Here is a 144,179-nt window from a genome sequence, read left to right as displayed (position 1 = left end):
AGCTTTATGGAAATCTGTGCCATAACCTTAGTCTCAGCAATTTATTTGATTCTAGTGGTGAGGAAGATAATGAAAAAATGTAAGGTTTACCAAAACAAATGATGACGATGATGATGATATTCGTCTTAGAAAACATTGCCTATTGGTTTTAGTGTTATGGAATTCGAGTTCTTATGCATTTAAATAGGAAAATTGTCACCGAAGCACCTGCAGTAGCCTTCGACAATAAGAGGCACACAGGCTTCGCTTGTCTACATGTTGACTTGGCGTCCCCTGCTCTACCTGCCGAATGCAGATTAGATAGTTTTAAAGTAGGTAAAAATAAATAAACTCTCCTAATCCTTATCTCTAGTCTATGCCAACGCCACCATATGTTCCTCCCAAGAGATACAGGTGAGATTGTAGCACGTTGATTAAACTGTAGTTGACCGCCCTCATAAATAATGGGGGCTGCGTTCTGATGCAGTCTTTGGTTTTGTACAGAACTGCCCACACTCCTATAACACATTCATGTAACACATTCACGGGATGCGCAATGCTGTGGCTCATCTTAAGAGTAGGAGGCATATGCCTAAAGATTTATCCTTTTTAAGCCCTTCTCGCTTCGCCTTTCATGTTGCTTTCTTTCATTTAAGCCCGAAAAAGATTTGGCGCCTTTCTTTGTGATCTTTGAGATATTAATTTTGTTTAATTCCACAAGGATCACGTCGGGTTGACAATGAGGATGACTAAATGTCAGCTGAGTTCCTTTCAGTCGCTCGTCCCCGTTCATCCAGTAGTCATGACTGATTTGCTGAAAAGCAGGTATGTTAATAATCTTGATTACGACTCGTGATCCGCAAATGTGCTCGCTCTTTCACACCTGCTTTGGCTCAAGAGCTGTTTGACTCAAAGGGTCGCGATAAAACATAATTAGAATGATGTTATGTTGACATCCTAACATTGTAGTGATATATAAGAAGTTCAAAACTAGTTTTTTTGTGCGTATAAACTAGCAAAACGGATAATAACTAACCTTAGACAGATGATAGATAGATGTTAATTAATAGGAGTGCTTTAGATGTTAAGAAGTTAATTCTATCATCGGCTTTCATGCAGAGTCAACTTAGTAAGTCTTTAATATTAAATGTTACGTGAGAATGTGTTCTTTTTGTATCATCTCGTTATATTTTGGTTAGGTTTTCAAAAAAAAATAGTTTTCAAGTTAAAGCTGATCTTGGCTTCTGCTAAGTGCATCAGACGGTTGATGGAGCTTAGATCTTAACGTCTCTGGTTCAGTGACACATTCAAGTTAAACACATGGAGCTTTCTCTGGAGCTATTGAATTAATCACCACATTTAAATGAGGTGCCAACACATGAATCCTGTTGTGTGGGGAAAGATCGAGGAGGGCACTTAAGGTGAAGAAGAAGACAACAGTGAGATGATGAAAGGAACCAGCAGCAAGATGAATGAGAGGGAATGATGAATGGAAGTATAGATTTTTGAAAAGCTTTGCTGTATGGTGTGAAATAATATATGAAATATCTCTTTTAACCACCAAGAAGACCCAGAAATGCAAGATTATTAGAATGGCACACTACGTATGCACGTTATATATGAACAAAGAAGAAAGCGAGTTTATTTCTGCATCTTTTTGATCTGTCATAAAAATAAAAAAACCCCACACAGAAATGTAACCTTTCATTGAAGTAAAACAATAGAAAACAAAAATAGAAATACCCCCCTAGACATTCAATGGCTTTATGAACTAATATAACTCTTCTTAATAACCATCACAATGATGTCACGGCTATAGAAACCATAAATATTACACATAAATGTATTGCAATGCTGTTAATAAAGCTAGAAACCCAGTTAATACAGTTCAACAAATTGCTGCAGAATCACACAAATAGAGTCTGAAAGATAGACGATTATTAATTCAAACGTATTTATACCTATCCGAAAAACACACTGTACACAGCATATACAGTATACAGCATATACAGAGAATCTATAATAATACTGTCAAAACAAATATGATTTACAGTGACACTGTTTGCTAGCTTTGACTAGTGAGCTCTCTGATCATCCAATCAAAGGACGAGAAAATGCTGACTTTATCGTAGGACTGCTAGATGGCTCTGGGGCTGCCAACTCCAAATCTGATTGGTTAATCCAATGTTTTCACTGCCATTGATTTTAAGATACAAATGCCTGCACTGTTAATTCTGAAGGTTTAGGCAGATTTTATTACACTGGCAACACGATTGCTGAAATACGATTGGATAAAATCTCTAATATAATCATACACCACTGGAAGTAGTGCTACCAAGAGAAAGGAGGGGGCAAGCAATCTCATTATGAAATAAATGTTTTTCTCAATAATTAATTATATTATATAGTTCTGATGCACAGCAAACGGTTGTTGAGCTTCAAAAATAGAAAGTGGCTGTAAGACAATATCTAAAGCGTTGCAAATTCTCATTTCCACCATCAGGGTAATAATTAAGTATTTCCAATCAACAGAAAATGTTACAAATCTGCCTGAAAGAGGATGAGTGTCTGTATTCTCTGGAAAATGAGGAGGATGGTTTGAGGGGCCAAAGGTTCTCCAAGCATCACAACTGCACAAATGCAAAAAATGGATTGTCAGGGTCAAAAATCCTCAAGAAAAAATGTTGTTTGGGAGGGTTTCAATAAAAAAAAAAAATGCTTTCATCAAAAAAACAGGACTGGGATCTGGGAATGTTCAGATTAAATAAAAACACTTAAGATGGTTTTGGTGCACACAGTGATTAAAATGTGTAAAATGAAATCTAACTGCTGTATCTTTGATATTGTGGGCCTATTCTTCTACCAGAGGTAGACGTATCAAACATCAAATAGGGACATTTAAAAAAAAAAAAATCTAAACCTGACTGTCCCTGCAAAAAACCTTATGAGGTGCAGTGGTTGGATCTTCTTATCAGGACAAAAATCCAAACCCCAAAATGGGTCACTGAGCACAAAATTAAGCTTCTGTCATGGCCATCCCGGTGCTCGGATCTGAACCGTATATAGAAAATTTGTAGGGTGAACTTAAGATGAGCGTACATGAACGTGGACGTCGAATTTGAAAGATCTGGGGAGATTATGTAAAGTAAAATGCAAATAGTCTTTGATCTCTCGTCAGGTGTTCTCCAACCTCACCAGGCATTATAAGAAGCTGGAAACCCATGTTATTCTTGAGTACCTATAGAGTAGTATTGCATCCTGAGAACAGTCAAGCTCCTGGAGGCACGTCGTAGACGGTGCTAAAGGGTCACGAGTACGCAAAGAATTTTTGCTTAGTTAATGTCTGCAAGCTGGGACATCAATATAAATAATTTCCATAATGCTGGGTTTTTTGGAAAGCTAAAAAGGATGTTACCTCACAACCAAAACACACTACTTTGGTCTCATAGTTGATTTTTATTTGTATTCGAAACAAAATGTAAAATCCTTCTCGAGCAAGTCCTGATCCAAGCTGACGATGACTTCAAGTTCTGTTACCCAAATGAAACGCGTACAAGGAATATGAAGTCATACAGGACCACATTCTTAAGAAAAAAACTGTCGAACTATGCTGTTGTCACCTTTAACTGTTACCGTGTAAAATTAATCTTTTAATAACATGAAATAATGTTTAAACAAACAAAAGCTAAATACCGATGCCAGTTATATTGAATGTACTTACAGCGCAGTTGTTGCCAATAATTTCAGATTTAGTTATCGAGTATCCAAAAGCCAGTTAAATACCAAATAAACATCTTGTTCATGCATGCTTTCTTTCTTTCTTGTTTGGAAAAGAAAGATCTGTGTAGGAATCGGCCATGAAAAATCATGCACAGCGCTAGCGAATATGTTCGTTAAAACCGAGCTCACTGCGATTAACTCCATAACAGAGATGTTATCATTCACTCGGTATGTACGTTTAATGATGTTAAAAAGCTTTATATCCATGAATTAGATTAGAAACGCATCCATTTAATTGGGAGTGCCGAGCTCTTCTAGGGAGTGCCCACCCACGCACTCTTCTGATTGGCTGTCATGTTTGATTCATTCTGTCGGGTCGAGTCTAGTGTGGACACCCCAATTGCTTGTTGCTGAAACACGTAGTTACGACTCCGGTGTTACAGAAGCGAACGTACAACACCAAATTATATCTTTTGACTGCAAAACAGGAGCAAAAGTTGTCTGCTTTCTTCAAAAGAACAATTTGCACTGCTGACAAGAGCCACAACAGCAGGAGGTAGACTGTGAAGCTGCTCATTGTCATTAAATTTGTTTACTGTATTTTTACCTGAGGTGAACCATGTTCTTATTTTATTCATTTAGAGAAAGAACAGTATTTTTAGTGTATCCTGTTTGACTGCCTTATTACGTTTATAAAGCCGTGGTTTTTCTGTAGGAGGTGTAGGTGTAGCGCCACACCGACATTGTTCATAAATACAGCATTCTGTAAAAAATGTATTCAAATTTACCACAGTGCTCCAAAGCGTCTGCTATGCCAATCGTTTCTACCGTAGGAGCAGAAATTAGTCTGCACCATTTATTTTAGCATGACCTTGTCTGGACCAATCAATACACCAAAACAATATATTCTGCAGTAGTTCAGCAAGTCAAATTGTGAACATAACAGGACATTCATACTGTAAATTCTTTTTTTTTGGACTTTGTTAGACGGTCAGACTTTCTGTTGGGTCGTTGTTTTTTTTTGGTTTGCTTTAAGAATCGTTATCACACTTTCTTCTGTCAGATTCTTCCATAGCTCGCATGGATTAAAGTTCTTCATCGCTGCGGCGGATTTTCGTTAATTACAGAGTCTGTGACAGATTTCCATCCGATGGAAAAATGAGGGGAAACTTCATGGCTGCAACTTCTTATTGACAACACAGTGATTTACAGTCCTGTTTAGCAGAGAGCGGCAGAACTTGAATTTCGGAGCGGGATTGTGGATATTAATAATAATTGTACTCATTTCCGCAGGTTCTTACGTAATGCATCACATTTGCACTTGCTTTTAAGTCTACGGAACTCATTTTCTGTGCGTCCACAGATCGCTATAAGGAGAATGACGGCTTTTACTAATTGTTAAGGGAGTTTGCAAATGTGATATTGATTTAATACCATGATTTTGCTCTATATCGTCAACAAAAATAGTTCCAAATAAAGTAACAGCTCAGCTGTGGCTCTAAATGCAAACACGGCAGTGTTTTATTTATCAATGAAAGTGCGTTTTGAACGAAGCTAGTGAGTCAGTGATTCATGATTACCCATTCATAAAGACACTTGCTTCATTCTTGCTGTTCGAACAAATCAATCGATTAATTTGCCACCACCCACTGATTCAGTTACATTTTTAGTGTATAATTTCAGTTATTTAAAGCTTTTTAATATTTCTGCATACAGAATTGTATATTTAAAACATTAATCTCCAATTAATTAATTTATGTATTTTCATTGCACTCATGCCACATCTGAGCCTTATTAAACATCTGAAAACCTCTGTAGTACAAATTATTTTTTTATAAACACTATTGGCAACATATTTGTCTTACTCTACTTCTTATATTGTTGTAGATATAAATTTTGTAATGTTTAAAAAAAAAAAAAAAAAAAAATTGAATTTGAATTTGAATTTCACTTACTTGAAAATTATGCTATTGCATGCTCATGTAAGTCACTTTAAGGAGTCAAATATCACCTTATATAAGGATGGCAATTTTTTTATCAGAATTTTTGATTATTGATCAGAAGGTGCTTTGAATTTTTTTTTTAATTATGAGAAGAAGCACACCTAAAAAGAAAAGCATTGCAAAAAGCCATGTGTAGGAGTATATTAGATCTGTGCATGAGGTCTTAAAGAGACAGCAGCCTAATTAATCCTGCTGCTGTCTTTCATTATACAGCGGAAGAATATCTAGTATTATTTTACAGCTAAATAGATTATAGTTAGACCTACATGTGAAAAAAATGAAATGATTTAAAATGTTTTTGTTTTTTACAATTTACTTTTTTAGTCGAAATAAATAAAATTCACGTGATTCTTGTCACCAACTGGAAAAAAAATCCTAGCGGAAAAACTGCATTTAATAAAGTTAGAAAAATGCATTTACAAAGGTAAAAAGACAATGTAACTGTAAATCACTTTGTCAAATGTTAACCTCATATTAAGAAAAAATTTTTTTTAATTTTTGTTCAGATTTTTTTTGATTACATGGTGCTCCTCAGTTTTTTAAATGAAGAGGACAAGCTAAAGAATATGCACGGTGTGCGAGGGCATTACATTTCTTTAAAAAGTGAGGCTGCGTATAATCATTACTGATTGTATAAAATACAGTCCATTTCCTTTTTTTAGCAAAGGAAAACCAGTATCCCCTTATCTTTTATCAAATTTCTCTGACATTTTTCTTTTGATTTGTGCATGACTGCCATTTTGTTTTAGTTTTCTCTAGAAATACAATCAAAGGCTGCACCATTCTGTGGCTTTCTTGGGAAAAAAAGTAGGCCTAATTAGTTAGTGTTAGTGATGAACATTGCCCTGTTGACCCTTCCAAGATGGCTGTCACATTGTATAAAATATATAATATGATTTACATTTGTCACACGACCTCACTATGCATGTTTAATTCAATTGTTTTTCACTTGTGTGAAATGTTTCAGGTTATGCCAGTAAAATGTTAAAATCCATAGTTGATGTGGTCTTTGTGTACACATAAATGGAAAGGTAACATCGGGTATACTTTGGGACACTTAATACATCGCAGTGGATTTATTTGTGTTCTTCGCATTTTAGCAACTATGGTTGTTTTTCTGGGAATTCTGTGCTGAAATTGCAAATTCCTGTCTGGAACGTTCCGTCGTTTTGGAGTACCTTCTTTTTCCCTGATGTTTCTAATGCTATGGAAAAGCTTCATTTTCCTAAGGGAGGAAGGGGCAGTCATCCTGCTCGGCTTTAAGCAGTGAAAAACAGGGACTGTAGGAAAAGAGGCGGCAGATGGGTAGAGGCCTAAGCAGCCTCAAGCCCAGATCACCAACAGCACCTGCTTTCATTTGCTCCCATTATGTCTGCAATGCTCAACAGCAGCACAATGGAGCAGGAGCGAGTCAGCAGCACTCAAACTAGAAATAAGGTCAATTCTGTCTCTCTGTAAAACTCCCTCAAAGAGATTGACTTTTGATGGGATTACCAAAAAACATAAATACGGCTGATTTGAAATTTTCAATGTTAATAGTAATAGCAGAGCAGAGGTGCCAGTGGCTAATATAATACCAATTATTGAGATTTATTTGTTTGTTTGTTACCAAAAAATGTAAAGTAATAAATGCGCATAGTTTACAGTATGTATTAAGCCAGGGATGCCAAATCCTGTTCTCTGGAATCAGCTCCAAACCTGATCAAACACAAGTAAAACAACTAATGGTAGGAGCACTTGATGATTACAGTGTGTTTGATCAGGGTTGAAACTTAACTCTGCAGGTAGATAGATCACCGGTCCAGTATTGGGTACTGTATTAACTCTTTCCCCACCAAAACAATTTTTTGCTATACATTTGTGGTGTATGGAGTGTAGATCAATGTGAAAAAAATGCATTTTTAACATGGGTTTAACATAAGGCAGCAACATAAGACGACAAAAAATAAAATAAAAATGGGTATGAATACTTTTACAAGGCACTGTACATACATTCTCATATCGCCAGGTTATTATAGAGATCCCGTTTAGATTTAAAATGGTCAAAACATGATCTACATGCATGATCTACATATATGATCAATTTTATTTCTGAACCTACTGCTTATGACGTCCGCATTTGTTTCGAGCCTAGTGGTCCTGGGAAGTCCCATAACTCATTCAGTACATGGGCTAGGGCCTCCCCTACCATAATACACCCAGAACAGGGAAAACGTGTCTTTGGCACGGAAGCGTTGTAACCTAATTGACAAGATGTCTCACCGATGGTGGGGAAAGAGTTAAGCTGTATTAAAAGTTTAAGGGCCTCTCATTTACGATGTGGAAAACACATATGGAAGTGTGGAGTCCAGTCATTAAAAAAAATGCTGTATTGCATTGAATTTGGAGATTATACATTTTATATTATCATGATACGGGCTGTGTTTGAATATTAAACCTCAAAAAAGGCTGAAAGAAATTAGCTTGTTCCATGTGTCTGTGTGAATGAGTAGTGCTGTTTTGTCTATTCCTAGTAGACATGATTTAGCATGTGTGATGCTCGTTGTGTTTTTAGCATCTGCCATCGCATTATGAACTTTAGATGATATTCAGAGCTGCTCTGAGAGTTTAATTTCATTTCATTTATTAAAGTTAGGTTCTCATATACACCGAAACGTCTGAAAAAACTAAAGTTTTGTTTAACTTGAAGAAATTGTGACAAAAATATTTTAAGTAATGGAATGTACTTTTCAAATGAGTAATTATAATAATAATCTACTTTATTAAAACATTATAAGCAATATTCTTCCACGGAAGCTGTTGTTTGTTTTAATTAAATGAAATAAATAAAGTTGTATGCATTCAGTTGATCAGCACCATTTTTGAAAATAAATACAATTTTAAATAAGTATACATTTTCGGTGGGCAGAAAGCAGTTATTTAATTGCACCGTGACAGGGCTCTTTGAATTTTTCAAAAACTTGCAGACTCAACTCTACACTTAGCAACTGACCTTCACTTCCAGTTCCCTTGTGAGTCAGTCAGTGCCGCATTTCAGTGTAGACAGTGATGGAGTGGCTCTTGTTTGGCCCTGGATTCAACAGTACCATAAAGAGCAGCGTAAGCCTGGCGGAAAAAAAAAAAAAAAAAAAAAAAACTTGGAGTGATTCATTGCTTTTACAGTCCCATAAACTCTTGCTTCATCTGTCAGAGAGTGACAAGGCTGCCACCGCAAGTTCACTAGCCATTTTTTGCTGATGCTGCCATGTATTTGGACCCCACGCTGAGTCACGCCAGCTTGAAAGGTGATGGCTAAATGCCTGATAGTCTGATACATCAGCATTTGTTCGGCTATTCACAGGACCGTTGCCTGCCAGCCGGAGTTCAGTGGTTCAGATTTGTTGTTCTCCTCAGGGGCTTGTGCAGTTACTGAACATTTAGTGGACGCTTTTATCCAGTGCCACTTATAGTACACTTATTACAGGAGCAAGTCCTTCTAGAGAAACATGAAAGTGAGTGCCCTACTCAAAGGGACAATGGCGATAATTCATGATTTGCTTTTCGTGATCAAAGCAGCTTTTATTCTTACTGTTAGCAGAAGGCCAGCGTCCATATGTTAGGCGATTGTCGTGATCAAAAATAGCATAAACGATTACAAATAATCATTACTTTGTTTGAAATAGAAATTCTAGGTCAACATAAAACAGCATTGTTTTGTAATGGGATGTGTTTCTGTATTAAACTAGGTATTTGACGAAGAAAATGGCAGGCTGGAACTTGATATTATGCATTTAGGGTTGATAATATCATGAAAAGTGATCACTGCATGAGATTGATAAAGGAAAGAGGTTGAAGTTACTTTGTGCAAAGGCATAGCATTATTAAAAACGTTTTGAATAGTTGTAGATTTTTGCAGAAATTGAAAAATCAAATGTAAACCTAAAAAGCTGCATAGTCTTCACTGTATGAATTAAATATAAATGCAGCATTATTAAAGGTACATTAGTTAATTTGTCAAGAGCACAAACTTTTTTTTAAGCTGCTGTCACTTTAAGAACCCTACTTGTATTAAATAAGAAACTTTTTTTTCTACTCATTTAGATGCTGTCTGTAGAATTTGATATATTCAATTGATTTGACAAAAATGGTCCAAATTATGAATCTGTTTACAGAACGAATGCATAATAGCGATGTATGCTGAATATTGTAAAGGGATAATTCTTTATAATAAGAAAATAGATGTGTAATATGTCCGTGTCTGTGTGTTCACAGTTTCTGTGGGGACTGTCTACAGCCGTGTCTGCAGGTGACATCGCCTCTCTGTCCACTCTGCCGCATGCCTTTCGATCCAAAGAAAGTGGACAAATCCTCCAGCGTGGAGAAGCAGCTTTCTTCGTATAAGGCACCGTGCAGAGGGTGCAGCAAAAAGGTTAGTCCTTGTGCTTGCACTAACAAATATGAAAAACCGGGTATAGTACCACAAGGCATGTTCCTCTGAACAGTGCAGCTGTCATTATGTAAGGCATTTACACTAAAACTTGCTTCAGGGACACTATAGCCAACATCCCGTTCTCTCCCGCTGGAGCCTTTCAAAACTGCAGTGACAGTTTAATGGTAAATAAAAGTTGAAGCAAAACAAGCAGAGCCCAGCAACTGCAATCTGACACACTGAGATGCCCTGATTTCCATTGCGAGCTTAGAAAGACCACTGATCCCTTTTATTGTGTTTGTGCTCACTGTTTTGTGATGACACAGCATTTTTTTTTTTTTTTTTTTTTTTGAGATATTTTAGTTTTATCAGGTCAGCAAAACACGACTGCTGGATTTGAAAACATAACCAGCAAAGGTCACATTTACACCGTTTACAGTACAGTACATGATTCCTTCAAATAATTCATTTTTAAAATAGGTTTACATGCATCCAAGTGAAATAAAAAAAGAATCTAATATACGCTGAAGCATCACCTCCAATAACGACTGCTGCAATAAAGTAAAATCTTACCCGAACAATAATGGCGCATGCAATAGCCAAGCACTATGTCGTGAATTTATGATTTTGTAAACCAAAACTCTTTCTCAAGATAGTAAGAGTGGCAGACAGTCTGCGTTAATTAATATAAGTAATAATGAGAAGAATAGCACTGTGTTAACACTGTATATAACACAAAACTGCATATTTTGGACACACAGTGTGTATATGTTATTAACCATACATACAGGTTGTGATCCAGAGGGAACGAGCGTCTAAATATTGTCATTAAATGGTGAAAATACTGTAAAAATGTAGAGTTGTACTTCTGTGATGTCTGTGTTAAAATGAATTTCAACCACTGTCTCTTTATATCCTCATCCTTTGGGAAAACTTGGTTTTACTTTAACTCAGTGTAACAGCACACACTGAACTATTCTAGGCCTTCGCTACAACCACAGGAGGTCTTCAATTGCTTTTGACTAATTTAACATTAATACGATTTTTTGAGAAATAATAACACCATTTGTCACGCACTTTGATCTTTGCAGTCCTTTTGCATTCACAAAAGGTTATTTCACTTACTACCTGAAAGGTAATATCCAAAAAAGCATAATTGGGACACTTTAATCAGAGCACGAGTTACTCACTTTGCTTTATTGTGTCCCTTTGAATACCCCAGGTCACCCTGGTCAAAATGCGATCGCATATTTCCTCTTGCACAAAGGTTCAGGAACAGATGGCCAATTGCCCAAAGTTCATGCCTGTGGTCCCCACCTCACAACCCATTCCCAGGTAAGCATCGCTCCAGGGATCACATAAGGTCAGGTTCACATAATCATGTAATCATGTTTTTTTGGTGAACACTTCATGCTAGTGTGACTACTCGGGTGTTTGTCTGTAAATCAATCAAGTATACATCTGAAAAAGCTGTGATGCAGCTGTATTCTTCAAAAACAAGATCATGAGAGTAAAGTTATAGCTATATGATATTGCAGTTGTTATATTTTGAGGGTTAGAGAAGAATAGCAATATGAGATTATTATTTTGACTATATTAGTGGTATTGTCAACTAAATTGGCCATGGCAACTACTTTGGTCTCATTTGAATTCATTTCTGTATCTACCTGTGATATTTATTATTACTTGAAATCATTGCCTGCACGGTTCACCCAAGGTTTTTCTAAATTCAGAATCAATAGTGAAAACAAAAGTAACGAATGATGAATCTGCTTAATCTTCTGTGAACAGTTTCTATAAAACATTTAATCATTTAAAGTAGAAACACACACAAAATAAACGGTGCCATCCCTTTACCAACATTTCCCGTATCGTTCTTCTAAATGAATCCGTTAATAGAGTAGGTGCCTGCTTTAACTATTAGAACATTTCTTATTATAGCTTTTATGTGAAACACTTGTGATGAATGGAAGGTTTCTGAGGAATTTTCACACCGTCTCTTATGTGAGAATGGCATTTAAGAGGCGTGCCAGTGTTAACTTTGTAAGACTGTCGCTTCCAGACGATCCAGGAAGTCGAATATCCAGCCAAACTAAGTTTACTGCACAGATATAACTTTTATTCTTTCATGTTTCTGTTCATTGGGGTAATCGCACCGTATCCTGCTGACAATAAGTAACATTGCACTCTCATTAGAGTATTCGTAGACTGTCTGCTTAATATCTGCTAGCTCTTTATAGTGATGGTCTCCTAACAGAAATTCTACTGACTGTGAGTAACTTTTCAGGTACATGTCAATTTCATCTAACCCTAGCCCTACTGGTCAACAAGCACTTTACTAACGAGTCTTAGTAGATATGTAGGTGCAACGTTGCTTATAGTTAAAGGTGAAGTAGGTAAGAGTTACAGCTAGTGGTTGAAATGGGTACTGCAAAAACACTGAACGCACATTTCAGAGTAGAATGACTGTCTATAGCCTTATTTTTCAGCTATGTAAACATAACATGATTCCTTGATAGCAATATGCTGTGTTTTCCAACAACAGGATCATACAGATTAAAGGTGTAGTATGAAGTATGCCAGCTAGTGGTTGAAATCTTTACGATACGCACAGAGTAGAATTACGAGCTATACTGTAGCATTATTTGTCAGAGAAACAGCCATGTAAACATAAAACATGTCCTAAATATATGTTATGTAATTATTTGGCTTTAGACGAGTCAAACACGTACACACACCACAGACAAATAACTCGAAAACCAAAAATCCTGCTCTATCCCGCTGTATATGTAACATCAAATATGAAAATACTGCATGACGTAATCACGGCAGATTAGGGCAGTTTCGGTCAGGACAAGCAATAGAATTGCGTCAATCGAATCTTGTCGCATTGTGTCTTTGTTGGACACAGCGTTTTAGAATATTTCCTCTTTCTCCCTACATTAAAGAGCAACCGATCTCGCAAGTCTCTCTTAGGCAAATGCTGCCTTATGACTCACGCTTCTCTGAAGCACTCAATGCTCTTTGGGACAACAGTTAAAATGCAGCGAAGAGCTTTAAAATATGGATCCAGGACGCGTTTCATTCTTTACAGATACTCTTTAGACCCACACGCTAACAGTGTAGGTATACTTAGATCTAGAGATGTCAAACTGATGTCTGACAGTTAAAGACAGACAGAAAGTTTTGCAGACAGGAATCCGATAAAAGTCCAATCGGATGACTCCAGGTTGAGTTATGTGTGTGCGTTTCTCTGTCGCGCTTCACTCTTCCTTTGAAGCGCAGGAAGAGCGAGAGGAGGATAAGAATTAATTAGCTCTTCAAAGCAGAGCATGTTGATGTATTCCCACCGTGTCTCTGTCTGCAAAAGTCTTGCATCACGGCTGTTTATCGTGCTCTTTGTGCTAGCATCATACAAATATCGTAGATGTTACAAATGCAGACCTTCGTGCCACCCTACAAACATTACTTTAGTAAACACTGAGTCCTTGTTCAATAACGTGTCCGTGACATTATGACACATTCCTGTCTCTGTGCCCAGTGAGTCAGTGGTTTAACAGACAGCAGTTTTGTATGGAGGTGAGGAAACCACTTCTTTCCAAGACACCATAACGTCACATCTGAGGACCTAGAACAAACTCAAGTGAGCTTTAGCGAGGGCTTCAGAGCTAAGAGAATATTTAAATCCAGTCTTAAACAATGCTCATAACCTATTTTGCTTCCACAATCCGATAAATTATAGGTAAGGACTAAGGTAGTGTGATATGTACTATTTATGATACATTAAATAAATCCAAATGTCACTTCGGTGCTATTTTTTCAGTTTTGTAGATACTGGTAACAGCCTGTAGTTTCTTATTATTCTAATTAATTTTACTGCTTAAATGTAAGACTGTAAAAGATGCTTAAGGTAAAAATCCGCTGGAAATCTATTTAATGAGGCAAAAATATTGATGTGCTGTTGTTGTTTTGTCATTAACGCACACCTCTAGTCAGGAGTATATTTTGGAAATTAATTAGATTTTTAGAAAAGTGTGTTGGCTTGATTGGTTGGTTATTACAGTTTGATCACATTTTATGTGTAAGTAAATAGCCGTTTTGATTTCATGTTGACTGAAAACATCTTTATTTATTTGGTCCTAAGTTGAAGTAGTGACACCATTATATTTTGTCTTATCTCAGGGACTAAGACACCATTTTTATTTACTTGACCAGTAGGGTTGTGGGATTTTATACACTTCTTTTATGCACTTGGTGCCATGGTGAAACGGAACAGTTCTGGTCATGAAGACGATGATGGAGACCTTAAGATCCTCTATGCCTGTCTGGCCAAGCTTCCTCTAATAATCCAGTTATGTCTCCGTCTGTTGAAGTCTTTTCCGTGCTGTTTGCTGATAGGGCTTTGCAAGTCAAATATGAAAAGTCTCCTACTGAGCAAGTCAGCATCTTCGCCAGACCATCAGGGTATTCAAGCTGCATGGCAGAATAATAAAAAAAAATGCTTAAAAATCTGACTGAAATAAATTCTCTGGTTGACACTTTGAGGCCATTATTTATTTATGTGTTTTATAATATTATGCTTATAATATTATGTTTTATTTATTGTGTTTTCCATGTGATTTATGTAATTTTAACGTAGTTGGTCTAATTCTTATTTGAAATCTTTAATCTTAAAAATTAACCTATTTACCAATAAGTCTGAATTACAGTGAAATGTCAACACTTTGGAAATTACAACTTGATTTTGTTTGGCTGTGTCTTCTGCCAAATATTTTTTTGTTGAAATTTCACCATTTTACTATATTATCTATATGATTTGAATGGTCTTATAACTTGCTGAAAAAACATGGGTTGCATTCGTGTTCTGGATAATTGAACAGATTTAACCTCAAATGCAAGTTATTCAGTAATAATAATCAATTGACGTATTGATGTTTAATGGTTTTAAACAAGATGACCAAAGTTTTTCAAATCCCCGTTGAGAAAAGAAAGGTGTTTCTGAAACTGGGAGGTCAGGAATGTCTCAAATGGCTAATGTGAACAGAAGGTTCTTGGCTCACTTCTTATAGACGTGAAAGTTATACAACCTCTGGCTGAACATATGCATTATTCATGTGAACACTGATAATCAGTTTGTTACACAACTCTGTTCATTTGCCTATTTACTCTTTTGCTCCCGGGCTACTACTTATGTAATAGTGTAGATCTGATACTGGTTTATAAGACCGCATGGTTAAGACGTAGCAATATTCTCCTTATTTTGACAGCAATATTCCAAACCGTTCCACTTTTGTGTGCCCGTACTGTGGCGCTCGCAACTTGGACCAGCAGGAACTAGTGAAGCACTGCATGGAGAACCATCGCAATGACCCCAACAAAGTGGTGAGTGTCAGTTACCTTACAGTTTCAGGGATACCAGCTTGCCAAGTTTTATTTAATTAGAACAATAAACCAAAATGAAAATTGTAGCATTTACTCACCCTAATGTACACTGAAACCCATATATTTGTTGTTCTGTAGAACATGAAAGGAGCAAAATGTCCACCCTGCTCTGATGTGTTTTGGGGTTTTTGTTGTAGGTATGTCCAGTATGTTCAGCTATGCCTTGGGGTGACCCCAGCTATAAGAGCTCCAACTTCCTGCAGCATCTTCTCCACCGGCACAAATTCTCCTATGACACATTTGTGGTAAGGAGGAAAAAAGCTTATATTTTAGAATGATTATTTCTCTATTTTGTATTCTAAAGCTCTGTTCCTGATTCCATGTGGAAAAAAAACCATCCCGTGTTACGGGATTAAGAATCTCTTGGACTCCAAAACCCTGTAACGGTTCTAAACTTCATTTGTTTCTTTATGCAGTAGATAACCCTGTATCAACATAAAGTATGCCATTTTGTTTGCTACTAGTGTCACCTGGTGGAATTACAAAAATAGAGCATATTTTCAATTCATCTTTGCACTTTACACTCATCAAGCCCTTTAGCACATCACAATATCTATAGCTTCATAGTCAGGAACTAGCATATATGGCAAACATTTGAAGGGATAGTTTACCCAGAAATAAAAATCGCTCACCTTCGTGTCGCTCCAAGACCTTCGTTCATCCTCAGAACACAAATGAAGATATTTTTTGATGAGTTCTGAGAGCCAGAATCAGTAGAATAGTTTACGTTATTTGTGGTGCTCTCCAAAATGGCTCCAGGGTGATGCGGAGGAGAGGAATTGTTGAATAAAGTCATTATTTTTGTTTTCTTTGTGTGCAAAAAGTATTCTCGTAGCTCATATTACAGTTGAACCACTTGTATTGTTTTAACCGTCTCCTTTCTGAGCTTTGATTGTGTTAGGATGTTGCTATTTTATGGCAAGGTCAGAGAGCTCTCGGAATTCATCATTTAGTAGTAGTTAATGTCCCTTTATGTGGAGAAGAAGCTCCAGCAAATTCTGAAAAGCACCATCACTGTTTGACCTTGTTTGGAATTTTGTCTCACACATCTGTAACCAAACTTAAATTTGAACCTGTTTTTCTAACGAGACATATCAGCCATCTTCCCACACCAGCTAAACACCCTTTAGCTCAGCCTGTTAGCCATGTCCCAAACTCTCACTATAAGTTGAGCTATAGTGGACCGCTCTAATTGTTTTGACGGGAAGCTCAATATTTAGACTTTTGTGGGAGATAACCCCATGAATGTCATACTTAAAGTATTCAATAAACTGGGTTAAGAAAATGTATTTTGACGTTTAAACAATCTTAACTAAGATTCACCCAAGAAGAGCACTTACTAAAAAGCCAAAGAAAATGTAAGATACTTTGCATAAAGAGTGGCATTATCGTTATGACAGTTAAGCTTATTTTCCCTCCATGTACTTCATTTTCTTGGAATTTGGGGTGTAGTCTGACCTGGCTGTGTTCTTTTTCTGTCTTTTGCAGGACTACAGTATTGATGAGGAGGCAGCACTGCAGGCAGCACTGACCCTCTCACTGTCTGAGAACTGAGAGTCCGACATTTATATCCTGTTCCACAAACACAGCCATGTGAAGGGTCTTCTCACTTGTCTTGTTTTAGGCTGAATATTTTCATTGCTCCTCTGTTTTCCTCTCACTCTACCTCTCTTCTGGTCTGTATTTCCTGAGCTGTACTCCAGCTAGATGCTGAAGTAGCTCTTTAGCTTGTTTGCCAGTTGCATAAGGTTGCGAGGTTGCCAGCTCCTGAATTTTAAGGGGAGGAGCTTCTGGTTTGCTTATCGTAATCATCAGCATTATCGTGAGCATCAAAACATCGGCCAACAAAACACTGATGTATGCAAAAAGTCAGACAAAGGAATAGATAAATATCACCACGCTTGTTCTTGTTGTTCTTCCTATTGTTTTCCTATCAACTGTGACAGACCCCGGCAATGATATAAAAACGAGAACATGGATCAGCGTTCAAAACAGTGTGTCATGTAAAAGCGAAGCTGAAAAGTGAACTGTGTTGGGGTTGGCTGTCCTCGTGATGAACTCTCATCTTTAGGCAATACCAATAGAGAACAGAGAGAATAATAGATTGATCTCTTTAGCGTCCTCATTTTTACTCATTTCATCATTTATGGAATGCGGAATATCATCTGGCCTTTTTTTTTAATCAAGAGTTGATGTGAACACTTGCACTCGTCACGGTTTTCTACATGTCTGAATTCTAGTATTGTTGTTCTTTTATAGTTCGATAACAGAATATTGACCGACAGGACTGCATACTCTGCTCTTAACTTGCTACAGTAATATTTTCTAAGAAGCGTCAGATAAGATTAAAATTTATATTTTTGGAAAAAAGTTTCAGTTTTAAACGGTGCACTAACAATAAGACGGCAAGCTTCTAGAGGTGTGCTCAAACGTTTTATCTTTTAACGTATCCGTTGGTATTGTTCATCCGTATCAGCCGCTAGTTCCGACTTCAAGTAGTTTGGGAGATTTTTATTTAAGAGTTCCGTAATCTTAATTATAATGTGACGTGACTTCAAGCTATTCGATCGGAATAAGGTGGATTCATTGGGAAATTGTCTAGCTCTCTCGATTATCTCCAGATAAAGCATCGGAAGCTTTTTAGCATTAATTTTATTATTATTTTGCTGCCGCAAAAAAGAATTAAGGAAATATTTGCACACTTATTGATCGGCAGGTGCCCAAAGATTGATTTATTTGCTTAACCTAGTTAACCCACTGGTTGAATTTACACCCTCTGCTTTTTTAAAACGCCCTTTTGCTTTCAAAAGTACGATGTGAATTAGTTTTCACAGTTCACATTGCATTATGATCAGTACCAGCTTCCTCAACGTTTCTTGTCGACTAAATACAACTATTCCAGCGTGACTTGAAAGCATCATCAATATGGAGAAACTTGGGGACATCCTGAAAGGAATTGGAAGAGTGTGTAGTTGTACACTTTGGCCACAAAGACATTCAAAGCGCAGGCTTGATATTTTAATTTATTTTACTACTGCTGTTAGGGGATTTTTATGTTTTGTAAGTGTTAAATCCAAGCCTATGTACAGTGTTAAGAAGCACTGATGTTTAGAGGAGCACTGGTGGGATAGAGTTAGGCGTTAGGGTTATAATATCCCTACTTTGCAGACATACCTAATCATGTCCATAAAATACACCGTGAAGTGACCGTTAAAAGAGAAACTTACTCTACACAGGTACACAAATGTGAATGCCAAATCACAGCACAATGTCAACGTTGTTTGTTTTCCTTTATCTAAACGTATTTCAGACCAAACAAAGTATTAAAATATGTAAAACCAAACATGTTTCCTAGGAAGTATTCGATGTTGGTGTTATTACAGTGTAATAAATGTGGCGTTAACAAACCGCAGTACTCAGAATGCGTCACCTTCAAATGCATCACTGTGCTACTGAACTAGATGTGTTTTAAGTAGTTAGCTATAAACATGTTGGCTATCGAACGAGATTCTCGTCAAACTGTTGTTTCTCCATGACTTAACGTAAAAGAAAACTGCTTTCGGAATACAGCTGTGTAAAATATATGCTAATGTATGCTATGTTGCCATTGCGGTAATGGTGTGAATAGATACTTATATTATGAATTGTGCACATTTTGGAATAGAACTATAGCGCGAATCATTTGCATTTATGTACCTGCATAGAGTTTGTTACAGGTCTACAATGACGTGCTCCAAGCTTCAATTTTCTGTGGCGTGTTTATTTTGGCAGATTCGTTTGATGCCGGTGCATCGTTAATCGTTTGATATAGATTTGATAACTCTGCCAGATGTAGTGATTTCGATAGCCAATCTTGGCAAAATAGCGGAAGACCATTAGAGCTGGTTGGAAACATTTGTTTTTAAAGTTACCAAGTTTTTTTTTTTTTTTTTTTTAGAATAAGATGATGTTTCAACTCGTGATTCATTTCTATGTTGATAAGAGTGTTTGTTCAATCTGTCGCAATAGAGCTATTGTGTTCATCTCCATTTTGTGGATTACTGTTATTTTAGCAAGGTTTAAGCGTGTCACAATCATCGTCTGATCCGAAACTCAGCGGCCAGGAATGAAATCGGTTAGATTTCCGTAAAGATCTGCAGCATGAGAGCGACTCTTCGTGACTTGGGGAGAAAGGAACATTTATGAACGTGTGTGTGTGTGTGTGTGTGTGATGTGAACAGTCATTTGCTTCCATAAATATCTTGCTGTCGGTTTCTAATCATTTAGAAAGTTTAACGTGTAATCACTTAGAGTGATCTTTCCCGTATGGTTTTCTTAAAAGCCATAGTAGAGTTCGTATCGATTTCTTTAGGAGTAACACCGTGTCCTAATGAAATGACAAAATCTTCTGTGCAAGTCAGTTTTTGGCCTTGCAGCTTGGATTCATTTGAGCATTGCCGCTCTCGAAGATGATTACAGTAATTCTGTTAAAGGGTGAATAATCGTCGAGTTTTTGTCTTTCAGTATTTACAGACAAATTACAGTACATCTCAGGAAGTTTGTCACATCTCATTGGGACACAGTGTTGGGTGTCTTTTGTCTTTTGATGTACATTTGTACCGAATAAAGGGCCGTTTATAATTGTGTAAGGCCTTCTGGGTAATGTTGGAATGTCCTCGTTGGTATTTATTAAGAGGCCTGTAAAGAGGCTTATACATTCATAGTATAAGTGTTCACTTTTTTCTTGTTTTCTTTCTTTTTATTTTGTTAGATTGTACATAAAATGGCAAGACCGCCGCTTTTCGCGGCTCATGTTGAAATTCGGATTAAGGTGCTATCACCTTTTCTGCGAAGAAGCATGTTAAGAACATTGCACTTTAATTAACTCAAATGTCTTTTGATGATTGAGTAGGAATTTTGTTCCAGTTATTTAACTGCCAAATGTATTTTACAAGAGGCAGATAATTCGTCATGTCATTGTTACGTGAAAAGGTAGGTCAGGTGTAAAAAAACAAAAAAAACAAAAACAAAAAAAACCCATCAAACATTTTCAGAAATGCTGTCACTTTTCGGAAATGGGTAATGTTGTATTGTTGTTTGCAAAAAAGCGTGATGGATTAAAACTAAGCAGAAAGAAGTGTTGTTCAGTAGTTTCCAAACAAGAATGGCCTACTGAAAATGTGTTCCTTGTAATTGATGACGATGTGTTTTTCATTGGCTTCTTTTGAGATTTTACATGGTGTCGGTATTGTTTTGAAAGATTAAAATGAAACTGAAGAGTAGAAAGTAGAAAAAGACAACCGAGTTTCCCAGTATCCCAATGTTTTTACTCAATAATGATGTTGGTTTTTTTTTTTAAGTGTCTAAATATAGTGCTCAAACAATATTCATGTGCACAGCTGTAGCATAGTATGTATTTTTTTTTTTTTTTTAAGTGAAACTTTTGATATTGTACAACACAGCTCTCCAGTTCTGATACCTTTGAGAATGACCTTAAAATGTATATTTTTCACTCTTTTTGTATCGTAACATCAATGCATACCGTCACAGATAAACATAGAGGACTTCTGCATTTCTTGTGTTGGTTGACGCTGTCCGCCAGAACAACATAAACAAACTGGGGATGGCTCGCTGTCTGTCTGTATATGAAACCTTAATGAATGGCCAAGGACTCGATGAGGAGAACGGTGGCTCAGAACTTTAGCAACATCTTTTTATCACTGGAACATTAAACGCTGGATGCTTGAGGATGAAACGCGACGAACCCGTGGACGCGCGATGGAGTCGGTACTCGAGGAGGATGTCGATGAGTGATGCTCGGCGGCATCGGTCCAGGAAACTTTACTGTTTTGTGCTGCCGCAGGAAGAGGGCGCCACATCCTCTCAGGTGCCTCCAGACAGAGATCCGGCGTTTGTGTGTTTGCTCGGTGTGATTATGCATTCACGACTATGAATAATAATGAGATAACAGTAATAACATTGCCGATGTTCATGATGGTGTGCATTTTTGAAGCTGTAATACTGACTGAGGTTTAATAAGATACTTACACAGTGTATTTGTAGCAGTTTTCCCCTTAATAAAAACACAGATGCACCCACCTTTAATCGTTTCTTTTATCACGTGACGCTTTTTCCGCAAGCAGCTTGGAGGAATGAAAGAGATCCTTGGGTTTATGTACATTTTCCGAGCTTGTATTATGGAATTATGTATAAATTACCCAATGTTCTTAAACCAAAAGTTACACCCCCTGCAGAACAAGATGCTGCCGTTAATACAGCCTTGCAAAATGCTAATCATTTTTTAAATATTTATTAAAGTCTAAACAAGCAAATACAATATTAAAGGCAATTATTATAATGTTTATTAATATTTATTAAAGTCTAAACCAGCAAATACAATATTAAAGTAAATATTCAAATGTTTTTTTTGTTTTTTTTTTGGAAAACTGTTGTATTTAATACATTTGTTTAATTTAATAGGTAAAACTATGCAATTATGTTTGATTTCCATTATGTGTTATATGTACCAGGGTTATTAAAAAGTGATAAAAAATGTACATTTTATTTTAGATTTTCCAAGGGAACATTTTATGTAGTTTAATTTAATGTACTAAAATAAATGTAAAAAAATAAATAAAGGTATTTAATAATAGAATCTCAATGATACGAAAATACATGGACGAATCAATTTTTGTGTTAACCAGCAAAGTAAATTCTAGCTTCTGGTAAATTTTTGTCACTATAAGAACAAATGTGACTCTTATAATAGTAACATAAAGGAGTAACTCATTTCTTAGGAGAAAGCGCTTAATGTTCATCACCAGCATAAGAGAACCTCGGAGGTTAAAGGGCACAGAGTGAAACGAAAATACATCTGAGTAGCAACAAAAAAAATCCAGATGGCTAAACCTGTTATGGAAGCAGACGTGGAAGAAGCAGAGTTAGAAGCAGGAAGTATTTATTTAAAACAAGCGGGAAGAGGCACAAAACAGGAATACGGGATCGCTGGAGAAACAGGCGCGCAGGAGACGAGGAAGCGCGTGCTACGCCGAGCACACTAACAGGGATGGAAAACAGGAGTCGCTCCAAAAGTCAGCAAAGTTCAAGCTGTGGCGTGCTCGAAATAAATACTCCGGTGAGAGTGATCGCTGCCGATTCGTGACAAAACCACAGGAACAGGCCTCTAAACGTTACTGCGCTGCACCTGTTTTGGAGAAATAATTTTCCGCAGCAAATGGACAAGTGTGAGCAACTCTTGGCCCCTCCTTGCCCGAGCAGAAGAGCACAGTGCTGGGGTAACAAGTGCAACACATTACTGTCGTTGGTTTGTAGGAGCTCGATATTTATATGCTCCCAGCACTCAGTGTGGAAAATATTCTGTAAATCTCAGCGGCTGTAAGGCTTCTCCAAGATCCCCCCGTATAAAAATCTCCCTGAAATTTGTATGATTGTTTGATAGTGATATTGGATGGCTTTTACAAAATAAATAAGAGCATTGCTCTTCTGTTGACCAGGAACATGTCACTGAAGCTTGGGCATGTGTGAGATTTATGGCCTAGCTGAAGTGTCAAGAGAAAGTGTTTGAAGCGTAGCAACACAATAAAGATGCAGTGGAAGATTTGAAGTGGTGTCAGAACTTGACCTCAGAGGTTAAAGGGCACAGTGCGAAACGCAAATCCAGTGATCAACCTGTGTGCGGAAAACAAGCCTAGATTGAGGGTGGAAAATAGGGTGGGGTTGCTGGCTGACAGGAACAGGCCTCTAAATGTTACCGTGCTGCACCTGTTCTGGGGAACTTATTTTCCACAACAAGTGGACAGATATAACCAACTCTTGGCCCCTCCTTGCCCGAGCAGAAGAGCACAGTGCTGGGGTAACAAGTGCAACACATTACTGTCAATGGGTTGTAGGAGCTCAATATTTATATACTCCCAGCACTCAGTGTGGAAAATATTCTGTAAATCTCAGCGGCTGTAAGGCTGCTCCGAGATCCCCCCGTATTAAAAATCTCCCTGGAATTTGTTCAATAGGCTAAATATAGGTGAGCCTTGCCTTAACCGTGGGTAAAATTAGCTACTAGAAATGTAATCGTGTGCCGCTATGCAGTTTAGTTGTTGTGAGCTTATTATAGAAAAAGATTTCCTCATGTTTATGCCAGAAGATAAACTAAAACGTAAAGATCACAGTAATGTATGTGACCCAGAAGGACCACAAAAAGCAATCACAAGGGTTTTTTTCAAAACTGAGATTTATAAAGGATCTTAAAGCTATATAAATAGGTTTAGATTGATGTATGGTTTGTTAGGACATAGTATGAGATACAACTATTTGAAAATCTGAAAGTACAGAATATCTAAATATTGAGAAAATCGCCTTTTAAGTTGTCCAGAAGTCCTTAGCAACATACATTACTGGTCAAAAATTATGTTTTGATCTAATTAGAGTAGAAAATGTACTAAATATCTTCATGGAACATACTTAATATTCTAAATAAGGCCTGTAATAAAATCTATCATTTGAATACAATATGTGGTTTTGAGGTCCAGGGTCATATGTGTAAATTTGTATTTACACTTCACTTTTACTTGATTTAAATTACTCTCAACAAATCTAAAGGTTTTTGTTGTTGTTGTTTTTTACCTTAACTGTACCTGAAGATAGTTTCAACAGTGCAAAAGCCTGTAAGTGTGTCAGATTTTTTTTTTTTTCTGGCTACTATGTATAGGTTTCTATGTACTTACATTCAAATTGAGGCTGGGATTTAGTGCATTTGAACAATGTGTGGAGAGCATTCACACAGTATCCTTATCTCATTTTTGACCAAGATTTTTGGTTCGTAAAGACTGCTTTCTAAGAATTGCGTACTTCCCTCCTACTGTATACAGTAATGAAAAAAGATCTTTGTATATACTAGAAAACAGTATATTGTACCTGTATGACCTATTATTTCCCACAGGATTCTGAAGTGCACATAATTTATTATTCCATGAGGACATGAGAAAGCATTTGTGGATGGCAGTGAAGATTGTATTACTGTATCACAATCTTCAAAAATAGTCCTACAAGATTTATTTTTGATGCCTCCCTTACCCTGATTTGACACTTTTGTGGAGCAAAAGTGGTTTTTCCAGAGTGCTTTCCAACTCTGTTTTACTAATGGCGCTACTAAAAAAGCTTACATTGGAAAAGTGTTTTTATGTTCAGCAGTTTGTTGACATATGGAGTACGTTTACGTAATTTTGTATTTCTATTATGGTAATCCAAAAGTATATTGTCTGAACACTGAGGTTGCATTGTCTCTAAATAGATCAAATAGATTTCCTTTATGTCAGATGTCCATTTACAGTTAAACCCTTTATGCTAGTAACTCAATTTTTATGGAATCAAACTGCAGAAATCAAAACGCTGACACCAAGAATATAACTGTAATGTTTTAAAACTCTAAAAATATATGTTATATATAACTTACAGCAAAACATCATTAAAATAAACAGAACGCAAACACACTTATCCATGATCCCAGATTTGAAAGTATTCTATAGTATTTTTATAGTGTCAATAAAAACTTCATCATGAATGAGCGTTCAAAATTGCTGGCTGCTAATCATTAATTGTCAATACAGTATAGAAGTTATGCAAATACTTCAGGTTTATGGTACGTTGTTAAAAAAAAGTCAAGTAGTTTGTTAATTTTTATTAAACTGATAGTAACAAAGTAGAAAAAACAAATGCTTAGCTCTATGAGGTGCAGTTCATACATTTGAGGTATTTCATACCTTGATACCTTGAAGTCATTTTATTTTGTATTAGCACACACACGTTATAGGCTGACATGTAACATTGTAACCTTAACATCTATGTCTTCGACAGTGAAAACGTATGAGCATGCAACATCAGCAGAAGCAGTGTTAAATACCATGCAAATGCACTGGGCCCTGCAGGCCTGCTTGCCACAAAGCAATAACTCATTTTGAATGTCTGAATAAAGTACAAAGAAATAACCACAGAGAGCACATATCCAAGTGTCACTCAGAAAAGGAAGAAAACATAAGAGAAAAATGCAATACTAAAAGTTTTCCAAAGCTTACTTTTTTTTAAGCGGTAGTGCGTTCTACTTTATTACAAGTTACAGCATGAAATAAATGTGAATCAGATGGTATTCTGGAAGATACAGTACAAATTATTGAAAAGTATAATAGGACTGGACAATTGAAAATAAATCTATAAATTGAACTGCACATATTAAACACATTTACTTAAAGAAGGTAAATACGGTTAAGGTATGTGGGGCCTCAGGTCTTGACTTTGCTTAGAGTCCACACAATGGTAAGCCCAACCTTTAATAACAGATCTCAAATAGCTAGACCTTCACTAAACCGATTTGAAATACTTTATGATAGAATAAACTAAATTCACAGTCTATTTACTGCCATCATCCTCCTGACATATACTGCCTTTGGTCGTGGATTCGCGATCTTGAAAAACAAGCACTTCAACATAAATAGGGGGCAGACAGTCTTGTTAATTGCCTTGTGATAATGTTGTAGCCAAGGTAAAAAAAAAATTCATGAACCTAAAAATAGCCCTAAAAAGCGCACAAAAAAAGCTCCCTTTACAATTGCTAAAAAGCTTTTTGAGTTAATTCCAATCTGAAAAGGTCTTACAAAGCCCTACACTTCACACAAAAAAGGTCATTTACAAATACCCAATTGACCTTTTGCCATTTTTTTTTAATTTGTGTACTTGATTTTTTTTAGAATGTTTTAGCATCCATGTAGAACCTGGCCTAGAGGGAACTGGTATTGATTACATGCCCTATAGTAAATGCATGCTGGAGTATTTGATAGCTTCCAGCAGTGCTGACTAATGGATGAACTAGCCGACTATTCTATGCAAGCCCTAGGCTGACAGATGTTAGCAGAAGCACAAAGACCATGAATTACATAATGAATCTTTGAAGTCAGGCATGAGCAAAGAGTGCTGAGAACAATTGTCCTATATTTTGCAATTTTATACTTCCAATATGCCTTTAACACTGGGGGAAATACTGTACGGAGACAGATTCTGCTTTTAAAGCTCCAGCACAATCTCCGACACTCTACAATTTAAAATAACGTACATTGCCAATGCATTAAGTAACTTTTAAACCTCTCCTCCTCCAAACATGTCCGCCAGCTTCTTAAAGCGTGGGCCCCACTCATTGAGGAAGTCATAGTCTTGGTCGTGTCCTGAGCTGGAAGAGTTGAGGGAGCTGAGTGAACCCGCATCTGAACCTGCTCCTTCATAGTCAAACACCAACAGGGAGTCATAGGGAGGTGCAGTGGGGTCGTTATCCGCAGCCTTTAGATTCTGGTGCATAGAATTGTGTTACTACCGTGCATAGAATCCATGATTGTCATTATTTTTATTTACTTATTTGTGACCCTGGACCACAAAACCAGTCATAAGTGTACATTTTCCAGAGTTGAGATTTATGCGTCATCTGAAAACTGAATAAATAAGCTTTCTGGTTTGAACTGGCTCTGAACATCTTACCACATTAGAAAGAACTAATGTTTATTGTAAAGCACATATATGACTTACATAACCAATGAATGTCCCAATCTCCTCAGGGTTGGCAGGTCGTGGTCTATACTCAGGTGCAGGCAAGAAAATAGGAGCCACATCGTTTCTTAACACTTCCGGTCTGTTGTCAAGGCCTCTATGCAACACACTCAGATCAAAGTTCTGTGTATAAAGTGAGTATTATATGCAACAGAATCAACCACGAGAAGTACACACTACACTATAGTATTTGTTGATATGCACTTGAGGAATTGAATGCATTCTAAAACGGTAACACAAAATCATTTCAGTAATTTGCCATATCGCAAATACTAATAAATCCAGACCTTAAAATTTTAAAATGAATACTAAGCCTAACCTGATCATCTTCTCCACCGCCTTCCACATCATAACAGTAGATATTGTCTCTTGTGTCATCATCTTCAAGCAGGAGTGGCTTTTTACTACTTGGTTTCTTCCTTATGAGCAGCAGAAGTAGAAGAAGTAGTACTGTGGTAAAAAGAGCGTCAATTAATTTGCTGACAAAAATGACACAAAATTATAGGGTTAAAGAAATTATGCAAACATTATTATAGTTAATGAATACAGTGAAAGTGTTAAAAGGGGTCATATCAAGGTTAAAAAAATTGTGGATGCTACCTGACATCATTGCTTATGTAGACAAAAAGTGCATCTATTTCTGTTTTACTGTATTACTGTTCGGCTTGATAGTGGAAAAGCGGCTTCGGATGCGCGTGGCCCTCAGTTGAGACTGCATCGCTCATTGGCATAATTCTGTCATTGACATTACTAAATGGGCCCAGAAATCCCTGTCGGTAAACACAGTCCATCAAGCCATCTGCAGATGCCAACTAAAGCTCTAGCAGCCAAAAAAAGAGGCCATATGTGAACATGGTCCAGAAGCGCCGTTGTGTCCTGTAGGACAAGGCTTATTTGAAATGGAGTGCTTAAAAGTGGAAAAACAGTCCACTTGGCTGTAATGTCATTCCCAGCTCAGACATCCAACTTCTGTGGTAAATCGTACACAGCATAAAAAGCATGTTCTGATCAATTTAAAGCAGGAATTCCATGTCAGAATTCTTGTTTTATTGTTAGGTAGTGATAAAAGCTAGTTACTGTAAAACAAGTTACAAGGTCATGGGCCAAGTCGCACCTTTGTTTCAAAGAAACCTTAAATAGTTTTAATATTACAACTGTGTAGAATATGGCCCCTTTATTCACTTTAAGTGCGTGAATGAAATAATTGAATTACATACACAGCAGAGCCAAGATGGCTGCCACGATTCCAATGGATATTGAAAGTGGGGTGCCGGCTATCTTTTTTTGGCATTTCAATTCATCTCCTTTGCAGTCACACACAGTTGCTTGAATATGGTTGTCTTTGTACATCTTACTGTTATCATTAACCCTTAGGACAAGATTGTAATCACCCTCCTCCAACACAGAAGTAAGCGTTAACAGAATCCCAGTTTCTGTAGTGGGCAATTAAATAGATCAGTGTAAACACCCAGACTTGAATTTGATCGTGTATAGTTAATACTTTTCCAATATACGTTATGCTTACTTGTTTCATTCATCCTTGCAGTCCAGTTTTTCTCTGTGTCTCCTTGGGGCTCAACGCTGAAGGGAGCAGCATATTGACTATCTTTGTCAGTTACAGAGAGAAGCGCTATGGCCTCACGATTGCAAATCTTTATACTGCCTTCATTAATGACTGGAACGTTGTCATTTACATCCTCCAATTCAATTACCAAAGTTCCTGTACCCGTTTCTGGATTTGTACCTGTATTTAAGCACAAACTTAATGAAAAATGATTAATTGACTCTTAATGAAATTCTCTTTTCAAAAAGAACCACAAATTACCATCATCGTCCAGGGCCAAAATGGTAGCTCTGTATTTGCCATCATTGACTTGGGCAGATTCCCTATCCATAATTCTCTTGACCTTAATCATCCCAGTGTCTTGATTTACATTTAGCCATTCAGCAGGATCTTTGTCAATTTTATACCTTGAAAAAACCAAAATGTGTAATATCAGAATGTGTAACTAGTAATAGATAGATGTAACTTTCAGTCTTACTGATACCAAACTACAAGTAACTTTGTAACCTAACTTTGTAACTACACGTCAGCCAATTCTCATTCATTTGCAACTACATCTAGACTGATGGGTAGGTTGAGGGTTAGTCTGATAAGTTGGCATATACTTGCAAAGTTTCTGATAGTCAGTATGTTGTGGACCCTTAAAAATGAAGTGTCAGTTCTTACGTTATCTTCTGTGATTTTCCAGTGTCTGGATCAGTGGCAGTATAAGCAATCAAATTGCTACCAACTGGTAAATTTTCTTCTCTGTATATAACCATCTCCTTTGGATTAAACTCGGGAGGCTCATTTACATCTTGTACATTGATTGTGACCGTGGCAGTGGAGGTGGGCAAAGAACCGACAAATGGTTCATCATTTTCAACAATGACAAATAGAACGTACTTCTTGGTCCTCTCAAAGTCCAGGGGCTACATATAAAAGAAAATGTCATTTACTAAGTAATGTCATCACAACCATTTGCCTAGGCAAAAATTTGAGCAAGTCACAGTACCTTTACAGTGGTGATGATGCCCTCTTGGAAGTCGTCCGTGTTGGGTCCAGTACTGACAGTGAAAAACCCACCCTTGTCGCCATTAATAATACGATACTTGGTTGTCCAGGCTGGTGAACCAACTTCATCTTCATCAGTAACCGTTAGTCTGGCCACTTCATGCCCTACTTTATTCTCTGGGACAGATACGTTGTGCTAAAACATAAAATGTACTATTTTATGCTGTACTGAAATGCATAATGTATAAAATATATATAAATTAATATGTGTTACAAAACCAGTGTTTGTACCGAAGTTTGCTCAAACTGAGGTGGGTTATCATTGCTGTCAGTAATAGTGATAACAGCCGTGCCAGTGGTCGACAAACCGTTTCCTTCCATGTCAGCAGCCTCAATTAATAAAGTATATTTAGGCCATACCTGAAAGAGAAGATGTTTTCAGGTGATATTGTTAACTGTGATATCCATGCATTCAATTTCTCACCTCTTTGTCCAAGCCTGTAGAATTCACATAAATTGTTCCACTAACAGTGTTGACTTCAAACATGTTTGGGTTTGGTGATGTAGGATGTAGACTGACAATTCTGTATCTGATTATAGAATTGTCAGTTTCTGGCTGATCTGCATCAGTGGCTGTGACTGTCATGAACTCATAACCTTCAGTAATAGAAGAATAAAGACTGATTAGGTGCTATTGATGACATCTAAAAAGAAATGTTAAGAGAATGATTAAAATAATTTTTTTTCTAAAGGCTGACTGGTCATTTTGCGCACCTTTTGACTCAGCTTCAGAAACTTGTCCATTAAAAGGATTTTCAGTAAACACAGGCTTGTTATCATTCTGGTCAGTTACAAGGATAGTAAGGTTTGTGGGTGATGCAGATTTTTTCCCATTTTCTGAAATGGCACGAGCGTTGAGCTGTAGAGATGGGGATGCAACATAAATGTTAAATTTAAAATTCTAGTAATTTCCCAAGTTAAATAGTTTTAGTAATAAATAAAGTTTCACATATTAAAAAAACAAAATGTTAAATGAAAAAAAATTGACTTGGAATTTGCTGTTTAATTTATTAGCAGTGACCCAAAAAGTACATTTTCATTATTTCTGCATAAATTAAATTGTTCAAAATTGAGTCACTGATGTATTGAGGAAAATATTTCCGGACTAAATTTCTTTGTTAGATATGGTACGTGAACCTTTTTGTTTACACTTTTATTTCTTTTAGCAGGTTGCTGATAAACCGCTTGTAAACTGTAAATTTCACATAAAAATTTCATTGAAACTGCAAAAACACTACGTCTAAAAAACATCTTATGCTTCCACTTACCTCGTATATGCCCTTTGTTTCTCTATCCAGTGGCTGAGTCACATAAAGATACCCAGACATTTTGTCGACAGTAAAAATATCCACAGGTGGCTTATCTGCACCTTCACCTGTGATACTATAACGTATCTCTGTATCAGCTACACCTTCTATTTTTGCCTTTAACTAAACACAAAAAGAAAATACATATAAACCTGCATTGATCATATAAACTTTCATATATTGACGATGTAACTGTCATTTTATTATTCATACACACCTGGAACATTCTTCTGGGGAATTTACCTCTCTCATTCTCAGTTATGCTATAAGGAGGAATGACCCACTCTCTCTTTTTCCTCCTTTGACCAGATGAAGAACTTGGAAACTCCACAACCAGAAGACCAGATGGTATTTGCACCTTCAAAAATGAAATGTTCCCAAAAGACACATTGTATTCATAACGTAGGTTTAAAAAAAAAAAAATCTCTGTAAAAGGCCCAGCAGAGGTCAGGCTTGTACTGTATTAGACAGCAAGGGGTTGCACGTACCTGTAAAGCTGCATTCACTGAAGTATCCCTGTTACTGTCTTCATGACTGTAGACATGCTCAGCTTTTGTGCTTTTATTATATGCACTGAACAATACTGTCAGATGTCATAAGAAAATAGGATAAGAAGCAGATATTTATCCTTATGTCTTTGTTCAAAAACAAAATGCTTGGTGAAGTTGTCGATATAACAGTGCACTGATGTAAACTACGGAAAAAGTTACTGTATTAAAATGCAGAAGGCTGCACTTCTTCTGTACGCCATATATGCATTACAAAAGTACAAATTTAAATATTACTGTTTGTGCAATATTGTTTGAAAGAGACTGGATTTACAGTCACAAAACACAGGTGATAAAACAGACACACACACAATACAATGTCATTAAGATATAGAAAAGAATAAAATACGGGCACAAAGGCAAAAATACAAGTTTAGAAAGGCAACCAGGAAAGACGCCTCAGGCAAAACTTTGCTTTTGCATGCAGCACTGTATTGAGAAATTTTAGAGAACTGGTTTATCATCGGTTGATCTACATTCTCTTCACTATAGTAAAAGTCAAGATTCACTTCCACAATTCATGGCAAATTTACAAAAAGACTAACAGAAATGTGCAGAAATTTAGCTTGACGATTTATGACAAATAGATCCTCCATGAATAGATGTTTTGAGGGGTAAGACTATACCGCGGATAACAATAAAACACATGTTCAGTAACATGATATTAGCAACTGATAATGTAGGAAACCGGAGACAAATATATACAATCGGCATGAATGTACCAAAACAATCACGAATAAGAAACTGCCATTATGATGCGCATCATTTATTTTGAATGAGTAGTTTTGAGTATTTCATTTCTAAAAAACTATATGACCGGACCTTTGGCTATTGTAAAGCAATCATTGATTGATGTTAAGTATTACGTAGTTAATGTTTGCACATGTGAAGAGATTGTGTGAGGCACTGTGAGGTTGTGTTTGAAAAAGGAAATCAAGATACTCAAGATTTTTGTGTGTTACAAAGTAATATAATTGTGTACTGTGTTGTGAAAAAAGTGTTTTATGAAATCGAAAACTGAGTCAAAGACAGAGACTTTCAAAAATGCAAAAATTGTGTGACGTACTTTCAGTCTCCCTTTGATTATGTTCATTTGTCCCGTGTGTACTGCCCTATGTTCTCTGTCGTATCTTCTTATTATGTGAAGAAGTCTGAATAAACGTTCCTTGGTTTTGTATTCCTCGTCTCCTCGTGCTTGCCAGAGATACACTGTGACAGAAGACACGACCAACAAAAAGACCAGGCGATGACCGAGGACAGGCTGTGGCGACTGCGGCAGAGTGGTCAGACATTGGTATTATATGTGGAGGAGTTTCTAGAACTCCAAGGTAGAGCTCTATGAAGGAGGCTGGGCAATGAGCAGAGCTAAACTGGCAAAGTCAGAATCCAAAATGGGCCAAGTCGGACTCAAGTCGAGTTCGAGACAACAAAACTCTTTAGTGGGTATCTTGGTGAATGTGACCTAGTCTGTACAATGGCACACATAAACGCCTTACATATATTTAACACAAATATACTCACACCTGTTTTGTTTTTAAAAGCATTTATAGTTAGGGAACTCAGCATTCACACGTTGACTGAGAGGGGCGTTATTTTGTGAGCGTGCTTTCCTGCTTTCTGAACAAGACTTACATAAGAACAATACATGCAAAAGTCCGAAAGGCTCGAGTCTACGCAGTTTTATTTGGATAAGTCAGAGTCTTTAAAAAAAAACTGTACTCGAGACCTGACCCAGAGTACCCCAACTGTACTTCATGGCTGCCGCGATAATGCTGATGATACAATGGCAACTTTATGAGCAATTTTGCTAGCCAACTTTTTTTAACAATGATGCTTGGGCGCTTCTCAATTGAGAATGGTTGAGAAATGGATAATTTGGATACAGATATGGATAATTTAGTCTTGGGCCCTGTGTCTCACCTGGTTGACCGTTTACAGCAACGTTTTGCTAAAGTTGCCCGGCAACATTGCTCTAAAAGTTTCCCAGTGTGTCATCAGCTCTAAGAAACCTACAGGGCAGACAGCAGGGAGGTGTGCTTCATTTTGCTCTCTTCTGCAACTTTTGAGTGCTGTACTCTGTGCTCTTACAACACATACATGCACAGTAGCTATTACAATATGCTACTGTAACAAAGAAATGCATAAAATTGTATTACATACAGTTTCTGTGTGCTTCAATTTTGTTAAAAAAGATTTTGCAATTACAGTAATTACAATCCCAGACCAAAGATAGGATGCTGGAGCAGAATTTGATGTTGTTGTTGTTGTTTGGTGTATTGTACTATTACAGCACACTCAAGTTTTTCTCAATTGCTAAAACACTATAAGCAGAAATTTTAAATCCATAATGCTTTTTTCATACATATATAAGAGCACACCCATTTCCCTAAACTGTAAACACTATTTCCATGCTTTTAAACGTGTCAGATTTGGTTACTGCAAAACTCTACACGCAAATCCCTACATTTCTCAGTGCTTACACCATTTGTTCATTTAGAAAGCACTAGCATTCAATATTGTTCAATCAAGTCTGCAAAGTTTGAGTTCAATTAGCATACAATTACCCAAATGCAAAATGAATCACACACCAAAAAGAACCCCATATGGATAGAAAAAGAGTGCCAAAGTCAGCTTACAGTTTATCTCAGTGACTTTGGTTCATTTCTTGGATTAGAAATGTCATTGTGAATAAAGTTTCTCAATTTATGAACTATCTGATATATTCTGACTCGTGTGTATGAGCCTTGTTTTTAAAATCATGCCTAAGCAATTGTAAAAGCTATAAGTGTTTAAAAAGTACACTGCAGATGAGGAGCTTATCTCTCAGCATTAGAAAGTCTGTTTTCCATCTTTTAGTTTTAAAAAAGACTGATTCGTGGCATAGCTTGAGAAAGACGAGCACACGCATCAACATATCTCAGCATGAGAAGCATAATTGGACAGGGGACGTGGTCTCAATTATACTATATTTGCTACATTATTCTAATGTAGCAAATGTAGCCTGTTCATTGATGATGTTAATTTATTAACTAAGGTTAACTAATGATATCTTACTGTAAAGCGATACCCACTGGCAGTGTTGGGCAGTAGCTGTTTTCTGAATCAAACATCATCTCAGCAGCGAAGCTCTATATTTTATGGTCAAGAAGAAACAAGAGCCCAAAACAGCAAATGAAGACCACTGTCAAAGAAACCTGGGCTTCCATACCACCTCAGGTGTGCCACAAACTGATCACATCCATGCCAAGCCGAAATGAGGCAGTAATTAAAGGAAAAGGAGACCCTACCAAGTATTCAGTACAGGTACAGTAAATGAACATTATTCATGGCTTTGTGTCATCATGCACTGATTACTGTAATTCTGTATATATAGCTGTTTCACAGGGTCATTTATCCCGTCTTCAGTAAGTACAAAAAACTGCTGCCAGACTTTTGGCACAAAGAAAAGAGAGAGAATTACTCCAGTTTTGGTTTCTTTATATTGGTTGCCTGTAGAATTTAGAATATGATTTAAGGTTTTGCTAATGGTTTTTAAGGCACTGCATGGCATTGCCCCCGAAATATATTGCTGACAAGACACTTTATCAATAAAATAGTTTTGTGAAAGCTGCACATAAAGTATAAGCTAAGTATTAGATGAGAAGCTCATCTGATATTTTGTGTTATATTCTACTAATAAATGTCTTTATATTGCTGTAAAACTCGAAATTGTAAAATGAGATTTATATATATGTTTAACTGATGGCTCTTATCCATCACTGTGTGTTGTACAAGATGTGGTGCATCATTTCCCGCATACGCATCTATAAAACGGTATTGTGAAATGAGCTGATGCACAAAATGTTTTCACATTTTGCAATAGTGCATTTTATCAGTGTGGTGTTTTAATAAAACAAATAAGGTTCAGTAGTGTATATTGTCATTGTTTCTCATATGAATGTAATGTAATGTACAATATAATTATGTTACTAATTCTAACTTTTGTCATGTAATTTGGAATCAGTAATGAGCTACAATTTGTAAGCAATCTACCCAGGACTGCTAACAGGGAGTCAGTTAATAGTAAACGGTGTTCCCTAATTTAAAGTGGGTAACGCTTTATTTTGATGATCCCATATGAACATGTCAACTAACTTTCATTAGAGTATAAGTAGACTGTCTGATTATTATCTGCTAACTCTCAAATATAAAACAGAAAGAAAAAAGCAAAGAATAAGGACGAGAATGGAAAGGCAATGGGAAAAATTTTCTTAGCTCTGACTCTGCCGGTTCCTGTCAGTTCCTCAACTCACCTTCAGTCCTCTTGCCTTGATTCTATGCTCTCTCATCTCCACCACGACCTATCTACCCCGCTTTGTCTCGTTCAGCTGCTGACCTACCTTCACCACAGGATTCCCAATGAAAGGCTATCTGACAGCAAATGCAGGAAGTTTGCTTCCTTCTTTTCTGAGAAAATCAGTAAAATTCGAATGGCAATTAGCACGTCCTCAAGTTATGCAGAGGTAAGACAATTCGCCCTCAACCTTAAAAAAAGACAACTGATAGCAACATTTTGGAAGAAGTAGTACAGCATCTTAAATCGTCAACCTGTGACCCACATCTTTTTAAAAAGTATTCTAAACTGTATAGAAGCAAACCTCTTAGAGGTGGTGAATGCTTCGCTTCATTCTTGGACTTTTCCAAACTCCCTGAAAACTGCAGCTTTTAAGCCCCTTCTGAGCTTGATAGCACCATACTAAGTAGCTACAAACCGATATCAAATCTTCCTTCCATAGGCAATATTATTGAAAATCCCATCAGCTAAATGACCAATTAAACTCAAATGGATAACTGGACAACCTACTATCTGGTTTCTGACCCCAACACAGCACAAAGACAGCACTCATAAAAAGATAATAAATGATATTCCCTTGAATTCTGATTCTGGCAAAATATCAGTGCTGGTACTACTAAATCTTAGTGCTGCATTTGACACTGTCGATCATTACATACTACTAGAGAGACTGGAAAACTGGGTTCGGGATTTCAGGGATGGTACTCAAATGGTTCAGGTCATACTTAGAAGCAAGAGGTTATTATGTGAGAATGGGGAGCATAAGTCTAAGTGGGTATCAATGACATAAGGAGTCCCACAAGGCTCAATTCTTGCCCCACTCGCTTAGCCTGTATATGTATATGCATATGCTGATGATACTCAGATGTACCTAGCCTTATCTTCAACGGCTATAGTCTCATTGACTCCCTCCCTCCACCAGATAAAAATCAAGTCGAGAATCTTGGTGTGATTATGGAGTTAGACCTCAGTTTCAGTAATCCTGTCAAAGCAGTAACTTTATCAGCATACCATCACATTCAGAATTTAGATTAGATTTTAGATTTTAGTTATGTTTTCAATCAAGACTTGGAGAAACTTGTCCATGCCTTTATCACCAGTGTGGGTGGATTACTGCAATGATCTCCTCACCAGAATTCTCAAGAAAGCTATTAGAAAAGCTGCAGCTCATCCAGAACGCTGCTGCCAGGATTCTGACTAGAACCAGGAAAATACAAAGGGTTCACACAAAAACAAGGGACGCTTTTAGCTATGTCACTCACAGTTGGAACAGCTTCCAGAAGAGATCAGATGTGCTAAACATTAACCAAATTTCGATTTAAAACTGTTTAGCTGTGCATTTATTGAATGAGCACAATGCTACATCCGAACTGATTGCACTGTATTATGTATAATCATTTTCTATTTTAACTGTTTTAAATTCATTTTAAATCAGTTTTTAAATCATTTAAAAAGTTTTTTTTGGAAATCCCTTGGATTATTGATGTGATTATCATATTTCCTTTTATGTATATAACTTTAAAATTACCATTGTGTATGAAATGTATATATATATATATATATATATATATATATATATATATATAAAGCTCTCAAACAATTCATTAAACAATTACATTTTCAAATCATTCGAGAAAAAAATGCTGCCTATTCCTTCCTAGTCCTATAGCAAAGAAGTGTAGAGGCACATCTATCTCCAGCCAAAGTTGCAGAGAAAAAAAAAGGTAAATAACATTCAAAATGCACTAAAACTACCAAAACATCTTATGCACGTTGGATATAATTTCTACCAACACTATCAACTGGTGTCACCCAACAAATACTCTATTTGCCACTCATCAAACAATGACCCAAAATTCACTAACAAAAGACAGCCGTCTGCTTTTGGTAAATATACGTTTACATTACAGTACAAAATGCCTGTAGAACATTTCAAAGAATATAAATGACAATTTTAGTTACGAAACAACGTTTTTAATTACTGAATAATCACATTATTTTTCAGGGTATATTTTAAGCGCCGTTTTGCACAACTTTTTCAAATGTCCACGTATTTGATCTATTACTTCACCGCTAATTAGACCTATAGTGTATACCTGGGGATATTAAAAATATCGTAATGCATTCTCCGGTGTTCCCTATTTTAAATCAAATGAATTGCGATTTTTGAAACGACCTACCTGCTCTTGTGTCCGCTGTAGAGGTGAGCTCCGCTGCAAACGCGCACGAAAACACCTGCGTCAAAAACGTCCCACTTTATATAATTGCTGCACATTTACGACATGTTATGTTTTTATTATTATTAAATAAAAATATGATTAACAACAGAAAAAAAAAATACTTTGTAAGAAACCTGAGCTGGCGTGAGCTGTGGAGATCAATTCTTACCTGATAAAGGAAAGTAATAAGGCAGCACGACACAACCCATACAGCCTCCATTACGCGGGTAAAATGTCTGGGGGGAAAAAAATAACTTTTATTCCACCGTCTCTAGGCTATCGTTCTAAACTAAATGCACCTGTTCTTACAATTGGTGAACAGATATAGTCTGTTCTCGTGCCACCAGGTCACCGAACTGTATTTTACAGCTTTACTTCCTCAAAACAAGGTGAGGTTCAATGCAAATATTTCCTAAGGCTGGCTGTTGTTCGTGTTGGTGCCTGTTCAACTGTCGATTTCTCATGGTGATGGAAGAGGGGAAAAAAAAACTAAATTCACTAGAAAACGTTAACATGTCTGCACTTGAGAAAGTTAAACTTCTTTTGTTATATACAACTGGCCTAGTTAATACGCACTATAACGGTTTGCAAGAACTGATCTTGTAGCAATAAAGCAAATGCGATTTTTTTTTTTTGCAACTTGCCTTGAGGCGGGTGCATTAGGCTTGAAATGATAAAAAAACACATCTCTGTTATACCCTGCTCTCTTACACGGTCAGTTCCAGGGTGTTATTCTTGTCAGCCCGTCTCTGTGGATTATCTGGCTACACACATTATTTATCTACAAGAAAGAAACCAGTCTTTCCAGCTATGTTATACATGCTAGAGGGCATTCTGGAGTTGCTGCTGCTGTTTTAGTGCCGACTTATGCATATAGATCCTATAATATGATTAAGCAGGCTGTACTTTTGGTTAGATATGAGATAGTTAGCATGCAGTTGCCTTTTAATCAACAGAATGACTGAAGGGGACTATGAAGTGTTACCTACATGTGTTGTCTGTTGTTTGTGTACAATTAGATAGTGACAAGGTAATGCACTCATTTGCTGTACTGAACAAATTACTTGCTCTCTTGGCCAGCATATCTACTGATTTTCTCTAGCTGCTCAAATTATATATATTATATAGGGATATTTTTATTCAGTAAGTGACCTCAAGGTGTCACACCATCACTTCCGCTTCCACCAAACTCACCACCAGGACACATCTCAATCACCTGCAACCACTCCTCTGCCACCCTTTATAATCCACGCTCACCACTTCTTCTGCGGCTGTTCTCAAGGTTATCAACCCGGAACTCTGTCTGCCAGGAGTAGCTGGTCCCGCGATCACGATCCTGAGAAAGGAAAGAACTATTAGTTACCTGATTGAATTCGAATTTGAGTTTTATCCTATGTTTGAATTTGAGGCTTAACGTCGATGTTTACTTCGATTTATTAAACAACTTTATTTGGATCTTACTCTGTGTTTTCTTCCTTGGCCAGAGCGTGACAGAAGAACAGCCCACTTAAAGGAAAAGGGAGGTGAAAGATGGAACCCCAAGAGGGCTCAGCTCTTGAATCCCTCCACGCACTAATTCAAGTTTTACATGATACTCTTGCCGCTTCGACCAAACCTGCTAGCCCGATAGCTTCTTACTACAATGCTCGCTGTATCTTGAGATGCACCCGCACCTCTTCCCAACAGAAAGTGGCAAAATTGCCTTTGTTATTTCTCTCCTAACTGGAAGAGCATTGCAGTGGATGGAAGCACTCTGGACGGCTAACAGTCCTCGGGTGAGCTTCCTATAGAATTTTTTGGAACACTTTAAGACCTCCTTTGGTCATTTGGCCAACCCTTAACCAGCATCACCTTCCATGCTGAGCTACTTCAACTCCGGCAGGCAGACCAACCCGTCCATGAATATGTCCTGCGTTTTTATACACTAGCCATCCAGCGGGTGGAACGACACTGCTCTCCTCTCTGTATTTCGCAAAGGGCTCAACCCTTCTATTCGCCAACAAATTGCGATTTACGATGATAATGTTGGATTAGAGGTATTTCTTCCCAAAGCGACCAGTCTGGCTCAACATCTCACTGCCTCTCTCCCCACTCCAGAATCACCGACCACCTCTACCTCGCTACCCGCACCTGAACCTATGATCATGAACACCTATCACCTCACCAGTCGAATTAGGGAGAGGCTATGTTTATACTGCAACGCTGCGACTAATTCCCTCCGCACCTGTCCCATTCGTCCACCATTACCAGCGGTGAGTGCTACCTCCCTTTTACCTTCTGTTTCTCAAATACCCCACATTTGTGCTAACCTACAATACGAGAACCAACTCTTCCCAGTAAAGGTCCTGGTGGATTCTGGAGCTGCGGGATATTTCATCTCCTCCCGCACTCTGGCCATCCTCTGCATCCCTTGTCATCGGAACCACACTGTCTATAAAATCACTACCATACAGGGTAAACCACTAGCCAATGGAATGGTTTGCCACAGAACGCCGCCACTATCCCTCTCCATCACTTTCCAGGTCTTGGAAGAGGTGACGGTAGATATGGTACTGGGTTGACCCTGGCTTGAATTACATCATCTCATTATCCACTGGAGAACTGGTGAGATACTGAAATGGAGGAAAGTGTGTAACCGGAAATGTTTATCTTCTGTTGTCAAGGTTCAATCCCAACATCTGCCTTGCCAGTCCACCACCGTCAAAAGCCCTGAGAATCACCCCGTCACTCTCATTCCCGCCGAATATCACTCCTACGCAGATGTGTTCAGCAAGACAGCCGCCACTGACCTTCCTCCTCACCGTCCCTGGGATTGTGCCATTGACCTGCTACCTGGAGCAAAACTGCCCAAGGGTAGAGTCTATCCCCTTTCAGTCCAGGAGAGAGAGGCCATGGAGGAGTACATTAAGGAGGCCCTTCACCAAGAGTTTATTTGTCCCTCCAAATCACCTGCCGCGTCCAGTTTTTTTTTCGTAGCAAAGAAGGACGAATCAATCAATCAATCATTTTTATTTATATAGCGCTTTTAACAACACAGGTTGCATCAAAGCACTGTACAGTATAATGACAGGGATGTATAATGACGAAAGTGACCAATTTATTATTAAATGCAGAGACGGTCTCTGTAGTCAATTCAACGATAGTCACTAGAAGTTAAGTGTCCCCAACCAAGCAAGCCAGAGGCGACAGCGGCAAGGAAACAAAACCCCATGCATACAGAATGGAGAAAAAAAAACCTTGGGAGAAACCAGACTCAGTTGGGGTCAGTTCTCCTCTGACCGGACGCCCAGCACTTAACTTCCAGTTCAATTTTAAACGCAGCTGTGTCAGGTAGTGTAAATGACTTAGTGTGTCATTTGCGTGTGTGTGTGTGCATCAGGATCTGGTGATCTGGCGCATCTAGGTGTTCTGGTTTCTGATGAACATAATCTCTGGGTGCTGATCCACCATCTAGTCTGGATACAAACTGTGAAAACAGATTGAGAAAGAGACAGGACTAATATTAGCGTAGATGCCATTCTTTTTACGATGTCACAAGTACATCGTATTGTAGGAACAACCACCCAATAGTGTTCCCGGTTCTAGCAAATCTAAGTAATGCAGCCTAAAAATCCTTTTTCAACGGATTTGAATAATAAAAAGCGTGTTGGTGTGTTATGTGTAGGCTAAGTTAAAAAGATGTGTCTTTAATCTAGATTTAAACTGGCAGAGTGTGTCTGCTTCCCGAACAGAGTTAGGGAGATTGTTCCAGAGTTTAGGTGCTAGAAGATATGATACCTGCTCATTTAATGCCACAAACTGATAGCGGTCAGATAGATATGATTTAAACCATGCTAAGGTTCTTCCTCTAATGCCAACATAGTTTTCTAGTCTATCCAGGAGAATGTTGTGATGGATTCTATCGAATGCTGCGCTAAGATCTAATAGCACTAATAACGAGATAAAACCACGATCAGATGATAGAAGCAGGTCATTAGTAACTCTAATGAGAGCAGTCTCAGTACTATGGTACGGTCTAAAACCTGATTGGAAATCCTCACAGACACCATTTTTTTCTAAAAAGGAATACAGTTGTGAGGATACTACCTTTTCTAGTATCTTTGACAGAAAAGGGAGATTAGAGATTGGTCTGTAATTTACTAAGTCTTTGGGATCAAGATGTGGTTTCTTAATGAGAGGTTTAACAACAGCCAGTTTGAAGGTTTTGGGAACATATCCTAATGACAATGATGAATTAATAATGTTCAAAATAGGATCTATGACTTCTGGAAGCAGATCTTTTAATAGTTTAGATGGAACAGGGTCTAACATACATGTTGCTGGTTTAGATGATTAGACGAAGGGCTGAGGACCTGCATCGATTACCGCAGACTCAACGAACAGACTGTTAAAATTGCATACCCGTTACCCCTAGTGCTAGCTGCTTTACAGGAGCTGTGCGAAGCCCAGATATTCACCAAATTAGATCTAAGGAGCGCTTATAATCTCATTCGAATTCTGAAAGGAGACGAATGGAAAACAGCCTTTATCACACCAGCCGGCCACTATGAATACCAGGTAATGCTGTATGGGCTCTCCAACTCACCTTCCATATTCCAAAATTTCATGAACGAAATCTTCCACGACAAGCTCAACCAGTTCGTCCTCATACATATAGATGATATTCTGATTTGCTCACCCAACCTCTCAGTACATGACATCATGTCAAACAGGTCCTTCAACAGCTTCGCCATCACCACCTTTACTTAAAAGCAGAGAAGTGTGAGTTCCATAAAATCACCATTCATTTTCTAGGATACATCATCACACGCCGGAGTTCGCATGGACCCCGATAAGGTTAGCTCAGTACTGGCCGACACCAAACCTTTGTAAAACAACTGCAGAAATTCCTAGGATTTGCCAACTCCTACCGTCGCTTTATTGCCAAATACAGTCAGATCACCGCACCATTCACTTTTCTTTCCATTGTCACCATCCCAAGACCCTCCAGTGGAATTCTAAGGTCGAAGCTGCCTTCACTTATTATTATTTCAAGTCCACCTTCTGCTCGGCCCCAGCTCTAACTCATCTGCACCCTAACCAGCTGTTTGTGGTGGAAGTGGACGCAGGAACCCTAGGAGTCAGTGCTGTCCTGTCCTGTGGAGGGAGCTAAACACCCTTTCTTAGTCATAACTGATCATAAAAATCTGCAATATCTGAAGGAAGCCAAACGTCTCAATACCTGACAAGCAAGATGGTCCTTATTTTACACAAGATTTGATTTCATACATCAACCAGATCCCACTTCTGAAAATCCCGAACCCATCTTACCAGCTTCAGCCTTCTTACAGTGGTCCCTAGATGATCTAATACCGGAGGTCTCTGTCACTGAACCTGCTCCACCGGGAGGTCCAGAAGGTAAACTTTACGTTCCATCTGTGCTACGCTTGAACCTTCCGAACTCAGTGCACACCTTTCCGGGATCAGGGCATCCAGGTAGCTACTGAACCCTCTCGCTCCTCCGAAATCGCTACTGGTGGCCCAACATGGCCCAGGATGTCGGCCGATACATCATAGGTTGTGCGGTTTGCGCCATCTCCTCCACTCCTCCATGCTTACCTGAAGAGAATCTGGTACCGTCGACCATAGTCCCATATCGGCATAGATTTTGCCACCGATCTACCACCATCTAATGGATATACCACCATCCTGGTGGTAGTGGACAGTTTCTCGAAATCCTGTAAATTGATTCCTCTACGTGGTCTGTGCACTCTGCCTGCCTGCCAGGAGTAGCTAGTCCCGCGATCACGATCCTGAGAAAGGATAGAACTACTTACCTGATTGATTTCTGATTTGAGTTTTCTACTGTGTTCGAATTTGAGGCTCAACACAGATGTTTACTTCGTTTCATTAAACAACTTTATTTGGATCTTACTCTGTGTTTGCTTCCTTGGCCAGAGCGTGACACAAGGAAATGCTCCTTCTCAGACTGGATAAGAGTACTTCTGATTTGAGCTAGTAGTCAGCTTTTTGCAAGTAAGAAAAACTTTGGGCACCGGCATCTGTCCCTGACAACTGTTGAAAAATTATACTTAATGTGTGTTAATAAAATATTAAAATAGTGATACTTTGCATTGTACTGATTTAATGTAAAAATAATGATTTAATTGAAAAAATAATACAATTAAGTACAATAACAAAATCATTTAGAGTATGCTTGTATTATATCATGACTATAAAACAGTCTGCTGAAAATATATTTAAAAATATATTTAAATTAATTCTGATCACCACCTCATTGTGAAAATAGCAGCACAATATAAAAACAGCTTTATTGGATTTTACATTAATGCCAACCAGGACAGAAAGAAACATAACTGTTTAAATACTGAGTTTTAATACCCACATGATTCATTTGTTACAATATCAGGACGTTTAGACATTCCTTCTAAAGCCAACAAGCATCTGCACTGATTGCCAAAGATTGCCAAACACATCTCAGGAAACCAGTTCGACTTCTTCAGAATACTAGAAAATTAAAGATAGATGAGTTTTATCAAGACTGAGCAATAATGCTGAAAAAAGTGGCCCTTGATGGCCAGAGCTGAGATCTTCTTCTGTAAAGTCATTATATATATTTAGTATGTTATATATAGTATGTGCTAGGGTGTTTTAGGTTTTCCTAATTAACTAAACTTTTACAGTTTAATTAAGCCATACATTTCATATATATATATATATATATATATATATATATATATATATATATATATATATATATATATATATATATCAATGTCTTAAATAACGAACTTTAACATATGGGCTGGTCCCTTTAGTTCAGCTGATGATGCTTTGAGTGGTCAAGAATATTCGAATATTCGATTCCTTCGTCCTCAGTTCTTTTTCTTGCATCCTTCCCTCGTATCCTAAGGGGGTGGAGCTAAGACACAAGGAAAGGAAACGAGGATGCACAAATAAGAACTGAGAAGCACCCAGTGACTGCAAGTGATCCTTCAGATCCTAATTAGTTGGTTCAGGTGTGTTTGATCAGGATCGCAGACATATAAGTGCATTACCGCCACCTACCTCTCAAATGGACCCTTTGACCAGGATCAGAGTTGGGCACCAACTGTTGTAGATTAATAATGGGCCAAGTGAGGACTACCCATGCAGGGACCGCACTAAGGGGGCAACATTTTACTAATGAGCAAAATCTTAGAGGCCCTGTGCGTTTTATGGCGCTTGACTGCACCTTCCTGGGGGAAAGCTATTTGGCTTAGTTTTCCTGTCTGTTTAATTGCTTATTCATAGCACCCAGTATTGTTTATACTCTTTGTTTTCTTTAATAAACCTCTCTTCATCTTATTTGGACATTATATACATATATCTCTCATATATCTTCTCTATAGCCTGGAGAACTCCTAAGAACTACTTTATGCAGTTTAATAATTAATGTGAATTATGCATATTAAAAAACATTACAAAATTAAGAAATATTAAATATTAGACTCCATTTGATGTTCAATGGAAAAAAAGATGTGTAATTAAATTGATTTTACAATTTTAGTAAACTAAATCTTAAAAGCACATTTTTAAAAACTACTTGCAGATAATATAAATTAAATAAAATGCAAAGAAGCATTTCATTACAAACTGCTTCAGGCAGAGGGCGTCATGGCTGTCTGAATAAGGTGTGGAGTTTTAAAGTTAAGTAAACAAGCAAAAGTGTGGTCCTTCTCTAGACTTACTGACACAATTTTTTTAATTTTTGCAAAGCTTTAATGTGTGCACATGAATCAGTTCAGTATTTTGCCACTTTTTGATTAATATTTAAACATTTTCACAGTGATTGGCACAAACACATTGTCCCATCACCAGTCAAGTCAACATGGGATCAAACATTAAAACTAATTTCATTCAGCTAAGCCCTTACTAACAACATTGTGTGTTAGATTTTCTCAGGGACATAAATAAATAAAACAATACAAACCCACTCTTAATAACATAACCCCAAAAGGGTCTAATTGTGCACACATATGTTGACATTTTAAACTTGCATGAGGATATTTTAAAAGTGAATTATGTCTATATAAAAATAATATTTTCGCAAATGCACTCACATTTACAGCTGGGCTGTCTTAGTGAAAAAGAAGGATTTTACCCTGCGAGTAGATTCAAACTGGATTGTCAGGTCACTGTCAATGACACTATCTTCTCTGACTCATTTGACTGAACATGTGGAGGCAGGGGACAAATGAGAAACACACGGCTAGGAGTTCATTCACAAGAGAGTGGCTTAATTACCAGATCTGAATAGATATCCTCTCATAGGGGGGGCTTCTTTTTCTTGGAGAATGGGGGAACCCCAGCCCACTGTAGAACCAAGAATCCCTTATTCAATTGCCGGTTGCCAGGGCAATGCTTGGCTTTAGAGGTGCTAGAGTTTGGAAGGCAGCAGGACCGTCTGCAACAAAACTGAGAATCCAGGGTGATGGTAGGCCCTTAGGAAGCATGCTGGCTCACTCAACCTGCCTGCAGTTAAGATCAGCACCTGCCGAAAGCTTGCCAGACCTCAGCAGACTAACTGCATGTGGAAGGCGGTTCTACATTATTATAAATCATTGCCTTTGACATCTTTAGTAGCATTCTTGCTAGAAGAGTCATTTGCACCTATGACTTTGCGTATCTGCACACTGTTTATAGAGCAGATTTTTATTGCTTTGCTTGAGCTGTTGTTGAAACAGTTTTCAGAATTTGTGTATGGCTGTAGGGTTTAGGAGCAGGTGTTTTAATGTTCGGTAGCTCATTAACTATACAGATCTTCTGGCTTCCTTGTGAGCCCCAACCCTTAAGTGTCTCTATTACCATCTTGTTATAAAGTGTGAGAGTGACCTGCTTTGACCCTCCGTGCCCCAACCAGAGCAGGTCATGTCGGCACAATATGGTTGTTTTTAAGAGTTTTCTACTCAAACCGCATTTGAGTCTTTTTGCCCAAACACCTCTTTCATGTCCACGACGACCTATTCAGACCTATTGAGGTTTAAAAATATCAAATGCTATGTTAGAAACAGCAATCGTACATTATTCATTTGTTCATCATTTTATTTAACATTGTAAAAAAGCAAATACTTTTTTAGCATATTTCTAACAAAATAATATTTAAAACAAAATATTTTTAAAATATACTTTAAAACAAATTTTTATTGTGACATTATGTGTATTTTCTATTGAAGGCTATTGAAAGTCTTCTTGAAACAAAATTGTTATTTTTCATTTGATTTTCATGTTTTTTTAAATACAACATAAATGTTAAGGTACAAAAGTAAAATATTTGTACCTTATCTACCTCTAAACAGTACATATTAGTAGTCCTTTACACAATCTGACATAGCTGTGTTTAAAATTGAACTGGAAATTAAGTGCTGGTCGTCCCGTCAGAGGACAACTGATATTTATACCTTTTCACTTTTGTACCTTACAGTACCACCGCATTGATAGTAATGTTCCTTTTTCCTGAGAGTGTAATAGACTTAGATAATCCATAGTTTTAAACATCCAAGTGAAACTGGTTGGCTTATACAAAATAAGTAAGAGCAATGCTGTTCTGTTGACCAGGAACATGTCACTGAAGCTTGGGCATGTGTGAGATTTATGGCCTAGCTGAAGTGTCAAGAGAAAGTGTTTGAAGCGTAGCAACACAATAAAGATGCAGTGGAAGATTTGAAGTGGTGTCAGAACTTGACCTCAGAGGTTAAAGGGCACAGTGCGAAACGCAAATCCAGTGATCAACCTGTGTGCGGAAAACAAGCCTAGATTGAGGGTGGAAAATAGGGTGGGGTTGCTGGCTGACAGGAACAGGCCTCTAAATGTTACCGTGCTGCACCTGTTCTGGGGAACTTATTTTCCACAACAAGTGGACAGATATAACCAACTCTTGGCCCCTCCTTGCCCGAGCAGAAGAGCACAGTGCTGGGGTAACAAGTGCAACACATTACTGTCAATGGGTTGTAGGAGCTCGATATTTATATACTCCCAGCACTCAGTGTGGAAAATATTCTGTAAATCTCAGCAGCTGTAAGGCTGCTCCGAGAACCCCTGTAAAAATATCTTCATCAAGCTGGATAGCATCCGCTTAATAGGCTAAATATAGGTCAACTTTGTCTTAAAGGTGGCTAAAAGTAGAAGCTGGAATTGTAGGAGTGTGCCACTATGTAATGCAGTTCCATGTTTACTTTATAAACAGAATCCCCTATTTTTACACCACAGAAGTGGCCGTTGATATTTCAGAAACGTTATAATTTGCAGCCTAAGCTCATATAATCACGCTTAACAAATGCCTCACTGCCACAGATTCATTTTGGGAGATTTGGCTTGCATGGAAAACAACCAAACTTATCTACAAGATGGAAACAGACATCATATATATATATATATGGTGCCAAGTCATTGAATGAAGTCATAATTTTTGCTTTCTTTCTGTGTGAAAAGTATTCTTGTAGCTTCATAACGTAATGGATGAAGGTTGAACCACTGATTGGAGATGGAGTATTCAAATGGTGTTTTTCATACTTTTCTAGAGCTTGACAGTGCCAATTTTTTGCCAGGGTTTGGAACATGTAAAAGGGGACAGTTCACCCAAAAATTTAAATTCTGTCATTAATCGCTCACCCAATCAATTTGTTCATCTTCAGTACACAAAAATAGAGATATTTTTGATGAAATCTGAGCGCTTTCTGACTCTGCACAGACAACTACAGAACTATCATGTTCAAGGCCCAGAAAGGTAGTAAGGAAATTAATAAAATAATTCATCCTTTTTTTTGTGCAAAGAAAACAGCTTTATTCAGCAATTTCTTTTCTTCTGCGTCAGTCATGACACACACGAGGCTCCATTTCTCTGTCAGAACACCAGCTTGCCACATGCATGTCTTGCGCTACTCTCATGAAAAACATCTTAATCTGTTTTTCAAAGATGAATGAAGGTCTTACACGTTTGAAATATTATAAGAGTGAGCAGTTTTTTTTCCTGTTTCCTCATGGCATTGTTAAAGTAAACTTTCCACCCCTAGGTCTCCAACTTAGTCCAAATTCTCTGAATGGCAGAACAAGGAGTGTGGAAGATATGGACTGTGGGCTTACATTGGCTGCTAGAGTTTGGAGACACAGGTGCTCTCTGTAATGGAGAGAGCTGACTCATTAGAGCAATTGGAAACTCTCTGAATTCCACTCCTTGCCAGAGGCAAGTGGGAATGGAAGCCCTCTTGCTCGGGCTATTCTTCACTTGGTCGGAAATAGTCCCTCAAGATCTATTTTTGACCCGTCCGAAGCAGCAAGGGGGTGGGCCAATGCCTGCCTCACCATGGCTACAACATATTTTTAGAGTTGGACACCTCTTTTGTGGAGTCACAGTGGTTATAGTTAGGACCATCGGCGTCAGCTGACGAAAACGTCATGGAGCATAGTGACAGGGGGTCAAGATCACATCTGCCATTCAGGCCTTTAGTTTATCCAGCTCTTTCTCAGTCAGCAGCTACAATAGATTTAGTCGACAGCTACAACCAGACGGGAACACCTGCATGGTTAACATGAAGAAGACTTGCTTTAGCAGACAGTAGGATTGGTGGACTGTGGCTATGGAATGACATCAATGTAAATTTAGTGTTGGAGGTGAAGGTTTGGTCATGCCGGCTCCAGTCAGGATAAACGAACAAATTCCAGTCTGTGTCTGCTGTGTCATGACTATGGTAAAATACCACAGAGACTTGCAGACGGAGCCAAACCTCTGTCCTCTAGAGCTTAATATGGGACGAGAACCTGTTGGTGCTGAATTATTAGAGGCCTTGACATGTGTAGTCATTTGTGGTCTATGGCAGTCCCAGGACTATATGAAGAAAAAAAACTGGGCATAGACTGAAAGGTCCTAGGAACATATTATCAGGCTGCCTTGTTAAGAACCACTGGCTCAAATGAAAGGTTATTTTGTACTTAGAACATTTTTTTCCCTAAAAGGTCCTCAAAGTAGTTCTGTAAAAAAATAAGTGATGGTAACACATTTGTTCTGTAATGTGATGTATTTTATAGCGAAACAATATTCAACCAGGTAAAAATGTGAAAGCAGGAGTTCCTTTTCCACTGTTCTGTGTGAGTAAATGTTGACTTTAGTTTTTAGGATGGCACAATAAAATGAGAACTACTGATACAATTAAACCAAAATTACATTGTCACTTCATAAAAAACAAACTAACATCAAAGAAAATGGTAACCTTAGAAAAACCCAGCATAAAATCATGCATTTGCTTCACTGTAAAATTACTGCGCTCCATTTTTAAGGTCGTCCGTACTTCCTTCCAATTTTAACTATATTGTGAATCTTCTCTTAACGTGCAGCAGGATCAGTACCTTGGAAATGAGAACGTTGCATAATGTGAGATGACTGCAGATACTAAACAGGAAGTGAGGCTGTATTTAACGCTCTATGTGCAGTTGCACACTCGTCCCTGCTATCCTGCGATTCTTTGCTTGTTGCTGGGGTGTTCGGCATTCATTGTTCCTTGCAGCTATATTTGATCTGTAAATACGACCCCTTATTAACAAAATGTATGGTTTGTGAACATGTTTGTGTGTGATGTTCATATATGTTGAGCAACCATAATTCATCATGTTTCTTGTAATAACTAGCAATTGAATTTTGAATATATTCTGCCGTCTATAAGGTGCAGACTCACAGCCCCATTGTCCCTTAGTGATTAGACAAATGCAGCCTTTACCTTTTATCAAAAAAACTAAAGAAACAAAAAAAGAGACTAAGACCCTTACTGATGGAGTTTTGGCATGGCACCATTATGGTACGCAGCTGGCCTCCATCCACCTGCCAATGAACACATGCATATACAAAGAGTTTTTTCCACGCACAATCACAAATGTAGGTTTTATTTAGCCTTAAAGAATTTTCTTCTCCATGGCTGCCCTGAATATAGACATTAATTAATACTTTGTCAGAAATCTGACTCATAAAGAGCATGCATGGAAACACACAACAGTTATTTCAAAGCTGTTTCACCTGTTGATATTATACTGCACAGGACACGTTATTAGAAAAATATTATTTTATTGTTTGATTTGAAATGTCTTTATTACAAAACCATAACGTGAAAAACCAATCACAGCTACCATCGTAACAACTTTCTAAGGTCACACACATTGTACAGCATATTGTGATTACAGTTTGTTCATTTATTTCAAAGAGCATACAGTATCAGTATACCAGACTCTTGAGTTTGTGAGGCACTTTGATTTGACAAACTTTGGCACTATAACTTACCCCGACAACCCACGACCTACATATTAGGACATGGGGCAGCACCCGGCCTCTTCATGCTTTGTCAGGAGTGATATTCTGGAGAAGGTTTTAAAGCAGCTTCTGCACTGGTATTTCTTGATCTCGGAGTGGGTTTGCAAATGAGCCCGAAGGTTTGAGCGGTCAGCGAATGCACGACTGCAGTGGGGGCAGGAGAATGGCTTTTCACCTAAAATGATTCAATGATTTGAGTTAGGTCTTATTATAATTTTACATCCAATGACATTTTACTGTCATTTTGTCAGCTGTACTTCACCCAAAACTAAAAATTTACACTGTTTACAACTCAAAAAAAAGTATTGCTTGCCATTTCTTAAAAATCTATTTTCATTTCAAATTGCTAATTAACAAATAATTTAAGCAAAACCTATATCCACTTTTGTTGCCAGCCCTATATTATGTTCTTGCTTACAGGAAACACAAAATCCCTTAGACAGAATATCCTTGCCATACAAGGAATGTGGATGCTGATTCAAACTACTTTAAGCTCCAAAAAAGTAAAGCAAGCAATATAAAAGTTTCATAAAATGGTCCATGCAACTTGTGCATTATATTCTAAAGCCATTCAATAGTTCCGTGTGAGGAAGAGACTATGCTTTAGAACATCTACCTAAACTGTTAATATCATTTATAGACAGATATTTAGAATTTGCCATGACATTATGTGAGAAATCAATGGCAGTTTTAATGTCAGTTTTATATACATATATAAATACAACACAACATGGTTAAAAGCATGTTTTATAATTCAACAGAAGGGGAGAAGAGATGAGTCTGCAGAAGGAAAAATTGTTAGTGAAAAATGACAAAGACAAAACAAAAAACATTCATTCACCCTCAGTCCATTCCAAACTTTGAACCTTTCTTATGCCGAATACAAAATGAGATATTTTAAAGAAAGTAGGTAACCAAACATTTTCGGATTCCAAATAATTGTTTTATTGTATTGAGACAAAAAAAGAAAGAAAGAAAGTTAATGGGAACCAAAACTGTTTTGTTATCAGCACGATTAAAAACACCTCAATTTGTATTCAGCAGAAGAAAGACATGCATAAATATTCAGGCGAGTAAATAATATAGAGTGAGTAAAGTTTTTTTGGGTGGGCTATCTTAGGTTTAGGACTACTTTAGGCTTTGGTCTATTAATTTGCATAAAATTATTCTTATTTATACATTTTATACATCTCCTTTTTGCTATATGTATCATCTAACATGAACAAACGATACATTAAATGACTGTATTTATGAATAAACACTGTATTGTTAGCTCATGTTAGCTAATGTTAACATGATTTGTGATTTTAAAAATGCTCAATAAATGCTGTAGACATATTTTTCATTCTACGTTCATGTTAACTAACGAACCTCATAAAAAGTAGCAGTTTGTCCAGTTTCACGAATGTACAAAATATGATTAATGGCATGAGGGCATTAAAAAAACATGTACATGAACTGTGAACATACCTGTATGTGTGCGAATGTGTCCCTGAAGTAGCCAAGGCCTGGAAAAGGCCTTTCCACACAGTTTACACACGCACGGCAGCGTGTGTGTCCGAATGTGCATTTTCAGCGCCCCCAGACTCACATACTCCTTGTCGCAATACTTGCAGCTAAAGTACTTTTGGCATTGCCACTGACAGTGAATTTGCCTCTGGTTGGCCAGACTAGATAAGGTCAAGAAAGCTTTCTGGCAGTCAAAGCATTCATCGCTGCGCTCCCGACTGTCGCCAGTGGTGCTCAGTCCTAAAGGCGACGCGGGGACACTGTCCTGCGGTTCTCTGTGGGACAGCTGAAACGGCCGTGGTTTCGCACACTCCAGCATTGGGAGCGCAGGCGGCATGTCTCGAAGGGGACCGGGCGTTACAGGTAAGGGATAAGCGATACCCAGAAATGTGGCGTCCATGGGCGGTCTCGGGTGGGCCGGCTTGGGTGGAGGCACACAGATCCCTGAATTGATCGGGTTCATCCGCGGAGCAGGGCTCAATGCCGAGCTCCCGAGAAACGGCGCAGGAAACAGAGTCTCATGGGGATGAAGTATTTTCAATTTGGAGCTTGACGACTCGATGTGAATCACCTCTGTGGAGATACGAGATCGCACATGATAAGGCAAAACGGCGTGACGCTCTTACGCAGTCAATTCATGGAAGTTTCAATAAATAGCTGAATATATTATTAATAATAATTCCCGAAGATTAGCGAATGCTTAGTGCTTAGTGGATAACCCCGTATTTAATTAAATCTAAATAATATAACAAAATAAATTTGTGTTTGAGACGAAAACGTAATTATATTGTGTATACTGTCGGGGTTTGTCGGGCGAATCAAATGAACAGAACCATGTTCTCATTGCTTTTCAGGCCAAATCATACCATAAATGGATTACTACATATAAAAGGAGAAAAAGTTTACAAATTGCTCACCTTTTATTGACCATTAAGCATTAGCAACGAGTAAAAGATTTCTTTGTTTTATCGATTATTATTTTCCAAGATATAGCCTGCTTTTGGCAGAGTGGAAAACAAAAACATCGATTTTAAGGCACTGCAGGGTAAAAGCACCCTTAAGGGACACCATATCCCTCTTGAGCTTTTCTAATGGGACTCTTCAAACCCCAAAGTGAGGGCTAACACAAAAGAGTCTCTCTTTTGTGAGAGATTGTGCACCTGCTAAAATCTAGGCGCGTTTAAGATAGCCCTATCCAGTCTTCATACGTTTCTCATTATCTGCTCATCATGACTGTATAGAACATCTGTGGCTAATCATTCAGGAATTATGAAAGAGTTAAAAGATTTCAAGCAGTGATGGGCTATTTTTTATTTCTATATAATGATCATGAAAACCTCAGATAGCCTGCTAGCCTGCTACATTTGTACTTTTTTTTAAAAAGTCTTTTAAAGATTAAAAAAATCAACCAAATATTATAAAAATACAATATACCTTATGGTTTCTTCACCATTTGAAAGCAATACTACTAATTAAACTAATTACTAACTAAAGTCAGAACGTTATTAATTGATGTTTTTATATGAGTTTATATTAAAACTAATAATAAAATAGTCGAAATAGGAGCTTGATATTCGTACGATGCCGATATCGAAACAAATATGATAATAACATATAAAAATAATTAGAAATCTGATGCATGTAGTTGTTAGGTTACGGAACAAACAGAGTCGAGGTCTGAAAAGAACTTACCGTGTGTTTTTGAATCCAACACACCATAGTCAGGCTTCTTGTTAGTGAGGTGTTTCTTCACCAAGAAAGACCTTGGCATCGTATCTTGGGTCTTTTAAAGGAAATGACTGCTATCCGTCCAGCGTTAGGTCCGCACGAGCACAGAGTCTTAAGCGGGAGACGGTGCTTTGAATAAATAGCTGATGCTTGGAGGTTGTCTTTGCGCCACATTCTCGAGCAGAGAAGAGAGAGTCAGGTGCAGGCTAGACGGAAATTACCATAGACGCCCTGCTCAGCCAATCAGAGATCACGAACAAGTGTAAGAGGGCGGAAACGCGTTTGTGCCAACATACCGCGGCAAACAGGTGCGTACGTGCGATTAAAGCAGCTCAAATCAGTTTTGACGAGCACGCGCCGCTTCTTTCCACTGCCTTTTTTCGCGCGCTTTCTACTAGACGACTTATTCATCAAACGTCAAACTTATTTAGACATTCAAGCTGCGCGTAGGATTGAAAATATTTTGGGTTCGGCGCTTAAAATGTGGCCAATCGTTGACTAGCGTACTTGAATGAATAATTCGCCTAAATTGAAATTTTTTTTTGTAATAGTTTATATTAATATATAATAATTAAATCATAATGCGTAGGCGACGTTATTTTTCTCAGGATAATTTAAATAAGTTGATGGCTGCTATATTACATTTTTGTCACTTTTGTAATTTCACTTCATTGTATTGTAATATCTGTCCAAACAACAAAAATGCCCCTCACTGAAATGTCTTATTTTAAATGTAAAGAAAGTGATTAAAATTAAGGTAGTTCGAAATATGTTCAATTTGGACTTCATTAATATTATTTTCAAATAGACAAGACAAGATAGTTTTATAATACGTTTATTTTAACAACGATAATTGTACTTTTCTGTGTCTCAAGCGTTAAGGACCTTCCGATATTTGTTACAAATGAACATCTCTGAACCTTTTAATTAATGTCAAGCGCAAAGTACTGTACAAGCTACTTATGTAAGGCTTTTAAAAGTAGGTGCATGATTTATGTGTTATATCCAAACAATTACTCTGTTTTTCGCTGTTGAACAGTTGAATTCAGTTCATCATTCCGAATAAAACTGAAAACAAATATACATTTGTGTGTGCGTTATCTGTCTGTCAACCCATTCGTTTTTTCATTCGTGTCGTCTGATTTAAACAGACACAACTTCAGGAGGATGGTGCTCGTATGATTTGTAATTGGTGAATTACTTGCAACTTTGTGTTTCTCAGTTTCTTAGTCAGTGCTGACATTTTTCTCTTTCAAAATTCTCAATTCGACAGAAATGCAAGATAGGACTTATTGTAATATGTATGTAATAACGGCCAGTGATATTTGTGTATATATATATATATATATATATATATATATATATATATATATATATATATATATATATAGCTAATGCTTGTAAAAATGAATGCTCTGAAGAGATTCTATAAATTGGATTAAAAGACGTCGCCATCTAGTGTGTGGTTAGCGTTATTACATCTGCATAAAGCGTGATAGGCGTTCTTTTTAATGTTTCTGTTTAGTTTTTATGTTGATACATGTTTCTGGTTTTTTTGGTTTTTATGTTACAATGCTTTTAAAAGCGTGTTATTTTATTTGATTTCACAAACACTCCTTAATAAATACAAGCTTGTTGGAGTTTTACAACAATATACATTTCAGTTGTTTTACTTCATATGTAGTATTTAATTCACTTCCATACCAGTCAATTATTTGTCAAATTTACTATGAATTTCTATTCATAACTATTAAATAAAACTAGTTTCAAAGGAACCTTTTTGTGTGTGTGTACACTAAACCATATCCACGATACATAATATACATAATTGTTCATATGACTGCAGAGACTGGTACTTTTAGTGTGGATATGCTGGGGTTTCTTTGTGGATTAAAGCAGATGATTATTGTTGTTCAGTTCTCCAGCTGTAAGCTTTGGAGAGTCTTCGGCCGCTCAATTCTCCTTGCCTTGCTTTAAGACAGTAGACATTTTTCTTCCAGGCAGTTTAATAACATCGCTAATTAACTGGGAAGTTTCTTTGGGTATAGCTTTAGCTATTTTCTTAAAGCCACTTTCAATTTTGTGAAGCTCAACAATATTTTGCTGCACATTAGGGCCCTTGTTTGGGATATTAGACTCCACCGAATGGGTAACATTTGCTTGACACTTGATTTTTTTTTTACTTTTTGTTCGACACTATATCTAACAACACACATATTTCACTTTCCAGAATGTACATTGGTCAATCTCAGGCACCTTTTTTTATTTTTTTCAAAATAGGTGAAGGATGCCTTTTTCTCAGTCCTGTTACTCAAAAATAAGTGTTTTTTAAAAGTCAGCCAATTCTTTTGTCTTCCACTCACAAAAGTGTTTATTCTAAAGAAACGGTTGGTTTCACTAAAATGTTTTAAAATAATATTTTCTCCAAAAATGCAAAGCAGTTTTTCATTTTACAGGAGACGCAAAATACAAGGTTATAATTTTTTATAATTCATATAAGTCATATAATTAATCAAACTATTGGATGAAGATGAATATGACACAGATGTAAAAAAAAAAAAAAAAAACAGCTGTTTAATCATTTTTTAGAACAAAATTATTTAATAACAGGAATGAAAAGTGCGTAACAGGAATGAACGCCTAATAACAGGAATGAATACACCAGGGATGCCCAACCCTGCTCCTGGCGATCGACTGTCCTGCAAAGCTTAGCTCCAACTCTAATCAAATCTAATCAAAAGCAATCCTAAAGACCTGAATTAATCGCTTCCGGTGTGTTTGATTAGAGCTGTAGCTAAACTTTGCACAAATGCCAACATGTGTGTGTGTGTGTGTGTGTGTGTGCATGACTTCTGAAGGAATTTGTGATGTCCATGTAGTTCATCACAATCAAGATGGAAAGAGAGGGAGAAACAGAGAGAACAGAGATTGAGAATGTGGTGGAACTACGTCCTTTCCATGGTGGGTGCTTCTGGCCCCTGAGGTCAAACTAAAAATGTTCAGTTGAAAAAGTACATCTAACGGTGTACTGGAAACATACCGACCCTTTCTAATAAGACTTCTGCAAGTATGGTAAATACAAATGTCATATAAGTACATATGATACATTTACAATGTAAGTAACTATGGTAACTGTAAAACATAAAAAGATCAAATAAATCATATTCCTTAAACTAACATTCACACTTAAATCACTCACTCCTGTTACTATTACTCAGTCCTGTTATGGCATATAAGTAACAGTTTTCAATGTAGAAATAGCAAATGCATGCTAAATAATCACATGGCACACGTGCTAATAGCATGAGAATAATTTTATAACATCCCGTATTTTATCATAGAATGAACACGCAAACAGAAAACACCAACCATAATCATTTAGAACAGCGAGCTGCAAGAATAGCTTACATTTTCAAAAACCTTCAACACTCCAACAATTGCATATGTCTGCTCGGACCCTGACGTCACGTGACGTCATTGTTTTAATAAATACAAGCGCTGGCATGGATTTAAACGTACACACTCTCTTATCTCAATTCCTCAGCACATCCAATACGACGCAAAAACTTGATGATATAACAGAAACTATGCACTCTCTTTTTTCTAGCACTTTAGATACAGTTGCTCCTTTGCACTTAAGAAAGATGAAAGAAAACAATTTGACTCCATGGTATAATGACAACACACGCACCCTAAAGAGAGCAACCCGGAAAATGGAGCGCAGGTGGAGAAAAACTAACTTAGAAGTATTTCGTATTGCCTGGCGGGAGAGTATCCTGTCATACAGAAAAGCATTAAAAATTGCAAGATATGATTATTTTTCATCTCTTTTAGAAGGAAACAAACACAACCCCTGGTATTTATTCAATACAGTGACTAAATTAACGAAAAATAAAACGTCAACAGGTAGCAGTAATGACTTCATGAATTTCTTTACTTCTAAGATTGATACCATCAGAGATAAAATTGTGTCGTCAGCTACAGTTTCACATCAGATAGTGAGCTTCAGATCCCCTGAGGAAAAATTACACTCTTTCTCTACTATAGGAGAAGACTTGTACAAACTTGTTAAATCATCTAAACCAGCAACATGTATGTTAGACCCTATTCCATCTAAACTATTAAAAGATTTGCTTCAAGAAGTCATAGATCCTATTTTGAACATTATTAATTCATCATTGTCATTAGGTTATGTTCCCAAAACCTTCAAACTGGCTGTAGTTAAGCCTCTTATTAAGAAACCACATCTTGATCCCAAAGACTTAGTAAATCACAGACCAATCTCTAATCTCCCTTTTCTGTCAAAGATACTAGAAAAGGTAGTATCCTCCCATCTGTATTCCTTTTTAGAAAAAAATGGTGTCTGTGAGGATTTCCAATCAGGTTTTAGACCGTACCATAGTACTGAGACTGCTCTCATTAGAGTTACTAATGACCTGCTTCTATCATCTGATCGTGGTTTTATTTCGTTATTAGTGCTATTAGATCTTAGCGCAGCATTCGATACTATCGATCACAACATTCTCTTGGATAGACTAGAAAACTATGTTGGCATTAGAGGAAGCGCCTTAGCATGGCTTACATCATATCTATCTGACCGCTATCAGTTTGTGGCATTAAATGAGGAGGTATCATATCGCTCAAAAGTGAAATATGGAGTTCCTCAAGGCTCAGTGCTAGGACCGTTACTTTTCAACCTGTACATGTTACCTCTGGGAGATATTATCAGGAGTCATGGTGTTAGCTTTCACTGCTATGCTGATGATACTCAGCTCTATATTTCAGCGCAGCCTGGTGATACACACCAAACTGAGAATCATACAGAATGCATAGTCGATATAAAAACTGGATGATGAGTAACTTCTTAATGCTAAATTCTGAAAAAACAGAGGTGCTAATAATTGGACCTAAAAACCCCACATATAATAATCTAGAACACAGTCTAACACTTGATGGCTGCTCTGTTAATTCTTCATCATTAGTTAGGAACCTAGGTGTGCTGTTTGACAGCAATCTTTCCTTCGAAAATCATGTTTCTAGCATCTGTAAAACTGTGTTTTTCCATCTTAAAAATATATCTAAATTATGACCTATGCTTTCAATTCATGTGTTTATGACCTCAAGGTTAGATTATTGTAATGCTTTATTGGGTGGTTGTTCTGCACGCTTGATAAACAAACTTCAGCTAATCCAAAACGCAGCATCGTCCTTACTAGAACTAGGAAGTATGATCATATTAGCCCGGTTCTGTCAACACTGCAATCAAACATCTGATAGATTTTAAAATCTTATTAATTACATATAAAGCCCTGAATGGTTTAGCTCCTAAATACTTGAGGGAGCTCTTATCACATTATAGTCCTGCACGTCCGCTGCGTTCTCAAAACTCTGGCCATTTGATAATACCTAGAATATCAAAATCAACTGCGGGCGGCAGATCCTTTTCCTATCTAGCACCTAAACTCTGGAACAATCTCCCTAACTCTGTTCGGGAAGCAGACACACTCTGCCAGTTTAAATCTAGATTAAATACACATCTTTTTAACCTAGCCTACACATAACACACTTTTACTATTCAAATCCGTTAAAGGATTTTTAGGCTGCATTAATTAGATGGGCAGAGATGCGCTCTGTGGACCGATCACCAGATCCTGATGCACACACACACACACACACTGAGTCATTTACACTATCTGACACAGCTATGTTTAAAATTTAAGTGCTGGGCGTCCGGTCAGAGGAGAACTGGCCCCAACGGAGTCTGGTTTTTCTTCTCCATTCTGTATGGATGGGGTTTTGGTTCCTCTGGCTTGCTTTGTTGGGGACACTTAACTTCTAGTGATTATTGTCGAATTGATTACAGAGACCATCTCTGCATTTAATAAGAAATTGTTCAATCTTGTCATTATACATCCCTATCATTGTTCTTCTACTTTATACTGTTCAGTGCTTTGATGCAACCTGTGTTGTTAAAAGCGCTATATACTGTAAATAAAAATGATTAAGACCAAATCTGTACGTACAGATGCTTTATAAACGAGGCCTCTGAAGCTTGTTTTGATAATTTAATGGATTTTACGGAAATGTGGCCTTTTAACACCTCATCTGTGCACCTGTAAAAATGGAAAGCATGGTTGGACAATTTAATGTTCATAATGACTGGTGTGCTAAATGTATTTTACAATTTCTCCAGTGTGTTCTTACATAGAAATTTAATTTGAGATTGCATTTACAGAAGTTTGACACCTGCATACAGGCATAAATGTTACTGAAATGAAGTCACACTAGCTAGTAATCTTTGAAAATAATGCTATAAAATGACCTAAACTCTTCATGGCAAAAAATAAAAACCATCTCAAATTCTTGTGCCTCAATTCCAGCATACAAAACATGACAAAAAGGAGAATGACGACAAATACATTTGGTCGAAAAAGATTATCCCATGTTTAAACAGTGTGAGGTGGGCTGTAGACTGAACACTGAAACAGAGTAAAAGTAATTTGTTTAATAAAATATGCAGTTTAAAACAATGCTTCAATCATAACTATATAAAAGAATTTGACAACATCCTTGCAGCTGACAGAAAAGTGGATAGAAATAAGACACCTGCACATCATACAAAGTTTTTGAAAAATCAGTGCTTTTTCAAAAATGGTACATTTACAGTGTAAATCATGCTTTAAATCAATCTTTAATGCCAAGTTAACAAAAGGTAACAAAAAGCATTACATAAAACACACAGTTAAACAGCTTTGGACAAAAATCTTAAGCCATATCATAGCTTTTTACACACTGAGCAACCAGAGCAAATATCAAAACTTTTCGATTAGGAGCTCCATTTATAAAGGGGTCAAGTCAAGGACGAAAAAAAAAAAAAAAAAAATTGCAGATGGCTGCTCTATAACAAGAAAAACAAAAAAACAAAACAAAAACACTTCAAGTCAAAGAATCTGTTTATGCTGATGCACGAACAGTGCCATTAATCCAGTTCCAACTTTAAACAGTATGTGAATCACCAGACTGAAGTGTAATATAAAATTCTCATTTCTGTACTTAGCAACCATCAATGTGCCTCTCCGTGTGCTTAATCCTCTCCTCCTCCAAACATGTCCGCCAGCTTCTTAAAGCGTGGGCCCCACTCATTGAGGAAGTCATAGTCTTGGTCGTGTCCTGAGCTGGAAGAGTTGAGGGAGCTGAGTGAACCTGCATCTGAGCCTCCTCCTTCATAGTCAAACACCAACAGGGAGTCATAGGGAGGTGCAGTGGGGTCGTTATCCGCAGCCTTCAGATTCTGTGGTGCAAAGAGTTGCATTATTGCCATTCTTTTACTTTGTTACACAAAGCACAGCAAACTAAAATTACTTACGTCATCAATGAATGTCCCAATCTCCTCAGGGTTGGCAGGTCGTGGTCTATACTGAGGTGCTGGCAGAAAAGTAGGTGCCACATCCTCTATTCTGAACACTTCCGGTCTGTTGTCAAGGCCTCGATGCAACACACTCAGATCATAATCCTGTGTAGAAATGGTGATTGATGTGAAAGAACTGCAAAGACGAACCCAACTACTACAAAGCATGCAAAAAGTTAAAATCTCAAACCACAAATTCTTCAAATGAATACCAACCTGATCATCTTCTCCACCGCCTTCCTCATCATAATAGTAGATGTTATCTCTAATATCATCTTCAGCGAGGAGGGGTTCTTTTTTGGTGCTGCCTCTTCTCCTCATGAATAAAAGCAGAAGAAGAACAAGCACTGCGGTGCAAGAAAAAAAAAAAAAAAAAAAAAAAAGCAACTTACAATAGCAATCTTCAAAAATTCTGCAGTAATAAAAAGGTATTAACAGACTGAAGTTTCTCAAAGAGAACTACATACACAACAGAGCCAAGATTCCTCCCAGGATCCCAAGCACTCCAGACAGTCCCATCCCTGCTAACTGTTTGTCAGTACAATGAAACTCTTCTCTGGCACAGTCACACACCGTTGCTCGAATGGTGCTGTCCTTAAACAGCTTGTATCTATCAAACACTCTCAGGACAACATTGTAGTCTCCCTGCTCCAATGTAGAGTCGAGTTTCAGAAAAACTCCAGTTACTAAAATGGGCACATAGTAATAGTTAGACCTGTGTAGCCACTACCAACCAGACAGCCATTTCAATGTGAAAGAATAAGTTGAATTTCTCTAAATATTAGTAATTGCTCACATGTGGCGTTCATTATGGTTGACCAGTTTTTACTCGTTTCTCCTTGGGGCTCAACATTAAAGGGTTGAGCAAATAAAGGTCCATCGTGGTCTACTATAGAGAGAAGAACTGGGGGCGCCTCACGATTGCACATTTGTATATTCCTTTCAACAATAAAGGGAGCGTTGTCATTTACATCCTCCAAATCAATTACCAGGGTTCCTGTGCCAGTCGCTTGATTTTGTTTTACTGCACACAAGCACAAACACATTAGAAAAAGGGCCATGCTGCAAGTATTCTTTCCTAGAAACACAAATTACCTTCATTATCTGTGGCCAAAATGATAGCGGTGTATTTTCCATCTTTAACATGAATAGATTCTCTATCCATCTCTTTTGCGACTTTAATCGATCCGGTGTCTGCAGATATACTTAGCCAGTTATCGGGATCACTGCCCATGGAATACCTGAAGGAACAAAAACGTACAGGTTAAAAACCTGTAATAAGAACAATTCAAGGGCATAGTTCACCCAGTCTGATGCAGAAGAAAAAAAAAAAAATTGTTTATGCACAAAAATAGCCTCAAAATTATGGTTGAACCATAATTTTCTTTTTGTGGAAGACACCCAAATCTCTCCTGTGCAAACATCTGCATTTTTTTTTTTATATTTGGTTAGTTTAACAAGAATTAAATGAAGGTTATGACAGTAGTTCGAAGCTTCTAAAGTAAATCTTTTAAAGCTGGAGCTTATGATGTCTTTGATAGTATTTTTTTCTTCATTTTATTATTTTTATTTATTTTTAAAAATGTAAGCTAGTTTTTGAACTTGAAAAAAACGTGATTAACTGTTGAGAGAAATGGCAAAAAGACTACAACTCTGAAATCAGAGCACAGTCAAATCAATCCGTTTCAAAGAAAAGACCGTATAAACAGTTCAGATTGGTATGCTGGACTTAGTTTTGACTGTGCAAAGTTATATAATGTATTATGTTAAACTTCCAAAAAGACTTCCTAGTTCTGTGTGAAATTATAGAGCAAGAGGCAAGTGTATTTTTGTCAAATTATCATCAAATTATCATGCCGTATGCTTCAATTAATGAGTTTTAACTCATGGCGTATGCTTTATTGGGCACTTGCATGTAAATTCTGATTGTTGACATGAAAGTGATGTTGATTTGACTAGTCTAAGAGAGGTTTAAAACTGACATTTAGATTATATGCTGTGGTTTGATGGCTAGGTAGAATATTGGTAGTGCCTCCCAGCAGTTATACAAGTAAACTTTGTCAGTTTCCCATGCATTCACAACTAAACTGCTAACTGTATTATTTCTTCACTATAATGAACATCCTTTAAAAACCTTTAGAAAAAGCAGCCAGGAAAAGAATTAAAAACATATTGCATAGCTTACGTTATCTTTTGTGCTCTTGCAGTGTCTGGATCAATGGCTGTATAGACAACCAATTCCGTACCAACTGGTGTATCTTCACGTTTGGTAATAAGCTTCTCCTTTGGATTAAACTCAGGAGGTTCATTTACATCTTCTACATTCACTGTGACCGTGGCAGTCGAGGTGGGAAAAGAGCCGACAAATGGAACCTCATTCTCAACAATCACTAACAGAATGTACTGCTTGGTCTTCTCAAAGTCCAGGGGCTAAATGGAGAAGAAAGGTGTCTTTTACTGAGGTATGAGATCACAACCAAATTCTCTGGGCAAACAAGCAACACACAGTACCTTTACAGTGGTGATGATGCCCTCTTGGAAGTCGTCCGTGTTGGGTCCAGTACTGACAGTGAAAAACCCACCCTTGTCGCCATTAATAATACGATACTTGGTTGTCCAGGCTGGTGAACCAACGTCATCTTCATCAGTAACCTTTAGTCTGGCCACTTCATGCCCTACTTTATTCTCTGGGACAGATACGTTGTACTAAAACAAAGATATGCATGTTGTGTGTATAAGTAATGAGTTCAAACTACAAGTGGTATTATTAAACAATTGTAAAAAATGTATATTACCGTAGCTGGATCAAACTTAGGTGGGTTATCATTGCTGTCAGTAATAGTAATAACAGCTGTACCAGTGGTTGCCATACCTTTTCCTTCCATGTCAGCAACCACAATTATTAAAGTATATGTGGGCCATTGCTGAAAAGGAAGATAACCGATGAGTTTGTTTACATGACGTAATTATATCACCATGAAGTAATTTTTATCAAGTAATGTAACTTCTCACCTCTCTGTCCAGGCCTGTCTGTAGCACACGAATGGTTCCAGTTGAAGAGTTGATGTCAAACATGTTTGGTTTTGGAAGTTCCGGCTTTTGGCTGACAATTGAATATCTGATTATACCATTATCTGTGTCTGGGTCATCTTTATCAGTGGCTGTGACTGTCATGAACTCAAAATCTTTGGGGGAGAGAATAACGACAGGTTAGGTGGTGATCTCATCATAAGTGCTGTAAAGACATTTAAAAGATGGCTGAAAACTTTTTTACCAAGCAAATGCAAACATCCACTTACCTTTTGTAGCAGCTTCATGAACTTGTCCGTTGAAAGGATTTTGAGTAAACTCAGGCCTATTATCATTTTGGTCGATCACTTTGACATTAATTGGCATTGGTTTTTCTTCTATTTTATCCACATCACGTGCTTTAGCATGTGCTACAAGCTTTAAAAAAAAAAAAATAATAAATTTATATGGTTAAATACTGAATACGCTTCTTTAAAAAAAAAAAAAGTCTCTTAATTCATGTCCATTAGATTTGAGTTAGACACCTATAGGGTCACGGCTCGATACGAATTTGGTACAACAGGAGAAAAGAAAGAAAGAAAGAAAGAAAGAACAACTATGAAATCTTTTCGAACCATGTCGCCCGACACAAAATGACTACCCAAGTCCAGTGCTAAAATGCACTAAGAGCCAATAATTGATTTTAAAAAGATACTTACTTTGTATTCAGCTTTTTTTTCTCTGTCGAGTGGCTGAGTTACAAAGACATTCCCTGATAATCTCTCAACAGTGAAAATCCTCTTCGGCTCCAGATCTGCCCCTTCGCCCGTGATGCTGTATATCATTTGAGTTTCCATAGCATAGTCTGACTTCATCTAAATATGGAAAGCAATAAGAGAAAGTCAGTAACAGACAAACCTTGCTCTCATCCATCTCTTCATGACTTTCACTCACCTGGACCAGGAACATTGGGAAAGGACCTTTGCTGTTCTCAGGTACACTGATTGGAGGAATAACCCAACCTCTCTTTACTCTCTTTACACACGAAGGCTTCGGAAATGTCAGAACCTGATGAGAGGGCAATTCCATCTTATAAAAAAAAAAAAAAAAAAAAAAAAAAATTGTTGAATGTTAGCAAAAGACATGGAACAATCTTTGCTTACAATTCAAGACAGCTCACATTTAGTAGTACTCGAATTACAACATTTGCTGATATCCTTGCATAATCAAGTAAACTTGAAACTTTTAAACATCAAAATGTTTACTACAGCTAAAGATTGACTACTTAATTTGTTCTGTTAAAAACTGTATAAATATGGCGATTAACATTTTTGGACAGCCATTAACCAATTTAGGAAAATTTGAGAAGGCTTCGATTCCTAGCAGGATGTACATTATCCCACAATGTATAATAAAAGAGCAGAAAACAGGAAGTTATTAAAGGTTAGGAAATCTTAGGTATGACGTTTTAGCAATAAAACATTTAGCATATGAAACATCTGCAGACTTATGTTTAAAACCAATGGGAAGCAGCAAATCACATTTATAACTACGGATTGAAAATTCAATGAATTAACACGTGTTCAATAGTGGCGAACATTTACAGAAGTGAACAACTAAATTCATCCTTTGAAAGCGTCACAGTAAAGTTTCATACATAAAACTGAAGTGTCCAGTAGAGGTCAGGCTTGCATAGGTCATATACTGCATGAAATGCGTTTGTACCTCTGGAGAGAAGCTGCTCATGTCTGTATCTGTGTGATTATGACGGTGGACACGCTCCACTTTGACAGAAGCTGTGTGCTTCTGGCCACTGGAGTCCCATGCGTGTACAGAAAACAGCTTGCGGCCTTCGTGAAGAGTCACGTGTCGCTTCAGCGTTACCATCCCATCAGTGTTCACATCAAACCGCTTGTCAACGGAATGAAAGCGTGCGCTTGTTCTTCCATCGAAGTTAATGAAAATGACTGAAAAGTTAAAAAAAGTCCATTTATGATACAGTGGTACAGCTTTACTTCTTTCCGACACTTTCAAATCCAATCACACAGTTTGAATGTGTTTGAAACTAATAAGCCAACACATGCTAAGGTGAAACTACTTGCCAAATTTGTTTTCACCCACAATAACAATCGTTTAAGTGACTATCATCATAAATAGCCTATTATTACAAAGTTACCGCCCTGTATTTGTTTGAAGGAAATCTCAGATTTAATGAAAAGTCTCAATAGCTACGTTTTCATCCATTCTGATGTTTGTCAATGCAATCATGAGAGACAGTTATGGGAGGTTATCAATTTGATTGACTTGGCTGAGGCATACCAAACATATTAAAATATACATTTCAGAATGCAGACAATGAGACTGGTTAGCCAAGTACATCATTCACTGTTGGTTAGTTTGTTGCACATCAAGAAATGCATTTCCAACTTTGTTTATTAGCACGGTATTGGTAAAAAAACTAAGAATTTCCAATAAGTTTAGACAATATTCCAAAACTTGCAACGGTACCGAAGCACTGCATCCTATCATAAAGAACTTCATTTCTTACAGGCGTGCTTTACGTCCATTTCTCAGCTTCAGAATAATGCAGTCCTTTTACCAAAACTAGACAGCATAATTCATTTAAACAAACACTATCCCGCAACACAAGAGATTTTGCAATGGTAGTGCTGCCACCCATTAGTGGTCTGAAAGGAAGTGGTGAAACCAATCAGCTCTTAAATATAAGCCACCATTAGTGGGACACTGAAAGGATGCTCCCTCCAAGATGTACAGAGATAAACTACAGATCAAATTGCAATAAGAAATAAAGTATTGTTTTTTTTTTTAAAGAAAGTTTAATCAGTTTTTATTGTTAGTAGGATAAATCGGGATATGGCAACATGAAGCTAATCCATACAAAAAAAGTTATAGTTTTACAGAGTGTTTGAGGAAGAAAATGTTTGAAAAGTCTTAAAAATGTAGACATGTCATGAGATGAGGGGATAAATCAAAAGTAAAACCGCATACAGTCTTTAAGCGGCATCACTTTTTATGGAAAGTACCTGACGGAGGAGGGTGCATGGTGTCAGACAGACATGACAACACATGCATTAATTCAGGCTAAATTATGTGCATTAAAAACAAAAACTACTAGGATAAGAAGAAAGTGAAAATGCTTAAATGTTAAATGTTGACCCTAATCTCCTGGTCCCACACCCACAGAAACTCACTGGCTGAGATCACCACATTTCACAACACCTGCAAAGTCGGAATTCTCATGCTTCAGTAGGCACTTAAACATAATATTTCAGAGACTTTGACTCAACTCACGAGCTCACAACGCTTACCTTAGAGATCTAAAATGCGGTCTGATTCAAAATTGACCAGTTAACAAAACGCACAACTATTTACCTCGATCACTGCTGTGCTTTTCAAGACGAAACTCAACTTACCAGGAAATAACTTCAGCAATATACTACACCAACTTCAGTTGAAGAACACGTAGCGTCACCCATCAAAAAGGTTAGGTACAGAGAGTTTTTTTTTTAATTAAGAGAGCCATTAATAACTAACTTACATTCGCCTTATAACGAAAAACTTATAACGACAAAAAAAATCTCAAGGTGAGATCAGATTTAAAGCAAAAGTTAGCAGACATAACCTGTACTGTTTTTTGAAAATGAGTCGGTGTAATTTGCTTTGTTTAAAAATATCTAATTTTTCAAACCAAGTTCGGTTGCATTAGCATTTCAATGAGATTTGTGAAAACAGCCTACCTCTTCCTAGTTTTTTCCCCCTGTGGAGGTGATCTCTGTGCACTTTAAAAACGAACAGCTCCGACTCAAATCCAGGTTTACATGTCGACTCCTCGGCGTACACACACAATACCTGACAATAAATAAATAAAACATAAGAAAAAGTATAACAAACCGAAGACTTCATTGTCCGAAGCTACGCTCGTCAATTTTCGGCAGGCGTATCACTCGACGGCCAAAGAAAAACCTCACCTGACAAAGAAAAACGATAACTCCGAATCGCACGATCCCCACGCACGCCATTCGACACGCTAAAAGCCTCGTAAAATCCTTCAGCGTCTTAATCCTTCGAAGCCTTTAAAGTATAACACAGCTCTCTCTCCCTCCCAGCGTCTCCACAGCCAGCAAATTGAGGAAATGGTCTTCAGGTAGCTTTCGGATCTGACGCAGCCAGGTGACCTCGCCCATCCGGTAATTGCGCGTCCAAATATGGGTATGTGTGTGACTTTTAAACACTCCTATAACACAGGTAAAAAAAAATCTTCGTAAATACCCGGATTGGTAAACTACATGCGAAATGTTTCCGAGATCAGTCGCTTCTCAAAAATCCTAGATAACATCTCACTCAGTTTTTTTGACAGACTGTTGTGTGTTCGCTCAAGTTTCTGAAGTGAAAAACTCCATTCATGGATTTAGCGCGGAAAAATCCCCATGACACTGGCTGTTTTGATGCTGAAATAGATTGAGAGTTATTAATCTACTGGTGGATTTAAAGAAACAAATAAATCAATACGTGCTGTTCCTTTTAATATCAAACTGCATGCTTGCTGAGCGATTTTTGACTCCGAGTGAAAACTGCACACATAAGATGTTAATGTGTTGTAAATAAATAGCCTACCTTGTGTGCTTTGTCTCGGCGTAGTCTGCTCATATATAACTGGCTCTACAAAATAGTGCTTGTTTCCAATGGATCCCATTCACATACAGTCATGTGATCTCATGTCAGAACAATTTTATCTTAGCTTCCAGTAAATCATATTGCATATTTTCCATAGCATTTTACTCATTTGATCTGTATTTCTTTTGACCCTGATGATTTACTTCAAGGTTGATGCAATGATTAGGACATTCACAGAGTCATCAGCCTCCCCCGACAATGTCACATTCACAGTATCCTCTCTAAACGGGCCTATAATGCTTGCTTTGTATCGTATTATTGACCTTAATATATGAATTAATTTAACAGATTACTCAGATATCCATAACTAATTGCCAGTAAGAGAACAGAAAACAGCATCTCTGCCAGTGCCCCTTGCTTACTTCCTGTTAATCTTGCAATGCCTCAGGCCCCCAGAATAGCCTGGGTTTCATCATGAGTTTCCAATGTGATCACAATACCATTAATATAAGCATTTTTGTTTACAACAGACATTGGTAAAAACTAGTCTAGCGTCAGGAGACCGTTTCTTAACCCGCTCCGTATTTTCTTAGTGCTTTATTTATATTTATAAGATCTAATGGCTCCTCCATTATCATTATAATTATCCGTTAGGAGAGAATAGACCTCGGTTTCTGTTGTTTTTGTCAGGGTAAGGTCATTAGATAAACATCCTCCTTATTTTTCATTTTAGAAATTAAGTTTTGCAGGGTTAATTAATGTTCCTGGCCTTGTTTCTTTCGACATGGTCGCTAAACCGTAGCGTAACTTTGAGAGTTTGGTTCTTCTCACAAACTCAAAAATATGAGTGTTGTTCAGCTGACCTTAAAAAAAAACCCTTACAAAGGAATACATTGTATTCTTCATCCTTGAAGTAACTGAGAGCTATTTTGCTAATTGCTCTGAGTCCTTGCCGGCATTAAAGTTGGCTTTAATACGTTTCTGTAATATCTGTCTTTGTGGTATGTTTTAGTAGAGACCCACTGTAGCATGACGACAACTCTAGACCAATAGAAAATATAGTAGTGGGGATTTTAGATTGGTATACACATGCGTATATATGAAAAAAACGATTGTAGTTTGGTAGCAAGTCTGTTAAAACAGAAAATATAAATTTTCTGTGTGTTTCCACCATATGCGAATTTGGATAAAGGCTTGAAATTTATCTGAGCACCTAGGAAAGAAGACAATGAATATTTTGTTAATCATTTGTTTGGAGTCCGCTTATCTCTGGTTGTAGATAAGCCCAGAGGACAAATATTGCAGGAGAAAACATTATATGCTCTGAGCAGAATGTGACCAATGCCTGCATACCATTCCCAGACTAAGTCAAAGGCTGTTCTGAGATCTTTTAGAAAGAGGGACAACCTTTCGGCGTGAGAACTTTTTTTTGGGGAGTTGAAAATACATCTCTGCCTTCACAGTTTTTAACTGGATTTGAGTTTGGTTAATATATCATGAGTGCCGCTGCAAGAGTAGCCTTGGATTTGAACGTGTGCCTCGTTTCCAACTTGATTTCAGTTTTTAGGCCGTGACATTGGGTCTAAATACTTGTAGTTATTTTGACTGTGTTCTGAAATATTGTACTAACAAAAATGTTTGCGGTTAGTAATAATCAGAGCACTTGCACAAAGTCCTAAACACCTATTTAAACCTAAAAAAAATATTTATAAAAATACAAATGACATCAGATTACATACATCACAAGTGTAGACTTTGTAATTCTTTGAAAAAAAGTCAGATTTACTTGTGCACTCGTGAGTGCAAGATGAAGTTAAAAAAAAAGTCAATTCTATTTCAGTAGTTTAAATGTCCGCATAATATAATTTTAATAAAAAGTGTATCAAATCATAGCAGTGCACTCCCAATTGCAGTCCATATTATTTTAGCTGAATTATTGCAGTTGAAGAAGAGTTGTTTTGAGGACCTGCGCCACTAGTACATCCATACATAGCATTAAGTGTGAAATCATTTACACAGGTTACAAGGTCAGCAGTGGAGGTCTAAGTTAATGATTACGCAGTACAGATTTTTTTCAAAAAGACACTGTACTCTGTCTGCCAGCCAGTGGAAATGCTCTTTGCTTTCATATCATTTTTCCGCTGTGCTGTTAGGAATAAAAACGGCCTTTTGGCGCATAGAGAATTCATATTTCACACACTTCAAAAGTGGCTTTTGCAAGTGCAATCACGTTAACTGCTCTCAGCTTTGTTTTATAGGATTTTCCGGAAAAACTGTCTGAGCAACCTTTGAGTGTCCTCTGAGCTGTGTTTTGCACATTTAACAAACAAGTTTGGATATGTTTGGTGAGTTTTTTTTAAAAAAGCTGGGCGAGGCGCTGTAAAAAAAAAAAAAAAAAAAAAAAACGTGGGGGATGGTAGCTTATCTCGCATTGGAGAATCCAGTTCCGCATACACCATCAAAGCCACTCATCCACTTCAAAGTGCTCTGCTTCGATACTATGACTCTTCCCCTCGAATCAATATTTCCTGTACGAATAATTACGAATGCAATTGCGCTGCTATTATGAGAGCTTTTAACCAGCGCAATGCTCAATATGTTGCTTATTTGTTAATGGTTATGAACTCTAATAAACTTTGTCAACATGTACTCCACCACCAATGCTCTCTTCGCCCCTTCGCAATGATTGACCTCTCGTGTCCATCAGCTTTAAAAGCCCATCATTATCTAACAAGGGCTTTTAGGCTCCATGAAATGTTTATGCTTGTACAACTTTCGGTATCATGTTTGCTCGCGGTGTCGTGTTCATAGCGCATCATGACTTGTCTTCCCAGATTTGGAAGAGAAACAGCTGCAATGCCAAACCAGTCTGATAGCGCCTTGGTTTCACAGCCATAGGACAAGACTGGTCTTGTGTTGCGCTGGGCCTTTTGTTACTTTGTTACTTAGTAATGCATAAGAGGACCTCCCATCTCCTACGGTGCCTTATAGCTAGAGGCACGTAGTTGTCTTGTGACTTAATGCCTCTGCAGATTAAACACCCTCCCCCTGAGTCAATACTAGGAGCGGAACAACCGTAGACGGTCTGACAGTGCTATTAACAAATAAGCAAGTGTAGCTGACATGCAGCTTTAAGTTCGGGTAGTTTCAATCAAATCTTACTGGAAATCGGTGTGACGTCACAAGGCAGAAACTGAAGATAGAGGGCTGGCTATCGGTTCTCAGGGAGGGATTTTATGACATCAAGAAGTCATTCGTTTCTGTTTCGAGATCACAGCAGACACTTTTGTTTTTACAATATCCTTGCGGTATGGAGTTTTACGGTCCATGTTTGTCACATACAGATCGGTAGAAATCTAATAAAATGATCTAGACTGCCAAACAACCATACCAAACCTCTAATATGCTCACCAAAGCTACATATCTTTGATTAGTTAAAAAAACGCAATATTGTAAAATATTATTACCATTTAAAACCAGTATTTTTGTTCGGATGCACTTTAAAAGTTACTTATTCCTACGATGGCAATTTTCAAGAGCCATTACTCAAGACATCATTTATGCTTATCTGGTGTTCGACGCACATTGTTATAAATTTTAAAAATACTTTGCAGCTTCATATTTTAGTTTTTATCAAGAACGCCGACAACAGACATAGGAAAACAGTGGCCCTAATCACACACGTGAAAATAAAAAACTAAACAGATTAAAAACGATGTAGGCCAACGTAGTTACTTATACTGTGTCACAGCATATTCATCCACAGCATGTGTTGATAGTAAACAGACCATCTTGACGATCTCTTTGTCCGCGGGATATGAAATAGGTGACAAATTACTGCTCAGACAGGCAGCAGTCGTTAGGGTGGGAGGACCTGCTCCTCAAAGGCAGAGCCTGAGGTTTATCTGAGCAATCCCACCACACCCCAAATCTCTCCATTTGCTACACAACAGCGTGGGTTTGCTGTGTCAACTCAAGTTAATGGACTGGTCAACATGAGCAATGCAAATGAATGATCTATCAGGGTCATTCCTGTTCTGCACAGCAAATTCAACTTTTTAGTGTAAAAATAAGCTCTAAGTGAGTGAACATACTTAAAAGTTCATTTTCGTCAAGACTGGTAAATTGTATTTTAACGCTATAAGGCTCGCTACAAGCCACTTTACGTAATGCACATTTCATATTTGAAATAAATGACGGATGCACGTTTCTTACATCAGAAATAATATGAAAGATGCTTGTCGGATGGTCTGTAATGTACACGTGTATTACATTAATGTAAGTACTGTGTCACTATTGTGTCACTAAATGTCAAAAGCAACACCTACGACTTTTTGCAACATAGCATAGCATAGCTTTGCTTGAGTCAACAGCTTTCAGCAGACGAAAAGTGTGATGAGCCACAAAGAAAGCATGCGGATCAGTCGTGTTAAAAGTTCAGCGTGCAGTTGCTTCACAGAGCAGGAAAGGCTGCGCGGATTCAACTTCCTGTAAAAATCCTGGAATGCCGGTTTCTACCTAGACAACACAAAACCAAACCAATTAAAGCGAATGTTATTTTTGTTCAATAAACACAGCAAGTTTATGATGGAAAAGGTTCAATCGATGCAGGGCTTTTGTGACTCAAACAAGAAACTGTTTTGGTTAGACGCAGACTTTTGAATTGATTGATTTTGAAATGGATCAAAGTTAATGGGACTCCAGTGGTTACAGCTCAATTCATTTGCGCAAAAAACTATTTATGACTATTTATATCTGCAAAATTCTAATTTTCAATGCATGTTCGCATAACATCATCTGCTCTCACATCAACGCAACATGCACGCACTGTGATGTTCTCTGATGTTGGACATGGCTAACTTTCTTTAGGAAAGGTAGTTAAGTAGACTGTCAGTGAAGGGACAGGAAGCTCTCAAATTTTATTAACAATATCTCGTGTTCTGAAGTAAAACCTGTCAATAAGTGCTTTGAAATTGTATGCTCAAGCTGTGGTTTTATAAAGTGAAAAACTGAAGTGGAATCATATGAATTATTTAACATTGTTGAAATGACCTTAGCAAAAATTCGCTTCACTTCACCAGCAACTTACTTTCTTCCAGTTTGAGTCTCCAAAAAGCTATAACTACCAATTAAGCATAAAAAAGAAATGCACGAACATCATATATGGGGGTTTTTGCACTTATAAATGTGTATAATAAAAACACAACTCACATCGCTTCTGTGCTGAAATTGTGGCGGACAAAATGGCGGTCTTCCAGACAAATAAACTTGAGAAAAAGGGCATGGCAGCATAAAGTGTTAATTAAAAGTTCTTGGTTTTATGGCGGGTGGCACCAACATTAAGGTGCCTTATTAACACCTACTTTGTTGAGGTGTGGACCAGCATTTACCAATGATTGCACCCAGAAGAAAGAAAGAAAATAAAAACGATTTAAATCTAAATGAAGTGAATCAGCTCTGTTTTCCTAAAAAACTGAATAAACATTCTAATCCATATGTAATCGAACTCTTAAGATGCCATTTTTTCTGAGATTCCTCTTAAATACTTCCTGTTTCTAAGAATGCCTTTGTCAGAAACACATTACATGCTCTACTGACTCTATTCCCCATTGCTCATGTTACCACAATTAGAAGTTCATTCGTTTCACTGTTGTGTTAAGCTTTCTATGACTAACCCTCTTTGCTATCCTACATCTTGCTGATGCCATGTGTGATGTGAAACGTTTTTGTGAAAGCCTTGCTAACCCACACACCACTTCGTTGCCCTTCATCACGACCTGGAATTCACATAAATATTATCACAATGCCTCTGTACAAATTTTCATACAGTGGTAGCCAAAATGATTAGCAATGTCTAGTATTGTCACCATGACTGGTTTTCAGTCAGTTATTTTTTTGCTCTCTTTTGCCAGTATCAGTGGGAAATATCAGTTTGCAAACATCGATTAATTGTAATGATGTTATGAAATGTACGCTGATATTTCCTACTGACGCGCTACAGTAACTGACTTAAAACCATTTTTACCTGCTGAATTTGAACTAGTGGTTAGTTAAAGCCGAAAACAACACTGTTGCCAAAAACAACACCAACGTTTTCATGCCATTTCATGCTCCAGCGGCGTTATATGTTTTGTACGAAGGAGTGTTGCGATACTGAATCTCAACACTCGCATCGGCAGTAAATAAACAGTAGCTTTTACTGTACTTATGAACTTTAATTGAACATGAATATGCTTGTGTGAAATGTTGTCATCAAATCTATTGCTGGCCAAACAACTTCCCCGTGAAAAGTTATGTTACTTCCTAGAGGATGATATTATTATGAAACCGGCCTTTATTAATTAAATTGAATATATTTCAGAAGACTAACAAGGGTGGAAAATTATATTGGAGACATAGGAAGAATGCTAAATTGATAGTATGTGTGTATAATATATGTATATATAGGGAAATATTCATGAATAAATATTGTTTGGTAGTAAAAATGAAAACGAATGACTTCCCTCTAAGAATAAAAAAAAAAGATAGAAAGAAAACTTACTTTTGTTTGAGTTTTACTATTAAGTGGTACACTGCATAGGAGCTGACTTCTATTATGAAATGACATATTTTTATTCTTTATAAAAGTACTGTTTGTACAGCCAGTAGAAAAGCTTGTTGTAAAAACAAGTCCGCTTTTGTAAGCCCTCACAGTAGAGACTGCGCGCATGAGGTATCTGAGCACTTTTGAACTGGGCAGAAACATGTGGCATGAGGGAAGTGTATTCATTCTTCATCTATAAACAGGTTTTTCAAGCTCAGGCAGGTTGACAGAAACAATGGAGCCTCATTGTGTAGGAAAGGCTCAAAACCTGCTGAAGAGGTGATTCAGGATCTCAGCACTGACACATCGCTGATAAGCCTTAGCTGGAACATAATTTATAGTACTTTATTTGACACACTCTCAATATATATATATATATATATATATATATATATATACAAAAGTATATAGTATGAGAAGAATTCAGTTTAAAAGTTACGTTTTTGTGTCATTTAAGGCCTGCTTCAGTATATTAGGATATATAGGTTAGCAAATATATATATATATATATATATATATATATATATATATATATATATATATATATATATATATATATAGTCATTTACTGTTACATTTATCACGTTACACACAACAGAGTAGAAGAGGAGGGATATATGTAAGCTGGGTCAGACCAAAGATACAATTTACAAATTTTACATTTATTGGAACGCAAATGGATCTTCTATGATTCTTTCTTCTGATTGAAAATGTAAAATAATAATAATAATAAAAAAATCTGTTATGTTCACTACACTATGTATCACTTCACTTATGTTTACTGTAACTTTAATTATATGCATTTTCCACCACAAGCATTATAAAACAGGCTCTTCATTACTAAGAGAGCTAGAGCAATGCTGACATCTAGTGCACAAATTATATGCAAGAAGATCAAATAAGGATTGCTCAAACCTTTTCACATTGCAAAACAATTCATTTTTGGTGAAAATTGTGCATTACATTGCGGCAGCGGTGGAAAATGTTATAGGTGGGGCAGAAAACATTCTAGTATAACAAAACTAAAAATATTCATATTTGAAACACGTTTTGGAGGCTTGAAACATTAAATAAATACAATTTTAAATAAAACAAGTTGTTTTAAAACAAAACCCTGTTTTTTTCAGGGTACTTTTAAGATGAGTTTTCATTATACACGCAAATTTAAAGTACAAAAACAAAATAAGTAAAATGTTATATTTTTGTTATATCATTTAATGTATTTTATCTTAATTTTTATTATTTGTTTTATTACAATAATTACACATTGTTAATTAGATAATTAGATCGAAATGGTTAAGGGAAAAAATTACCTTAATATTCTAAAAGTTATGGGATATTTAATAGCTTCTTACTGTTTTCTGCTCGGTTCACAATATCACTCATGTTCTCCGTAACTCGAAATGTTACTTTGAATATTGAATTATTATTACATTTTGCATTTAAACGATAACATTCAAAACCGCTTCATGAGGAAACGGAAGTGCCTAAAGCCACGCCCTTATTTAGCATAATTTAAAAGTCCTACATGTCCTCTTTTAGAGAACGAAAATGACTGAAATAACAAAGTTAATTCGGTAGTATGCAGGTTTAAAATGGTCTCTAGAGAAAACAAACTGCGGGCATTAAAATTCAAATTTTATTAAAATCATAAAAATCTGTAGCATTTTTGCTGTGCATGCAATACCAATTTCTACCAGCAGAGGACACAGGTATACCAGCGATCTCCAAACAACAAAGCCTATACTTCCTTCTTTACGATTTATTTATGTATGTTTTGTAAGTCTGCTTAGAGAGGGACCGTTCATTAGTATGCTATTTATTCATGATAAACCCGTGTTCAAGTGTTTGGCATTAAACTGAGCTAGATTTACAACACTGTAAAATATAAACGTCTGCTTTACACCAAAATCAAGACCACGTAAAATAACGCTACAGGTCATTATCAAATATTTAGCTTTGATAAGGGTTTGTGTAAAGGTCTTTTATGAAAATGCAGTCAATTAAGACGTAAAAAGACTGGCCTAGTTCATTCAATAAATATGGTGCAGGAGTAAACTGTTTAAATATTTATTAACAGCAGCAGGAAATACTGTAATGCTGAGCAGAAAAATTAAACTAAACATTTTAATTGTTTGGAATTTTAGAAAACACAAGATTCTTTGTTTGCTGCTTAAAAATATTGGTGGGTCTATGCACATTATATATATATATATATATATATATATATATATATATATATATATATATATATATATATATATATATATTAACAGTAAATATATTGTTACTTTCATATATTAGGGTCATGCTCACAGATGAATACAACTGAAACAACAGTAAGTTAAAATATATATGTTATATATTTCATATATTTTTGTATAGTTAAATACATGGCAATGTCAATGGCCACTTACTCTCCATGCAGCTTTATTTTCTCAAAGTTAACTCTCGATATGAAGCCTTTCAACTTTCAATGTTATAGTCACTACAGTGCAGTTATTGAAGAGATATGGTGTAAGAGAGAGTGGGTAAATGTGAATTAGGGCTATCAACAAAGATTTTGTTCACGGACACCAAAATTAATTTGCAAAACTCAGTTAACAATTCTCAAAATTTTTTATTGCAATTAATCTCAATCATTTAATCTCAACAAACTGCAGTTGGGTTATTTTGCCTACAAAAATAACAAAAACAGCTAACTGGAATGCAAAGAAACTCTTCATATTATTTTTTAAATAAAAAGCAGTATTCCTTTTTTTTGCTGTGAGCAGTCATTTACATTTAAAAGAGTTGTAAAAGTATATAAATATAAACACGTTATAGTCAGCTTTATTCACGTAGAACGTTTCTCAACAACAAAATTGTGGCCAGAGTGACTGGTGAGCAAAAAAAGTCAAGCCCTGGAAACAAGAACCGATTTGTTTGACTAGGTTGCAGAGTCAGAATCACCCAGAACTGGTAAAAAAAAAAAAAAAAACCCTGAAGAGACATTGAAAGGAATAATTCACCCAAAAATGAAAATTCTGTCATTATTTACTCACCCTTGAGTTGTCCCAAAAAGCAATTCTTCTTAAAGAATGACCGTACTTGTCTTTATACTGCTGTTAATTAAAAACAGCAAATTGAGATATGAATCATAAAATACTCATGTTTTAACTGACGACTCTTTAGTGTTGGAGCCATACAGGATGTGGTGCATCAGGTGGTTTTAGAAGTGTTCAAATGTTTGTTATAATCTTTAAAACTGTCTTTCTGTATACTTGTATAGTATCTGTATAGTGGCCTAAGGCCCCTAACACACAGAATGTATTTTTGCAGTGAGAGCTGACTTTTTAAAATGTTTTCGGTTGGTAGTGAGCTTTCAGTGCACCGTTTATGCGCTCTGTGTATGTATTTCATGGCTATCATGCACCACAGACATAGGCTACAAAGCTGCGCAGAGCGAGACGAAATGAAGCTAGAGGGAGTGGTAGCTAGCATCGTCGACATTACTGAGAATTTAGTGACAGTCTCAGGGCCGTACTAATGTAGCAAGTGCTACGAAAAATTCGCCACAGTAGCATGTATGTGGTACAGTTTTGCAATGTGTGTGAGGCTGATTATCGGAATATAAAGCCTTCAGCATGAAGTGTGTTGTCAGGTTTTATATGCGTGTTACCATATGCAATTTCTTTTAATGCCGGAATTGCTTTCTCACTTTGTGTGGAGTCTGGCACTCGGTGACATGTCAAGTACCACAACACTCATCCAGGGGACTGTCCTCAGGCAGGGCCTCACTTGAGTGTATTGGGTAACTGAGGAGCTGTTCATATCTACCATAGGTGGAAAACACAAGAGGATGAAAGAGAACAATAGGTTACTGTTTGAGGGGAGAGATCCACCGAGTTTGTCCTCCTTACTGCAGGAGAAGCAAATATGATCACATAATGAATGGTGGCGAGGGGAGGTCAATTACCTGTCATTTGTTATGCGCTCTTGGTACATGTTGGTACATGTCGAAAAACTGTAAGTAACTTAAAGGTCAAATCTATAATGCAGCAGGATATATCCCGTGCAGACTGTAGTGCAGGCTTTTTTTACTTTCTGTTTAAAACGTTTAGATTTTTAGGTATTGGATATACTGCAAGCTGAACCCTCTGGGGTCAAAGACTTCACTGGTATGGTTTGCCACGTTTTTTCTTGATGGCTTGACGCTTATAGGATAACAACACGGATCATAATTCCCTTCATAAGGTGTCTTTAGTCATTATTAAGCAGCTATCGTTTTCTAACTAATCAGATGGTGAATTCCATCTCCAGCTCGTTCAGTCTGGATTTTGACAGGATTACCACATATTTTGCATGTTGTTTGTCAAGCCGACAGTCTGAAAGTGATATGAGCGAGCACAGCTTCTTGCAATTGACATAGACACTCTGCTCGCTATTAATTGTAGAAGTTAAGCGCAAAATGTAACTATTTAAGTTAAAAAGCTCAATTTAAAGTGCTAAAATTAAGTGCTAATACGACTGCACCAACAACTTTACACGAGATCTGCTTCCCCTCTGGAAGACGCAAAATATTCAAGAGCATTGGTCTCAAACTCAGTTCCTGGAGGGCCACAGCTCTGCACAGTTTTGCTCTAACCCTAATCAAACACACCTGATCCAGCTAATCAAGGTCTTTGAGATCACTACAAGCTTCCAAGCAGGTGTGATTTGGAACTGGTGTGCTGAGCTATGGCCCTCCAGGAATTGAGTTTGAGACCAATGTTCAAGAGGTTTAAGACATCCACGTAACAACTGGCCTTTCATCCATTATACATCTCTGAATGTCTTCACAGAGCTAAGCAAAGTTTCATCTTATCGCCTAATTCTATGTGGATGAACATGCTTAAAATACTGCTTATTGTTTAAGGTTAGATATTCAGCTATGTTTGCTAGGCATGCTACTGTATTGTCACACTGGTAACATCACCAGATCCTTGTTTTAATCTGATGTCAAGGCTTGCTGCTTCAGTCTCACATCTATTAAGGATGCTTTCATTAAATTTATCTGACTATTCCCCGTGTTTAGTTTTTTGTCAGATTTGAATGATCCTGCCATCCTCTTTTTCCTGTTGGAGCAGGAAGCCGCTCTCCCGAGGACCACACTGAAGGCTTTGTGTTTCTGGCCATAAAGCAATTTATTCATCCTGCCTGTTGAAATACTCCAATAATGCAGCTGGCACATCACTTCGTTCAGGTTGCCCATATTCAGATTATGTTTTGGATACTCTTCCGTCTATGGCACCAACACATTTTGGTACTTTCCATCAATGAAAAACATTTTTTACAACATAAATATGTGAGCATGTTGCTTAAGACCCCCCTTCTCTAGGGCCCCTCCAACACCAGTGGGTTAAGCAAAGTGCAGGCTCTCACTCAGAGAAGGCTTGAATTAAATTGGCCGGTTCTGACCACAGTTGTATCTGTTCCGTGTCTAATTTCCCTTTCTCAACCATCTGGTTGACGACATCCATTCCATGTTCTATTTTGATAAAGTCCTTCTTTGCAAAAAAAAAATAAATAAATAAAGAATGTTGAAAACAGAAGTAAGCTACTTAAATTTTCTGGGTATACTACTAGTATTATATGTTTAATATTATTTTCTATACATTATATATATAATTTATTTTTTATTTTTTTAGTGTGTCTTTCAGCTGATCCCTCAGACATGTTAACTTCCTCTTTCACTTCCTTTTGGCTGTGGTTTCAGAGCACTCAGAGAACACATAACTGAATATAATATCAAAAGTTCTCCAATAACAGCTGTATCTGTACAATATCCTGTTTGAACTGGATCAGATTTCATCAGAGTCGTCCTAAATCCTAAAACCAATATGCGTTCTTCTCTTAGGACAACTTTGATTGGCTTTTCTGATCCGCTTCAAATTTTGACTACTGCATATCAGTATACAGTAGTACGGTATACAACAGAAATAGTTAAAATATAGAAAGCATGACATAAATACATATTGGCAATATAAGTAACCGAATCCATCTCATTATGTTTTTCAGCTTCTTTCTAAGCTCTGTCAAAAACAGGTTAATTTTGGCCTGTCTAATTACTGTTCATGGGCCTCTCTTCTGATTGGCCTGATTTACACACGAGCAGGCCAATCAAATGTAAGGATGTCACAATTATGTCACTAGCTGTATGCAAAACAAAGGGAAGACTGAAGCGGCTCATTCTAAACAACTCAGATTCGGCTACACAATCAAAATAAAACCATGACTAAATGTCACGGGTGATGAGTCTTAAAAGTTAACACATATAAGTATCTGTGCAATGGATCAGTGGTCTCCCAGGGATACCGTGACACACATACTAGATCATAATACAGAGCTAGCTATTTAAGCATGTGCAATTGTGATATATTGAATATTGAATACTAGTTAAATATTTACGTGGTTTGTTTTCTTTGAATCCTTCCTACACTTTTTATTTTGCTAAAAAAGCTTAAAAGATGTTATTTGCATTTATTAAATGAATTATTTTTTGCTGGGCAATACCTGCGTCATGACGTTCATTTTTCATTCATCTCTTCACCACCCACATAGCACTCATCACTTACGTAAGGAAAATTTATGAAAATTTAACAATAGGGCAATATTTAACTGTCAGATTTAGTATTTTTGTTATTTTTTAACTTAATATTTATTATTGAACATACACTCATTTTAATATGTTTTAACACAACCCAGCACTGGGTTGTTATTTAACTAGTTATTTAACTTTCATATATGGCTTGCTTCAAATGAATCCAAAATAGATTATGGTGGCAATACAAAATCTACTAAAAAACTTGTTTTGGCTCTTTTGACATATATTTTTTTTGGTCGCAGTTAACATTATTTAAGACTTTTAAATTATTTAAGACTTTTTATTATTTAAGATAATAAAATACCTTGCTAAAATATATGTAGTGTTCCTCAACATTCATTTCACCAGGTGCCTGGCTGAATATTGTGCCCAGACACTGATCTTGAGGTTTTTTGAAAAAATTAAACAAATTGCTAACAGATGGTGCTTTCTTCTGAAATCTCTTTGATTCTAATCAAGTTATAAATACTGTACTGCATTGTAAAATACTGATAAATATGAATATATATACTGTACTGTATATATCAATAATAAATATGTATTTGAAAGACCCTATAGCACTAGTACATAAATGTTACATTGTATGCATGTAAATTAGTAAAATGATGTCCGTTATGTGAAGCAGTGTATTTTCACTTACGGCCTCGTTGCAACGCACTTTCTTTGGTGACGTGTAGCCTACCTGTCCGATTTCATTATAAACAATGAAAAACTAACTTAGTTTTCACGATTTCCCCCCCGAACACCTTTACTACCCCTGCAGCACGACATTCCCATCAATCAGACGGCCAAATATTTAGGAATCAAGATAATAAAAGATGCTAAACTAAGAAGCCAGGGAAAACCAATTACAGAGAAAACAAAAAAGAAATGTAATATTTGGTTATTGAGAGATCTGCTTACTAAAGCAGAGGGTATTTCTAGATGCTCTTATGCTGCTCATTCCTTGTTTGTAGATAAACCAACTTGCAAGTTGATTGATGTAATGTTATTTAAAATTCTTTTGCAAAATAAAAATCATTATATTAGAAAAAAACTTTTGTAGAAACCTCCTGATATTTATTGGAAAGTTTTATGTCCATAAATGTAAATATACTAATTGTAAACCCCACTTTAACATCTTCAAACAAGAACTGCAACTGTATTTAAATACAATTTCTACATCTGTCATCAAGAAAGCTATAAAAAAAACATCTAGAAGTTGTGCTATATTTAGGATTTCTTTTTAATCACATGCCCCTTTTTTATTTTTTTTATGTGATATATTATATTTTTATTTTTATATTTATTCCATTATAATTGTTCTGATTTGTTTACCTGTTTTCTAATTTTTTTGTTTATTATTGCAATATAAAAAAACCTGCAGGACGATTTGAGCCTTGGACACTTTAGTAATACATTTTTTCTGTTTTTCTCTAAGGCCACACCCACTGTGTCTGTCATTTGCTCCTCCCATCACACACACTATATATATATATATATATATATATATATATATATAGAAAGAGATGAAGGCATTTTTGCACAGTGCATTCAATTTAAGTGTACAGCCCTAACCTAACCAATAAGGAAGTACTACCTTTTGCAATATTTTGGTTTGAATCAAGAAAATGAAGACAGTGGGATTGGGAGTATTTTTAATTTTTTTTCTCCTTTGTAAGGTAGGAGTTTTTTTTTTTTTTTTCTTCTGGAGCTGAATACAAGACATTTCAAAAACTTTGGACGTTCAAGTTTATTTTAAATCTGTAAAAAGTTTTTTTTTTATGTGAAGTGTAATTTTTGAATAGACAGATTTACGCAGTGAAACGGAAGTCTGTGGACAAAATTAAATCATTTTTGTTGCTTTACACAAAATGCATTTAGTGATATGTTTCTAAATGCAACTCTTTTGTCATTCATTCATAGAATGATGGCAAATGTTTTCACATTCCTATATATAACACAACACAGACACATATAGCACCATAACAGACTGTTCAGTTCCATTACAAAGATAAATCAAATGTCTAAAGTTCTGATTAATTTTTGTTACATGCATATGCTTAAATAATGTTTCAAAATGTGAAAAGGTGTTATTCATATAAAAACGTATTCAAACTTTAAATATAATAGCATCTCAATAAATTAGAATGTCATGGAAAAGTTAGTTTATTTCATTAATTCAACTCAAATTGTGAAACTTGTGTATTAAATCAATTCAATGCACACAGACTGAAGTAGTTTAAGTCTTCGTTTTTTTAATTGTGATGATTTAGGTTCACATTTAACGGAAACCCACCTATTCATCTAAAAAAAAATTAATACTTCATAAGAACAATAAAAAAGTGAATTTAGTTAATTGCTGGCCTTCTGGAAAGTATATTTATTTACTGTACTTAATACTGTACTAATATTTGTACTAGTACTCAATATTTGGTAGGGGCATTGACCTGGTCCTGTCAATACATGAGACAGTTGGGGAGGAAAAACTGCCCAGATCTGAGAGAAGTAGTCAGTGTTGCAGTTCGTGGCTCCAAAATTTGGGGCTCGGAGGACTAAAGAGGAAAAGTTAGGGATGAAGCAACCCCACCAACCCTAAAAAGGCTCATACCTGGGTTTTGGTTACGGGTCTTGGAGCAGACCGAACCGCCTCCACCTTCTTCTCCTGTGGCCGAATGAGACCCCTTTCCCACCTGATAACCCAGGTCCTTAGCCTCGGAGAGCGCTAGATGGCATGGTCTCCTCAGCTGCTCCAGAGGTTCCTCCCATGCCTCCAAATGGATGACCTCATCATTCAGGTATGCGGTGGCATACACCTGGTCCATCATCCACTGAAACATGGCAGGTGCCCCATGGAAGCCAAAGGGAAAAGTCTGGTAGTGACAGTGGACACTAAGGGTGGAAAACAGTAGCCTTTGGTGAGGTTCAGGGTGGAGATATCCCAGGCCCCTCCCAGTTGGTCCTAGAACTCGTCCAACCGAGGCATGGGGTGCCTGTCGAAGACTTTGTTAAGCTGGCGAAAGTCGTTGCAAAAGCAAAGGATGCCATCTGATTTCAGAACTATCGGCTGCGTGATGGTTCGATCACCCCTAACTTAAGCATTTGTTGCACTTCCTCCTTGATAGCCTGCCGGTGAGCATCAGGGACATGATAGGGCCACTGCTGGATGATGACTCCTGGAGGTGTCTGTATATATCGTGCTGGATGTTGTTGGTCTGCACGAGATATGTAAGAGAGAGAGAGAGAAAGAGTGAGAGAGAAATTTGTATATCACAGATGTTGGCTAAAGTATAGATACAGAGTTTTGCAGGACAGTTATTCCAGGTTATTAGATCATCAGAGATTATTTGGTTGCCATTTTGCTTTTTTTGGGGTTTTGTTTCCTTGCCGCTGTCACCTCTGGCTTGCTTTGTTGGGGACACTTAACTTCTAGCAATTGTTGAATTGATTACAGAGACCGTCTCTGCATTTAATAACAAATTGTTCATTCTCATTATCATACATCCCTTTCATTGGTCTTCTGCTTTATACTGTTCAGTGCTTTGATATAACCTGTGTTGTTAAAAGCGCTATATAAATAAAAATTATTGATTAATTTATTTTTTTGTGATTTTCCATCTTCTGTTGTAATTTTGACAAACCAGCTAAATGAGGGTCAAAATAATAGGCATTCTTAATCTACCATTGATGCAATAGTAAATAAATCAACTACAACTAGTGGTCATTTTCATACCTTTGAATCGCTCATTTAGATTGAGTTCTACCCTGTCCACATTATTTTGTACATTCATGTTCACTTGCAGTTAGTGAGGACAAGCAATCTGTTTGTGACCAATGTCACTGCATTCAAAACACTTCAGTCCAGCAGTAGAACAACTTACCTAACGATATATCCAGCGTTGGCTCTTTTAGAAACATGAACACTTCACATCACATGTTTCATTTCCAAACTTTTACAACCAAGTGAAATGACTTTTATTGGGCTCGCGATTTTTCCGAACCTAATGACTTCTCTCGAAATAACTTCATTAGGAATTAATGGCGGTATATTCGAGATAGTTACCTTAGAAGTTAACGTAGTTATGGGAAAGACGGGACAAAAACTTCCGTTAATCACAACGCCACTCTCAATAAGTTGCGTGACAAGTTGCTCCTCTTTAAGAAAAACAACTAATGTTTTCTTCATCCTAGATGCCGAAGATATATTTTCACTCATTTGTTGTCCTATTGCTAATAGCCAGCTACATCCGGAATTCTCAATTTGGCCCAGAATTATTTTTTGGTGCATCCCAAAAACTACACATGGAGCAAAATTTTATGTCGCTGAAAAATTAGTTTTGCGTATGGACTTGTTTTTGCCACGTTAGCTTCGTGTCCCTTTTATGCCCCTTACAAAAGAAAAACAGTAAACGCTTATGTGAAGCTTGAGCTGTAGTTAGGCTGAAACATGAAAGTTAGTCACTGTAATTTACTGTTATTAAGGTTGTACTATTTGCAGAGTAAAGTGAAATAGATTTTTATTAATGATTATTTTGTTTTTATATTTGTATTTGCATTTTGAATGTAATATAGCAATTACATGCACTAAATGGGTTTAGTTTTTACAGTTATTATTACACATAATTTTAGCAATAAAAATATTTATTTTTCTAAAATGAAACCAATTACTTGTTCATATTAATAGACCTGTCTTATTTTCTCTTGTATATTTAGGATTGCTATTTAATTAAAAAAGTAATTTTTATTCGATTACTTTAGTAGAATACTGAAAATATTCGATAGCTACAGTCCAGAGTCAAAACTGTTGTTCATTTTGCTGTGGTAAAATGTCATTTTAGCAGTGGAGACATTTGCAGAGAAGGAATGTGACTGTGTTTTTTTTGTTTTGTTTTTTATCACGAAAAAGTGACGTGAAGGAGTGTGAACTGTGTCAGGAGTGATAGAACTAAAGTGCTGACGATGGAGCAATAGTGTGTGTAGTTGAGGTCCATCTGGTTAGCTGGTCAGCAGGTCCGGGGTTTTTCTAAGTAGATGTTGATCTTGGGGAAGATAAGGTGGATTTTAACAGGTAATAGTGGGTAATAGTAACTGCATGTGATTCAAATGAACTCCTGCTTGTGTACTTGTCACATTCACTGAATTTTACTCTTATAATGATTAGATTAAAACTGCCAGCACGTTATATTTTTTGAATATATATATATATATATATATATATATATATATATATATATATATATATATTTTTTTTTTTATATATATATATTTTTTTTTTTTTTTTATTCAAAACCCAAAGATTTTATTTTTGTGCACTCGCATGCACGTTTCTGTACAAGACAAAGTGATTGTAAGAGGATGAAAAATTCCATTAAAAATTCATTGTAAACATGAATGCAAGATCAAACAGCATTACACAGAATGAAAGGAAATATATTGTTTGCATCCGCTGTTCAAAACCTGCAGACTTTTTTTTTCCTGTTTACTGCCCTATAGAGGAATCCAATGAAACCTTGTGAAAGGAGATGGACCGAACAGATATCAAATAACAGACTCTTAAATGATTATGTCTTTGTGTTTATCAAAAAATTACGAAAACAAACAATCCATATATACAAATGATTCCACCCGTTTGATAAAATTTGGTCTATTCTCTGTAAAATTAGACAATTTTTATCAATTTACTCCCAAAAATGCTGCAGAGCTCAAGATGTTAAACATTTTGAGCTGCAAAAAATTGACAGCTTCAAAAGTTGCCTGTATGTTTTTTTTTTTTTGTTTTTTATGTTTTGTGATGTGTAGACAAGTATGGTTTGCCATACTCTGAATCTGTGTGGTATTAAAGGTGGAAGTGAGTGCTATACATTCACTTCCCCTACCTAGAATCTCTGATAGTTAGGATATAAATCCAACAGTCTAACCATTAGGCAATGACTGCCCCCAAAGTTTAGCCTATGTATACTGATTAGAAATGTTTGCTGTATTTAATTAACAATTAACAAAAAATGGTATGTTGATCAGTATTTTTACTAATATGTTCCAAATAAAATCTCCTTCTGATATTCTGGTTCTGACATTTCCAAAGTCTTCTTCGTGTGTAAAGAGAGTAAAGAGAGGTTGGGTTATTCCTCCAGTCAGTGTACCTGAGAACAGCAAAGGTCCTCACCCGATGTTCCTGGTCAAGGTGAGTGAAAGTCATGAAGAGACGGTTTAAAATGAGATGGATGAGAGCAAGGTTTGTCTGTTGCTGACTTTCTCTTATTGCTTTCCATATTTAGATGAAGTCAGACTATGCCATGGAAACTCAAATGATATACAGCATCACGGGCGAAGGGGCAGATCTGGAGCCGAAGGGGATTTTCACTGTTGAGAGATTATCAGGGAATTTGTTTGTAACTCAGCCACTCGACAGAGAAAAAAAAGCTGAATACAAAGTAAGTTCATTTTTAGTCTCTCTAACTTATAATTTTCAATTTTTAAAGTTCATGGAAGCAGGATATTTTACATTTAGAAATCATTTATATTATAATTTTTTTTTTTTTTTTTTTAGATTATAGCTCATGCTGTATCGTCGGATGTGATCAATGCAGAAGTCAGGTCAATGCAAATTGTTATCAAGGTTATTGACCAAAATGATAATATGCCTCTGTTTACTCAAAGTTCTTTTAAAGGATATGTTTCTGAATTTGCAGAACAGGGTATGTGTGTCTCAACCTTAATAAATCTTTTTGTTTTAAATTCAGACAATTTGTAATAAAAGTGTCTTTTTCAAGACCCTGATTAGTCTTAATTCTTCTCCCACTTAAGGTTATGTGTTCATGACAGTCACAGCCACTGATAAAGATGACCCAGACACGGATAATGGTATAATCAGATATTCAATTGTCAGCCAAAAGCCGGAACTTCCAAAACCAAACATGTTTGACATCAACTCTTCAACTGGAACCATTCGTGTGCTACAGACAGGCCTGGACAGAGAGGTGAACAAATACATGCCATAAGCTAATCTCAAAGTGGTGAAGAATAATATAAAGTTAACAAATAACCAAAAACACACAATTGTTTTTTTTTTTTCAGAAATGGTCTACGTATACTTTGGAAATTGTGGCTGCCGACATGGAAGGAAAAGGTTTGGCAGCCACTAGTACAGCTGTTATTACTGTTACTGATGGCAGTGATAATTCACCTCGGTCTGGACAAACTGAGAAGGAAGGGGACGCCGATGGAGGTCAACCTGTCTGGGCTTCGGGGACGCCAAGCAAAACATTCTGTCTGTTATGAATCATTTAACAACCGTTTTTCTCACTTCCACTGTGAAGATGGAAAAATCCAAAAAGATGTTCATTTTATAATTGTGTTTCTGGACCTTGTTCTCTGGACTTGAGATTTATACACTTGAAAGATGAATAAATAACCAAATTGTGTTAGGGGCGTATGCATTTGCCCAAGATACAACTGTTAATAAACAAATTGATAAAAAAAAAAACCCTTTAAAACAGTACAATGAAGTTCTTAGAAATTACTCATGAAAAAAAGTATGTATATATTTACAATACGAAATATCTTAGCAAGACGTTATCTCTAGTAAACATACTAATGATTTTTTGGCAAAAAACTAAAATCTATATTTTGACCCATACGATGTATTTGTAACTCCACTCCCTCTGCGCTCACTTCCTGTTTGCCCAGCATAAAGCCAGAGCACGTGTTACACTCATTGTGGGTTTCACTGCCTTACCGAGCGATTCCCCCCTGTTTATTCTGACTGCTGTCGTGTGTATGACCTTGCCTGCTTATCCTGGCCATTGTTTCCTCGGATCACCCTTGTATTCTGGTAACCTGATTGGATTGATGCTTGTGTTACCGTCTTTGCTCTCTGGAAATCCCTTGAACCTGTTTGCCGATCTGACTTCCTTACTGTTAACAAACTTCTGCCTGTTGTATCCGACTATTCTCTTTTGGATTGTCCCAATAAACTTCGACACATGGTTTCACATCTGTCATTAGCGTCCTCATTACAGTATTGTTGACTATTACTACAAATATTACTGGTTTTCTGGTCCAGGGTCACAATTAAATTAGAAGACATTGACAGGACATCTTTATTTTTAATGTCTCATCATCAGTCTTATTTAAGAATATAAAGACGTCTGTATAATTTTTAGGATTGTGTGGAATTTCTTGCGTGTGCGTTATTTGAGAAGTAACTGATTCTGACTCATGCCAGGAATACAGTAACATTTCCGTAGGTTCTATAATTATTTCTATATATATACTGTAAATTTAATCAACCTTTAATTTTTATATATTTGCTGAAGATTTTACATTATATCCATATACATATATGTAAAAATTTACTTTTTACAAAAAGTTACTTTTCATGTAAAATAACATATGAACATTAAACTTTTTTTTAATTACATATTTATTCATTTGCATTTGTATCTGTTCTTATAAATTTGACTATAAATTAATCCAACTGATTTTAATGTTTATTCAGGGTACGTTTTATTTGGTAAAGATATCTTTTTTTTTTTTTGCAAAAGTTAAACATAATAAAAATGTTATATAATACTAAATATAATAAATATAACAAATATATAATGAATAATAGAATGAATTCTTCATAAGCAATTTATCGCATAACCAGTGTTAAAAGTGTGTTTTTGAGAGAGAGAATTAAAATGCAATATCTTGAAGAGTAACACAAATAAGTGTAATTTTTTCCCAATTATGGGAATTTTATAGCCTTATAATGACTGAAAAGATTCTTTAATGATTCTCTAATTAGTTTTATTCACCCATTTCTCCGAAATCAGTTCTTGAAACAGTGATGTGAATACTTTGTAATTGTCCTAAACAGAATGTACATTTTTATTTATTTCATACACATTACGAATCATTTTCCCAAAACGGTGTGCACAGAACTCTCAAAAGTCACTACAACCAACCAATACTTTTAGCTTTTACGCAAATCGCAAACATTTATGTACCATTTGTCCAAATACAACAAACTCTGTCAAATTAACACAATATATTTCATTTGAGTTTCTCAATCATTTACACATTTATCACAATTGCTTTAGGTTAGTCTTGCAAAGAGCAAAAATATATAAATTGCATAATAAAAAAATAATAAGGAAAGGGAGAAAAGTAGTGTAAAGAGCATGAGGGGAAACTGTAAGATGACATGAACAGAGAGGTATATAGAGGTTTATAGATGTGTGTGTGTGTGTGTGTGTGTGTGTGTGTGTGTGTTTATTTATGTGTGTGTGCAGTTCTTGCTGCAATGGCACAAACTGTTTTTAAGTTTAAAGGGGCAATTCGTAATAGTAGTTAGAGAACTTTTTTGTAAAATTACATTAGAATTACAGTAAACATATTTTCATTACTGTATCTGTGCATCTACAGCTGATGTTTTATAATCATTAGAGAGAAAACCTATAGATTCGATGTTAATATTTGCTTTTAATAATCAAAAAAATCACAGTGCTTCATTCTGCAGTACAGTTGAACTGTTTGGTTAAGATAATTTTGTGTTTGAATGGCTGCGCTAATTATTTTAGGCTGTGTGTTTACACAGTAAGTACAATGCATTGGAGTACAATGCATTGGAGAAGAGTGTCAAATCATTTGAGAAAAACTGTAATGCCCACAATAATCTCATAACTCCCCACATACTTATACAAAGAGCTATATCATTCATATTTAACTTCAGTTATTTGGCTTATAGGCCTAACTTCCACACTGCTGTTTAAAACATGGCCCAACTTTGTGTATCTTTTACACGGGGGGTAATGCCTGGCTATTTAATTTGCTTCATTTGAAGGACAAATTGTTGAATTAAAAGTTGAAATGGGCCAAAGAGATAGGAAACTGGGGTCTATAAAATCAGAAATTAAATTGAAATGCATATTCTTAATGCATAAAATGAAATACAATATACATCACAATATTAATAATATAGTATTCAATTTGAATATATTATATTTTTCTTAAAAGAGCATGATTAATACTAGTACTAGAATACATCATGGCATTTTTTTGCAATTGGAATGTAATTGCGTTTAATGCATTTGATTTAAAATGTTAGTTCACCTCAAAATGAAAATTCTGTCATTAATTTACTCACCCTCCAAATATTTTTGATGCATTCTGCATACAAAGCAATGTAATGAACATGATTAACATCCAGAGATGTAAAGTAAACCATGTGACATCAGGGGTTTAACCGTAATCTTACAAAGCTACAGGAATAAAAATAATGACTTTCTCATTTTTTCTCAGTTTTGCGCTGCTCACTGGGAATGATCCTAAATCATCCCTTGGCCACTTCAGACTTGTACGCTTCATTTGCATTTTCAGCTGTACTAGTGCCTTTTTATTTGTTTTCACATGCATCTTTAATCGTGAGAGTGAAGTGGGGGCAGCACGGCAGGTTTTTGCCTATAGGATAGATAGGACTGCCTTCGTATACAATAAATCTCGGTTTGATCAACACAAGATCAATGATAAATAAGCCTTTTTTTTTATTAAATGACTGCTTCATTGCACATGGCCTAGACTTTGTTCATTACTGAGACGGGAACTACAAATGGGGTCTCTTTCATGAGTCTCTTTCATGAACTCTTACCACAGGACTGTAAGTTTTATAATATCCCTGGTCTGGTCTCTATCCTGTACTATTAATTGTAGATTAATAGCAACTAAGGAATATAATTCATTTGAACGACAACTTTGGATACTGGTAGTCCAGTTGCTATTGTTATTATTACTCCAAGAGTACAGCAAGATTTTATCAATGAGTTTGGGGGCTTCGTGTGAGGTTTTATTTAAAATTGTGCTTATTTTAGGGGGTTTTAATATTCATTTAAATCTGCTCAGGAAATGTGACGGCAAAGGACTTTTTGAATTTAATTGATTGTTTTGACAACTCAATTAGTCAATGTATGTCATATGTATGGCCATAATTTTGACCTGGTATAACATATGGGCTCTTTACCGAAGATCTAGAATTATATGACCATTTTATCTCTGATCACAAACCTGTATTATTTAATGTTCCTATTGCAAATCTCTGCAATGCTTTCATAGTTTTTCCTCTACGACTGATACAGAATTTGTTGCAATATTGCAATAATGAGGTATGTAAAGTGTCTGACTCTGTTCTTCAGGATATGGATGTTTAAGAGCATTTATATCGGTTGCATTCAACCTGGAAGATGTGTTAGATAGGGACTCCCCTAAAAACTAAACAGCATAAAGTTAGGTCTGATCCATGGTTAAATAATGAGATGAGTCTGTACACAGGCAGAAAGAAAGTGGAAATGAAATGTATTATGATGTTTTAAGGAAGCATTAAAACATTGTCAGATTAGCCTTTTCACTTCTCAAAAAAAGAAAGACATACAAAATATAAGGTGGCTAGTGGTCCACAAGTCCACTGGACTAGGAAAGTGATCCAGCATATTTTTTAATCAGTCCCCTTTTCCTTCTCATTGACAGATACAGTGTCCTGTAAAAAATAAAAAAGGCATCAGTGGCTGTACCAATTCTGTATTCACCAATTCAGTAACAACTGTTGAATCTTTAGGTTTGGAAATAACCTTTACCTTTGGAGGTTCATTTACATCTTCTACATTCACTGTGACCGTGGCAGTCGAGGTGGGAAAAGAACCTATAAACGGATCATCGTTCTCAACAATTACAGACAGAACGTACTGCTTGGTCTTCTCAAAGTCCAGGGGCTAAATGGAAAAGAAGGTGTCTTTCACTAAGGCATGTCATCACAACCAATTGTCCAATCAAACAAATGAGCAACACACAGTACCTTTGCAGTGGTGATGATACCCTCCAGCTGGCTGGGTCCAGTACTGACATTGAAAAACCCATCCTCATCACCACTAATAATCTGATACTTTGTTGACCAGGCTGGGGACCCAACTTCATCTTCATCGGTAACTGTTAGATTAGCCACTATATGCCCTACTTCATTTTCTGGAACAGATACGGAGAGCTAAAAGAGATATATAGCGATTGTAGTTAAGTATGAAGGAGTTTGAAGAATTATTAATATAGTATAATATTCTCAATTTAAATATATATATATATTACCAAAGTTTGCTCAAACTGAGGTGGGTTATCATTGCTGTCAGTAATAGTAATAACAGCTGTGCCAGTGGTCGACAAACCATTTCCTTCCATGTCAGCAGCTTTAATTATTAAAGTATATGTGGGCCATTGCTGAAAAAGAAGATAACCGATGAGTTTGTTTACATGAAGTAATTTTAGCACCACTTTGAGGTTCATCAGATTTAACTTCTCGCCTCTCTGTCCAGGTCTGTCTGTAGCACACGAATGGTTCCAGTTGAAGAGTTGATGTCAAACATGTTTGGTTTTGGAAGTTCCGGCTCTTGGCTGAGAATTGAATATCTGATTATACCATTATCTGTGTCTGGGTCATCTGCATCAGTGGCTGTGACTGTCATGAACTCAAAATCTTTGTTGAGAGAATAAAGAATTATTAGGTGGTAAGAGCTGGTATAAAAAATATATATGAAAAATATATGAAAGCGTTATACACCTACGTTTTATTGCAGCTACTTGAACATGTCCGTTAAAAGGATTTTCAGTAAACACAGGCTTATTATCATTTTGGTCGATCACAATGATGGGAATTTCGACTGAAGTGTTTGCTATATTACTCGCAGCACTTGATACTGCATGAACGAAAAGCTAAAGAATTTAGAAGAAATATATAGACATGTTAAGGGACAAATATCTGAGGTTCATTAAATAGTTCAATCAAAACTAGATTTGTGTCTATTCACGTCTATTAGTATTTTTTATTCATGCAAATGTAATCATATAGAAATGTATGTGTTTTTAGTAGATATATACACACAGTCTCTGCATGAGAAACGCATGAAAAAAATCTCCTCAAAGATTTATAAAAATGATCAGACAACCCACCCAAATCTGAAATACACTAAAACTTGGTTTTAAAAGTTTTAAAACACAAAAAATGAACTTACTCTGTACAAAGCTTTTTTTTCTCTGTCGAGTGGCTGAGTTACAAAGACATTCCCTGAGAATCTCTCAACAGTGAAAATCCCCTTCGGGTCCAGATCTGCCCCTTCGCCCGTGATGCTGTATATCATTTGAGTTTCCTTGGCATAGTCTGACTTCATCTAAATATGGAAAGCAATAAGAGAAAGTCAGTAACAGACAAACCTTGCTCTCATCCATCTCTTCATGACTTTCACTCACCTGGACCAGGAACATCGGGTGAGGACCTTTGCTGTTCTCAGGTACACGGACTGGAGGAACAATCCAACCTCTTTTTGCTCTTTTTAGACCTGCTGAAGACCTTGCAAATGCCAAAGGTGGATGATCAAGTGGAAAGTCTCTCTGTGAAACAAAAACAGCATAAGAAGCAAACCGTCACTGTATAATCGTGCAATGACTGTTAAATTCAGGACACACTAGTATAGCAAGGTTGACTTTTATGAATGACTTCAAAGTATGATTTCTTAATCTATAATTACATTTCCACTAGTAAAAATAAAATTCATGATATCTTGAGAGATCAAGAGTGTATTTCTTACAAGTAAAAAATAAACTCGGTAACACTTGCTATGAAGCCTGTATTTATAACGCATTATAAAGGTATTCTTAAGATAAATGACTTTATAATATGTTGTATCATCTTATGAATATTCATAAGAAAAGTTTTAATGTGTTATAATATTAATTATTGTTATAATTATTTGCAGCTGTAGCTTTAAAGACTATGATAATTTAACACACAATGAGCACGATTCATCCATTTAAGTTACAATGGGTTATATTTCTCATAGTTATAATGCATAAGTTTCACATCTTGCCATTTTACTTATGTTACTTTACTTAAAGCAGACAAATACCACTTATTAACATCACGTTCATAATATTATAATATTATAATATCACATTCATGATATCAGACATTAAAATTGTGACTAGTGACAATTAAATTACTGTTATTAATAATAAATATATTTGCTAGAAGCAATTCAATTGGTAATATCAAGAATAGACGTTCACACTCGCAACCACGTGATTACTGATATCAAAAATGGAGAACTATATTTCCGATACGTGAAATTGGAATTTTTACTAGTAGGAAATCAATTCGTGAAAAAAATGATGCATGGATTGTAGAGGAACAGTTGCATTATATGTAACCAAACTATATAATGTAAAACAATTGGTTGTCTTGTGCTTCCATCTAGTGGACAGCATTAGTGTTACGTGATGAATAGTTTTTAAATCATGCTCTCTAGATGATTTATACACAATTCGGTGTTAATTATACAAATGGTGTAGGAAGAGTTTAAATAAAGTAGGTTTATAAAACCGAATAATTTTACGGATGGCAAAACAAATAAAAATTCTGTTGACTCATAGGAATAAGGAATTTTGATTGCGACTTGTATGGTTGAAGAAGATTATTTGGTACTGGGACCCCTAGAAAACACCTTAAATTAAATATAATGTTAGATATTGACAGCTCATCGTGGATTTGGAGATATATTACATGTTACACATGTTATATTTTTGGACCAAATTTCACTTTTGTTCCTGAAATCAGTATAATCCAGATTTTTATTAAACCAAGATTAGATTTTGCAATCAGTTTTAGAATCTTACGTGTCTATTTAAAGTCCTATAATAAATGAACACATAAAACCCCCTGAAATGTCCACTATAGGCTTTTTGTATTGCACAGCAGTTTCTTGAAGGAAATGATTGGTACCTGTGGATGGGAGGCGTTCATCCCGTTGGCATTTTGGACAAATTCAACTCTGATAGATACAGTGTGCTTCTTGCCACTGGCGTCCAAAGCATGCACTGAAAACACCTCGTAAGCCTCATGAAGAGTGAGTGGTTTCTTCAGTGTAACGCTCCCGTCCGTGTTCACATCAAACCGCTTGTCAAGAGACTGAAAGAGTACTCTTGTCCTTCCATCGCATGCATTGAAATTTACTGTCAAAAATCAAAAAGGGAATTAACTGGTTAATCAAAGCATCCTATTATGTATGTAACCTTGGTTCCCTGGGTAGGGGAATTGGCTAATTGCACTAGCACCATCTTCCAAGGTAGTACATCAATGATGGCTTAAAAGGATGCAGTTCTAAAAAAGGAGCAATGTTATGTCCTTTTGAGATATGGGTGACGTAATGCCTCAGAGGTTGGCTCAGAGCTTGCAGCTGAGTGAGACGACTGATCAGTGTTGACAGCAAGTTTAGTACGTAGAGTGCATGTATAAAATTGGACTGTAAAATTGCCAGATATTACAAATATTTAAACAAAAGCTCTCACCATTAGTTTTCTTAGAGATATTGAATATAGCTTACCTCTTCCTAGTGTTTTTCCTTTGTAAATGTGGTCTCTGCGCACTTTAAAAACCAGCAACTCCGACTCAAAGCCAGGTGTGCATGGAGACTCCTCCGCAAATCCACACAAAAACATCTAATTTGAAACGCAATAAATATCGTTCATTAACATATGAATTGTAAGCTCTTTAGATTTTATTAATATTCATGCACAAGCGTCTACATGGCTGCCAATGTTTGAATGCAACTTGGAATGAAAATACCCACAGTAGAAGGGGCAGGTTTAATTTTTATTGTATAATTATGTAAAATAACCGTTGCTGTGATGCAAAACGTATAACTTTTCAGCACAGCAAGAATAGCAACACAGTGAAATCGCTTTTAGAAATAATTGGAATTGCATAAAAAAACTATTTGATACCAAAATTCGAATGTTTTTCTTTTTATCTAGTCATTGACATAATCCACATCTGTATCGAAAAAACACTTTTCCCCATCCATCGCTAATTACTAGGTCAGTCATTGAAATTTGTATTATATGTAGCCTAGAAAATAGCTTGAGCAAACGGAGCCTCCAAATAATCACTAAAAAGCTGTCACTGACACCAGTTTTATCACAATCACGGCGTTCTGTTGTAATTGAGAGATGTTCAAAAAATCAGTAGATATGTATGTGATTTGCAAGATTGCTCAATGCTGCAAAATACATTGTAATAACAAACATATGATTCTTTTAAGAGCACAAACAAAATTAAGCACTGGTGTTTTCTAAATCAGTATTGCTAACATCCTATTATTAAAGTTTCAGCTTTAGGTGCTTTTGATTTTGTCTGAGGCTTTTCAGTGCATGAGAAAATGAGAAGAGAGTCAGTCATGTCTTATGCTGAATGCGTGAGAGTTGGGAGCCCTGAGTCTATATGGGCTTAACTGTGGATTATTTCCCATTATTTGTAAGAAAATGTTCCCAGTGACAGCATCTTTGAGATTACGTGAATGGTTGTCTCACTCAGACACAAACAACACCACAATTCTATGAGCAACTTTACTAACTGCTTGTGCCCTTGATTTCTGCATTTGTCAGCGATTTCTCAAAACCTGTTGGTGAGTCAAAATCGGGGCTAAAATCGTGAACTTGTGAATCATCTGAACTCGGCATTACAGACTACTCATTGGACATTAATTGACATTAATTGATTATTTACCTGCCTCTCCTGATCCAAACCTTGCAGCCGCTGTGAATAAATTCTTGAAACTTACCTGTTTGCCTCTTTGTCGCCTATGTTTTGACAGAAGGCCAGACCAACTGAAGATTTATATATAATTATGTGAAACTGTATATGCATTGTTGTGATTAATTGCAGCTGGAATAGTAATGTAGCTGTAAAAATAGTTGCCTGCTGAAAATGTGCACTTCTTTATCTTGACTAGATAGACATGGCGAGTTTGTCTTACACGTTAGATGTGATTCACCTCATAGTAACAATCCATCCTTTGAGTGAGTGTACTGGTCAGCCGATCTGGTTTCATCTGTTAAAGTTAACCTTTTCAACATGTTACTGTGTTGTTGTTGCTCAGTAATGTCATGGACGGTGGCCAGTGCTCGGGTGAGGACTGAAGGCAGTGACTGAGTAGATCTAACGTGACATTTTTACGGAAGTCACAATGTCTGGTGAAAAATCACAGCTACTTTATGCAGGCTGTATGCATACTGTGGATTTATCAGTTTAATATGATAGTTACATAGCCCCTAGACTTCACTTATCATGACAAAAACCAGACAATATGAGGCCTTTAAAGGGGCCTGTTTTAGATTTGATTTGATCTGATCAGCATTTGTTCATAAGCAGAGGACGCTCTCAAATTGTTAGAACTTAGTACTATTTGTTTTTTGTAAGCACGTTCACAAAAATCAATGTCCTAATTGAACTATGGCCTAATCCTGTCTTAGTCTAAAGTCTGTCTGTGCCAGACCTCAAAGTTTTTGGAACGTGTACAGGTATGAGGGATAAAATCCTACCTTACAAAGGAAAATAATAACTCCCAATCTCAAAGTCGTCATTGTTTTCATTTGAAGCAAAATGTTTTGCAAGGTCCTTCAGGTAGTGCTTCCTTACTTTTAAGAATGTGCAGTTATTTAAATATGCTTGTTGTAGGGGTGGGGTTTGAGAGGTGGAGTTTGCTGCCATTGGATAGTGATGGGAAGTTCGGGAAGTTTTATCCACCCTTACCTTTGAGTCTTTTTGTACATTTTGTTCTTTTTAGCAAAACAATTAAAACGTTATGTACCACTTCCATGAAATAACTAACTGAAACAACTGATTAGTTCATCTCTCGAGTCTTTGAGATTGAATCGTTTTTTCATCTCCTGACAGCCCCATAAGCTTTAACCAATGCAGTATGATCCGGAAAGAGAACTGATTAGTTCATCTCCCAAGTCTTTCAAACTAATTCCAGTACAAAACCTATAGGATATTGCGCAAGCTTTACTGAAAAAATCACTTTCCAAGATGATACATTAAAGATTTGTTCAAAAGGAATGAATCGTTCAAAAATGTTTGCTTCTTGCTTTTTGTGTGAGTGGTGTCAGGATAAAAAAATCCTCAAAACTGAAAGTGCCTGTATTTGTCAGTGAATGCACAGTACAGTATCAGTATACACTTTAGTACAGTATTTTTTGACTGGATTAAAAACAAGGTCTGCAATATCTTAAAAGGGGTCACTGATTACTTTTTTAAACTTTAGTTAGTGTGTATGTTTGATCTTAAAGTATATCTGCAGAGCTACACTAAAAGTTCAGTGCAATGGGAAAAATTGTCTTTATTGAATATGTTTTGTAAGGCCTACAACAAACAGCCGGTTGGGACTACAACAAGCTATTTCCTGGGTTAGTGGCATAACAAACCATGGAATTTGCCTCTGAGAACATGCAAAAAGGGGTTGGGGGCACGTTGGGCTGCTTTAGAGAAGAGGAAGAGTTGTAGTATATAGCTGGGGGCAGGGGGGGTTGTTTCTTCTTCTGGGGTCAACTGTTTAAAAAAAGAAATCGTCATTAATCGCTTACCACCATGTCATTCCAAAACCATAAAAGCTTAATTTATCTTCGGAACACAATTTACGATATTTGTGATGAAAAGCAGGAGGATAACATCCTGATCCTGGAACATCATTGTAATTAAAATCAGTGTTTGGAACTTGTGCATCAGTGTAATTCATCAATCATTTCTTCTCATTTTAGGGATTACTTATGGGTAGGATTTGGTTTACAGATATGGTCGAGATAATTTTTTATATTTTTTGAAAACGTGTTAACCTAAGAGCAAAATCAGGATGTACTTTGTCCAAATAAGCGGAGGCAAACACAAGTTTTAAACATTTTGTCATAATAATTCCATTATGTTAATCAACCATTATTAATTTGAACTCAGTTATTTTGTGTTGGGACTACATAAATAGTTTTAGGGCTTTCACGCTGCAGGAACTTTTTCATAGTTGCTAGAACTATTTGCAGAAGTTACCACATTTTGGCACGTTCTCACTACATGAACAGCAAAATCAGGTGCTGCTTTTGAGCAAGCGGCTTAGCATAACCCCAACAGTTGGCTCTGTTGACAGAGGAGAGCATACACATCTTGTTGCTTGGGTTCGGGCCCAATAGGAAAATACCTAGAACTTGAGATCTGTCCAACCTGTACTTGGATGGTTGCTCGGGGGGCGACCAATCAACATCCTGGACAGCCTCAGACAGGATTTTCGCTAGCATTTCATCAATTGGAAGCTGGGGGCTTGTGCAGCCTCCTCATACTTCTCTTCATTCAGCTATGGTCAATAGTACCATATAATGTTCAGCATGAATGCAAGCGGTTTTCACAGTCATATTTGGTATCATTTAAACAATATTTTGAATCAAAGTATACGTGTAGCTAAATTAGATAAGAAACGAAATATGCAAAATGGCAACGTGTTTCCATATTTACATTTTTTTCATACATGTGTGCAAATTTTATTGCAAAATGAAAATTCAATTTAGATTTAATACAAATTTTCAATTTTCTACACTAGTTTTAAAACCTTGTTTTAAATTAAGTTTTAAAAAACCTTTAAAAGCTATTTAATGAAAATGCTGTTGAAATGTCATATGTTGCAATGCATTTAAGAAAACAGGAGACATTTAAATCACCTTTTGCTGCTTCTTTGCCTCAAAATGCATTTTGAAATTCATTGCATTTTGCTATAATTATCACACAGTATTACGAAGAAAATGCAATTACAATTCTTAATGCATTTAGGAAAATTAAATGATTATATTTCTTACATTTAATAAATTTGAGTAATACGTTTTCATTTTAATTTTGCAACTTATAAAGCTTTAAAATATGTATTTAATTAGCATTTAAATTTAATTGCACATGGATCTCACAGACCATATTTACATCTCAAATTGTCCTACAGAGTTTAGATTTCTAACGACACTAAAAACTTGCTCAGGTGTGCTTGAACTATTGCAGTTACCTGAATATAATTTGTAGTTGTGCATAGGGGAATATAAACACAGTAATGTCTAATTGCCTAATTAATACACTTTTTTTTTTACTCCAGTTGGTTTCCTTATAACAATTTCTTCTACAAATTCTAGAGCTTGGTTTGCAGTTTCCAAAACATGTAACAAATTATTCTTTAAATCATTGTGCTATATGAGGACACAAATTTGTATAATGACACAGGTATGACATAGGTATTACATGTCCCCACTTTTCAAAATGCTTAAATCATAGAGAGTGGGTTTGTGAAAATATAAAAATGAGTGTATTTTCATGTATAGGGTTGGTTTAGGTGTAGGGTTTGTGTAGGATAATGGCACATACAGTTCGAACAGCATAAAAAAACATTACCCCTATGAAATGTCTCTACAAATCACAAAAACAAACTCTGTGTGTCTGTGTGTGCGTGTGCATATGTAATTTTACAAAATCAACAAAAGAGGGCAGACATGACTTCGGAAACAATGCCCAGTAGCGTCTGTAAAAACAGTCATCTAACCGATCTTAATGGGTAATAAACAAATTATTTGGTGCGTTATGTTTTATATATAATTTTAGATATAGATAGAACTGGTTTATATAAATAAATAAATTGCATGTATGTACAGTATAAGCATTTTAGCCCTGACAGCCTGATAACCTCGGTGTTCACGTTAGGCAGATGAACTGGTGATTGAAAAAATTTGACACATCATACTGTAAACAGAGGCCATACCATTATCGAGACAGCCAAATGAATCAATCAGTCCTTTATTTATATATCGACGATATCTGCTGGAAATTAAGTGTCCCCCTCTCAGCAAGCCAGAGGTGACAGCGACAAGGAAACAAAACAGAACGGAGAAAAAACCTTGTGAGATTACTATAACTCTTATTTTGTCAGCTGCAGTACAGATTCAGTCAAATAGTAAATGGTTTATCACCAAACTTCATAGATGCGTGTCTCGTATCCTCATCACACCTTTGTTACACTGATTAGATAATATAACAGACTTTTTGGATTCTTATTTCAGCTATTGTACAGAAGTTAGGCAATTTAAGTGTATTTTCTAATGTGGCAGCTGTACCCTATATTACTGTAAGATCTTTAGTTCAGCAGCAAGGCCAATTTCAAGCATGTGTTTTGCTGAATAAATAAGCTTTCCATTTGATGTATGATTGTTAGGATGGGACAATATTTGTATTTTACGGCTATTGCTACAAATTTACCCCAGACTGGTTTTGTGGTCCAGGGTCACATATGAGAATTTTAGTTAGCTCTTTTACAAAGAACAGTTGACATTGTGTAGTACTGAACTGAATAAAACATACAGAGCACCGCATAGTGCTGTATCTAAAAATATTCTGCATGCACCTGCAGTCAAAAGTCACTCATAAGTCACCAAGTTACCAACCTCAGTAACCTGCTTTGTTTTAGATAGCTATATTGTATGTGATTTCTTGCCCTTACCATTTCCACCACAGCCATCACCTACTGGCCAGTCAATAAAAGTGAGCGACCATCAACAGGTTGTCTTCTGTCAATTGTGGATGCTATATATGTTATAACTGTAAAAGTATATTGAACTGCAGCATTTCTTCTAAATGTTTTGATGATGGAGTTGAAAGTTACATGGCTTAGCTTACAAGAGTTTCAAAATCCCAAACCTCCACAAGCGATTTCCTCCATCCCCACTATCCAATAGACGCTTACAGCAGCTCGCCCTGTGGTCATACATGGCTTGAAAGTACTTGTGTAATCATTGCGTACTTCTGATTTAAATATAAAACGTGTTTTACATGATTGGTAAAGCCCCGAGTAGATAGGACTTGCAAGATTCAGCCTGTAATGCCTCACATTACCTGAACATCAGAAATGACAAAGGTTCTCAGGGGAGGAAAATCTGAGATGAATCAAACTAGTGGAGTGTGAGCCGGATGAACTAACCAGCCTTAGCCTCTGCCATAGGAAGGCTTTTGTTAACCACATGGCCTGGACTTTATTTAAAATGACAGCATGTTGCATTTTGCTTACATTCTTCTAATTACATGTCTAGCTTATTGATCTCCTCTCTCTTCAAGTCCTAGATTAAATGTAAATAATTAAATGTATTGGAATATATAATAATTTCTCAGCACCTACAGCAATCACACTAGTTAACATTTTTGTAATCCACATTTTACACACAAATCCAAGAACTGCACACACAAAATGCAAAATTTGCACATCTCTTGCAAAATGTAGCACTGATTTAAAAAAAAAATTACAAATACATCTCTAAAGCAAACATTTGTATACTTCGCCATGATATTAATTCCTGGTTTGGTTTGTGGTTCTGGTGTCTGAGTGTCAGGTTTCAGAAATTGTATGACAAGTAAAGATATTGTTTGTAAGCATTTTTTTTTTTAAATAAATTGGTATTGTATAAATCTTACAGATTTAGTTACGTTTTCATATTACTAAAAATCTGGTACATTTCTGACTTATTCAGTTTTGTATTGTTTTTATGTAAAATTACTGAAAAGTGTGTGTAAACATGCAACTAAAAAAAATACAGTTTAGCTCACATTTTGCTCACTGTGTGAAGAGTTTTGAAAAAGTGACTTAAGTATTAAGAAATGGGTCCTTGTGGTTGTTAACCAAAAACACAGCGGAGTATGCCACATCAAGCCAGTGTAGATTATTTAACTATTCCAGAAACAAATGAATGTCAGTGTCCAAATAAGGTGGTGCCTCTTCATAATGAGAAGGCCTGCTAGATCTGCTGCTCTCTAGAGACCGTGGCCTATGTTTACCAGGGCTGTACTCCAGAGTCTAGTTACCTGGGTTTGTTAAACTCAGTGGTACAAGTAGTTCCCTCTTGGAGCCCAGTTGCTTCAAGCTCTTGAGAACAGTTAATGACCGGGTATGTTTTTGTGTCTCGGACAAGTGAACTTGAACCCTTTCCCTGCCGTATTTCACCTAAGTGTAATGGCGTAAGACAAACAGAGAGCCAAACACAGACCAAACTTGTTTAGCGATGCTTTTACATAAACATATTAAATCAATGTGAATTTCTCAAACACGGGCTGGAAACCTGCATGCGTGCAATGCACCTGAATGTGATCTTGCGTGCGATTGGTTATCTCACGGATATTTCAGAGTGGGATTCATAAAACAGAGCAAGAGAGAGAGAGAGAGAGAGAGAGAGAGAGAGAGAGAGAGAGAGAGAGAGAGAGAGAGAGAGAGAGAGAGAGAGGGCAGGCAAAGTTTCGTGGGTATAACAGCAAGGGAGTAATGTAATGTTCTGCAAGCTCTCTCCATCTACTCCAATCCCAAAAAAGGACATAAATAAAAGCTAGTCTGCTAGAAGCCTCTGTTAAAGAGGGAAAGTTTGAAGAGGAGAAAGAGGGAGAGCGAGGAAAAAGAAGAAGAAAAAAGGATACCGTTTTTATTGGAGACATTTTACCCGAGGATTCAACATGGGGTGAGTTGAAAATGTGAGATTGCGTACTAATCTGACTGTGACAGACGTAATTCATGTATATATTGTGGATCAAGTTAATGTGAGTAAAGGATCAGCATGGAGGAGGTCCTAGAACTGTGAGGTGATTGATATACCTTTTGACATCAGGATGTAGTGTGTTTGAGTGGGTGTGTGCTGTTACTCCCTTTTAGTTCACTAGGCCTTCTATAAAAGCTGTAGGTTACGTAACATCATAATAAAACAAATGTATAATTTATTCTGTTTATGACTTTCTTAGAATCATATGAAGGATATGAAAACCGTCAGGACTTTTTGTCAACACAACATATTTATGTTCTGTTGATTTACACTTACCGTATGTTGTGCCATATTCGTGCGGTTGGATATTCGGTGTTTGTCAAACGCAAAAGCTATTTTTGGACTGCCTTTTTTTGAAAAGCAAGCTTTTAGATAAGTTCAAAGCACAGATATGCAGCTTGCAAAACAAAACAAAACTACCCTGACATCACTTTTGAGGAACTGGGTCAATCATTTTAGTCAACATAAAACAGCTTTTCCCATTTACTGGTCTAGTTTGGAAACAAACATTCAATTACTATTTATTATAACCTATATTTATTATTTTTGAATGTGAATCCTACCAGGTGGGTGCATGTTTGACTTGTGATCTGCATTAGCTTTTGTTACATTCATACAGAAACCTTCCAAATGCTATGTGTGTCCTTAAAATTGTTTTAAATTTACCATGTGGACAAAACAGTTAAGAAAAAGATCATGCATATCCCAGATCCCATCAAAGGAAATCCAGTTTCCTCTCTTAGCATTTGGAGATCCCCTTGTGGTATGGTAGATGTTTAAGAATTTTCTTTATTCTTTTTTTTTTTTTTTTTTGGACTACTTGTATAAGTCACAAATTCCACAGGGGATAGAGCTGCAGAGCCAAGTTCTCATTGTGTTGATCTTAAATTTCCATTTCTAGGCAAGAGTTATTCCAAAGCCCTCTTACTAAAAATAACTCTGAAGGGATGAGCAAACACTTTGCTGATAGAAGTCAGAAAATGAATCTATCTATCTATCTATCTGAATATATGGTGGTACCAATACAGTGGACCTGATTGCATTTAAAAATAGGCCACAGGTTCAACATTATTTATTTTAATAACTCTTGCATTTTGAAGTTATGAATCTATTACAGTCCTTGAAAATAATGATCTGGAGAGGCTCTCTCTTTATCCACTCGCCAAACTCATTAACCACTTGATCAACTGTCTGGCGTGCGTTTTGTCTTACATTTTACTGCTTTGACTTAAATTCAAATTAATTGTTGCATAATTTTGAATACTTGAACCAATGGATTCTTGTACATTGCTATATCGCAAGTTTTTAAGATCACTTGAAGCAGGACATTCCACATGATAGAAAGTTGACGGGTTTATCTGCTTCTCGTATCAACTAAAGTAATAAAGCAAGAAACGGACACAGCTGTCACAGTGAATCTTCTCTTATCTCTCTTGCACACATCCTATCTAGAAGCGTACCCTGATTTGTCAACCAGGTGCGGACTTTGCAAATCCTACTTGTACCACAGTCTTATCATGTACCCTGACCTCAATATAACCTGGCATATTATGACTTTCACTTTCAATAATTTGGTTATATATTTTTTTTTGTAATATTTGTTTCTCTTTTACCTAGTTTGCTCAAATAGGATTTTTTCCATAGTTCTGTTCCCTTAAATTACTCGGTTAGTGTATTTCCAAACACAAAGATTAACATAACTCACAATCCAAGAGACAAAGCATACACACAACATATTCAAGACCAGAACGGATGAAGACTAAAGACCAGAATGCAACTTATATGGCAAAGGTAACTGAGGATAATTGACAAGACACACCTGAAAATAATGAAATGATCAACAGAACTAGGTCACGGGGAAAAAACACAGAGCACATGGGGAGTAAGAAACAAATGTCCAAAACTGTGACATTTGGCCCCCTCCCAGGAAAAAGACAAGTGTTGGACCAGGGACCAGCCATGACGAAGCCCCAGGGTGAAGTCAGCTAGAGCTGAAGACTCAGGTAACCGATGTGGAGACAGGTTCAGAAGACCGCGGTGGAGAAGGATGAAGATGGAGCCGGGGGAAGGGAGAAGCCTGACAGAGCCAAAGGGTACGGAGTGATGAGGCAAAGCCAGTGGAGTGAAGAAGAGATGGTCGACCACTGACCAATGTGGAGTCAGAGGGATGAGGGAGCCAATTTGGAGCTGATGGGTCGAAGGACCAAGGTGTCCAGGGCTCAAAGGCTGTGGGTGGAACAGAGTGCCCTGTTGGGTGAGTTGAGGGGCTCACAGGAACTAGCAGAGACAATCAGAACTGGCTAAATTTAGAGGAGGTGGGAGAGTGATACTGGGTAGGAGCACTGCAGAACAGAAGCTAGACGGAACCAGCAGAGACACAGAAGATTCAGGGTTAGGTTACACCTCTCCCCACCAGTTACTCAGGTCCATTATAACAATGTCCTTAAGTTGACCTAAATAGCTCCAAGAATCCCATTCTAGCTCACCCCTGACTCCACCAACCCTCCCCTAGACTATGTTGCCAGCAAGTGCACCTGGTCAGACTCCTCTACTGGCTTGATAGCTTAATATAATATAATACCTAGAGTTCCATTTAAGATGCTTTCTGAATTACTTTTTTTATTTACTAGGATCTTTTTCAAGGGGAAACACCCACATTTCTAAGAATTTTGTCAATAGGAGCAACTCTTAGCACTAAGATTTTTCATGAATACAGGCCCTGAACCCAATTTATACGGGCAAGGTAACCGAATATAATTGACAAGACAAATCTGAACATAAAGAACAAATCAACAGAACTAGGTCACAGAGAAAAAACACAGAGGGAATACACATGGGGAATATGAAATATTAACAAAAGTGAAAAACTGACAGTGTGTATTTGTGCGCTAAAGGCTAACACAACTTTGAAAAGAATATTACAGTTTTTTTCGACTGCTTACAGATATTTTCAGAACTTTACACACAAAGTACTGCAAACACAAAATGCAAACTGACTCACATCTCTTGCAAAATGAAGCACTGCATTCAAAATATCACAAACACACCTCAAAAGCAAAGAAACTGTATATATGTATAAGATTTAGTGTGTAAGCAGTTGAAAAAAAATCTGTAATTCTACTATTAGCCAATGACAAATAGACTTCTATTAAATTAGCCTATACAGTTTTGTTATGTGCTAGCCAGTCATTGATTGCACTTGTACAAACTTCACATCACAACATAAAAAAACAGCATGTAACAACTCTCATGGGGTTGTTGCCTTTGTTTGTGTGTGGAAAGAGACGTGACAAAATCTTGGACACTGCCTCAGGGAAATCAAGAGTGTTTTCACACGCTGAAATGAGCTCCTCTGTTCTTTCCATCAACAATTACTAGTGAATTAACAGCTTGCACAGAGTAATACCTGTACATCATTAGAGTGGAAAAAACAAAGTAGCCTCAACCTCCTTACATATCTGTTTCTATTCTGTCTGCATGTGTTTTGTTTTTTCGTGAAAACTTGTCAAGAAGTATCATTTGACGGTGGAAACTGGCATTAGAGATGCAGTAGATAAAGGACGCTGAAGGACAAAAACTAAGATATATTAAAGTAGTCCATTTAACCAAAGTTCTGTATTCCAAGTCCTCTGAAACCATGTCGTGTGGAAACAAATGTTGATGCCATTATTCACAAGACATTTAAATCAAATATATGTTGATATGTCACCAAGTATTGTAGGACAAAACATCATAAATATCAAACTTGACGTCTAGTTTGATATTTATGATTCGAGCGTGATTTGAGCATGTCTATAACAAATTTTCACACAAGGTTTTACACTTAGCAAATCCATTGAGGCAAAACCCATCAATCCATGAAATCTGCATTATGTTCAACATCAACCTATGACCGAAGTTTAAAAAATGGGGTTCACCTAGAGGTAACCAATAATACATACAGTGTGTTTGGAGCAACAAATGTGTTCCAGATGTACTTCTATTGTTAGCAAAGACCTACTTTTCACCCTGTTTTACAGCTGTTTAAACTGAAGAGAGAGTTATAATTCATAGCGATAATTGTCGATTTGACAATCATCAAGATGGATTGGATGTTTAATGTATTTCCAGACATAGCAGACAGAAAAATCTCAAAGGCATCTACTGTATGTTGTTCTCATGCTGTAATCCTGGTGTAGTGTGTCGTATACGTATATATGTTTTTAAATTGGTTATTAAAAGTATATATACTTAGTATTTTAATAAAGTATATGCTACACATTACGGTCTCTTTTAAAATAAACACTTTGTATTATTATTTTAAGTATTGTAGTGGAGTATGTACTAGACCACAATATCATTTCTTCTAAAAAAAAAACGTAAAGATATAACATCCGTTTTCACAACAACAAGCATCACTCATTTATATTTGCAATTCATTTTTAACATATGCATGCAATTGACTTCCAAACAGAAAGAGGTGTTTTATATTCTTGATGGTGCGCCAGCAAAAAGAGACATTCGCTCCAATTTCATTACAGATGTGCTCATTTATGCAGTGGTCATTTACATAATGTCTTTTTGAATGTTAATTGACCATGCAAATGTATTCCAGCGAAGTTAGCATAAGAGGTTTGCTTGACCGGTTTAACTGTTGCTAATTTAAGATGCTTTCTGCAACAGGCAGACCACATCTCAATTCGGCTCAGGCTCTCCTGACATCCTGTTATGTATCTCATAAAATAACCTGAATGTGAGGGTAAGCCCTCCCCCTTGCACGCTTTCCTTTGTGTTTATTCCAAATCTCGCTAGACCTTCGTGATGTTTACCAGGGATAGCTCTGTGGTTTGTCAAGCTCAGAAAGAAAGACTCAGCCCCCCGAAACCCTCTCCACTACCTCACGAAATATTTAACAATATTCAAGCAGAGCTCAGAACTGTTCGCTGGGGACGCTTTCTACTGCAGCAGATTTTCTCGCGAAATACCCCGCTTGTGACCCCTTCATAGTCCTAGAGGAGATGTGATATAAAGGAGAATTCTGTGCATGCTGGAGGTAACTATGCCTGCAGAGCATACCTAAGGTCTTGATGTGCATGCCATGGCATAAAAACTTGAAAACAGTGAACAGTGCATGTATTTATAATAAGAACTCTTAAAGGAATAGTTCACCCAAAACCATTTTCCCTCATGTTGTACTTTTTTGAGAAGTTCGTTGACTTCATGTATGTTGTATGTTAAAAAAAATGTTTAAAACTATTTTCAATATTTCTATTTTTGGGTAAACTATCCCTGTAGCCATAGGTTTATGAATCGTCGGTCACATGTATTGAATTGAAAGGAACTAGGTGCTACATTCAGCGTGCAAACTTTTAAAATAACTTTTGAGGGTCTGTGATTTTTAGATTTGAACATTCTGACAAAACATTTGAAGTTTTTGTAGTATCACAGAATATGTATGTGATACAGCTGACTGTTGCAGGCAGGAGTATATGCATCTTGGCTATGCTCGTATTAAAAAAAATGCATTTAAATACTTAAACTTCCACACCTTTTGTTTTGACTTCCTATGGGGACTTAAGAGTCAGGCCCCCCATAAATTGCACCCTGTTTGGTTAATTGATTAATTTTACTGCATATATACATAGCATATGTATTAAAATACGTAAAATCACTATCTGCTTCCTTTATGTTACTTGTATAAATATCATCAGGATATCATGAAAATTATTTAATTGATCAGTGAAAGGCGAACACTGTCAGGCAAAATAACTCTTTTAAAGGCATGCAAATTTTAGACAATACGTGTTTAACGGGATTTTTCAAGTTACGTCATTTCCTGCATCTAGTGGCACATTCATTTGTGTCTCTGCAGTAGGCCTGTTCCATTGTTTTGACCCCGGTTTCAACCCTATTCTCTCTGTCTCCATTAAACCTGCTGCTAATAAATGATTTTACTGCCATATTTGTCTTGTTGAGCGCTACATAGGACAAACTAAGCACTCCAAATTGTTTCCATCGAAGGACCGCATAGGACCTCTCTCCATCCAACGCTCTCCTCCATAGCACTGACTTTAGGGTTTACAATAGCGGCTGAGCTGTTTAATGTAGTGCATGGAATTATGTGAAGGAATAGAGTGTTGTTTGACTTATGACTGAAAGGCGAACCGAGTAGTTTAACTTAGAGTGACTTGAGTGACCGTGTCTGGACAGTGTCTCAGCCTTTCAGCCTGACTTTGTGTGGTTATGCATATATTAGTTGGGTACGCCATGACAAATGGTGCTTGGAGGTTGTGAAGGTTGCATGTGGTGCATGGGAGCCAAAGGAATCCCACCGTAAGCCTATAGCATGTCCCGACACGACTCCTAAGGTCCATCTTCTGTGGAAAGATAGTCGGGAGTGTCTGCCACCGATGAATGAAGAAAAAAAACAATATAAAAATGTTTTATTGAAACATTTTCCAATACCGTTCACTCTCACTGACATATAGTCTCTCCAGGGACTGTCATTAGCTCAGCCAGGCCACCGTGTATACAGTGGAATCACATTTGTACCCAAGAGAGCACATATGCCTTCAGTGGTATCTCTCTCTCTCCCAGGAGAGAAGGAGGCACCATCTGCTGGTAAGGTTACACCATTGAGTACAGAGATGGGGTAGTGCTTAGGGGTGGGTCAGGGCTGTTCGATATTAGGCAATAGGTTAGCAAAAAAAAGTTCAAAGGGACGAATGTCTGGTAAGGATTCGTAATTTTGTTGAGTTAATAAAATCAAATGGTTTGACTGTATATACCGCATGTCCGTTGAGTATATAGATATATAAACGGGCGTTAAATTTAAATGGGCGTCATTTATTTATTTCAGTTGATTTACGCTGTCTTTTAACTATCCGAGCTTATAAAATAGTTGAACGCATAACGATTTTAAACGATAACAATTAAATATTTGTAAATGTTGATTAAAAATGCTTTTAAATGTAGCTTGAAGCATGATTCGATTATTAATTGGCACGTCACGCCAGCTACCCATATGGCATGTTTGTGATATCGATTTACTTGATGAAGTGGTTGTGACAAGTTTATTTGGTAATATCAAATGGCAGTAAAACGTTTATATACGTTTCACATAAAAAAAAAAAAAAAGCGCCAAATGAGACCAAAAAAAAAGTGATACAGGCGACTAATTGCCTAATGTACCAAAATACCTACGACTGTTATTTTTCATAATCACCTAAATTGAGGTATTCTTCCGAATGGGTAACAAGCTTTTAAGAATTTAGTTTGAATTACACGAGAGATAGACTTTATTTTAATGTAAGGCGGCGTTAAGTGCGCGCGCGCGCGTGTGTATGTGTGTGTGTGAGAGGGAGAGAGAGAGAGAGAGAGAGAGAGAGAGAGAGAGAGAGAGAGAGAGAGAGAGAGAGAGAGAGAGAGAGAGAGAGAGAGAGAGAGAGAGCAGTCAGTGTAGACGCCGGTGGCTGGTTGTGGTGGAAGCGTGTTTGTGACTGAACATCAGAAGAGAGCAGGCGGATGATATCCACCGGCTGATCTGTGTAGGCGGAATGGAGGTCTATCCTCCTGAAAGTGAAAGGATGATGGAGGCTTGGCTTGACGACAACCTAGAGTTCGCACATTCTTATTTTGTACGCAAAGCTTCTCGGTAAGTTCAAGGCGCAGATTTGAGTTTAAAGCCATGCAGCCATGTAACGAGGCTCAGACTAAACCCGCTCGCTCCAGCTGCGCAACGCCCGCGCTTCACGTTCTCATCATCGCCAGATATCTGCCTTTAACTTTAGCTGTTTCACTTTTTTTTTTTTTTTTGTAAAGGAACGTGTAAAAATATACTGCATTTTGTCTCGTTCACTCCGATGTGAACATAACGTGAAACTCGTTTGTTAGGAATCAGTCATATATGAGGTTAGGTGTAGCAATTTCAAATCGTGTGGATGTTTTATTTTGACGTGCTGTATGCCCGACATCGACACCATCCGCTTCACGGAGATGTTAGACGCTACGGCAGCTATTATGGTGTAGCATAGCTGCTCATTGCTTAAACTGTTTAATCGCTAACTAGCAAAGACGTGAACTTTTATGTATTGATATATAGATTGATTTTGATGTTCTTTATGCAAACTTTCATAAGAAAACAACTATTTTGCAGTTCTGCAATTTATATGTATGGCTTGATTCATACAGAAGTGTAAGAGTTTTTTTGGGAGGAAATAGCAGATCCTACAAAAATATGAGAATCATAGAAATTCATACAAATTTGCCATACATATTGCCAAAGCACAAAAGTAGTTAAGAAATTCTACCAAACATTGCACCGTTCCTGGATGTGTGTAGCACCTACAGCTCTTCCCTCTGGGAATCCCAGATATTCATTCTATTTACATATTAATTATATTTAATTAATGTCTATTAATAATTATTTATTTATTTGATTATTTGACCTATTATATTTTACTCTAACATCTGGCCAGCTGTTTGTTTGGTGGTTTATTGCCGTTATTAACACTGAAAAACAACTCAAATCCTTACTATTAGATTGGCTGGGATAAATTAAGACTGCTTAGCATGAGGGACTTCAGATAAAGTTACTAGCTTTAGGAAGGGTTGGATGGTGTCTCTTCAAAGGGAATGTTATTTATTTAAAGTATTCTAGCCAAGGACAATTTAGGTCTGGTCCACTGAGACTATAATGGAGTTTGAACATTTCTTTAAAAAAAACATTTGTTATGCTACTTTCATTGTAGTGTTAGTTTAATAAAAGCCACTACATTAGTGTTGTTTTGACAGATTTAGAAATAATCTATGGCCAGATGTTATGATTATGGGATATGTTCTCTGATGTTTTCCATTTGAGCTGCTAAACTCAAAGTCCCATTCAGCTTTTTATGAAAACTTTGAGAACGTAACATAGAACCTTTGTAACAGTTCATTATATAGATAGATCCAGTCCAAGAAACTGCCCGTAAAACCTTGAAATAACTGAGGTGAACTGTAAAAATTCTTTAAATTGCTGTTTTATCTTGCTGGGTCAACTGTCTGGAGATGAGTTGAAACAGATTTTCCAGATGAGTAGCAGAGACAGAATAAGAGGAAGGCATATGGCAGCTCTAGAAATGCTCCCACTTTTTAATTATTTTGTTTGTTTGCTGTATGACATGCATGCGCATTAATTTGACCGGACTGAAAGGTATAAGAAAATATATGAGGGCGGATTTTAGCAGCTGAAGTTGTATGAGCGTTAGCTAGGAAATAGCTGCCTGGTTGCATTACCAAGACGATTACCTAAGTGAACTGACTTTGCGTCTAGGTATAATCAAATTGATCAAATCAGATTAGGCAATTACTTTGTATATGTAATTTTTTTTAGGTCAGGACACTGACGAGCTAATGTTTTTGGTTTCATTTCTTTCTTTCTTAAGGGAAATGGTCAACGCTTGGTTTGCTGAACGTGTCCACTCCATTCAGCCATCTAGGGAAGGATCTAAAGCTCCGCCAGAACCTTTATCGGCCCTCCATTCACTGGGTCCAACTGATGCACCATCTCCAAGTCCAGCTCCGTCCACCCCTACGCGAAAGATCTCTGCATCTGAGTTCGACAGGCCGCTTCGTCCCATTGTTGTGAAAGACGCCGAGGGTTCGCTTACTTTTCTTAGCGATACAGAAAGGGTGCAGATGCCACTTCCTCCTCCCCAGCGGCCTGGCTCAGGCAACGGGACAGACGAGGGCGGAGGTATTACGGACTCAAGAGTTCGTGAAAATGGGGACCGCTGTGCTCGTCTGTTGGAGCTTGTACGGGATGTTTCAAGTCACTTGGACCTTACTGCCCTGTGCCACAGGATCTTCTTACACACTCACGAGTTGATAGCTGCGGATCGCTATTCGTTGTTCTTGGTTGGAGAGGACAGTTCAAACAGGAAGTTCCTGGTTAGCCGGCTGTTTGATGTCGCAGAAGGATCCACTCTTGAGGAGGCTTCCAACAGTGGTATTCGCCTGGAATGGAACAAAGGAATTGTGGGATATGTGGCAGCCACTGGACAGCCTCTGAACATTAAGAATGCATATGAGGTAAGGCCCTGTCATTTCACCCACTGTTTTTCACTCAGACTATAAATGAGAATGCCTAAATTTGTCGGTAATTCAGATGTGAAATGAACGTTTCGAATACATCAAATTAAAATGAATTAAATAAGTAGAAATCATTGGTAGTTAAACGACGACAACTAAGACAAATTTGTGTTTCTTCCCTCATCACCCTCAGATCTTATAATAAATCTGTGAATAGCGAAAAGTTTGCATTTACCTGCTTATCTCAATGGTTAGACAATTTCTGTCTGCGGTTTTATTAAGGCATTCTCTTCTCATCTGCTTCCTCTGTGTTACCTTGTCACGTGCATAGGAAACACTTCGGTTTCAGAGACTAATAATGTCTTTCCTTAGAAACACAATTTGGGCTATATCTCTTAAGGCCTTTGATTAGATTTAAATGTTATGCAATTCAGTTGCTAACCAACAGTTTGTATAATGAAGGCAGGTATTTTTAGCTCTTTGTAATTTAGTTTAATTGTTTTTCTACAGAGAGGGAAAGGGAGGAAAAAGAGTTAAAGAGGAAGATAGTGAAAATAGGAAAATATAGGATGTGTCTTGAAACACAAAAATGAAGGTTAAGATAAACCTTTAACCGTATTTGGCATGAAGTGTAAGCGTTTATTGGTCTTGTGCGGCACTGTTTTATATGAACAATCAACCAGTAATCAAACAGTCATCATTTAAAACGTCAACATTATATATTCGCATATCAGAAAAGGGTCCAATTAAGAAAACTAGCTCTTCATGGTGCAGTTTAACGTCATCTGTCTTTAAAATATATTTGTTTATTTGAAATATTTTTGTGCCAGTAGTGGTGCGAAACAGAACTGCAGTTGCTCGGGTGTTATGGGACAAACCCCCCCCCCAACCCCCCAGATCTGCCATCTGTGCTCAGGGTCACAGTTGTTTCTGAGCCACAAGAAACCAAGAATAAAATGATGTCATGACAGTGCTGATAGGCTGGTGGTATCAAAACAACAGGCACAGAGTCCCAAGGCATTCTAACAGGGCATACCCTACCCTGCAGTCCGAGCTAAACACCGAATAAACAAACGCAATGTATATGATAGATTGATTATTCATTTATTTAGGGTAAACTAAAACTTTAACGTTTATGACTGGATTGTGTAAAAAATAAGAGTAAAATTTACGGTGAAAAGCTGGCAGAATTCCTCCGTAAAAATACGGTAACAACATTTTTGGTTTTACAATTTTAAGTAAAATTTACAGTTAAATACCGTAATTTCATTAATTGATATAACGTTTATATACCAACCTATTAAAGTCCTTAAATCTGTTTTGTACCTTTTGAAATACACTGATAACCTCCAAAAGCATGTGGTGATGAAAAAGTCATGTGATGAACCAAAGCCAATCACAAGCAGCATTAGATGTAACATACAACCCTGATAAACATCGCTGATAAGAAAGCCCAAGAAGAAACAGAAAAAACATCAAATTCAAACTAAATGTAAAATGCAATGCAGGGAATTCTGGGATTGTCAATTTACGCTTTTTCCCGGTAAATTTTATAGGAACTTCCTGTTCCGTCCATTAAACAGGTTATTACTGTAGCATTTTCACAATCTTTTAAAAGCATGGTGTTTTTTTACAGTGTAGGGTGCATAAGAATTAGTTTATTTTTGAAATAGTGCTATAATTGTCATAATTTATAGAAATGCTGGAAAAAATGGGAATTGTGGTTGATTTTTGTTTTTTGATTCAGGATCCACGTTTTAATGCAGAAGTGGACCAAATTACAGGATATAAGACACAGAGCATCTTGTGTTTGCCTATCAAAAATCACAGAGATGAGGTGAGAGATTTACACTAAACATGTCTCAACTGTTATACAATATTTGCAACGTGTACCATTAAAACTTGACTGCTATCTTATTAATGCTTAAAGGTTGTTGGAGTAGCACAAGCAATCAATAAAAGGTGTGGAGAGAACAGTGCCTTCACAGAACAGGATGAGAGGGTGAAATTTTTCGCTTTTTTTGTTATTTTATAGTTTGTCATTTTACTATAATAATAACAGTTATTGTTATTTTACTTCTCAACAGGACTTTTCTTCGTATCTGGCTTTTTCAGGCATAGTGCTACACAATGCACAACTCTATGAGACGTCACAGCTGGAAAACAGGCGAAACCAGGTGTTTTTCTACGCTTTAGTACAAATAAGTGTTGTATAACTTCGAATAAACGGCAACCTGGCTGTAAGCAGTAATCATTGCCTGAATTATTTTGTAGGTGTTGTTGGATCTGGCTAGCCTGATCTTTGAAGAGCAGCAGTCTTTGGAGGTCTTACTGAGGAAAACTGTGGCCACCATCTTGTCTTTCATGCAGGCTCAAGAATGCACTGTCTTCATTTCTGACAGGGAGACAGCCGTAAGATTTGTTTCCAAAACACCTTCAAAGAATCCTTATGATCATAAAACATGGAAATATCAAGCACGTTTTGAATTTCTATGGTGTCACCAACAGACAATTAAGCTTGGGCTTCAGTAAAATTTCTATTTACCTTCTTTAAAATATTACCCCAACGAGATGAAGATTTTTTGTTTACAGTCCGTCAATGCTAATGTACAGCATTTACGTTTCTGCATTATAAAAGAGAGGCAGTGTTGGATATTTTCATAGCTGAGTGAGAGAGTCGAGACACACTTGCTTCCTTTGTAGCAGACTCGCTAGCAGAGAACTTCGCTTAAATTGCTTCCTTATTTGGCGCTGCCCAAAATACCAGATTTTTTAAATTACATTTTCTGAGGGACATACCAGTGCTTGCTGAATTTCACATATTTCAATATATTGCTGCGTTGCAAACACTGTAACAAGTAAAGCATTGTGCATTCCGGCTACATGCACTTCTTTTAAGATCAAAGGAAAACGTATTACTTGAAAAGCTGGGAAACCCTTTCAGCGGATGCACGGAGAAGGGTAGACTGGTCATGATATAACATGGCAGAAACTTTTTTTATTATTAAAACTGATTAATCTTCCTATCCCATTGAGAAATCGGGGGAAAGCTCTCATTCAGCGGTGGTCCACCTCACTGTGCATCTGTGTATTTTGAAAAGTGTACTGATACTGTGCTACGTTCCCTATTTTCGGCTTTGCAAACAACCCAAAATACGGCTCTACGAAGGTTCACCTAGAACACAAAGTCATTTGTTAGGTTGGTTTATAAGTATTTCGCTTCACGTGTGAATCAAAACGTGCCTAATAGCCTGAATTAAATACAAGCATTTGAGTGATGTTTAGGTAGAATCATTAATATTAATGTGGTAAAATGTGGTTTATATTCAAAGCAGACGGGCATAGAATGAATCGTGTATGCTGGAATATTAACTTCAGTTACCTAGTCCATGTGTTGCAATAGATCTGAAATTATAGGCCACTCTTTAAGTTTTATTAGTGTTATTAGAGCATGTCTATAGTCCGTAGTTGTTGATAAATTCCAAAACACAAAGGAAACGCGTTTAACATTTAGATGTTTAGGTTGTCTAGATAGCTGAGCTGTTGTGATGAAGGTGGCACCATGAAGAAACACTCGATCTCAGATCATAATTCAGAGGTCATCTGTTGACCTAGAAACCTAGTTCTCATACCCTGTTCATAGAAAAAGCTCTGGTTTTTCTCAACTTGATACACAGTTTTTATAGGATTTGGAAGTTGCACCAAAGTCCAGATATAAAGTAGAAAGACGGCTTGTTAGTTTTATGAATTCATTCTCCAGGTCACAGTGATAGTGAGTGTTATGAAAAGTATTGTGAAAAACCGAGGTCTTCCTAACTGAGGCAGGTTTCACCTCTTGAACTGCGTTCGAATGGCACCTTAATTTATTAAGACACTGTTCTCCAAGTGTTTTTCAGGCAAACCCAAATTCGAGGTCTGGAATGTGGAAATGATCTAATTTTTCATTGTTTATTGCACAGATCCACCGTGAACGTTTTTGTTTTGACTGCCTGCAAAATGCTTTTCGTACCAATCCGCGCTCCGTAACTATTTGCTTGTCACGAGCGGGAAATTCTAACCCTTCCAAAAATGCACAAACACAGGCGCATTAAACTGTGTGACTGCAGATATTCAACGTTGGGTTTACACAGGCAGCCGGACACTAATAGCATTAAAAAGCCTCAGAAACGCTGGCTTACCTCTGTGTTAAACCTCCTCAAAGTTTACCTCTGTGAGCGAAACTGCGGAGTAAGTAATTGCTGTTCTGCTTGTGTTACAGAACACATTCTCCAGTGTGTTTCACATGGAACATGACGAGCTTGCAGGATCCGTCGACTTCCCAAACAGGTGGGGTTATCATAAAAGAGAGAAGATAATGTAACGCAAGACAAAGTCCCTTGGTTTGTAAAAACAAACTGTTTATATAGCTATGAATTTACAACGGACGCAACCAAAGACTAATGATATGCAGCGTCTGTAAAGATGTTGAAATTAATCAAATTTAATTTTTATTTGAATGTACAATAAAACTATGTTTCACACATACAAAATGTGATTTTATTTTATAATTATAATAGAATATATAATTATTCTGAAAACGGAAAAAATAATTCAATATTTTTTATATATTGAGAGTTTAATAGTATTAAAAGTTGAAAAAAAAATGTTGAATTAGCTGAATGGTAAAATTCTGTCCACTACATATCAGAGATGAAATATTGAAGTAAGATCACATTTGTTTGAATGAATTATACCGTTTGTTTGAATTAATTCTCATGCATCTAAAATCTTTTGGATTTTTAAGACTTTGAATCATTTTGAGAATAGTCAGATTGGAATGCCTGCTGGGAACTTAATATTCTGAATTATTTTCATTAGAATAAGTAAACTGAGAAAGACACGCTTTCTGTTTTGTAGTAAAGTTGTGTAGTATTAGCGTTGTAAAGTTGTCAGCAGGAGTGCTTAAACTTTTTTTTTTCCTGTGTTTTACAGAGAATGTGATGTCAATAAGATTAACTATATGTATGCCCAGTATGTTAAGAACACTTTGGAGCCACTGAACATTGCAGATGTCACCAAAGACCAGCGATTCCCATGGACAGTAAGTACTCAGGGGAAGGCTGGAATGGAAAGTCAGCTGGTATAGGGTCATCCCGCTCTGGGATCCCGATGTTGTTATTCATTCAGACATTCACCTCCCCCATTTTGCAACATGAATTTCCTGAAACTGCTTTAAACTGAGTTTATTTGACCCTCTCTTCATTGCATTTATTTTTTTAAGAGTGAAACTCTACAATCCTCAAACTGTCCAATCAAAAGTCTACTGTGCACTCCAATAAGGAATGGGAAGAAAGACAAAGTGATAGGTATGTGTGTTTGCTATATGATGATTGCTAAATGATTGTAACTTTTTAACACACACACACACACACACGCATATATATATGTGTGTGTGTGTGTGTTTGTCTATATATTAGTGGTGGTTGCTAGGACAAACATAATACAATTGCTAAACGTTAGAAATAAGATATATATCATATACAATAATATAAAATCATATACAATGAAATGAAAACAATCTAATACACTTCATACCATCCAAACCATTTCTATCAGAATAAACTCTGTAACAAACACCAAAGACACCTCTCATATTTTATTTACAATGCATAAAATATGGTTTAAGTAGCATTATTATGTGAAAATAATAAATATCAACTCAAAAAGTCCATCTCCTATTTTGTAATTGCTCATGCATTTTTAACTGATATCATTCAGTGGTCCTCACTGTAGTGTTGTTCAGATAGATCAGTACAAACCCAATAATGAAGGTCTGAATTGATTAGAATAATTTAGGTCAGTCAGTTTCTTTAGAGTTTGAAGGGCTTGTATGTTCTATTGTATGCTCCCCGAGCCATTCATGTTGACAATAATTTCAAGGCTTCCTGTTTAAATAATTGATTACTTTATCTTTTTTGATCAGCCTCTACACATACAATAATTACACTGAATACTAATTAAGTTGATACTTAGCTGATTATAAGTTGATAAACCATGTAATAATCTCAAACAGCCTAATTTATCCCAAATCCGTGTATTGATTTCTTTCATGGAACATGAGAGGTCATTAAGAAGCTCCTAGACACTTTTTTTTCCATACAATAAAAGTAAACGAGGTCACACTTTATTTTAAGGTCTAATTCTGGCTGTTAAAAAACACTATCGACTGCAGCTTTAGGCTTAATAAACTCTTAATTTGCTGCTTATTAATAGTAATATAGTTGTTTTTTATGCATGTATGCAGGTGTCTGCCAGTTGGTCAATAAGATGGATGAAGCTTCAGCAGAAGTAAAAGCCTTTAACAGGAACGATGAGCAGTTTCTAGAGGCCTTTGCTATCTTTTGCGGGCTGGGGATCCAGAACACACAGATGTATGAAGCAGTGGAAAGAGCTATGGCCAAGCAAGAGGTCACACTCGAGGTGAATGTGAATTACAAAACACAGTTAAATAAATGCAGTTTGAGCATTGGTTTTAATAGCATTTGAAACTCATTTCTTAAAATCTGTTGCTACACACAGTCTTGTGCTCACAGCTGATATCCTCCCACTCCTCTATTTTCTTTCATCCCGTCATCCTGGAGCTGTCACAGTCAGAAGCGCTGGTGGCATGCTGTCTCTTGCAGCTGATACAATGGCTGCACTCGCATCAGGCGTTCTCTTTTATCATAATCCTCGCTTCACATCCATCACCCAGAATTATTATAATAATAAAAAAAACATATAGCTGTGTTCAGTTTTGAAAAATAGTACACAGCTAAACCATGCACCATTATCACCTGATCTCACTCGTGTATGTTTTATTCTGCATCCAGTTGTTTCAGAAAAGGAGGGGGGTTTGCCCTTATGTTTTTTTTATGTAAATGTCTGCTTTTTTTAATTTTTGGTCTCATACAGGATGTTGTGGTAAATGCACACTTTCTATAAGCTGATCATATTATGGCATTCAGAACAGAAACTTTGCAAACCCATTAATATAACGTGGCTGTGTGTGAACATTACGCAGGTCCTCTCTTATCATGCCTCGGCTGCAGAGGAAGAGACGAGGGCGCTCCAGGTAACTGCGGTAAATTACAATTTTTCATCATATCACATGGAAATGCACCATCGTCATCTTAAATGTGTCACGCATACCACGGTGTCGTAAAATGTAACAATTTATGAAAAAGGTATAAAAAAAATGTAAATCTGAAAACTGTTTGGATGAAAAATTTAAGGCCATCGTTCAAAAGTGGAAAAAGGCCAAATTGTGGCAAATTGCTTATTGGATTTGATGAGTGAATTATTGCTTTAAAGATTTTTTTGTGGCCTTAAAATCTTGATTATGTAGTAAATATTTTACAAATGTAAAAAGATAACAATGCACCATCAAGTTTTTTATCTAATCTAGGCTATAGAAAAACTTTGAGACCTTTTATTTTGCGAAAGTAATGTGTCTAAAAGTATTATAGCTATTTCAAAGCACAAAATGCTTGGAAGTAGCTATTTATTAGCAACGCTACTATATATATATATATATATATATATATATATATATATATATATATATAACCCTATATAAATACACACTCATATATATATATATATATATATATATATATATATATATATATATATAATATGAATATACACATGTAAATATTGTCAAAATATATACTGTATGTGTGTGGATTTATATATACATAAATATATAAACACAAATATTATATAATTAAAAACCTTTATGTTGGATGTGATTAATTGCGATGGCAGCACTATTTAAGATATAACATAGTAGATGTAACATTTGTTTATAGATAGCATGGCTAGCAAAGAAGTTTGCAATGTCCTTGCCTATCAGTTCTCAAACTCAAAGGCTTTATTTTTGAACGTTTGTATCACATCATATTTAAAAACCCCTTCATGCTGTTGACAAACCCCCCGGATCCATGCTAAACTTGCTGTGTTTCGTAGCTTATTGCTTCAAATCTTATTCTACATAATGTTTGTAAAGAAAACAGGGATTTCCTATCTCCGGGCACCCTCGGGGAATTTCCCAGAGCACGGGTTGCTTAGATACAGCACTCTCAGCTGTCGATACGGAAAACCTGCTCTGATTAGGCCTGTGAGAGTAATCAGGTAATTAAGACATGGGCAGAGGCAGAATTTCTGCTTCAATTGAGAGTCATTTGTTTGGTAATTACACCAATTACTTTAACGAAGCGAAGGTCGGCACGCAGATTCACCGCTGTTTGCGTAATTCATAAGGCAAAACACCTGAACATATGCTTCGTTTTGTGTTTGATGAAACGGGACAATGACCACCGACGCTTGTAGTTAATGCTGAACAAATGAAGCTTTATGAAAGTGATGTTATCTCTGCAGGTGATTGTGATTTCTCTTTCCCTACTTAAGCACATAAAACCAACAGGAGAGAGGAAGAGAGACGTTATTTATGTGCTCTGCATTATCCGATGAACCGTTTTCAGCAAGAGAAGACAAATCAAGTGCAGCACAGCTAAATGCTCATCCTGTGCACTGCAGACTATGCTGATCGCAGCTCATTGATTATTTATGCCTGACAGTCAGTGATCTCTTTCCTTTCAGTTTGGTTGTCTGTTGAGTGAGTAAAGTAGTGTGATTGTTCAGGTGCGCGCGCGTGTGCTTACAGATTAACACAGCGACTGATTGTTTGTGGGGGAAAAAAACGTTTTGGGGTTTTAAGGTGCTATGTAACATCTGCCTGTGCTAACTTTACAGGCTGCTACGATTCCTTCTGCTCAGTCTCTCAGACTGCTGGACTTCAGCTTCAGTGACTTTGACCTGTCCGACGCTGAGACGACCCAGGCAGCCATCCGCATGTTCGTGGACCTCAAGCTTGTGCAGAATTTTCAGATGAAGTACAAGGTACCTGCTTAGACGCTGTCGTTTGTTTTATGCATTAGTAATAGCGTTGTATATTATTTCTCATTAGGTTTTTTGCACAGACCCCGTATGCCTTATTGCTACACTAAAGCTCTTAACTCATCCCATATGTTTTATTTTCTTCTGATGATACAATTGATGAAAAACAGATGAAGAGGACCACATATATCAAAAAGAGCCTTTGGCTTTGGAGATGAGCTTATTTGACCTGGGTCAAGTAAAACCACCTAGCAAGCACTCATTATACTCTAACAGCTGCGTTATGGATTAAATAACTCTTCTGAACACCATAACAACTTGGCAACCGCTGACAAAAGCATTATGTCATGGTTCATTTCTACAGAAAAAAAACACATCTTTGAACTCATAACCTTAGTATTGCTGTTGCATTGTTTATAAACCCTTGCCAAATTAGCTTTCAAACACTTTTTACTGAGGCACTGCTAATAAATTTCACAAATAATTACAAAGAGACCATGGTCTGGCAACTACCCACAACACCTGAGTTTTCCCCAATACTTACATGAATAATTCACGCAGAACTTAAAATCATTTACTTTTTAGGCTTTCTTTGTTTTGTGGAACATAAATGACAGTATTTTGAATAGTTCCCAATGACTTATATTGTATACAATGAAAGTCAATGGGAACTGAAACAAACTTTTTTTTTTTTTTTTTTGTGTGTGTTCCACAGAAGAACGAAATGCATACAGGTTTGTATCAACATGAGTGGAATAGCCCTTAAACATTATTCAGTAATAATATTAATAAAAACCTTTTACATCGATGCTAAAAGTATAGCTGAAGAGTTATTTGCAGGCAAAAATTTAATAAAAGCAACTGGCTTAAGTATAAATAAATATTGCAAATAACTCTGTGGAATGCATTCAATAAACCTTCACAAAGAAGAAAATGAAGAGCAGTCCTCTTTCTCATCCAGTTTGAACTATAATTGCCAGATCAGGTTCAGCTGAATATTAAAACAAAACATAAGGCTTCACTGTGTGTTTGACTGGCTGCAACAAGCTCCTTTTATGGCCTTCAGTGTAAGGCAAGGTATCTTCCTGGCAGGACTTGAAGTCTCCCTTTTTTATGGGTTTTCTGGGTGTGACCTACCCCTGACTGAATGAATGAATGCAGGTCTGCTATAGGCCATCATAGTACCCTGATCAATCACAGGCTGCTACATATCACATGACAAAAGAACATAGTACACAGGCACACATTCCACCAGACTGACATTTTATTGGGGAAATGAATCATGTTACCTGTTGGAAGTTTACTCAGTGTTTCAAGACTGTGTAAAGAATTAGCGTCTTAAAACTCTCTGGTCTAGTTAAACTTTACACATTTTAAATGTAAACCGCTTCACGTTTTAACCATAAATAAATATGTGTACGCTCTCATTATATGAGATTAGAAGTCATCAGTGACCTAGAAACAGCTATTTTGTTGAGATTACATGAGCACCTAAATTTATCTGGGTAACCCTCATATTTTGGGACTTTCTGTTCCAGGATCATTTTTAAATACCTCTATGAAGGTGATATTTTTAGAAATAAGAAATAAAAGCCCTGTGGTGGACTAGCCATCTGTGGCCAGAGACACTGGGATAGGCTCCAGCGTCCCTGTGACCCTACGGAGGCCAAGAGGTTTGGAGAATGGATGGCTGAATGAAAAAAAAGAGAACATTATTATTAAAAAGCACTGCTTCTGGCAAGAATAATTTTTACATGATGATGTCCAACTACAAATATATCAACAAACTAAATCAAAAATGGGTAGCGCTTTATTTTAAGGTGTCATCATACAGAGTAATTACCTAATTAAATACTTAGTAGTAACCATTGTACATGAAATACAATGTACTTATCATGTAACAAAGTTATGAACAGCCTGTAAATACAGTTTGTAATTATGTAGCTGTAACAGACAGCTACTGTTACACATATGTAACAGGCCTAGTCTGTTAAACAGCTACTTACACTTAAGTACGAACTTGATACACTTTATTTTAAGTAACATACGCCTGTGTAATATTCTGTAATTTTAATGTAATTATGTCTGCAACACATATGTAACAGTCTTTTGGTTTCGATCTGTTACAAATGTGTAACAGCTTCCTATTACATCAACATTAGTACAAATTTAGTTACATGGTAAATTCATTTTGTTTTATGTAAATACAACGGGTTCTATTAAGTGCTTAGGAAAACCTACTCAGGTAAACCTTAATAAAGTGTTACCCCAAAATAAAATTACTTCATGAAATGGCAACCTGTGTTACATTATTCGTCACAATCCATTTCAATGTAAGATAGCCAACAAGAAAAAAAAAATTTTTGTAATTAATTTGACATTTTAAACCTTTTATTAAGCCGTGTGTGCCTTTCCAAACCATACCCATTCAGTTGTGTAGTAACATCTATAAGCAATATAAATGCTCCTGAGCTAAATTTCAACTGTCCCAGATAAGGGGTTGAAAACTTATGCAATGTACTTATTTTAGCTTTTTATTTTTAATAAATTTACAAAGCTGTTAAAAAACCGTGTACTTTGCTGTACAGTTATGGTGCATGGAGTGTAGATTCATGTGGGGAAAAAATTAATTTAAAGCAATTTAACATAAGGCAGCAACATAACAAAATGTGAAAAAAATTAAGGCGTATAAATACGCAAGGACCAGTAAAAAGAACAGGAATGTGTATTTAAAAAGTAAATTGGGCTGGTTTTGATTTGTTCATGACCTTCCATCTCAACATCGTGCTTCATTCAGAGTGATTTCATTTAAGCCATTAATAATAGCGAAGTAATTAGCTTTGCATTTTTCATTGCTTTTTGGATTAAAAATAAACTCATGCTTCTCCAGAAGAAATGACTTTCATGACTTTAACACCACTGAGCATTTAACAACAATTTCAATACATTCCTTGAAAACGTTTGCATGACTGTTAATTATAAACTATTATAGACTATTGAGTAGATGAGCTTTCCTGTTTGCTGTGATGATATTTAATATCCCGAACAACCTCTGTAACCCTATTTAGCCACTTATTAGCAACTGCTTTTTACAAGATAAAAAAAATGCTTTTAAAAATGCAATAGTTGTAATAAAGTGAAAATTAAATTCAGTTCCCACTTTATATTAGGTGGCCTTTACTACTATGTAAAAGTAGTATTTATGTAATTACATTTAAAATGACACTGTTGACCCATCCCTTACACCTTAACTTATTCTTAAACCTACCCAAACCACCAAACCTGTTCCTAACCTTGTCTGTATCTCACCTTAATAGCAGCAAAAGTGTTTCGGAATGCAATACGAACACAATAAGTACATTGTACTCAGTTTGATGTAAGTAAAGGCCACCTAATATAAATTGTGACGGAAACGTGTGTTAAGCACAGACCTTATTCGAGCCGTTGAACTAAAAATCTTGCCATTTCTGGGGTTTAGCCTCCGAACAAAACAAAACAACCCTTGCAGCATTTTATTCAGGCTAATTATTATATCTTTAAAAAGAACTATTAATCTTGTTTCAGAGTTTGTGTCAGTGGATCTTAAGCGTGAAGAAGAACTACAGGAAGAACGTGGCCTACCACAACTGGCGACATGCCTTCAACACTTCCCAGTGCATGTTTGCTGTGCTGAAGTCTGGGAGGTTTCAGGTCAGTGACTCTGATAACAAACACAGCACAGTCAAGGGTCACATCAGCGCTGGGGCGTCTGGCTTACAGCCTGTGTTCAATCTAGCGTAGCATAAATCAGTAACCATACTAAAACCTATTAACACATAGCGTGTCTGTCTTGGAACTAAACAGTAACTAGAATACAAGCTTGTTGATCTTTATATAAAAGTGTACAATTCTGGATTCAAGATTTCGAGCACAAATACAGCGGACAGAGTAGTAATGATTAAAAACAATGATTGATACAGATTATTGTATAGCATTTTATTTAGTAGTAACTGCTCTTTTAAATGTCGAAAAGCTTTATGCCGTTTCATTGTTACGGAGAAACCAGTTTATAGTTACAAGCAAAAAATGCAACTAGCAGAACAGTTTTATTATTCGTTCCACTATAAATGTCTTCTGTTGTTTACAGCGGTAGTTAATCATTTGCATTTATATACTTGTTTCAGACTGATGGAAAAGGCATGCTTTCTTTGAATAGTAAAAACATATCAGGAACGGTGTGTTGAGCCGACTTGTTACAATTATTCACGATCACAAATTACAGATGCTTATGATTTACGAATTGAGAACTATTAGTGAAGTCTTGGTTCGAACTGCCAGCTAAAGTTTAATTGGATTTAGTTTGCCGGAAAGTAATTACAGTTTATCAGCGTTGATATAGCATGGCTATATTTTGCAGTGCTTTTCAATCAGCTATAATCAACCCCATAGACGACTGATCATTTCTTTACAGAGCAATCTGAGTGATTTGGAGGTTTTAGCTCTAATGATTGCGACGCTCAGCCATGATTTGGACCACCGAGGTGTCAACAACTCCTACATCAAAAGGTCTGTGCTGACTTCCGTTTGGTGTTTCAGCTCGTGTTATTAGCAGCAATATACAGTAGATATGTCAAAATGATGCAGCATATTTGATTGTTTTCACAGGAGTGACCATCCATTGGCCCAGTTGTACTGCCACTCCACAATGGAGCACCACCATTTTGACCAGTGTCTTATGATACTCAACAGTCCAGTGAGTATTGTCATGTAACGGTGTGGTAAAAAGCACACAAAGATAACAATTACAAACAAAAAAAAAAAAGTCTTTTAATAAATCCACAGAGAGCGATCCAACGTGAAGGATAGGAAATCCACACGTACAAATAGAGGAGACCGGACAAACAGAATCTGACTTATAAAGGGAAGATAATGGGGCTGTTAAATAACACACACCTGAACCAAATGAAAAAATCAGCAGGAGACAGAAACTAGGGTCACACACAGGGCACATGGGGGAAAAAAGAAACCAAGCTAAAGTCCATGTACACCCGTTACAAGTATAAGGGAGTTTTAAAATGAATTCATCTAATTAATCACAAATCAATCATATGTCATTGTGTTAGATTAGAAAAGAATATCCTTGTAAAGAGTAGTATGAATGTCTAGCAAAAAAAGCAAGGAATTGTATGAGAACAATGGGTTTTAAATGGCCTTTAGGTCTTTAGAATAAAATTGTATAAAAAAGAACTTTATTTATTCAACGTAAATTCTATTTCTTTCTCAAAGACAATGCACTGTAGTGTAAACTAGCATAAGTCCACCCACAACACATACACGAAAGCACGCACACGAGTGTTTAAACCATGCTAGCAAACTCTGTTAGCAGCGTGTTGGAACATGTCCAGTGCGCTGTAAACACGCTAATTGTAAACACTGTTTCGAGTTTCTGTTTGTTGACCTTTTACCTTCTGTCAGCTGATAAGAGTAATTCACTCCTGCATTGTAAATCCGGAGAAGCTTTTAAAAGTAAAGTCTTATTTTACACGTAAGAACAATCTGCATCTTAGAAAACAATCAGCTGTTTACACAAAGGGAATAATTACTCTCATTCACATTCAGTAAACTCAGTAATAAGACCTGGGACCATGCTTTTTTTCTCATCGTCCAGGGCCTTGCTGTTGTTATAGCAACATGCTGACATTATCCTATGGTTGACTTACTTGGCCTGCAATACAGCATTTGTTAAAATAAAGCTTTTCTTTCAGCCCATACTTAAGGTTTGTGATTTGAACAAACATTAACAAAAAAATAGATAAATAAAATAAAATAAAATCTTGATGGGATGTGCTGTTACTTATATACTGTCAAATGATGACATTATGTGAAGGAGGTACTCTAGACCAACACTTTAGAGAATATAATATTTAAGACTTCTGGCAATTAAAGCAACCACCTTGAAAATCACAGCGTCACACACTAATAAAATGTTGTTTTTTTAAACCTGAAAGGATCTTTGGGGAATCCCCTTTAATTTTAAGAGTGTTTATCGTGTGGATGTTATAGTTTAATTACTACACAAATATGTTGCATATTTAACCCGATTATCAATAAGGAACCCCACATTTTGCAGATATAGGCCTACCCTCACGTACTGTAAATAACGACGTAATGTTTTTATGTGGCCACATTGTAACATTCATCTTGACATAATAATATAGACAAAAGGTTGTTTTCTTTCATTTCTACTCTCTCTCTCATAGGGTAATCAGATTCTGAGCGGCCTCTCTCTGGATGAGTACAAGGCGACATTGAAGATGATTGAGAAGGCTATTTTGGCCACTGACCTGGCTCTCTACATGAAGTAGGTACCAGATGTCAAATACAGCTGAGTCGAAGGTGCTTTAAGAAACCTACAAAATGGTTTTTATTCATTTGGCTAGTATTTGAGCACGCAGTAGCTCATTTCCACCGGATTCTTGCCGTTTGCTCATAATCTGTATTTTTTCCAGGAAGCGAACAGAATTCTTCGAGCTGTCTAAGAACAGTCAGTTTGTATGGCAGGACGATTACCACAGAGATCTGCTGAGGTGAGCGCCAAGCGTTCAGGAACGAAGAATGCATTTACGCGTGGGTCAGTCTCACGCATTTCTTTGTTTTTGTCTTCTGTAGGTCGATGCTGATGACAGCATGTGATATCTCTGCTATTACGAAACCCTGGCCAGTACAGAAAAAGGTAAACATGCAAGTACACGTTTGATTTTATTTGTAGATACTTAGTGTAAGATACTTAGTTTTGTTCTTTTATACAGACGACGTTTCCAGGCTTCATTTGGTTTTTGGCGCTCTTCGATAGTTTTCTAAATTAAAAGCTCATCATATGCACTCCTATTACTCTCCTCTTCCTTTCATAGTCCGTGACATCATCACCACCTCCTCGTTTCCATTAATTTTCTCTCTCTTCGCTAATTAACAAGCTTGTTTTCTAATTAGCAGAGGGTGGAGGTGCAGCTGCAGTCCTACTCAGTGCAACCTAAATGACCATAATTTAGACCTTAACACTCTCATAAAACACAACCAAGAACACGTTATCAGTGAGAATTCTGCAAACTCATGACCTATAGACAGACTTATTATTTACTCCAAGGAAGAGAGGCTATGGTAAAAAATAAGGTACTTTGTTACTATGATTCTTTTCGGAGATAAGATAGATGGACACTGATTTTTTTTCTATCACTGCTTTGACTCACACACTATAGATAAAACAGAACATATTGAGCATTCACGGGATTCCATTTTAAACACAGCATGATATCAGTCACATAACATCCCTATCCCGAAATATCACAAATGGTACTAATAAGAAAACAGTAAGGGTGTGGTGGAGACAGCCAACTAAAAAGAAAACAGCAAAGTGTCATCATTTTCGGGGCTGATGCGAAATATCGTCATTTTTCTTCCCCAAAGGAAGTACCATTTCATTAAATGCCGTGTATTTGTGTTTCAACAGATAGCAGAGCTGGTTGCCACAGAGTTCTTTGAACAAGGCGATAAGGAGCGGAGAGAGCTAAACATTGAACCTATTGTAAGCTCTTTACTTGCTCTATGATAAAAGGTTACATTTACGTTTTATAAGACTGAGGTTTAGAACCCGGGCGAATGGCAGTAACCATGTGACTTGATTCTTTCCAAGGACCTGATGAACAGGGAGAAACAGGATAAAATCCCCAGCATGCAAGTGTCTTTCATCGATGCCATTTGCACACAGTTATATGAGGTAAGTTTGAGGTTAGTTTTTCGTCTTAATACGTTTTTTTAGTTATCATACAATAAAATGCATTTTTGGATCATCGTGGGTTGGGTTTGTGTAGTTGTTTTCATCTCTTATATTTTGAAAAATGATCGGTGATGAGTTTTATTGTCCTCCTGCTCTCTTGCCATGTGTTTGCTTGAGCAGGCGCTGACAGGTTTCTCAGAGTACTGCTCCCCTCTGCTGGAAGGCTGTAGGAAGAACAGACAGAATTGGAAGCTGCTTGCCGAGCAAGGAGAGGAATCTTTGCTAAACGGAGGACTGTAACTTTTCTTTTCGAAACGCTTGCCGCGCTCGGGCTGTTCACATCTTTCCCTGCCCTTCTGCCCGGAGACTGAAGGATCGCAAGGCCCTGGTCCGATGATAAATCGTTTTCACAAAGCACACCGAAGCAGGTTAAAAGTTCAAGGTTGGCATTTTGTTTCAGCTGAGACTGCTGCGCTGCAAAAGACTCGAAGGAAAGAAGGACCGGTGGACATGTACACGCGATGAAGAAATGTTGTAAAACTGTGACTGAATTATCTCGACTCGTTAAAGGAATGTTCAAGATTCAATGCAAGTTATTTCCAAAGCATTTTGCGACGTGCCGTTTACAAAGAAAATCGCGTCCGCTTGTTTCTTAGTTGCAAATCACACTCAAAACGAAAGGGGCAAAACATTTCGAAGGCAGAAGCATACAGGTTGTATTTTTGTAAGTAATTATAAAGCTGTAAAAAGTTGTAAACCTGTAGAGCTGTCTAAATAATAAATCATCTTTTTAGCAGTGGAATTTCTAGTGTAATTCTATGTAAACAATGCTTTGCAGTTAAAACCTCTGATTTCTGGTAACCATAGAGATATCTGGAGACGAGATATTAGTTATACAATTACACAGATAAGCTGAGCTAACAGTTCTGGTATTTTAGTTTTGCGTGTAACTATACTTTTGAAAAGCACGAATTTGAACATTTATTAACTGTTCCCTCACAGATTTCCTAATTGCGATCTGCCGGTTTTAAGCACGGTTTCTTTCTCGTTTTTTTATAACATTTCAAAACTATTATAATCGACAGCGCATCAGCTTGTATTGAGCCAAGAACATTCCTTATTTATTATTATCGTGTTGTTGTTTTTTTTGTGCCTCGCACTCACCGAATTACGCACATACACAAAATATTATTCCGCTATATTGCACTCCTAAAGTAAGCTGACATAAAAGGAACACATCGAACACGGTCGCTCTTCACCGTTTAACCTCATTACAATTTACTTTGTGTTACACCGTTGTACCGCGTTGTAGATGTTATTTTTCACCTACGTCGCATGTAGTTCAAGAAATCGGTAGCCTGTGATATGTGAACTTATTTATCATCTGTTACACGAATGGGTTTAATTCTTTGACGGTCACGACAAATACATGTTTTGGAGTGTAACGGAAATAAGATGTCTGTGGAAATGTCAAATTCTAAATGCTGCCGCTGCGTGCCAGTTTGGCAAAGAAACCTGTTCTACACCGCACATGTTGATGGTTTTTATTTCATAATTTTTGATCAATTTTATATAACTATTAAGGATGCACCTTTTTCTGTTTATTAAAAGGAATTTAGGCGGCCAGCGAACAACTTGGATGAAAAAATGTATATTTTAAAGGTGCTTTAGCTGATCGTTATTTTTGCAGTTCACTCAAAATGCTCCAGCAGTGTACAATATATAACAATAATAATAATAAATATAACTGCATGCATGAGGACCAATTACTCAGTAAAGACCAGGGGCCGTATGTATAAAGTCAACCAGAGTCAAATTTGAGTTACATAATGATATGGAGTTGATAAAATTATACTAAATTTATTTTTTTTGTAACTGACAAAGTAACCAAAAAATAATTTTGTTGCTTGGCTTTTTAAAAATGGGATGAGGAAAGTCATTAAACCAAGTGGCAAAAATCACAAAATTGTCAATTGCCAACAACATTGGCAATTGCCACGACATAATTATTAATATTTCGTTTTTGCACGTTTTCAGAATTTCTTTGTATGAAAGCATGGCCAGAAATGATGACCACACGATTCGACATGTTTCGTTGCGCTAACACAAATAAAACAATTGACTCTATAGGCAATACGCATACTAAGTCTTTCACTATTTTCATTTTAATTAAGGGTGAAAATGTCAAATGTTCTAGGCAGGACATCGCTTTTGTTTACAGCTATGGTCCACAACTGACCATTAAATCGTGCTTCAAAAACATTCAGATTCAGGATCAATCTGTTGGAGATGTTAGCGTCTCTTTTAAGATTGATCACAAACTTCACATCTAATGTGTAGCGTCTTATTAACTGACTGTAAATGCATTGTGCGCAACACATTTCATCCATTTTCTTTAGGTCATACTCCTAACAATTTCAGACTTTTTTGTTTTTAATTCTAAGAGGAAACGCCCACTTTTCTAAGAATGTTTGATCTATCAAGAAATCTCTTGATATATTTTTTGTCAGCGTTGTCTGATGACCTAAGAAATAAAAAAAAATAAATGCTATAAATTATTATAAATACGCTCAATTTAAAATTGCATACAATCTTAAATAATACTTTCAATTTAGGTATGCATTTGACTTGGTACGAGCTTAGGAATATTTTAGTCCTTTAGGCTCAAGAAGTTATTAAAAGAAATGTTATGTGCATTATTGATGCTAGAGTTTGAGATGGAGACTCCAAATATGCTGATATTAATAGAGACCACCCTCTATATGAGCGTCACATTTGAACTTTCCAGCAAGCAATTTCATGGGATTCTATCTTCCAAAATGGAAGATAGTGGAGGACAAAGAAAACTAATGAATAGAGTAGTCACCTAAGCACCTGCTTGGCCCCAAATAATAAAACTTCTCAAATACAAATAACAAGTAAAATATATGTTCATAAAAACTGAATGCATAATATAAAAAATAAAATAAAAATGGTTTTCTATAGAAGCAAAGCACGTGACACATTCCTTCCATTCTCTAACTACGTTTCTTGCTATAAACGGGGGAAAAAAACACCTCTTCTCAGGCTAATGAGCCCAGCAGGTATTTCTCTGGTGTCTTCAACCGAGCCATCAGAAAGAGAAGACTTTGATGTCCAGAGTATGACAGGTTCAAAGCAGAACGAGCCACCCTGCTTCAGATGAAACACTTCTACATCCTTTATTCTGCTCTAAATTTCCATAATTGAGATGCTGCTTTATTTGTTGCACACTTCGACACTCTTTTCAGTGTAGATAATTAATGCAACGCTGCTTTACAAAATAAAAACACTTCATGAAATACAAGAGCTACACTAAGCACATCGAGTAAATTCAGTCCTCATACAAGGCTTATTTTAAAACATTACATAGGATGCATGTTTTCATTTGTAATTATTGATGATTATGAATGCATTACTGAAAATGCTTTTTTTATAAATAGTTATTGTAGAACCAATATTGCCATAACACACATGTGGTACTAATAATGCAGTAGTACAATCATTTGTGCAAAATATTAAAAGGAAATAAAGTATTTTGAATTTTGTTTGAAATACAAACCGTTCTGGACAGGCTCTGTGCAATTCACGCAAGGAAGGAAACGTAAACCTAGATTTTGTCGCCATCTAGAGTGTAACTACTGCAAAAAATCTAAGAAGCAGAGCAACCATACAATCTTGGAAACGAGAAGTTTATTTTCTGTATTAGGAAATACATTCTTTAAAACGATAGCAAATAAGAAACGAGCTTTATATAGATATATACACAAGACTGAAAAGTTGAACATAACACAAAAAGAGAGAGAGATCAGAACACTAAACAAGACAAATCATGTGGAGTTTGTCCTCTTATAGGCCACCATACTGTTCACCTTATGAATCGTAGTAGTAAAGGAACGCAAGCGGACCTCTTCTGATTGGTCGATTAGTTGAGGCCCGGATTCCTCCCATTGCTTGGGTACCTCGAGATCTTTGTCTGTGTAGATCAGAAGGTCGAAAGCACCTGAGATAAGAGACAGGAGTCACATGAATGAAACAGAGGGAGAAAAAAAAAATCATTTTACCTTTCTAAAGATGTTTAGTTTGCTAGAATTCAGGTTTTCATGAGTAGGGTGACCAAGTGGTTATTGAGGTTAATCTGATTTTGTGGATCACGTACCATTAAACGCTTAAATATGATGAACTGAATATAATCATTAAGTTGTGCTACTTGAATAGAATATACAAAGACTGAAAAAATGCATTTCTGCCATTTTTAAACCCCAATATTTGCAGTTTGCGAATGAATGTTTGTGTGTGTATTAGAGTAAAAATAAAATCCAAGATGTGGGACAAAGATTCTATTTTTGGGACTGACCAGCAGTCACCCTGGAACTGAGCGTGCAGTGCTGCAGAAGATTGATATACTACATTCTTTTTTGGGTTTATTTGTGACTCTCTCCAAGAGACCTGTCTAAATATATATTTGTAGTGCTATTTAATCAATGGCGTATGCAGCATGTCTGGGGAAACGATTCTTAATGTCACAGCGAGTATAAAAATGTATACAAAATACACAAAACTGGAAGACGGTTGACTGTACATGGATCTAATGATCACAAGAGTAGTTCACTTACAGGCGGTTTCTAACAACGGCAAGAAGGTGACCGTGGCAGTGATCTGTCTGATAACAGAACGGATTTCCTCTTGGATAGCTTTTATGGACTTCTCCCTGTGTGTGCTGGAAAAAGCCAAAGCATACAGTTCTTTACGGGCATGCATTTTTGCTTTAGTAAGATAAAAAAAAAAAGCAGCAGCTAAGTCCTAATAATTTTTAATCACAGGATGTGATTGAATATGGAAATGTAATTATTAACCCTTCCAAAAAGTCTCATTATTCCCTCACAGACGGTTGAGTTTGATCACGTACTTGGTTTCCTTTGCCGTCTTGTCACACTCGATATCAAACTGCCATCGCTCCAGCACCTCATTAGTCTCCAGGCACGTGATGACCACCACCAGCTTCTGAACCGTGCAATCAAACAACCATTCTGCAACGAAGACGAAAAACAAAGCTAAAGGTTTCCATTTATACCAATAACTGTGTAACTTTTGATTTCCAAGATGAAGTCGTTTCTTCATTGGAACAGAGTTGGAGATTTTAGAAGACCTTAACTAATGAACTGGAGTCATGCAGATTCTGAGTATTTATCAGGCATTTGGATTATTATTCTGATGGCACTAAATTTCTCTAAATCTGTTATAATGAAGAAACAAATTCATCTGAACTCAGTAAATTGTCTTTAAGAAGGTAATTGATTCAGTATTTAAACCCCATTTAGCAGTTAGATATCTGTATTGCACAAAGGCACAGATCCCTAAACGAGGCCGTATCTACAAATCTGAACTAGCAACTCATGACTACACCACGTTATGCACGAGAAGCTGCAAAAGACATATTTAGCATAACTGCACGATAAGTCGATATATATTAATTATCGCGACAGGCCTAATTAGTACTCATGATACACGCATCAGCAATGTTAACGAAAAAGACGTGGTACTCTTATTGAAGCACAACCTTTGAGTTGTGAGATGACATTGGTGAGGTAGTTCTTCAGCTTTGCGTCTGTGGTCAGTTGAAGGCTCATGTCATATTGTGTAACTCTGGTGAAGGTTTCCGCTGGGTAGATTCCTCTCTGGTACAAGATGCTGTTGATACCGAACGCTACAGACAACAAACACTCATTAATTTTCTGAAACAAAAAGGCACAGCAAACAGCAGCAGGTGAGGTGCTCTAAGAAGGCGCTAATGCTAACATAGGCTAGAAGTGGCGACTTCAAGACAATTTATACTGCATCGTTAAGCAGGCCAGACACCAACGACGCCGTAAAAGCCATTCGTCCGCCCCCGAACCAATAACTGTTACTTACAGAAAAACTCGGCGACGAGCTCTGCACTCCCCTTCAGCGTGATTCCTTTTAGCGTCTTGGACATCTTGCGTTTAATTTAATTTGGCTAGTTTCTGCAACGTTACGCGCTCCTCACTCGCCGCGTTCTTTCTCAACCGCCGACCAGTTTGAATCTGGACGGCGCGTGTGACGCGAGCGCATACGTCATTGTGACGAAGCCGGAAATGCTCGCGTTCCGCGAATCCACGTTTAGAGAAAACAAATGTTTATAGTGAATAATGTTGTACAACCAAATGCTTACGACCAAGTCTTTATTATCAGCCCGTGTTATTAACAATTTAAAAAGGCGATTATAATATTATAATTAACGGAATTACATATTACAAATGGGCGTGGTTTAGAGGCCCCAATAGTCTGGTAAGCGTGATCTAAATAAAAGCATTCTTCATTCAACGGGCTTTTAAAAATCAAAGTCTTTTGTGATGGACATCACATTATATTATATATTATTTTGTGCTGTCAAATGATTAATCACAATTAAGCGCATAAAAAAAAGTTTTTGTTTACACAATGTGTCTGTGTGTTCTTATTAACTATATATAAATTCACATATGTTTACATGCATTTATATCATTGTCTTTACTGATCTACAACCGGATGCACTAAACCTGTCCCAGATTGTATAGGCCCCTACAAGATGTAATGATAATTCTATGAAATATGAAATCTGGTTCATTGACTGACATTCTTACTAACAGAGCCATAGGCTTTGTTTTGTCAAAGCCTTAGTGATCATTGTAATAACGCATGTGTTTGTTACGACAGATAAATCCAAAGTGGTTAATTCATTTAATAGACACTTTGCTAAATCTGGTTGTGCCTATGAATATAGTTTCAGTATTTCTGATTGTTCTAATTGCACCTGATATGCATTGACCTGTTTTAGGTCCCCCCCCTCATTTTCCTTTCAGCTCATACAAGAAACTGAGGTACTTGAGGAATTGCCTGGATAAATAGATCCATTATTTTGAAAGAAAGCAGCTTATATTATTGCAGTGCCTATTGCTTGTATTTTTAACCTTTGTCTCCAAACTGGTGTCTTTCCAAAGGCCTGGGAATCTCCTGCTGTAACCCCACTATTTAAAAGTTGTGATCGTTTAGATTTAAACTGTTCCCGACCTATTTCCATACGGCCCTGTCTCTAAAATGGTTGGTTAACGAGCAGCTTATGCACCATTTGGAGACTTATAATATTCCTAATCAGGTTCAGTCTGGGTTCAGATTGATTTACTGCTAAACTATACTGCACATTATATGTGCCATTGACAAAAAGGAATATTCTGTAGCTGCATTTGTTGATCTGGCAAAGGCTTTTGACTCAGTGGACCATGAAATACTGCCGGACAGGTTTAAGGGGTGTGTGACCTGGTTCAAGACTAACTGCTCTGGTCGTGGAGGTGTTTAGCTCAGATCTCCTGACACTATTTAATGGGTTCCCACAGGGAAGCATACCGAGGCCTACACTTTTTAATATTTATGTGAATGATGTAGCTCTTGCTGCAGGTGATGCGCATGTACACTTATACACTGATAATACTTTCATATACATTTAGTTCTTCTCTGACCACTGCATTATCTTCATTGCAGGCCAGTTTTACGTACTTACACTGAACATGCTTTCTCCAGTCCTCGTTTAGATTTAAATATAAATAAAACGAAATGTATGGTTTTTAACAGAAGTTTACCATGCGCTAAATATCTGCCTAAAATTGTAACACTGGACGGCTCTGAGATCGATTATGTTTGACAGTAAATGTCTGATAGTAAAATGTCTTTTGAAACTCACCTAAATGTCTTGCTTAGAAATGTCTTGGTTTTCTATATCGTAATAAATCTTCTTTTACACATTCTTCCTGCTTTTTATGCTGCCTCTTGTCCAGGTCATTATTGTAAATTTAAACTACCTGGTTACATAAAGGTTATTATTATTATTATTATTATTATTATTATTATTATATTACACATCTACATTTATAGTCATATAATTTATATTAGAAATGTATATAAATTTAATATATAAACATAATTTTTTAAGCATATACATACGTATATATATATATATATATATATATATATATATATATATATATATATATATATATAAAATATACACAATACACATATTATGCAAACAAAAACTTTTGTATATATTGTATTAATATATTATATCATATTATGGGAGTTTGACTTTGACATTGATTTTTAACAGCCGGCTATTTTAAATGTGAATAACAAACACCAAAAATCACAGCTGTCATCATCAAAATCATTCTCTGCTACTTTCTCCATGTAATAACATGGCTGCAGGATATTAAATTCTACATAATTTGCTCATGTCAGGGGTACACGCTCAATGTGAGACTTCTAGACAAACCTGGAGTATGTAGATAAATAATCTGAATTTATTTTATATTATTTTGCAAACATATCTGAGAAGACTTTTTATTTGGGACAAGATCTTGAATTGTCAGGAAGGTGAGGGATGTGCCCCCTGCTGGTAGTTCCTGTCACTTCACCATTATCACTGTTAAAGTAGACCTCTCAAAATTAGCCCTGTTTTTATTATTATTGTGTGTGTGTGTGTGTGTGTGTGTGTGTGTGTGTGTGTATGTGTGTGAACGACTCAATTTGGGCATGATTCTGCAACTTATTTAAGGTACTGAACTAAAAGTGATTTATATTAAAAATGTTGAAAACATTTAATCTATTCTTGTCATTACTGGATGTTTCAAAAGTCAAAAGTAACGATTAATTTGCTTTTATCTCAGGGCAACTAAATGTCAAAAACTGGCAAACAGTGGCCAATCCGAAGTGATGACCATAATGGCATAACTTGTCCTATGTTAAGTCATTGTTGATGTAACAGTATTACTGTTTCTGTGAAACAATATGTTTTGTGAAAAGTGCACGCAAATATCTTTTACTCGGCATGATATCGTGAAGCTCTTTTGTAATGTTCTGTTATTGTGCAGTTAAGTGCATTTTTCTTGCAGCTACATCCGTGCCTCTTCATCAGTTGCAGATGAGCAGATATAATGTGTTTATCTGGTCGTAATCGACCACCGCAAGGATACCCTGACTTGAATAGAGGTATCCAAGACAAACACGTATTCCAGAATTTACAAAGACTGGGAAGAAGAAAAAAAATCACAAATGAGATACAGACAATTTAGAGAGCAAATGTCTTTTGCTTAAGTCTCCCGAGACCACCTGCAAACGAACAAATACATTTCAGTCAGTTTCTCAACGTCATTTAAGCAGATCAGTATAAAAATAACATCTTCTGTACGCCACTAAATGATTTTACAAATGATCACAGATTTCTTGATCTTAATCCGTTTTATTATTAGTGTAACCTGATCTTGAAAAATACTTATAAAGACATACTTTAACTCCAATATGAGGAATAAGGCTATATTGCTAAACAGGAAAGTAAATAAGTCTTATTTAGCCTATTTGATATGATTATGAAAAAAAAAATGATTACACCCAAAGACTTGAGAATGACATGAGAAATAGTTTTCCCTTTCCCCTTCTATATGTCATTCTGTGAGTTACACAACTAATCACCAAACCAACATTTCATGAGCTAACGTTAAGTACGAAGCAAAACAGAGTTAAAAGATCTCTTAAAGTGTAGCTGAAAGACGGCTACTATGTAACTACATAGTGTTCATTCATCTAATCTCTGAGCTGTAGACTCAGGGCCCAGTGATTACAGCACAGCTCTAAGCACACCAATGCCGCTAGCCACAGTTCTGCTAGCACTTCTGCTATAAATAGTGCGTTACCGGCTAATAGTGAGCTTTCTTTGTGCGTGCGCCGCATGTTTTAAAAGCAAGCGAACCTCACTGGGGAGAAAAGCGGGCTGATTTTGACATACGCCACGTGCCAGAGCGGAAAGCATCAGTTTTTTCAGCTGCGTCGAAGTGCTCTGGCGAGCACATACCTCTTGAGACTTGTTTGTCTGTATAACCACATATTCAACATGGTGCTAAAATATAAGCACAGTGTAGATGTTCTACCCACCAAAAATGATGCAACCTCCTGTTCTGCTGCAAAGGTATTTTATAGAGCTTCTCTCAGATTTTATTTATTTATTCTGTTTTGAAAGTCACACATTTGGAGCTGGAGAGGCACAACGGGGTCTCTGTAAAGGGGAGAGGGGGAGAAGGGAGGGTGCTGGGGGAGGAGAAAACAGATTCCTCCCTCAGGGGACTTGTGTTTTAAGAAGCCCAGTGAGTGGAGCTAGATATGTCCACTGAGACAGCAACGTCCAGATGGGATGCAAGGGGAGCTATGGTACTTAGGTTATCCGTATGTTATGGTCACTTAGAACCTGATAGTTTAAGAATTTTGGACTTTATTAGGATTGACCTTTGGTGATATTCACAGAATTTCAGTTATGAACTGATATAGTGGATAGGTTCAATCTTAGTTGATCTCTAATGCATATAACAATTTCGCTTGGTGAAGCATTTAAAGAAAGGCTGAAAGGCAAGGACTGACACGCGATACCAAGTCACATGATACCAACTTACTATTCTTTAATATAAACTGCATTCAATATTTTGTCATGTAACTTTAAGGTACCTTAATATATATCAGCACTTACAGTTAAAAACGTACAGTTGAGGAATTTTAGAACAAAGAGGCCTTAAAACATTATAACAACCTTATACTGGTGTCTTTTTTCTAGAAGAGTTCTAAAGAATTTTTAGAAGAGATCTCTTTTCTTAGATTTATCTCTTTTAATGTGTCTGAAGAGACCTCAAGAGCTCAGATTTTCCAGACAGATTACAGATTATAGTGCTCCCATTAGTCTCTGTTTAAGTTTCAGAATCATTGTCTGAAATCAATAAAATCACAAATTCACTCATCAGTGTCTCAAAAGGATGCGCCTGTGCCACCGCTCCTTAGACTATTCTTCAAAGGGAATCGTAGCAGAAATCAAGAAGTATTGCAGAGTTACACAGTATTCACAAGGGAACCAGTATTTCATAAGTTTACTCAAATCAACACCAGAAGCCTAACTATAGGAACACTTTTGTTGCAGCTACCAAAAAAGATCAGAGCCCGTCTT

The 144,179-nt window shown here is 36.7% G+C and overlaps 8 protein-coding genes and 1 long non-coding RNA gene across 14 annotated transcripts in view; 3 read left to right on the top strand and 6 right to left on the bottom strand.

Moving 5' to 3' along the window:
- The window catches only part of LOC122349549 (E3 ubiquitin-protein ligase RNF166), a 24,210-nt gene extending 2,580 nt beyond the window's left edge, over positions 1-21,630 (top strand). The window contains exons 2-6 of the mRNA XM_043245640.1: positions 9,954-10,110; positions 11,333-11,445; positions 15,378-15,492; positions 15,690-15,797; positions 17,041-21,630. Of these exons, the coding sequence (XP_043101575.1) occupies positions 9,954-10,110; positions 11,333-11,445; positions 15,378-15,492; positions 15,690-15,797; positions 17,041-17,106 (559 nt within the window). The 3' untranslated portion in view covers positions 17,107-21,630. The remainder of the gene's footprint in view (positions 1-9,953; positions 10,111-11,332; positions 11,446-15,377; positions 15,493-15,689; positions 15,798-17,040) is intronic.
- Positions 21,631-25,212: 3,582 nt separating this feature from the next.
- Positions 25,213-38,550, bottom strand: cdh31 (cadherin 31). 3 transcript variants are annotated; one of them, XM_043245620.1, is made up of 17 exons: positions 38,469-38,550; positions 38,329-38,395; positions 38,121-38,175; positions 31,548-31,642; positions 31,277-31,417; positions 31,021-31,182; positions 30,467-30,611; positions 30,177-30,349; positions 29,984-30,112; positions 29,694-29,888; positions 29,366-29,610; positions 28,961-29,106; positions 28,661-28,879; positions 28,353-28,568; positions 27,455-27,585; positions 27,115-27,258; positions 25,213-26,880 (listed from the first exon to the last, which is right to left on the bottom strand). In XM_043245620.1, exons 2-17 carry the CDS (start codon positions 38,377-38,379, stop codon positions 26,674-26,676), a joined length of 2,454 nt encoding a protein of 817 aa, XP_043101555.1. In that variant the 5' UTR covers positions 38,380-38,395; positions 38,469-38,550; the 3' UTR covers positions 25,213-26,673. The 3 variants fall into 3 exon arrangements, with proteins under 3 accessions (XP_043101555.1, XP_043101554.1, XP_043101556.1); XM_043245619.1 differs by having other exon boundaries at positions 38,329-38,529; XM_043245621.1 differs by lacking the exon at positions 28,353-28,568 and having other exon boundaries at positions 38,329-38,527.
- Positions 38,551-51,185: 12,635 nt separating this feature from the next.
- snai3 (snail family zinc finger 3) lies at positions 51,186-54,933 on the bottom strand. The gene is made up of 3 exons (XM_043245637.1): positions 54,694-54,933; positions 52,963-53,574; positions 51,186-51,667 (listed from the first exon to the last, which is right to left on the bottom strand). The coding sequence occupies exons 1-3, from the start codon at positions 54,770-54,772 to the stop codon at positions 51,486-51,488; spliced, it is 873 nt and encodes a 290-aa protein (XP_043101572.1). The 5' UTR covers positions 54,773-54,933; the 3' UTR covers positions 51,186-51,485.
- Positions 54,934-61,219: 6,286 nt separating this feature from the next.
- cdh1 (cadherin 1, type 1, E-cadherin (epithelial)) lies at positions 61,220-69,306 on the bottom strand. The gene is made up of 16 exons (XM_043245618.1): positions 69,136-69,306; positions 68,905-69,016; positions 66,872-67,113; positions 66,101-66,235; positions 65,866-66,021; positions 65,437-65,584; positions 65,150-65,322; positions 64,933-65,061; positions 64,649-64,843; positions 64,323-64,567; positions 63,233-63,378; positions 62,934-63,161; positions 62,605-62,823; positions 62,354-62,484; positions 62,096-62,242; positions 61,220-62,020 (listed from the first exon to the last, which is right to left on the bottom strand). Exons 1-16 carry the CDS (start codon positions 69,184-69,186, stop codon positions 61,814-61,816), a joined length of 2,664 nt encoding a protein of 887 aa, XP_043101553.1. The 5' UTR covers positions 69,187-69,306; the 3' UTR covers positions 61,220-61,813.
- Positions 69,307-79,165: 9,859 nt separating this feature from the next.
- Positions 79,166-80,928, bottom strand: LOC122349553. Its single transcript, XR_006251464.1, has 4 exons — positions 80,323-80,928; positions 80,065-80,179; positions 79,409-79,468; positions 79,166-79,322 (listed from the first exon to the last, which is right to left on the bottom strand). It is a non-coding gene; the product is annotated as an uncharacterized LOC122349553 (long non-coding RNA).
- A 3,580-nt stretch (positions 80,929-84,508) lies between these two features.
- On the top strand, positions 84,509-90,959 carry LOC122349548 (cadherin-1-like). Its single transcript, XM_043245638.1, has 6 exons — positions 84,509-84,650; positions 89,051-89,149; positions 89,244-89,399; positions 89,516-89,663; positions 89,773-89,945; positions 90,043-90,959. The coding sequence occupies exons 1-6, from the start codon at positions 84,600-84,602 to the stop codon at positions 90,244-90,246; spliced, it is 831 nt and encodes a 276-aa protein (XP_043101573.1). The 5' UTR covers positions 84,509-84,599; the 3' UTR covers positions 90,247-90,959.
- Positions 90,960-94,282: 3,323 nt separating this feature from the next.
- On the bottom strand, positions 94,283-100,490 carry LOC122349544 (cadherin-4-like). Its single transcript, XM_043245634.1, has 11 exons — positions 100,360-100,490; positions 98,364-98,478; positions 97,763-97,992; positions 96,235-96,375; positions 96,000-96,155; positions 95,553-95,700; positions 95,292-95,464; positions 95,080-95,208; positions 94,796-94,981; positions 94,578-94,712; positions 94,283-94,480 (listed from the first exon to the last, which is right to left on the bottom strand). The coding sequence occupies exons 1-11, from the start codon at positions 100,408-100,410 to the stop codon at positions 94,439-94,441; spliced, it is 1,506 nt and encodes a 501-aa protein (XP_043101569.1). The 5' UTR covers positions 100,411-100,490; the 3' UTR covers positions 94,283-94,438.
- Positions 100,491-106,106: 5,616 nt separating this feature from the next.
- Positions 106,107-135,268, top strand: pde5ab (phosphodiesterase 5A, cGMP-specific, b). Of its 4 annotated transcripts, none has more exons than XM_043244606.1 (21): positions 106,107-106,326; positions 115,809-116,454; positions 118,202-118,291; positions 118,385-118,456; positions 118,542-118,631; positions 118,729-118,866; positions 120,713-120,780; positions 121,426-121,534; positions 121,715-121,799; positions 122,738-122,913; positions 123,497-123,556; positions 125,230-125,376; positions 128,938-129,063; positions 129,824-129,918; positions 130,018-130,105; positions 131,613-131,713; positions 131,862-131,939; positions 132,022-132,085; positions 132,860-132,934; positions 133,043-133,126; positions 133,307-135,268. In XM_043244606.1, exons 1-21 carry the CDS (start codon positions 106,322-106,324, stop codon positions 133,424-133,426), a joined length of 2,517 nt encoding a protein of 838 aa, XP_043100541.1. In that variant the 5' UTR covers positions 106,107-106,321; the 3' UTR covers positions 133,427-135,268. The 4 variants fall into 4 exon arrangements, with proteins under 4 accessions (XP_043100541.1, XP_043100539.1, XP_043100538.1 ...); XM_043244604.1 differs by lacking the exon at positions 106,107-106,326 and adding an exon at positions 113,842-114,037 and having other exon boundaries at positions 123,497-123,547; XM_043244603.1 differs by lacking the exon at positions 106,107-106,326 and adding an exon at positions 113,842-114,037.
- Positions 135,269-136,820: 1,552 nt separating this feature from the next.
- mad2l1 (MAD2 mitotic arrest deficient-like 1 (yeast)) lies at positions 136,821-139,237 on the bottom strand. Its single transcript, XM_043244607.1, has 5 exons — positions 139,058-139,237; positions 138,705-138,851; positions 138,054-138,174; positions 137,761-137,864; positions 136,821-137,147 (listed from the first exon to the last, which is right to left on the bottom strand). Exons 1-5 carry the CDS (start codon positions 139,119-139,121, stop codon positions 136,975-136,977), a joined length of 609 nt encoding a protein of 202 aa, XP_043100542.1. The 5' UTR covers positions 139,122-139,237; the 3' UTR covers positions 136,821-136,974.
- Positions 139,238-144,179: the final 4,942 nt, after the last annotated feature.

The sequence above is a fragment of the Puntigrus tetrazona genome, chromosome 7 (assembly GCF_018831695.1).
Source record: "Puntigrus tetrazona isolate hp1 chromosome 7, ASM1883169v1, whole genome shotgun sequence".
Taxonomy (NCBI): Eukaryota; Metazoa; Chordata; class Actinopteri; order Cypriniformes; family Cyprinidae; genus Puntigrus; species Puntigrus tetrazona.
This window is presented reverse-complemented; position numbering and strand designations above follow the sequence as displayed.

Bases quoted from the DNA above. Each gene is read 5' to 3' on its own strand.
- cdh31 (XM_043245620.1), bottom strand. From the start codon at position 38,379: ATGGAGGCTGTATGGGTTGTGTCGTGCTGCCTTATTACTTTCCTTTAT. The intron at 31,418-31,547 runs GTACGTGCAACC...TCATTTTTGAAG, and splicing joins CAGTGAATGCAGCTTTACAG to GTGCAAATACCATCTGGTCT. The intron at 30,612-31,020 runs GTAAGTGGAAGC...CCATCTCTACAG, and splicing joins AAACAAAGGGCATATACGAG to CTCAACGCTCGTGCCATTTC.
- snai3 (XM_043245637.1), bottom strand. From the start codon at position 54,772: ATGCCAAGGTCTTTCTTGGTGAAGAAACACCTCACTAACAAGAAGCCT. The intron at 53,575-54,693 runs GTAAGTTCTTTT...GTATCTCCACAG, and splicing joins GTTGGATTCAAAAACACACG to AGGTGATTCACATCGAGTCG. The intron at 51,668-52,962 runs GTATGTTCACAG...GAATCATTTTAG, and splicing joins ACACATTCGCACACATACAG to GTGAAAAGCCATTCTCCTGC.
- cdh1 (XM_043245618.1), bottom strand. From the start codon at position 69,186: ATGGCGTGCGTGGGGATCGTGCGATTCGGAGTTATCGTTTTTCTTTGT. The intron at 65,062-65,149 runs GTGAGAAGTTAC...CTTCCTTTTCAG, and splicing joins AGACAGGCCTGGACAGAGAG to CAATGGCCCACATATACTTT. The intron at 62,243-62,353 runs GTTGGTATTCAT...ATTTCTACACAG, and splicing joins GCGGTGGAGAAGATGATCAG to GATTATGATCTGAGTGTGTT.
- LOC122349548 (XM_043245638.1), top strand. From the start codon at position 84,600: ATGAAGACAGTGGGATTGGGAGTATTTTTAATTTTTTTTCTCCTTTGT. The intron at 84,651-89,050 runs GTAGGAGTTTTT...ACATTTCCAAAG, and splicing joins TTTTTTTTCTCCTTTGTAAG to TCTTCTTCGTGTGTAAAGAG. The intron at 89,150-89,243 runs GTGAGTGAAAGT...TTCCATATTTAG, and splicing joins ACCCGATGTTCCTGGTCAAG to ATGAAGTCAGACTATGCCAT.
- LOC122349544 (XM_043245634.1), bottom strand. From the start codon at position 100,410: ATGAAAACAATGACGACTTTGAGATTGGGAGTTATTATTTTCCTTTGT. The intron at 97,993-98,363 runs GTAAGCTATATT...GATTTTTGACAG, and splicing joins AGGAAAAACACTAGGAAGAG to TAAATTTCAATGCATGCGAT. The intron at 96,376-97,762 runs GTACCAATCATT...TTTGTTTCACAG, and splicing joins TGAACGCCTCCCATCCACAG to AGAGACTTTCCACTTGATCA.
- pde5ab (XM_043244603.1), top strand. From the start codon at position 113,940: ATGGAGGTCTATCCTCCTGAAAGTGAAAGGATGATGGAGGCTTGGCTT. The intron at 116,455-118,201 runs GTAAGGCCCTGT...TTTTTGATTCAG, and splicing joins ACATTAAGAATGCATATGAG to GATCCACGTTTTAATGCAGA. The intron at 118,867-120,712 runs GTAAGATTTGTT...CTTGTGTTACAG, and splicing joins TTTCTGACAGGGAGACAGCC to AACACATTCTCCAGTGTGTT.
- mad2l1 (XM_043244607.1), bottom strand. From the start codon at position 139,121: ATGTCCAAGACGCTAAAAGGAATCACGCTGAAGGGGAGTGCAGAGCTC. The intron at 137,865-138,053 runs GTACGTGATCAA...GGCTTTTTCCAG, and splicing joins AAGACGGCAAAGGAAACCAA to CACACACAGGGAGAAGTCCA. The intron at 137,148-137,760 runs GTAAGTGAACTA...CTCTTATCTCAG, and splicing joins GCCGTTGTTAGAAACCGCCT to GTGCTTTCGACCTTCTGATC.